This window comes from Tyto alba, unplaced genomic scaffold, assembly GCF_018691265.1.
Source record: "Tyto alba isolate M040663 unplaced genomic scaffold, T.alba_DEE_v4.0 Super-Scaffold_19, whole genome shotgun sequence".
NCBI lineage: Eukaryota > Metazoa > Chordata > Aves > Strigiformes > Tytonidae > Tyto > Tyto alba.
In genome coordinates, this window is record NW_024881281.1 from 802127 (window position 1) to 918402 (window position 116276).

The 116276-nt window shown below is 58.1% G+C and overlaps 1 protein-coding gene and 1 long non-coding RNA gene across 7 annotated transcripts; both read right to left on the bottom strand.

Annotated features, from left to right (window-relative positions):
• Nucleotides 1-10768: 10768 nt before the first annotated feature.
• LOC116960293 lies at nt 10769-23162 on the bottom strand. Its single transcript, XR_004406309.2, has 2 exons — nt 21886-23162; nt 10769-18556 (listed from the first exon to the last, which is right to left on the bottom strand). It is a non-coding gene; the product is annotated as an uncharacterized LOC116960293 (long non-coding RNA).
• Nucleotides 23163-34144: 10982 nt separating this feature from the next.
• On the bottom strand, nt 34145-110845 carry RAP1GAP2 (RAP1 GTPase activating protein 2). 6 transcript variants are annotated; one of them, XM_042791446.1, is made up of 26 exons: nt 110600-110845; nt 108190-108306; nt 91973-92008; nt 63328-63412; nt 56332-56367; nt 55182-55226; nt 54635-54667; nt 54082-54291; nt 53506-53609; nt 52871-52949; nt 51574-51627; nt 50316-50399; nt 49448-49548; nt 48241-48370; nt 47949-48104; nt 47220-47291; nt 46515-46601; nt 46150-46284; nt 42390-42527; nt 41893-42011; nt 41480-41593; nt 40858-40975; nt 40406-40532; nt 39123-39199; nt 38910-38948; nt 34145-37950 (listed from the first exon to the last, which is right to left on the bottom strand). In XM_042791446.1, the coding sequence occupies exons 1-25, from the start codon at nt 110647-110649 to the stop codon at nt 38940-38942; spliced, it is 2316 nt and encodes a 771-aa protein (XP_042647380.1). In that variant the 5' UTR covers nt 110650-110845; the 3' UTR covers nt 34145-37950; nt 38910-38939. The 6 variants fall into 6 exon arrangements, with proteins under 6 accessions (XP_042647380.1, XP_042647379.1, XP_042647381.1 ...); XM_042791445.1 differs by having other exon boundaries at nt 39123-39202; XM_042791447.1 differs by lacking the exon at nt 91973-92008 and having other exon boundaries at nt 39123-39202.
• Nucleotides 110846-116276: the final 5431 nt, after the last annotated feature.

Here is a 116276-nt window from a genome sequence, read left to right on the forward strand (position 1 = left end):
GGCTGGGGGGGGCAGGACCCCACAGAGCAGGTTGGGGGGGGGGCAGGACCCCGCAGAGCAGACACCCGGGCACGGGCCGGGGAGTGGGGCTGCTGGCCCAGCCGCTGCAGAGCCGGACCCGGGGTACGGCCACGTCTCCCCGACACTTTCAGCATCACATCTGCGAGGGGGCGTCGGGCCCCCCGGGGTCGCTGCACCCGAGGGTAAGTGTTAAGCAGAGCAGCTCCCCCAGCTGAGCGGAAGCTTCAGCAATTCTGCACTGGCAGTAAGAACAGGAGGGGAGGGGGCACAGATTCAAAATATTCAGCAGCTTGGAGGCGCAAGTTGGTGTTTCTGGGCACGTGGGGCGTCTGACATGCGCGGCCCCCTGAGACCCCCCGAGGACAGACGTGCCTCTGCAAGCCGTCCCCATGCAGCGCCAGGACCCCCACCTTCCCGGGGCAGCCCCTTCGGCTGCTCCATCATAATCTGCATTTCCCTTCTGCAGCATAAAGCATTACTTCGTGTTCAGTTCGCACTGACTAATGAGAATAATTGGTCCCTGTCCTCTTTATTATGTCCCTCTAAGTATTTGTAAAGAGTTATCATGGCTCCCTCCAGTCCACTTTTCTCTTCACTTAAAGATTCCCACTTCATTTTAATTTGTCCTCCCTGGCCCTCCCTCCCACTCCCACTTTATACATCAAATAACTGAGCCTAATTACTTTGCAGACATATCACATTAGGATGGGAAAATTAAGGAGGGGACAGCAAAGCGTGCTGAAAAAGCAGTCGCCTGAGCTCCTGCGTGCCCCGGAGCTGTCCCCGGGGGCTGACGGCAGCTCGGACCCCCCGGCAGCCGCAGCCGGGCCGGGCTGGCAGCACCGGGGCGGCTGCAGGGGCACAGGGGTCCCTCCTGCACGCGGAAACGTTAAGCCAGGGGTTAATTTGGCTTTACAAAGTGAAAATGTCAAGCTTCATTTATATTCTGGCACCCAGCGTTAATTACCTTTCCCTTTTCTTAGCAACCCTTCTTGTGTTCTGTTTCTTCACTTAAAGCTGATGATAATAAGCTGTCCATCTATATAACCATTCTGCTGACACAAATCATGATGGATATGAAAAGCAATAAAAAGCAAGTCTAATGAGACATTGCTCAGAATGAGACAAAAAAAATTGAGCCATGTTCTTTAATCATCAATGTGCAAAGCCAACTGGAATAAATTTGTTTCAAGGAGGCCTCATTTCTATTTAAATGTAAAAATCACTGGCATGTTTTAAGAGCCACAGAAAACTATGGCTGTCTGATAAAGTACTATCCTTGTAATCCCAGCCAAAAAAAAAAAGCCAAACAAACAAAAAACAAACAGCAACCAACAAACAAATCCAACCCCCCTGACATTGCAAAGAGGCCAATAGCTTCTCTTGCTTAGATTTTTCCAGAGTGAAATGCAGAAAACTGTAGCTACAACAAGGTCACTGAAAACTTTAACCACGCTCGCTCTGGAAGAAAAGGACTCATAAAATTGCCAGCATCATCAGCAAAACTTGTAGAAGAAGCCTAATTCTGACCTGATGCTGTTGTAAATAAGAATATCATTGCATACAATCAGTAAGAGATCATGAGCAGCTTGAAAGGTTTAGTCCTTTGCCCCACCTCTCAAAAAAAAATCCCACCAAAAAAAGAAAAAACAAAAACCTAAAATTAAAACGATTTCCAACCTCAAGCAAGGCAAGAAGAGGATGAGGAAACGTCACTGTCATCAGCATGTGACCCCAAGCAGATCCCGACCCCCCAAAAGCCAAGGTGCCCGGGCACCCCGAGGGCACGGGGCACCCTGAGGGCAGAGGGCACCCCGAGGGTACAGGGCACCCCAAGGGCACGGGGCACCCCGAGGGCACGGGGCACCCCCAGGGCAGAGGGCACCCTAAGGGCACGGGGCACCCCCAGGGCACGGGGCACCCCGAGGGCAGAGGGCACCCTAAGGGCACGGGGCACCCCCAGGGCACGGGGCACCCTGAGGGCACGGGGCACCCCGAGGGCACGGGGCACCCTGAGGGCACGGGGCACCCCGAGGGCAGAGGGCACCCTAAGGGCACGGGGCACCCCCAGGGCACGGGGCACCCTGAGGGCACGGGGCACCCCAAGGGCACGGGACACCCCGAGGGCACGGGGCACCCCCAGGGCAGAGGGCACCCTAAGGGCACGGGGCACCCCCAGGGCACGGGGCACCCCGAGGGCAGAGGGCACCCTAAGGGCACGGGGCACCCCCAGGGCACGGGGCACCCTGAGGGCACGGGGCACCCCGAGGGCACGGGGCACCCTGAGGGCACGGGGCACCCCGAGGGCAGAGGGCACCCTAAGGGCACGGGGCACCCCCAGGGCACGGGGCACCCTGAGGGCACGGGGCACCCCGAGGGCACGGGGCACCCCGAGGGCAGAGGGCACCCTAAGGGCACGGGGCACCCCGAGGGCACGGGGCACCCCGAGGGCAGAGGGCACCCTAAGGGCACGGGGCACCCCCAGGGCACGGGGCACCCCGAGGGCACGGGGCACCCCGAGGGCACGGAGCACCCTGAGGGCACGGGGCACCCCGAGGGCACGGGGCACCCCCAGGGCACGGGGCACCCCGAGGGCACGGGGCACCCCGAGGGCACCGTCCCCAGCGCCCGAAGCTGTGCTGGGACGAGCCGCTGGGGGAGCCGCGCGGGAGGCCTCCAGCAGTCCTGGCAACTTGCCGGAACACAGACGGTCTCACGCCTCTGCGAGGCAGACCGCGTAAGAAAGTTAAACCACCCCCGATTTCGCCCGCTGCGCCAAGACATGACAGTTATTTTCTGCCACAGGCGCGCCCGCTGCGGGGCTTGGCAGGGGCCAGTGAGCCCAGCGGCAGCCCTGCGGGGGGCAGCGAAGGGCTGGCAGGGGGGCGCGGGGGCTCAGGCCCCTCGCAAGCCTGTCGCCCCCTGCGAGGCAGCCCCCACCCAGCTCCGACACCTGCCACAGACACGGCAGCAAAGGGTGCAGGAAAAACACCCCAGACAGACAGACAGACAGACAGACACACTGCGGGCTTCATCCTGATGAACTAGCCGTGAACCTTTTTCTTCGTATCTGTGCAGAATCAGCTTCTAGGCAATATTTTTTTCTCTGCTCCCTCTCACCCCTCCAGTAGTCATATTTTCCCACATTTTACTTTGAAGCTGTATCTCTAATTGCACCGATCGCAGAGTAAAACATAATGGCTCGCTATAACACCCAGCTCCACTGTAATGATCCAAATGTTTCAAAGCAATATTCCAAATGCTGTGATTCTGAAGTGAGCTCTGAAGAATTATGAAATTTAGAGTAATAATGCCAATCTTTCAGAACAAAGAGTCAATTATACAGCTCAAGGGTACCTAAAAATAAATCAAGGTGCCAAACTGTGAGCTATTTGCTCCTTCCCACGTCTCCCCCCACCCCCAGCACAGCATAGCTCAAGTCAGCTTCAAAGTATTTCTCACCCCTTCGCATGGGCTGGGGAGGATGAGGATCGTCCCCCTGCTTTGCAGTTTCTCATCCCTGTCTCCTCCGCTGTCAAAGTACTGTTTGCAGCGTGCTGTCACTGTAAGCTGTTGGGGTTTGTTTATGTTACCGCTCTCCGGCACACTGTTGAAGATCAGGGTGTACAACTACTAAGGTCAGACCTGCGTAGGAGAATGCAGTTAGGGCCAGCTCGGGGGCCAGCTCGGGGGCCCCCACCAGCAGAAGGACCCGGAGCTGCTCGAGCGGGGCCAGAGGAGGCCACGGAGATGCTGGGGGGGCTGGAGCAGCTCCCCTGGGGGGCCGGGCTGAGAGAGTTGGGGGGGGTCAGCCTGGAGAAGAGAAGGCTCCGGGGGGACCCTGAGAGCGGCCTCCCAGGGCTTAAAGGGGGGCAGGAGAGGGGGGGGGGGACTCTGGGTCAGGGGGTGGGGATGGGACGAGGGGGGACGGTTTTTGAGCTGGGCAGAGGAGCCTCTTGCGGCAAACAGCGAGTGGCTTCAGTCCTGGAAAGCAGGACAGCAGGACAGCAGGACAGCAGGACAGCAGGACAGCAGGACAGTGTCCAGCCCCATGCGTGTGCCCGCGCGCCGGCAGAGCTCGCAGAGCCCACCCAGCACTTTGCCTCCACGGGCTCGGCCTCGCCTCCAACTGAAGCCAAACGCCCCAGCGAGGCAGTTCCTCCTCTGCCACAAATGTGAGATTAGCTTAAAAACCCTAAGACTTCGAGATAGAAATCCACTTGAGGGGCTTTGTTTACCTTCTAGATAGAGATTTTGGAACATGCTCAGATCTCATCCCCCCTTTCTTTATGCAGCGATAAAATCATTAAGAAAAGAGAAAACAGAGACTCCCAGTCCAGTGCCGTCAGAAAGTGAGGCACTAATAAGCATCAGATGTTGTAGAAACCTGCGGTGAGATTTTAGATAAATGGTGTAAAGAAGGTGAGACTATGAATGTCTGTTCCTTATGCTCAGTACAGCAGGAAAGGGGCACCCAATTAAATCACTAAGCACCGTGTAATTAAACTGTGAGATGCATGACAGCCATAAGGATAAATGGGTTCAAAAAGGAATTCAATTAATTTGGAGAAGAAACCAACCTGTGGCTATTAAGCCCCTTGGTCCCAATGTAACTTCTAGCTCAGGAAGTCTCTAATCTGTTAATTACTAGACACTGGGAGGCTCGTTTGTAGGCACAGATCACTTGGTACTTGTCCGGTTTCTTCTGGAGACGGGGTACTGGCTAGAAGAGTTTGGGTGCTCCAATGTACTTAGTCTTTTGTGGGGGTGTTTCTTAAATTATTTAGATGATATTTTATTATTGCAATAAAGTAATTGCACTGGCACAAGATGAACATTAACATTTGCAGTGTGGGTTGAGGGGAAAAACACCATCTTTAAGCCGCTAGACCAAAAATGATCCTCACCAACAAGTGATGGTGTCACAGCAAACGTTCCCCCCGTGTCAGAAGTCACCGATTCTCCTTCAGGTCTTTTGGACTTGAACGCTTTCACTGCAAACAGTACTAACAAACAACAAAATCAAACAGTTTTTCCCCAACAGACATCCAGTCCTTGTGATTTCAGATGCGTTTTTGTTTCCTTGTTTTATCTGCATGAACAGTTTGAATGGTTTTATAATTTGCCTGGGCTGCCATTTTATTATATCTGCCTTCCATCTGTTATTTTTACGGTTTATGTTACCATTCTCCTCTCACTAATGCCAGCAGCTCTACTGTAAGACTGATGTTGCATCTTATAAACTTATTACCTCACTCAAAAAATATATCTTGCGCATGATGGCATAAGAACCACCTGGAGAAGAACGAATGGATCTTTTATTAACGATTTTCTTGTAGGAAGAGCCCACCTAATAGTCATACTTGGTGCAAATACATCTTCTCTTCTCACCGCACTTTGCAAAAGCCCTGCTGAACGATACAGAGCCCACTCACCGAATCTAAAGAAAACCCTCGTTGGGCAGGAGTGTTTATCCTTTAGATGAGGGATAACTCTTGCCTTTAGGTAAGGTGGAGGGAAACCCCTCGCCTCGTCCGGCAGCCAGGCGCTGCCCTCTGAAGGCAGCGGGAACGGGAAGGACACTGGAGAGCCGCCCGGATCCTTCCCGGGCACGGGCTGGGCTCCACGTGGCCCTGGGCTCGTCCCAGCAGGCAGGGATGCTCCAGAGCAGAGAGCTGGTCCCCAGGGATGCTGCGTGGCCCGTCCAGGGCTGCAGAGCAGCGGGGGAAGCGAAAAGCCAGCCCTTGGGCTTCCAGGCCTGGGCTGTAGTGCCACGCGCCCGCAGCTCCCCAGCGCTCTCAGGCGGTTCCGATTCAGTCACTGGATCGGAACAGTCAGCCTCGCTCCTACGGCTTTCAGCGGGCCGTTGGCCAGGCACCTCTCAGCGAAACTCTCGCTGATCAGCGTTATTCCACCGCGGCGCCCACGGCGTGACCGGTCGGGTCGTGCTGCGGTGCCTCGTGTCCGCAGAGCCCGAGCGAGGGAGGTGGCAGCCCGGGGGTCCGGCCACCACTGCCACGGCAGGACAGGCACCCGGCGGAAGAGTCCGCTAACATGCAAAATAAATACAGAGTCCCTCAAAATTGCCTCCAGCACTAACTTCTCAACCTCACATAGGCAGCAGATGAGTCCCGCACATGTCGCAGTCTTAGGCCAGTCAAAATTTTCACTTATTTGTGTCAACATACAGTTTTTCTCCTTGTTTTATAATTTTCCAAGCACAAGTATAATTGGCTCTGGCCTGCTACCAAGAGGTTTATTAAAGCAGCAAGGGATGAAACTAATGATTGTTAAGAAGATCTAATTCCAAGGATACCAAGTTGCTCATTACACATTTATGGCTACTAACCAGCAGCGCTCAAATAAAGGCCTGTGGATTTGTTTACCTTGCCAAGGCACTAAGATGCATCCAGTCACAAGAATTCAAAGGTTGAGGCAGAAATCAATACAGAGCTACTAAACACCCTACTGGGCAGCTGGAAGAGGCTAATTTAATGATGAACCTATGAGTCCAATAAAAATGTGCATAATTTAAAATGAATTAAAAACATAAGCTGCTAAAGCATCAATATTTAAACACCATCCCCCGCAGTGTTGCCACAGATTTTGCAGGAAGAGCGGGCATTGTTGAACACGAAGGTAACAAAGACGCAAGAATCGCCTGAAATACATTTTTGGCCAAATTCCTGGTGTGGCTTTGAATAAACCCGTGTCAGGAATAAATCTGGCCACGGTGTTGTCCCTCTCGTTGTTAAGAACTCCTGTGCAGTGGGTTTCCAGCCCCCGTGCAGGCAGGCGAAGGCCAGCGGGACGCCCCGGAGCCGCGATCACGCGCTGGGCGCGGGGAGCAGCCCGGGCTGTCCCCAGGTAGTTCAGCCCACCCCCAGGCAGGTCGCCTCCTCCGCCTGCAGGGAGTCCGGCCGCAGCACAGTCAGCCTGCCCTGCCCGCTGGAACGCCCCTCTTTCCACGGGACTCCCACGGGGACCCTAAAAGCGAGGGACGCTCCAGCCACCACGGGTAAAGAAGTCACTGCGAACGCCACCGGGACTGAGCCACAAGCGGCTCAAAAACCCCTGAGCCCCGGAGATAACCAGCGTGTGCATCCGGTGCAAACGCTGCTCGAGAGAAGGAGTTTTCAGCTGCCGGTCCTAAATCGTTTATCATTTGCTTTCCAGCACCGCTTCACACCAAGTGCTTCAGAACACCAAGATTATCGGGTGACACAAAAGAAAATCTTCTGCATGGTCACACCAGGAGACAGGCGCTATTGCTGAGGAGTGCGTTCGGGGACAGCGTGAGCCTGGGCGCAGGCAGGACCCCCACCCGTGATTTGGGGCGAGGGGGACACGTTTGCTTCTGAGGAGACCTGTCGGCAAAGGACAGAGCTCCATGGCTTGCAGAGGACAAGGGCCCCCAGCTTAAAACCGCCGGCTCCAAAGAAACCGGCCGTGGGAGGGATGAACTCAGCAGCTCCCCGAGACAGCTCTCTACTCCCCGTGCCCCCCGCCGAGACCCTCCGGACCCAGTAACAAAGCTCCTGGAGAAGCGGCTGCGTGAGGAAACTCGCCGAGGGCCCGTGCCCTGGCAGCACAGTCCCTGCTCCCAGCCCAACCCTGTCCCGGGCCAAGGCGCTCACACGCCAGCACCGATGCTGCACCAACTAATTTGCACTTTAACTAGCTTACTGTTAAAGAGATCCTTGCCTTAGTTAATCCAGAGGCCATCTGCTGAGGATAATGCATTTATTACTAAGAATCTACCTATCTGTATTGTGCATGGTGAATCTCAATCATTTTAACTTAGACACTCTATTATACATACCATGAAATTTAACAAGGTATGTCCTATATGGGGCTGTAACGTTGCAGCTGTGTGGACTAATTAGATAACACTCATTATTGTTCATTCAATTTGCGTCTGCAGATGCAGGGAGCTGAGTGCTGACTGCTCTCGAGGCTCTGATTGATTGCTCCCACTTTGCATTCATTAGGAAGGTGGCCTCAGCACAGTAGTTTTACAACATGTGTTTGCTACCACTTAACTGGATGTGCCAGTCAAATGCCTTGAACTGTGTCTCTCGATGAACAATATTTTGCAAATATGGCGCAGTCTATTTTAGCAGCATGACAGGTGGAGCGCGGAGCCGGCGTGCCGGGCGAGCGCCGCTCCCGGCAGAGCCTTCCCCTTCCCGCACGGGAAGAAATACCGCCGTGACAGTCAGGGCTGGTGACAGCTCGCCGATACACCGGGTCCACAGGTGGTCACGTCCACTGCTCCTCTCCTCCAGCCAGATGTGACTTACAGAAAGAAATGGGCCTGCTGGAGGGTTTGGCTTTGTCAGACGAACACCAAGCCCGTAAAACCCGCGCAAATACAGCCCACGTTGACCTCCGCGGCTTTTCCCCACAGCCCCTTTGCAGCGACAGACTGGGACTCGCTCTGTCCAGGCTGGGGTTCCCCCCATCGCCCTGCCCCGTGCCAGGCAGCCACCCCGGGGGCATCGGTGGGTTCGGTGGCTCGTGCTGTCACCCAGCTCTTTGTAACAGCAAACCACAGCCCAGCAGCACCCGGTGGTCCCAGCCCGGGCGCACCGAGCCCCCCTGCCCTCCCCAGCTCGGCCCTTTGCCACAGACGGTGGGGCTGTGCCGTGGGGAGAGGCATGGCATGAGTGCACCCAGGAGCTCCAGCCCTTCCCAAATGAGGCTTTTCTTCAGATCGTGCTTTAAATCAGCCAGGCAATCGAAACCCGTTAGAGAATCACGTGTGTTCCCATAGGGCTGAGATCAAAATGATGCCCGTCTGTAAATTATTCAAGATGAGATTACATTTTGGCAAATCCCATGGTCAAAATAATAAGAAAACAGCAGAAAAAAAAACAACTGGCATTCATGAAAAATAAGTATTGTCAGCCTAGCTCTGTGGCCAGGTTGGAGAGCAGACCGAGCAGGCAGACTGGAGTCCCGCAGCACGCTGCGGGCAGCCGGGGCCTGTCCCGCTCTGCTGGGAGCCCGCGGCGGGGTGCTCCGGGGCTCCCCGGGCGTGGGTGCCACTGGCTCCGGGCGTCAGCTGGAGCTCTCACAGCTCCTGTCTTAGTTTGGGCTGAAATAGAGCTAATATTCCTTTTCAGGGACGAGATGAGTGCTGTGTTTTGGATTTAGCTTTGGGGTTGGTATGGGAAGAATGCTGATAGCACACTGATGTTTTCAGCTGCTACCGAGACTTCAAGGACTCTCAGACTCCCCACGTCCTGCCCGTGTGCAAGGGCACAGGGAGCAGGGAGGGAGCACGGCCACAGCACCTGACCCGAACTGGCCAGTGAAATATTCCAGATCATGGCACGTCATGCTCACTATATAACGGAGGGGTGGTTGGGAAGGTTCTCTCGCTTCGGGGTTTGCGATTGTGGGATCTTGGTATCTCGGGGTCGCTGGCCGGGAACGGGCTGGATGTTGGTTGGCGGGTGGTGAGCAATTGCGCTGTGCATTGCCTGTTTATATATTTCTTTTTGTTTTCCCCCCGTCATCGTTGTTGTTTTCATTTTATTGCCATTATTGGGCTGTTCTTATCTCGGCCTGCGAGTCTCCCTTCACCCCTCTAATTCCCTCCCCCATTCCCAGGTGGGGAGGGGGACGGGGGGGTGGCCACCTGTGGTGGTTGGTTGCCAATCAGGCCCAAACCACAACAGCTCCTCACGCCGAGCAGCCCCGCAGCACCCACGGGAGTGCCGGAACGGCCTCAGCACAGACTGGTATTAGCACTCACCTTCTCTTAAAAACATTTACTCCAGCCTCACTGACGTTAATCCAGGGGGTGAAAGGAACTGGTCCAGGAGCGTTTCCTGCAGCCTGGGGGACGTGGGTACCTGGATATCTCCAGGGCAATTCATCAACTCCATCACAGTGATCGTCCAGCACCAGAAGAGGGACATCACAGCCCTCCCACCCATCCGGCGAGCGACCTGTGCCGCTGGTGGAGCATTTTGCAGTGATTTAGTGCCCTGCTAAACACACGGGCTGGGATTTGCCCGTCCTGCTTCCACCCCCGCGAGCGAGGCTCCCTGCCCAGTTCCCTGCCCGGCGCTCTCTGCGGCAGGAGCCAGGGGTCACCCGCACCCCCAGGCCACCCGGACCTGCTCCTGCCCCCAGGGACGCTGCCCCGGCGCTTTCTGCACGGGGGGGACTCACAGTCTCAGCAGATCGGGCCGATGCTGCTGGCGGGCACAAACGGTGCTTAGGAGACGGGGGGCAGAGGCTGGCTGCTGAAGCTTTGAAGATGCACATCACCTTAACACCTTTCCGTGCACTCCCTGTAGCCGAGGGCTTTATTTTGCAGTCTGCTGTCTGCAACTGCAAAGGGGGGTGGGGGAGCTCCCACCTTCCCCCCCGTCCCCCTCCCCACACCACACACAGTGTCCCCAAAGCGCTGGGCTTGGCAGCGGTGACCAGGCATCGCCCATCACCCCCTGCCAACGCCGGGGCAACCTCTTCCAACCGAGCAGCCCAGGCACAAGCACAGTGCAAAAGGCTCAGAAAGTTCCCTCCTCGAAGCTTCGTCTGTCTCCGAAATCAAAGAAGGGCGAAGCCAGAGCAAGGCAGTATGGTGCCATATGCTCGGAGCAAGGCTGGAACAAGGGTCCCACCACCGCCCACACCAGAGCGCGCTTACCCCTGCAGACCAGCTCCGCTGCCGGCTCTGAGGTTTAATCCTTCTTTCAACCCAAGTATTAACAGTCTGCTTAGTCAGTCAGACTTCTCAGCCCCAGGGGCCTCATCTTTTATTTTTCACAACGCTGTAAACCAAAACCCGGGGAAGAGCTTTTCCTCGCAGCAGTGAAGCCTCCACCAAGCAGGAGCCGATCCCACGAAGCAGCCGCAGGCTGGGGGACACCCAGCGCGGCCGGAGCGGAGAGGAAGAGGAGAGGCCCCTCGACGGTGGCCTGGTGGGGCAGTCGGGAAGTTTCGGCCCTCTGAAACAAACTGGGAGCTTACCAACAGAGGTGGACGGAGCGGGGACCAGTCGGTCATCCTGGGCTAACAAGCAAGGCTTTTGTTTTGGGGCCATTTCTGGGAGAAAGGCATATTAAGAATAAATCAACCTGCCTGGATCCTCCATTGCAGTCAGCACGAGTGTCCTGGCCCCGGCTCTGCGCCGGAGCTCCCGGCTCTGCAGAGGAGCAGTGCAGGGCAGGCGGGGGGGGCTGGATGCCCCGGCCCCCCAGCACACCCGGGTGGGGATGCACATGCAGAGGAGGAGGAGGAGGAGGAGGAGGAGGATGGGTTTGCAGGGGAATCTCTCTATTGGCATGTCCCCCGGGGCGTTTTGCAGCCTGCTTCCCAGGCAGGGCGAGGGCACTGTAATGGCAAGATGATGCCATTCAGAGCTCAGCTGATTTCAGGGGATTTTTTTCATTAAATTCAGTGTTGCTAGGCTGCTAATACAAGGCAGCTCCACTGCCATCGTGTTAGGCAGATGAACTGTCGCTTCAGCTCATTTCAGTGTGAAACACTCACTTTTTTCCTTTTTGCATATGCAGTACCCACTGGATAGTTCAGGTCTATGCACAACATATTTATTCAACGGTAATTGTTTCATTTCTGCAAAGGAAATAAGTTTCACTATTCCTGCAGCTGACAGGCTCTGGCATAAGTTGGAAGCTGAGGCTCCAAAAGGATGGAGAATATGTTTATGGGATGAACCACAGCTGTTTGCAGCATTCCTCTGCCCTAGCAATTATTTTAATAGGAAGAATTCCTGGAGGGTTATTTGGCTTCTGCACGGCGTGTGCTGTGTTCACAGTCACTAGTTAGGGTATCAGACGAGTGAATCTCTGAAGACATTTCTGTTCTTGTAAAGCATTTTTAAAAAGAGAATAGTGTTCAATTCTGCAGCCTGCTCACACACCAGAAAATACTTGCTCCCATAAGCAGCACAAGAAATGGTAGATAACCCAGTACATTTACATAATCTGCATTATTGTAATGTTGTTTACTAGCATTGCTGAACTGCCCCAGACCTCCCGCCAAGGTACAAGAAGAGATCGCTACCCAACTAAAAGATGCAGAGCAAAGGAAGACACATTCTTACAGAAAAAGTGAATTATCTGGCTCCATACATTTTTGCCTGAGGAAAAAAAGCTAGGACCCCTTGAACCAGCTCACATCGCGCAGTGATTCCTGCATGTGCCTGTTTTGCACTAAGTTGTAGAGCGTTTTCTGGAGGCAGCCTCAGGTCAGGCTTGCTGCAGTGGTGCAACAGGGATTGTTTGCTCCATTGCTGTATTTCAGCGATGAACTGGAATCTATTAAAAATGCAGCAGCGCCTTGGTGAATGCGCTGCTGCTTTGCCTCAGAAATAATCACAGTCAGGACAGTCCTCAGACAGCACCGTTTGCTAAATAAAAAGCCCAACTCGTCGCTGAAGGGGAAAATTCCCCAGGGACTAGCGATATTTTAGCCTGCTTGTCGTCCAAGGGTTTCAGAGTCCTGCAGAAGCACTCCGTAGGTCTCATGACATGCCTGGAAGTTGGAGGTTTAAGGTTTGCTCAGCTGGGGGCAGCGCCGGGGTCCGCAGGCTTGCGGAGGCCATAGGGCCGCGGGGGGTTGTGTCGGGCGTCGTGACCCCCCGAGCATCCGCGGGCGCCGGCACGAGCGAGACGGAAGCTCCTCAGCGCCGGGAGCCACCCCCGGGGCTGCGGCCGGCCCCCGGGCAGCACAGGAAGGATTTGGTACCCGGGCCGGGAGATGCTCCACGCGCCGAGGCAGCGGGTCCAGCAGCCGCGCTGGCTCCGGCCCCCGGCCCCGTTCCCCAGCCGGCCCTGCTTGGTTAGTACGGGCAAACGTCCCGGTCCTTCAGTGAAAGCATCTTGAGCAGCCACTGTGATTTGTTTCAGGTGGCTTAATGAAAAAATGAGTAAATCCCTGCTTGAATTTTTACTTTCAAATCAGCTGTCCGAAACTTTAAATTTTTGAAATCCTTATAGCTTTAAAACGTTACACTCTCATTATTCTATCTAGAACTGCAGATGCTTTTTGAGCACAGGAAAGCTCTAGCAGTTGGTCCCACCAACAGGGCTTTATTCACAAACTTAGGAGTATACAAGGCTGAATATTCGTTTGGAGGGATTCGTTTACAGACCTGGCTACCAATGAAATCAAGGAGCAGCTGAGCAGCATTCGGCATGACTTAAGCCACTGCAGGAACGAGCCCCCAGGAGATGCCCCAGTCGAACAGCCCGTTCAGGAGCTGCCTTGGGGAGAGGGAGGGAGGGAGGGAGGGATGGATGGAAATCTCCTTCCTCAAAGGATCAGCCTCCTGATCAGCTCCAGCTCGGGGCTGTCGGTAAACCATCGGTCTAATCAGCTAAGCAACTGCCGGATGCCCCCCGTGAAGTTTATTACTGTTGATATGTCAGTTAATAATGGTCTATTTTGAAGAGACTGTCTCCATCATTTCTACTAATTAATATGCTTGAGAAGTCCACTGCTACGCACAGAAATCAAATGACTCTTCTTATCCAAAAACTACCCCTCCACCCTCGAGTAACATAGCTGAAGAAGACAGACATGATTTCTCTGGCCACGGACCTTGCTAGGCAATCCCCAGGTGTAGCCACCGGCAGGGTGTTCACCCGCAGAGAGAATCAGCTGCTTTTCCACTTAGCACAGAGTCTGTTTTGCAAAAGTCCTGTTCATTTGCACTGTGTGGAGAAAATCATCTACGCTCCCCCTGCAGAGGCTGCAAACCATCTCACAGCCATGTTCGCAGGGAGCTTCTAATCTTCACAGGGAGAGAGGGCACATTGCGGATAGGGAAAAGGCAATGAGAAAACAAACTCCAAAAGGCTTTACACCGAACTCTAAGCTCACTGTGCAATGGAAGATGACAGATGCAAACACACCCAAGCCCGTGATGATAAAGTCCAGCTCACAGCCTGGATGTTCCTCAAAATCACGATTTGTGCACGACATGTTCAAAGAAGCTTAAAGCATCTGACAAGAATTAGGTTATTTACCCTCCACATACCTTGAAAATCTAAGCCTTTATGATCACATTTAACATAAAATTAAGTCTCACCTCGAGTCCAAACCCATTTTTGGATAAAGGCTGCATCCGGCTTTTGACTGTGCTTCATCTCTCCAAAAGTATTTGCTCGGGAGGATTTGCAAATCGCATTCAAGATCAGAGGTTCGTGGTTTCAGTGTTGTCAGTGCTGAGGACGGCTGAGGCGCAATGCTGTCTGACAGCCGGGCAGTAACCAAAGCGGTGCAAAGATCAGCACGGAGACTCAGATCCTCCCAGGTATCCAGACATGTTATTTCCAGTTGAAAGGAATGGGAATTGGTAGCCTAAATTAAAATTAAATGCTTTAATACTTCTGTGGAAAAAGATGTAAGAGAACAAAGCGTGAGTAAATAACATCTGCCAAATCATGTTTCGGAAAGTTGGCCAGAAAAAAAGAAAAACCTAACAAATACCCTGTAACTCGTAAAGGGGGAAACAGATAACAGCTTGCTATCACCAAATAATGTTTCTTGCATACAGAAATGCCATCTTTTATCTAGATATTTAGATGAGAACAGTTCAGTGATTTTTGTTAGTGCCATTAGTTTCTCTGGAGAGAGTATTAGTGCTCTGCTACCGACAGAACATCAATAACGGGGGTGATAAATTCTCCTGAAGCGTTAATTTTCTCAGCATTGTGAAATCTAACTTATGCATCATCACTATACATCAGCGAGGGATAACGTGAGCAGGCACTGTAAACACCATGCCACAAGTAAAACAATATAAATCAAGTGGAATCTGTTTCTGAAAGAGATTTCCATTTGGTAACAGAGCTGGGGTTCAACAGTTTCCCATAACAACACTGCAGCCCAACACAGTTCCTTGCTGCTGGTATCTGCCGTCTTCACAAGCAGCTCTGCAATAAAGACAGATGAAAATAAGGGCCAGATAGTCTAGGTATGAATCAGCAGAGCCCTATGGATCCAGCAATCTAGTAATCACGGGAGAAGGAAAGGCAGGAGCAAACGGGGAAAGTAAATGTCATTTAGTTATTATGGGTCGTTATATGCAAACTCACCCTTAGTTGTGTTGAATGCAATACCACGTGAAAAGGTAATTTTCTCTGCATTTCCAGTGCACGCTTGATTTTGATCTGCAGTCTGAATGCCTCAATCATTTGGACCTTGTGAATTTAATTCCCACCTACTGGGAATTCAGTGGCAAGCAGTTTTCTCTCACGGCACTTTCTTCACCCCATAAGGAGGTGACAGAAGGGAGAAGGCCCCCCTAGGCCACCCAGTCCACGGCTGTGACTGCAGGACAGGAGCCCCTTGTTGGGATCATACCTGGGCACTTGGCTCTCTAACGAGAGCTCTGTAAGAGATTGAGCAACTCTTTCCTTTTTATCTGCCTTCCCCTGTGTTTACTTTATCCAGGTCATTACTAGAACTGGGCAAATACTGCAAATGATTATGCACAAACGCTCCTTGGAATTTTTTTAATTAATTAGTCTCGACCACTTTCTCACTCCCTTTACGTGGGGTTTTCACTCCTGTGACTTTATTCTACCAGCTCTGTTTACTTTCAGAGTATTCACTGAGGCAGCAAATTGTACATGATTATTGAAGATTATTCACAGAGAGTAAAGTGATAAATGAATTATTAATTCTCACTATTAGTGCTGTTGTCCTGTCGCCTGGAGGCCCCACTGAACTCAGGACCCCTCTGCTTTAGGTACTGTATCAGCAAACAGGGAGAGACAGTTCTTGCTCCCAAAGGGCTTTTGAGCCTGGGGAGGTGAGGCGGCACAGGCGGGCAGGGTGCGAGGGGACGGGACGAGGTGAGGTGCTCAGCGTCGGCTCGGCCCCTTAGAGGCAGAGCGGGGCACGGGGTTCTCCTCCGACGTGTCTCTGGCAGGGGGAAACCTCGGGGTGCTGTTCTCACCTCCCCTTGTGCACCTGCAGTTTCCCGGGGACGGGCCAGTCCTCCGCAGGGAGACAGCATCCGTCTTCACCCGCTTGTGCATCCTTTTTTATCAGAAATGTGCACAGAGACGGGATTAGTGCCAGGGAAGGCAGTTCCGAAGGGCTGAGCCCTGAGCCGGCCCCGCAGCAGACGGGCTCTCGCGAGGCCGAGGGCACGCTCACCCCCTCCTCTGCGGGGAGGGGGTCTCGGCGCCTGGTCTTGCACCTCCGTGCAAAACAGCTACTGCAACTGCTCCGCTGCCTTCTGCACCAGCCGTGTCACCCCGGCCCGTCACATCCCCTCGAGGGAGGGCTGTGCTGCTCCTTGAGCTGCCGCGGCATCGCACCTGAGCCCTAAAACCACCACTGCACCTGGCAGACAAGACGCGGCCTCCAAAGACATCACGTCAGCACTGCCCTACTGCACTCCTCCAGCAGAGAAAGTTCCCCCAAATCCAACACCTCGTGACCAAGAGACAGATGAATTTCTGTAGACAGACCTCTGGACCTGGGCTAAAGAGCAGCCAAAGGTTTGTCTCACCCCTCGGTGATCGGCTCCAGGGCAGTGCGGTTCCTGCTGCCGTGTCCGATCGTTACACCGACCTGATTATTTCAGGAATATTCAGTCTCGGATAAATTCAAGTGCCCAAGTGCAGGTGAAATTAAAGAGGGCTCCTCTGGGTGGCAGCCGTACCCGGGGGAGGAGAGCATTGCCATGGCACGGGGCCTGTGGCATCTCCCACGCCCTGAAGGCAGGCAGCGGGCATCAGGCGAGTATTGACAGGCTGAAACATGGCACAGCCATACTCTCTTGCTTCTTGACAAATGCTGCATTAGCTATTAATTTTATTTAAGTGCTTTCTAGTATGATGGTGTTGAACTAAATCGAATCTGTCCACCGGCAAACGCCCTAGTGTGTTGGCTTTGGCTGAGATAGAGTTAATTTCCTTCACAATAGCACATATGGGGCTCTGCTTCGGGTTTGTGCCGAAGGCAGCGTTGAGAATACAGAGATGTTTTCCTTAATGCTGAGTATCAAGGCCTTGTCTGCCTCTCACCCCACCCGCGAGTGGGCTGGGGCGGGGGGACAGAAACAAAGCAGCAACCAGGTGGAGCGTGTGGGACCGTTCACAGAGGCAATCCCTACTCCCCTAGTGAAGACGTGCTGTGAGACAGGTCTGGACCCTTCGCTGGGAGTGACGGGAGGAGGCTGAGTAACGGCAGAGAGGAGGAACAGAGCCCCCAGGCTGTCTCATTCTCTGGGGAAGACATGTTACTAGCCCCCAGAAAAAAAATTTTTTAATTCATGAACGTCTACGAATGCCCAAGTAGCAGACCCTTCCACCGCAGCTTTGTGAGCCTTCATCAGCGCCCTCCTCACTCCAAACTCATAGCAAGCTCTCGGGTGAGTTCTGTTCTGCCTTTCATGCCCATTGTAAACAGCCTGTAAGCTAAGGAATTCACATTTAAATGCCATTTTAAATTACCTTTTAGCCTAGAGCTACACTTAAGGCATAAACCAGACTGATGAAATGCTGCCATCGATAGTCCAGTTCATCTCCAGGTAACTGGGGCAGCCCTGCCTGCGACGGCGAGCCCAGCCCTGCACGGGTCCCCTCATGCAGAGCAGCGACCAGAAGGGCACTGGTCACCCACACTACATTCTTATCATTATATATATTGCTGGTTAATAGTAGTAATGATGCTTTAATCAATATTAATAACATTTAATATGAGCACTAAAAGGTCCCATTATTTTTCCAGTGTAAAGAGCTATGAGAAATAAATACCCTTTTCCACAAAATTTGATGTTCTACACTTAAAGCAAAAGGTAGGTAAAATAAGTGGCCAGAAAAAAACAATAAAATAATAAGACAATATAATGAAAGAAAAGTTTTTATTCTGTTTTGAATTAACTCAGTGGTTTAGCTATTCCCTCACCATCTCCTGCCCCAGGCGTCTGAACTATTTCTAGCTCAGTCATGGTCTTGCTGAACAGACAGGATGTTTTTAACCTTTCTGGGCAAAAGCTTTGTGCAATATCTGCAGTTCCTGCTGAGATAGACATAAATTCCGTGCAGGACAACCTTGCATATTTTAGGAGGCCTGGGTTTTAATATCACGATCTGCAAACATAAAAAAATTACACTTTTCCATTCCCTAGGGGTAAATTGTAGAAATGAAATAACGTATCTGCACAATATGTAAGTACATTCAGACTAGCACTGTCACTTAAGCTACATACATCCTTTGCTAACGGTCAACTGGAATTTGTTTTAATGCTAATCTTCAAACAAAAATAAGACTAGGTGCCTGCTCCTGTACTGTAACCATTAAATGGCTTGCTTCTGTACCACAGACAAGTCTGGTTCTCAGCAAGATTCTGCATCTTAAGGCACGTACCTTGAATAAGCGTTGGTGTACGTTTGGGCTAGGACAGCATTTCAAAGCCTGGTGGATTCTGCACTGAAGAGATGCCCAGAGGTTTCCTCATTTATTGTGTCTGTTGGGTTGAAAGAATGCTCCACACTCCCCTGGAGTGCACAGCATCCCTTGTTCAGCACTCCTACAGTGACAAAACACAAATGAGCACTCACAATATTTCTGCCGCTAACGAACACCTCTTGCAACTCTACAGCTTTATCCATGGCCATTTTATTTGTGATCTTCAGCTCAGAGGTTTTCTTGAACCTCACCTAGAGCTTCCAAGTCAGGAACTTGAAATGCAGATACTGGAGCTGCTGGGGAGAAGGTAGGAAGGGAGCAAAAACCCCACAAAGGAACGGTTTCTCCACTCGTACACGGACTACAGTTTGCAAAATGTGATCAATATGATGTATAACTGTGGAAACCCCCACACACAAATAAAACAAGAAAGGCGCTGAAAATATGTTGGGGCAGGAAAATGAATGATCTCTCTGTCAACTATTTAAAAACAATCCAGTAATGTGAACAATCAGAAGTGAAGAAAAATCAATATGCGTCTCATGGTGCAGAAATGGAAAACAAGCTGGATTTTACTCCTGCAAAATCCATGCAAACAAAACCCAACAGATTAATTCTGCCTGTCAGTAAATGTGGTCATTTCTTCAGAAACAGAACCACCTTCAGAAGAGCGCTCCCTTTAAACACAATACTGTATTTATTGATGTGTTATAAAATCCCCACTGGTGTCAGTGGTACATGACTGACTCTTTACACTGTAATTACGAACAATTGTGGCTTTTTCCCCAACACATTTAATTTAATAAAAAAAATCCACCAGAAAAACCTCAAGCAAAGCAGAGGGAGAACAGAGCATGCCAAATAGTGCCCAACCACTACTTCTCTGCTTAATTTCCAGAAAGTGCAGTAGAGCAAAGAAGAAAAGCAATACTAGCCCTGTTGGAGAAAACAGACAATTAAAGGCGTGATTGGAGTGTCCCAAAGCAGTCATTTCTATTCACCAAATCGCAGCCAACTTCTGACTTCAGGTAACAGAGGAGAAATGGCATCAGGATATCAAAGGAGGAAGTTTCTGTGCCAGCTCAGGAGGTGTGGGGGTCCTTCCCAGAAAGAGGTTGATGGAAACTGGGGGGGGGGGAGTGTAATGAGGGGAGGAATCAACAGGGAGATGGATCAGTGGGCAGAGCGTACGGTAGCAGCACAATCTATCACACTGCCCAGCACTTCACCGAGCTACGCGATTTGTCTCGCAGGTCTCAGTACCGTGCATGCACAGAAAGACAGATCTATTAGTTTTCCTTTCTAAACTTTCCTCTCCTATTGGACATATGAAATATAGCCAGAAACATCATGGAAATTAAAGACCGTGGCACTGGCTGAAAGACAACGGGAACCGCCCGGTGTTCAGTCAGCTCTCGAGCCTCAGCCGAACCGGTGTTTGTCAATATTGGACGTACACAGTTACTCAGCCATCTTCTCTCTGTATCTCGGTGGCAAACTCAATGGCCAGCTCCACCAAGCACAGGGCAGCCCCGTGTTCCCTCCTCTGGTCTTCTCACCGTCACCGCAGGTAGTCACCCTCGAGAGCAGAAGTCTGGAAAACTGAACATTTCACAACGCAGCTTATATCCCAGCTTGGACGCCTAACCCGTCAAGTCCCTTAAAGAGGAGAGGCACCCTCCGCCGACAGAAGGGAGCAGAAGGGGCCAGCGAGTGCTGCGGGCAGACACACCGGCTGTCCCCTCGGCCGCTCCCCTGCCCCGCGGGGACCGAGGCGTCCTCGGCAGGGCTGCGGGTTCAGCGACCGACAGGAACCCAGCTCCCCGGCTGCACCACAGTGCCGTGTTGTTCTCCAGAAACTCGGCTCTCAGCAAGTCGCTGGTCGTGAAGCGGAAGAACAGAACTCCCCCAAAAGGCCCGTTTTGTCTACAGATGTGCTACAGGTGTACAGAGGGCACCTGCACACAAGCAGGATGCTCTCGCTACCAGCAAAGCATGGGTCTTACATGGAAGATTCTGAAACTGTGAGGATCTTAACCGCAAAAAATACCTAGTTTATACAGAAAGTATGTTCCCTAACTAAATCCAGCCTTACAATGCGGCTGCTTTCCTCCCGTCACCCCTCCTTTTTGCCAAGCTGCTTACGGGACTAATCTCTCAACCAAACTCTTCAGAAAAAAACAAAGTTCATACAAATCTGTCATCAATCTTCTTCCAAATTGGGGGAGGGAAGACTTCATGAGACTGCAAGGCTGCCGCTCGGTGAGCTGGCAGGCAGCGATGCCAAATGCGAAGGGAGAAGGTTCTGAGAGGCCGTTTCAGCCACAAAGCCCCACACCGGAGCCGTGCCGCAGCCCCTCTGCCAGGCGTGAACCTCTCCCGGGCACAGCCAGCAGCCCCCGTCGAGCCCGGGCCAGGCAAAGGCTCCGGCGCTGCCCTGGCAGGAGCTGGGTACAGGCACAGGGTCCCCCCCCGTGCAGCGAGGGGTCACCTCATGGGGGGGCACCTGCACCCCCCAGCAGCACTTGGCAGGGCAAACGCCCAGGCTGCGCAGCGGCCCCGTGGGTAAGGTGGAAGGTGAGGCAACGCTGGAAGGATTTCTGGCAAGCCTGATTTGTTTCTTCTAATCAGGGCAAAAAAAGAAAAAAAAATCTTTGCAACTGTAGCACTTGGTAAAGTCGTAAAGGGAACTTTAGTAAGGCTAGGAAAACAAACCCGCCTTTTTCAGCCCGCGGCACCCCGCTGGTTCTGAACTTTTCCCAAGAGCGGCTCTTCCACCCCTTCAGCTAAAACGACTTGCCCTTGCTCCCAGCACCTCCGCTCCGGTGCGCTGGGGCTCGGAGCCGAGCGGCGGGGGCAGCCCAGGCCCTTCGCTGCCGGGGCGATGCTGCCGCTCCGTGGCCCCCCCGCGCCCGCTTCCGAACACGCACCTGCCCCCTCGTCCCCTTCGCATCGCCCCGGCTGCCCGCGCCGCTTCGGTCGGCCTGAAGGAGCCTTTCGCCCCCTCTCATGGGCAGCCGGACCCAGGGCCCGCTCGCCAACGGGACGGGGGATTGCGAAGCGAGGGGCCAGCCCCAAGGAGCCCCGCAGCACCCGGTGCAGGACAGCAGCGCGCTCGGGACACTCCAGCACGGCCGCCCCGCTCAGGCTGCAGCTCCCTCCTTGTTCCCAAGAGGAACTGTAAGGAAGAAGCCAGCTGTAAGCAAAAAGGACAGTGCTGAACGGGCCAGGCACACTAGGAGCTTTGCACCCACGCTGGTCTTCCCACATACACCTTCCGCTGTAAATTCCACCTAAATTCAGTTTAATGCAGGAATAAAAATCTCTGCTCTCCGCTCCAGGCAGATCGGCTTCTCAGAACAACTGGCCCAGGCCATACCGGCCGGGCCCTTGGCACCATGCACACCCAGCCCGGTGGTCCCCCTGCACATGGGAACAGCTCTGCCTCACCTGCCTTTCGCCCAGCAGAGACATTTCCCCACGCAGGCTGGGTGAGCGGCAGCTTACAGACCCCATCCTCCACAACCGCCGCAGAAAAACTTCTATTTTTCTTTCAGTATTCCAGAGAGGCTTTCTGGATTGTTGGCAGGTTTCCTTCAGGCAACCTGAAATGAAAAGCTGCCTGCACCAACAGACTACTGATTAAGTCAGACAGCCCCTGCTATTTGCCAAGAGTTACAGTGGCCACCCAGCCCATCAAGCAATAATCAGCAGGGACACAGGCGAAGCACTGCCAAACGCCAGAAAATTTGAGATCAAGAGTACAAGTTTCAGAGACTTTTGGCAAGTGTTTTTGATTTCCCTTCTTCATTCCTCTCCTTTTCTTTTTCTAGTTCAGCTGCTTCCTGACTCCTATCCTCAAGCACTCAAGTAGAAAACTGAGATTAGAGATAAGACATCTGAACAAACAGCTTCTCCTGCTTTCCAAAATAAACTACAGCTCTTAAAAGTAGCTCCAAATACATTGGTTTAGGGTCGTGCATGCTAAGGGATGAGCTACAGCAATGCCATTTCAGGCAGTTTTGACAATACAGACCCAAGTCATGGAAACGCTTCGGCAAACACTGTGGCTTGTCTCCAGCTGCAGGCAAGAGAGCAGGAATTACTCCTTCACTTTTCCCCTCTGCAAGAGAAGGGAGGAGGAACATGCACCAAGAGCATCATCTCCATGGTGACAGCAGGGAAGCAGCAGGAGGTTTCCTAGAAAACATCGGATTTGGTCAGAACTAGTGCAGGAAATGAAGCAGCTGCTGAAAAACCTTTTCAGTTATTCAGCTGAAAGTCATAGTCAAAAGCAATGTTTCTAAACCAACGGGCAGCAGCAGGATCTTCCCTGGAAATCTAGATAAGACACTACCTGCTGAGGGTTGGCCATGCCGTAAGCAGTCAAGACCTAATTCCGTTTTAAAGTAAAGGACATTTGTCCTCAGGCCAATGACACCAGCAGAAAGTACTGTGAAATGTCCACAAGCGTGCAGTTCCCAAACCCACTGTGCTGCCTGATGCCACACCTCTCCACACAAGCCCATCCTAACGGCATCCTGAAGCAGAAGAGACAGCAAAAATGGCAACATCATTTCCAGGAACAGAGCCAGACTCATTCAACTAAAAGTAATGCAAATGGCATAAAGACTGCTTTTTCTGCATATGGCACCAAACTCCATAACAACTCATCTGGAAACTGCCCTGCTCAGTACCTGTAACAAAGCAGTGTTACAGTGGTGGAAACCTCACTTCAATTACTAAAGCTGAAAAATTCTACAGCTGAGTATAGCTGCCCGTGTACTCTTGCTATCCAGCACTATAACAACAAGAAAGATATTATTTCTTTCCCTTGCATTGCTTAAACTACTCACAGTATTTTAATTCCTAATTTTGTAGGATCTTTCTGCAGAAGCAACCTTGTCTCATACCTAGAAAGTATAATGCAGATGAAAAGCTCTGTTAAAATAAGACAGCTGATGCACGGCAAGAGAGACGCCAAATTACCACTTAAACATGTGAACACATCAGCAGGCACTGATGAGCCGCAGGCACTCCTGCATGTGTCTCCTTACCCTGAACTTTGAGGGCTGTGACAATTTACATTACATGCTGATTCATCTGGGGAACTCAGACATATTTTTAATGTGTTCTGTGATAACTTCTATTAGCCTTTGTAGTTTGTTCAAGAACTCCGTGGGTATAGCCTGGAAAAAAAAAAACTACATTTCACAGACCTACCCAACCAGGCTGCTGTTTGGGATGGGACCCAGAGCACATAATGTACATCAAGAATTCCCTCCCAGATCAGTACAGGTCACCTTGTAAATTAATCCTCTGCAAGAAGCTGAATGGGACCCTTAATGACCGAGAAAGAGGGAACAGTAATGTTTTTGAAGGTGAGAATAGTCCCGACAAGATATTACACAAATGCAAGCCTGTTTTGTAAAAAACAGCAAAGGATTACACTTTCATTCCTGTGTTTCCAGTGCCACCTTCTGTACAGAAGAAGAAAACTCTGAGTTTCAGGAGCTCCAAGGAATGAAACTGGAAAATTCTTCCCCACCCACATGGAAACACTGTCACTACTGAAATTAAATACTGAAAGATTTACATTTTCAGTAGCTCAACAGCACATTGAGTTGTGTGCTTAAGACACCCACATGTGCCAAAAACTTCTAATTTTACAGAGAAAGTACATCAGCTTCAATTTGTGTTTTCCATAAATTTGTACAGCTTCTGGGATGACACGTAACGGATGACAGAAATAAACATCCATTATTAGAAAAAAAAAAAAAACCAAACTGAAGTATAAATCTGCTATAAATGTCAAAACCTCTTGTTAAATGAATTCTCAGGACCATAATTAAAGTATGTGCACAGGGACAGTAGTTTTTCTTCTCCGTGCCATTGCCAGCCTGTCTCCAGGGAAAGGTTGGAGGTGATTTTCAGTTCCATTAGGCTGCCCTGCGGCTCCAGCCTGTGCCTGGGGAATGCTCGCCCTGGCCTCCGCTACGCGACTTCAACAGCAGGTACGAGAGACTGCTGTGAACGCTTGCTGTGAATAGCGTTTTCACGAGTTCACAGGCATAAAATAAAAATCCGTAAACTGGATTTTCTTGTCCCTGGTTCCAAATTCAAATGCTATGACCAAACCTGCTTTTGATCAGCAGCTGCCTTGATTGCTTCTTAAGCCACACAAAGCCTTAAATCAGAGCTGGATCGGGACCAGTGACCTGGAAGAGATGCCCGGGTGCCTCATCATCAGTGTTCAAGGCCAGGTTGGACAGGGCTTTGGGCAACTTGGTACAGTGAAAGATGTCCCTGCCCGCGGCAGGGGGCCTGGACTAGATGGTCTTTAAAGCTCCTTCTGAGCCAAACCACTCTGCGATTTCATTCTTCATTCTACTTTCCAACAGTGGCTAGAAAATTACTTGATAAATTACATTCAGGAGGTTTTCCAATGAGTACTATTCAGCGTGGTTATCTGGTACATATAGACTTTCATTAAAAAGACAGACAAAGTCTTATCAGCTTCCCTGATAGATGTACCGCACCGTTCTGCCAGATCCGATAAGCCCTGAAGACGATTCAGAACGGCCTTAAAACATCAAACCACCTTTAATTGGGGTTGGAGGGACACGGTTCACACGTGGGCGGCAGCAGGGCCGTGAGCACGGCCGGGGAGCCCCCCAGGGACCACGCTGAGCCCCCCGGGGATGGGTGGTGCTGGGCACTCGCAGGTCCCCAGGGGAGCGGGCAGCGCAGCATCACCTCGGGCTTCCCCGACCGAGCTTTGTCCGGTGAACAAGGCCCGTACAGCCGGGAATGGGAAGGGGCTCTGCTTTCCCCAGCCACACGCACACGTCTGACCCCACTCCCGGGGGGTCGGGGGGGGCCCTGCCCAGGCAGGGCAGCTGGTTCTGCTCCAGCTTCTGCTGCTAATTGCGGGTCCCAAATCTCTCGTTTAGGTCAGTGGTTTTCCAACGAGGAGGGGCAGAATGTCAGGGCGGTGGCACTCTTGGGGATGGGCTCACCATAGCTGGGAGCCTGCGGGGCCGACAGCCGCTCCCTCCAGGATCCCCTGACGCACTCCGGGTGAAGGTTGAGGTTCGGTTTTGCGCTGTGCTTGCAGCATCAAAGCCTGCTTCATGTCTGCAGATGCTCCTGTAACTGAATGATCAAACTATTCTGTGATCAGAAGTCCACGACATAGTCAGCACACATACAAGAGGCTGTAAAAGTCCTCAACCTTCTTTCCATGATTCAAGCCCAGGATTCTGCAGCCAAGCAAAAGCCACTCTGTTCTCAGCTCCGGCCCTGTGCCGCGTGCAGTTCACCTGCAAAAGCAAGTTGGGGAGTCTGTTCTTAGCTCTGTGGAAAGCTGGAAATTAATGAATTAAAAACTCCAACCAAACCGTTAATGCCTTGTAAAGCACAGAGGAAGATCACTTCCAGGTAAGAAAATTACTCAAGCCTATAGATAGTTGCATGTCCAAAGGAAACATCTTCATTCAGTAAGTAATCTAGTAATAAACCTCTAAGAGATAAATGTTGTAATGATTATTTATATTTTCCTCTTATGCCTGGATTCATGCTTGATTGGGTTCTCTGTAGTTCATAAGAAAAGGAAAAGCAGTAGTTTCAAAGTGCCACTCATCATGTGTATCTGTCTATAGACAGAGCCTAGAAAATTAGGCTCCTGATTGGAGCATCTCAAGTTCAAAATTATATAGAATAAGGCTGAGCTGTAAAATTGTGTACACAGCATATCATAATTGCAGCTACTGCTGGAATAAATTATGGCAAGTGTCTTAAATATTCTGGGGATGAACTGAAGAAGGTTCTTCAGCTAAAACTAGAAGAGCTCCCTGTCCGGAAAACACAACCCCGAACAAGAGATCAGACTGAGCTCAGTGACCTCTTGGGAAAAGGATCTGCAATATTGGGGGTTGTATTTCACCTGACGAGTAAGACTCCCGGCAGTTGAACACTCTCAGGCACATTGTTTAAGGATTTGGACCATCTCAGCTATACAAGTGAACAATTTGGCTCAATTACTATCTCCCAAATCCCCTGAAACCTGGATTTAGGCGGTTGTTTCTACAACACTCACAGTTTGTTTAAACTATAAGACTAAGTGAAGCAATTCTGGCTGAGAAGTCTGTTTTGAGTTGTTTTCCAGTTGTCTGGAGAATTTCAGTTTCCCTCCCACCAAGTTTTAGAGTCCAGATTCTTTCGGCAACTTTCCAGATTCTGGCTGGAATATTCAACCGTTAATTCCCAGCTTGCCCATCTGCTAGGTCTAGAAAATATTTCTGTACCTTTAAAATGTATGCCTAAACTGCTTATCTTTAACTGTCAACATTGTCTCACACTATTTAATTTTAAAGCTTTACTTTTTAAACCTCTCAAGGTTGCTACTGATCTGTGTACAAGGAACGACCGAGAATTCTGCACGGCACAGGAAGTGTCCTGTGTTTTACCAGAGAAGCTGTATCACCATCCCGTGCCGGGGGGGTGGGGGGGGCCGGGCACATCAGCCCCAGCGGGAAGCGGGGACCCGGGTGGGGGTCTGGATCCCTCCCACCCCCCCCGGCTCTGTCCGGAGACGGCAGCCGACCTCCACAGTCCTCTTCTAATCTGAGCCGAATGCACACACGGTGCTCAGGCACCTCGGGGAGGATGAATGCCGCGCGTACGCTGTCATCAAGCAAATGATCTGTACCCACAGGGACCAAAGGGTACCTTTTGCGATTGAAGATGAATACCTGCCTGTTTTCACTTGCTGTCTGGATTAATTGCAAAGCAAAATATTTGATGTCATGTACTAAGTGAATAGATATCATTGTTTACAGACCGATAAAAGTTAAAGTATGAAAAAAAGTTTTGTTATTACAGTATATACTCTTGCCACTGAAAATGCACGGAAGCAAACGCAGAAAATTCCCCTTTTTAATGAAGCCAGTTATGAGTATTTCCAGGATACGGAGGATATAGATTCTAGGCGAGCTCATCAGCAGTGAAGGGCCCCATGGATTTGCAGTTTCGCGTGTTCGGTTCTGTACAGCGGTTATTTTGGAAATTGGATTTGGTGAAGGCGAGTCCAGGCTCTGCCTTGCCCAGGAGAAGCGGAGCGGAGCCCGTTCCATGGGCCTGGTGCATTTTGCGGGGCAGCCCTGGTGTTTGGGGGCACAGCAGGGACACCCCCTGCACGGTCATTACTCCATTCACATGCGAGACCTTCAGAGTGTTTTCTTTTGCTTTGGTCTGGTAAAACTTTGCCTTCTCTCCTACACTCCCCAGCTAATTATCAGCCCTCTCATGGCACAGCAGTGGGGTTTCCCCCTCCCCAACGGCCTTGCCTGCTCCTGCCAGGTTGAAAAACTCTTGTCAAGCAAGAACTGCTGCGGTGATGCATAGCTCCTGCTGCAGAGCAGGATATGACAATATTCACACATTGCTATTCCCACTTCCTCAAACAGCTCCCCCTAAGAAATCCACAGTAATTAAAGAACACCTAAAAAAATCAATGTTCTTATGAACAGCCCTTACAACATTATCATTCAAGCTGTAGTGAGCCTCTGTTCTTATACTTCATAGCAAAATGCTACCCTTACAGTTACCCTTACACCCTTAAACTGTGGTTTCGGTACTCAAGATAGAAAAAAATCAGCGTTTCAAAACTCAGTGCCCAACTAGGTTTCACATTGCTGCGAGGACTGGTCCTCAGAGTTAAGAGCATCACCTTGAGAGCCTGATTCGGGGTGGCACACAGCTTGTCCCCCTCGGAGGCGCGGGGCAGAGGGGACAGCCCACCCGTGGTGGGGGCCGGCTCCTCGGGGGCCAGCTCGGCCAGGCAGCCCACTCGCCACACAGGGCAAGGCTGGGCAGGGCTGGCGGGAGCTGCCCGGGGACGGCAGCCGGGTTCACTCCGCGTTTCCAAGTGGGGGCATCGACCCAAGCCTACGCGGGGCTCTTGGCGAGCCCTCGGCCGCAGATGAGGCTGCCGACGCGCGTGGCTGCAGGATCAGCCCTTCCCCCAGAGCAGGCACCCGGGTCACCCGGCCTGGGAACCCGAGACATTTATGTGGAGGAAACCTGCCTTTTCCTCCCCATCTGCACTGGGGCGTGACAAATTTGTGTGGTGGTTTTACACATCGCAACCTCCATGGCACTTCCCGATACTCAGCTTCTGGACTTCTGTGATTATGCACCTCAGCCTAGTTTTAAAAGCCTCCTGAGTTTACAAAGCTTAAGCTAACTCTTTAGCATACTGTAATACAAAATGCCTTTATTAAAAAGCATATGTTCTCCCTTGTGTTGAGGATTATGCATACATTGCAGAAGCTAATAACTTCAAAACAGCTTCTCAAAAGCATAATTGTTTTCTATTTATATACCTCCATACCACCATCGCTAAAAGCCCTAACAGCAAATACTTAAATCACCAAAGCTTTAACATAGCCATACCCATTAAGTCTTATCTTAGTTTTTCAGCAGGCAGAGCTCTCTCATGGTGCTTGCATGGAAAGCAAGCTCTGCAGCTTGAGCTGCCCTTTTACAGTTAGGGAGAAGTTTCAGGTGAAGAAACCGAAAGAAGCTGGTCATGTGCAAAAGAGTTGCAAGTCAGGGCCAGAACAAGAAAGCAAGGCCCAAGTTCCCATCTCCAGACCACAAACTTGTATTGCTTAACCCCCCATCCCCCACGACCTGGTGGTTATCTGATCAGGAGACACGCAGCTGCAATGCTTAAAGATAGAAGGAAGAAGAGTCCGGGGTGAAGCAGCCCGTGATGCTGCAGGGAGGCAGCTCCCAGCCCCAGGCAGGGTCCTGTCCCCAGCAGGACCCTTCGGGGGCTGGGGTGCAGGCACCCACAGCGCTCAGCACCGTGCGCTGCTGCAGAGCCCGGCGCTGGCACCTACAACCCCCCCCCCACACCAAGCTGCTCCCGTCCTCCCACCACCCTGGGCCCACATCAGCCTGTTCCCACACCCTTCTAAACAGAAAAAATGGATTACTTATCACATCAGGAGCACTCGACTGAGACTACAGAGCCTCACAATATGCAAACAGATAAAACGTAGCAAAAACCTCAGCCTGGGAACCAAGTGAGGGGGAGGGCCAGCACAGAACCTCCCCCCCACCCCAGCAGCCTCTCACAGGCAGCCTGCCCAGCCTCCCTGCAGCCGCCCAGCTGCCTTTTGTAGCCTCCCCACCAGGTTAATTGGGCCACTCAGCTGACCTTGATTTGCCACCCAAAGTCTTAAGGTGCTCTTTCACACTTCCCAGGGTTGAAGTCACACGTAGTCCCTTGCAGCTTTTAGATTTGCAGTGATTTCTAAACCAAGTCAATGTGGTGGGAAAGAAATGCTGCTACTCTACACCTTCCCCTGCAATAAGAGTTACAGAGAAGTTAGTAAATCTGTTTAACATCTTTGCTGGGGACATGGACAGTGGGATCGAGGCACCCCCAGCAAGATCACCCACGACCCCGAGCCGTGTGGTGTGGGGACAGGCGGGAGGGCAGGGATGGCACCCCAGGGGCCTGGGCAGGCTGGGGAGGGGGGCCCGGGCAAACCTCGTGGGGTTCAACACGGCCAAGGGCAAGGTCCTGCCCGGGGGTCAGGGCAACCCCCAGCACAAACCCAGGCTGGGCCCTCGAGGGGCAGCTGGAGAGCAGCCCCAAGGAGAGGGACTGGGGGGGTTGGTGGGGGGAAAACTGTCCGTGAGGCAGCCCCGTGCGCTCACAGCCCAGAACCCACCCGTGCCCTGGGCTGCAGCCAGAGCAGGGGGGGCAGCAGGGCCAGGGAGGGGATTCTCCCCCTCTGCTCCGCTCTGGGGAGCCCCCCCTGCAGTGCTGGGGCCAGCTCGGGGGCCCCCAACAGCAGAAGGACCCGGAGCTGCTCGAGCGGGGCCAGAGGAGGCCACGGAGATGCTGGGGGGGCTGGAGCAGCTCCCCTGGGGGGCCGGGCTGAGAGAGTTGGGGGGGTTCAGCCTGGAGAAGAGAAGGCTCCGGGGAGCCCTTCGAGCGGCCTCCCAGGGCTTAAAGGGGGGGCAGGAGAGGGGGGGGGGGACTCTGGGTCAGGGAGTGGGGGTAGGACGAGGGGTAACAGTTTTAAACTGAAAGAGGGGAGGTTTAGGTGAGATCTAAGGCCAAAATCCTTCCCTGTGCGGGGGGTGAGGCGCTGGCCCAGGGTGCCCAGAGCAGCTGTGGCTGCCCCCTCCCTGGAAGGGTTCAAGGCCAGGTTGGACGGGGCTGGGAGCCCCCTGGGCCGGGGGAGGGGGGCCCTGCCCGGGGCAGGGGGGGGGGGGGGTACCGGATGGTCTTTAAAGGTCCCTTCCCACCCAGACCAGCCTGTGAGTCCGCGATTCTGTGATTCTGTCACAAAACGAGAACACGGTACAACACGGCAGAGGCTCCGGGGCAGCAGAGTCGCCCCTCGGGCAGTGTCAGCCCGGGCCCCCCCTCACCCTTCCCGGCCACGGCCCCAGCGGGGTGCCCGCCCCGCACCCAGCTCCCCGCGCCCCGTGGCCGTGCCCACGGCGGGGGGGTCCCGGGGCAGCAGCCCACGCCCCGGACCAGGGTGTGGGGGGGTCACTCGCGGCCGGGGGGGGTCCCGCAGGACCTGCACTGCGCCGGCGGGTCACTAGATGGCAACTGGTCCCCACCGGTGCTCGCCCCGCAGCCCTCGCCGCGGGTCGCCGGGCAGGTGGGACCGGCCGGGACGCGGGGGGGCCCTGCTCCGAAAAGAGGGGGCTCGAACAGCGCCTGGCCGCTGTAAGCGGATGCAGCAAGAGGCAGGAACGCAGGGGTCGTGGGGCTGAGCCGGCCCCGGGGGAAATCCCCGCGGGAAACATTTCCCTTCGCTCGGAAATGGGGAAGCGGGGGCTGCGGGGACCTGCCCGGCGGCAGCGGCTTCCCTCGCCGGGGAGCGGCCAGCACCGCTGCAAACACAAGCGTGGCCTTGGGACTGCACTGCTTTTCAAGACAGACTGACAAATAGCGTATAAAACCGTAGATAGTTTTGTTTAATGATGGAGACGGACATTGTGGGTTGAGAGACTTGGCAGTGTCAGACCCCCAGCGTGACCATGAGCATTAACCCCGGGCGCTGGCGGAGCACGGTCAGGCACTGCCACCCCCGCCGCGCCCGGGCTCGGTGGCTCCGGGAGCTGAAGGACTCCTGGAAGGTCCCCGATGTCACGAAGAACATTCGAGCAGCCACCGGCCGAGCAGCAAAGGCACCTACAGCTGCTCCAGGCGGGCCCCCAAGGCCAGTGGCCAGCGCTGCATGTGCAGGGTAGACCACCCAGCATTGTCCCCCGCACCCTCGACCCCGTCGTCGCTGATCTATCCCCCTTCTCAGTCTTCCCTTCCCCTGGGTTTTCCCCCTAAAAACAAAACCAACCAAAAGAAAAAAAAAATCTGCAAAATATTCTTTTTTCATCAGACTTTCTGCCATCTTGATGAAAAACAACTAAATTGGCTCCTTGATTCAAAATTTAATAAATGAGATAGACCACTTTTTTTTTTTTTTTTTAACCAAAATGTCCATTTATCCGGCTAGTTCTGGCCCATAATTAACAGTCTTTTACATAAGCAAGAGCCAGGTCTCTTTTGCAGGATCTACCAGTTGCCTTTAGCACAACACAGAGAACTCTCTCGCGAAAACAAGCCTGGCGTGCGGGGGATTTTGTCTTGGGCAAGGTAGGAGATAATCTTTGCAGAGGGGCTTGAACAAGGGCATCATTTCAGCCCAAGGCCCGCTTCATGCCAGGCACAGCATGTTGTCCTTGGCCAAAAATAGGCTGAGAGTGGGAGGAAAGAACTCGTATCCCTGTCTGTTGTGGAAAATGTCAAAGGTTGCTCAGTGCCGGGGTGGGCTCGACTCCTCTCGGGATGGCGGGGGACGGTGGGGGGTGCACAGAGCTCTCCTGCACCTCTGGGCTGTCTGCTCTAAAGGTGGAGAGCTGCTTTCCCCACCGTCGGCGTGGCTGGTCCAGGCCACCTCTGAGGGCTCACCCAAAGTCTTTTGGTCTCCTTCTTTGTGCAGGCAGGTCTGGAACTTCACTGATGAAAAAGCCATGAAAAGTCAAATGTGTTTATCCTGATTCACTGCCACGATCAAAAAAAAAAAAAAAAAAGTATGAATGAAAAATTCAAGAGAGGAGAAATACCTCCAGCACAATGCCCAAACCCCCCCGGCTGGGCTCCCGAACGGGCGGGCAGTAGCTGTGCACGCCCGGAGCAGGGCTGGCACGCTGGCTGGCACCAGCTCCCCGTGAAGCGCTCACCAGGGTTCCACTCGGTTTTGCTGTTCTCAGGAGACCGGAACGCGACCAGGGCTGGAGGTGGCTTCGTCCTGGGCCGGATTTGCTTCCTTCTAGCCAGAGATGGGATTTGGTGACACACTCAGTGGTGGCTCATCATCCTCTGGACAAGGGGGAAGTTTGGGGTTTGGTAACCGAGAGTATTTTCTACACCAATAAATATTCATCAAGAGAATTGGAACCTTTCAGGTTTTGTTTTATTCTTCATCTGCCATTCCTGGTGGAAGGCGGCAGCGCTGACGAGCACACCCCCATAGCTCACCCTCTGCCCTAGGCTGGAGCGTGCAGCCCCCCGTGAACCCCGGGCCCCCGGTTTAAAGGAGGCCGGGGTGAGCTCCCCTGCACGCCGGCAGCAGCTCGCGCGCTACCCGAGCCCCTTCCCGGGGCGGGTTGTGCTCGGCTCTGCTGTGCCTGGGCGAGGGCAGCCCCAGCACGTCCCCCCCCACCGCTCCTGCAGCCAGCACCCACCCGGGACCCTGTCCCAGCCCGCAGCTGGGGTGCGAGGGGTCCTGCCGGAGCATCCCCATGGGCTCTGCGGGCATCAGCCCCCCGAGCCGGGCTGCCACGTACGGAGGGTGAGCAAACCGCTCCTCGTGGTGGAGGATTTTTCCTGGCAAAGGCAAGTATTTTATTCTCACAGGTACAAATTAAAGGGTTCATTCCCCTCATCACAAAATGTTAAAGAGCTAACGCTGGCTAATAGCTTTGTGCCTCATTCAGCCTGAGCCGTGGGGAAAAGGTACCAGACATGCTGCCTCCAAACAATAACAGCTCTTTTCTTAGCGTCCTGGGAGGACGAGATTTGGGAAATTAAGGGGATTTGAAAGGAGCCTGAGGAGCTGGAGAGGGAAAATCCAATTTCATAGTTAGCTCATGGAGGACGTCCAAAGGCAGCCAAGATGTGGGAGACTGATGGCCCAAGGTAAGCTACCCTGGGTTAGCCAAACCAAACTGCTGCCTGTTGATTTTCTTTACCACATGCGAGCTGGCTGCTGACAGGGACCGGTTCATACGGGGCACTATTTCCTGCTCCAACAGAGCAGTCCACACTTGATGAAAATTGCTATGCATTTGTGAAAGAGAACCTGGGTCCCCCTCTGCTGATCCGGTCCTAGCATTACAAGCATTGGCAGAAAAGTCCCAATTTACACCTTTTTACACACCGACACCCCTTTACTTCAGTTTGTGACTTTGTAGGTGAGCTCGCCCAGATTCACACCAGTAACGGCTCAGCCCTGGTTTATGCCATCCCCTGGTTTTTACAGGGATGTTCCCACAGAGCTCAGCTAAAGCTGTCACTTTATGGACATACACAACATAGTACACATACGGACACAAAATATGTTATTTATTGTGAATTTTGCAAAGACACATTTAAGCAACAAAATATACATTTGTGGAACCTTTAGTTTTATACATAACAAATACAATCTGCTACCATAGCAATAAATTAAATGTACATTATTTACAACAGACATAGGCCACCAGGAACTACAAAGCACCGCCTCTCTACATAAAAAATAAACTTTGTCAGATACATTTCTCCAATATTTATTTTCACTCTATAAACTCTCTTCACATTCTAATGATATAAATTCAGCATTTCCCTTTGCAGGATATACGCAGTGCTACATTCATTAAAACATAATGCAAGCATGCTCTAGGACTGGGGAACGACGGACTCTCTGCCAGCTCCAGTGGAACAGAAGTTGGGATACGAGCGAAGCGACGCGAGCGCAAGGTGCGATCCGCAGGGGTGCTGAGCTCTGACCGGGCAGCCGCCGGTTTGCCAAGCAGTTACCAGCGCTGGGCACCTCTCGCCGCCAAGCTGAAGACAGCCGAGCCGCCTCAGCCCCAGTGACCCAGCCCATCCGCCCCAGCGACGTACCCCGGCCCCTTCACCCGCCACTCCTGAAGACCCTCCAACCTCTAGAAAGAAACTGAGTTTGTGCTTAGGACCCGCCCCCCCTTTTCGCTCAGAAAAACAGCACTTGCATGTTGTGCTTAAGTGGAATCCTGTGCTTTGACTCGGTGGGATTTCAAGAGGATGCGGGTACGTGCCAAGCGCTTCCCGGCACAGACGCCGCTCGCTGCCAGCTCTCCCCAGGGCTGGGGCAGGAGCCGCTGGCCGGGGGGAGCGGGGTCCCCCCCGCACTGCTGCTGGGACGCAGGGCCCGGACCTGCCCTGCCTCTGCCTCTGCCTCTGCCCCCCACCACGGTCGGGAGCTGCCAGGCTGCGGCAGGGGCAAGCAGGGGACCAAAACCCCGGCGAGAAGGGGGGCAACCCCCCCCCCCACCAGGGAGACCTCCCCAGGCAGCCGGGGCTCCCCCATCCTCCCCAGCCGCGTCTGCGAGCCCCTTCTGCTCCCTGTGCGAAGTCACGCCCGAGTCTGGTAGGAGTTACGTGCATGGAAACGGTGGGGATCAGAAAGGAAAATGCACTGCTCGATAATTTTAGTGTCAGTTAAGGATCCTTTCTTTTATATATATCTATCTCTATATATACATACATATATCTCACTTTTATATATGTATATATATGTGTGTGTCACTTACAAGCACAAAACATTTTGTAATATATATACAGGGACACCTTCACCCGCTGCTGGAAGTGCAAACGCCTCCGAGGTTTAACACAACTGCTGGTCAGTCCCCAGCACCGCTACGGGACAATCCGGGGGCTGAGAGGAGCCCACCACGCACGCGGCGAGGGAGAAGCCACGCCAGAGCCGGGCTAGGACAGGAGCTTTAGAAGCCCAGCTGCTATCGAGGATGCTGCAGTCGGTTTTTGCAGCCCGCCGTGAGGAGTGCTGTTGAAAATGTCCCGCAGCACACAGGAGCCACGGGCAAACTCTGTGCCAGAGCTTGGCTCCGGGCCCCGCTGCCGTTCCAGCGGGCTGGCGCGGGGAAAGGCGAGTCCAACGCGCTGCGTGGCTCTCCCTGGGGCCCCACGCTGCCCTGCCTGCCCGCTAACCCCGTCCGAGGAATTCTACAAATCAACCTAGGTCAAAAAGGAAAGTCAGAGTTTCAAGTTAAAACAAACAAACAAACCACCAAAAATGAAAACCCAGCCGACAGTAGCCACAGCACCTTCTGCTGAAAGATCTCACAGAGATCAACACCCATGCCAATGACGACGTCTATGGAATCAAGCAACTTCTCAGGGGAAAAAAGCAAAACCAAGAACAGACCCTCAAAGCAAGTCGTTGCACCAATCAGTATTTCACTGTGCGGCATAAGAAAACCAGACCAAAAGCTTCTAAGAGGAAAAACTGGGGGTGGGTCTGAAAGTGCTACCGAAGCATCGTCAGACAGAAGTGCTGAACAGCAAAGTATGTGGAACCTGAGACGCCTAGAGCTAGCTACGGCCCGGGCCAAGCACACCGTGCTTTCCCTCTTCCACAGGAAACCTCGAGATTCAAACTCTATTTAAACGTAACTCACTGAAAGCAGGAGGGGACAGGCCCCCACTGGTGGTTATCGCCATTCACCAGTCCTCCACGGCGCATTTAGTGCCCGTGAAACTGTTCTCTGCCTTTTCCACAATGTGTTTTCCCCCTTTATTCCGGTTCCTCTCCCACTGGGGCTCCAGCCTTCCCTTCCCAAATGGAGAAATCACGTGCACAGGTGGGAGCACCGGCGTGAACCGGGTTTGAAGGTTGTGGGGTAGGACCGTGCGGAGCCTGGGCGAGCAGAGCCGGTTCGGCGTGGCTCGGCTCTGGCCGGGGGGGGCAGGGGGAGGTGATGGTTTGCCACCCCAGGGGGGTGCATCGCCCGGAGCAGCCCGGGGAACCCCCCGGGTGCTGTAGGTTGTGCAGTGCTCAGAGGGGCTGCCGGACGCTCCTGCGCCCCTCGGAGCTCCGGCCCCGGGAAGTTAACTTTGGCACTCAACGCTCTGTTTTCATTAGGAATCACGAACTCGAAGAATTACTTTCACTTGAGATTGAGAACCTTATTTCGTGGGGGTTTCTGCAAAGGTCACAGACTGTGGTAAGGGGGAGGGAGCATCTCTGCGGCATTGCAGCCTAACTTTCAAAAAACTGGAAAGGGAAATCTATGAGCAACGTGAAATTCATGGACAGACTTCAGTGAATTTTAGACAAAGTTCCATAAAATAGCAAAAGGATTTCTTGTCATGTTGAGAGAGGTATTTTTTGGAAAAGGGCATTGCAGAATTCATAATCCTCGTCTTTCAAAATAAACAAAAGCACATTCAAAAGCAGCGGGACAGATTCTGCAAAGGGTGGAGCAGCCTAATGCCATCCAAATCCCTGGAGTTCTGCACGCTTCCAATCCGCAAGGTAAAGCACAGCCCACCAGGTAAATCCACCCTGAGTACCAGTTCTGGTATTTAGATGTACTACAGCTTTAGCTTTGGTTAATCTTTTCCAGGCCTGTGCTCAGAGTTTTGGGCAGGGAAAAAGCAGGGTGGCTGTACAAACCACATCCGAAGCAGACGAGAGGCTGAGCCGGCCCCAGGCACCAGCTCTGCCCCCTCGGGACTGGTTCGCACGCCCTCCTCACGTGCCAGAAATCCAATACGTATGGAGGGAGAGGCTGCAGCTGCCCTAAAAGTTTAGCGATGGGGGTAGCGAGCTGGAGAGGGGGCGGCAGCAGGGGCGGCTGGTGAGCTGCCGCGGCCCCGCTGCGCTGGGCAGAGCCGCGGGGGGAAATTCTGCCCCGTTGTCTCTGCCCAGGGAAGAGCGACCGCAAATGATGGAGGGGAACTGCCCCAGGGCCAAGCAAACGCATCGTTTTGCCCTTCCAAAAAAACAAACGCAAGCCCCCTGCTTCCCCACAGATAGCTGCAAATAAAGCCTGGAGGGACCTGAACGGCGCCGGGGGTCCATCCTGCTTCCCCTCTGCCCGAGAGGAGCTGGGAGCGGGGATGGATGGTGCCCATCCAGCACCCATCAGCCGCAGCACCCGTGGGGTGGCACGGCACGGCACGGCACGGCACGGCACGGCACGGCAGAGGGCACGGCGCAGCGGGAGGGGTGCGGGGCGTTTGGTGGCGAGGGGGGCACCCGGTGGGAAGGTGGCTGGGTCCCTGCCGGGGCAGAGGTGGCGGCAAGGCGAGAGCATCTTCCCAGCACAGAGGTGCAGCCGGGAGGGGAGGGCACCTCGCGGCCCGCGGCCGGGGCCTGCGTTTTCCCACAGGATGCTGAAGAGTTTTCCCTTTGCTGAAATAAAAATTCTCTGCAAAGAAGAAAAGGATAGAAGTGTCAGAGCCTGTGGAAGGAGAATATTCTCACTGCTGCTGTAACAGCTACGAAGCGCCAGTCCCAGGGAGGGAGCGGACGCCGCGGCAGTGCCCACCCCCGAGGCACCAAGCCCTGGGCCGGGGCACGAGGGAGCTCAGCGATGGGCTGAAAACCACGGCGTTCTGAGCCCCGTGCCTTTGGAAATGGAAATTCCTCTCATTTCAAGTTTTACGGGCTCTTCTGCTCAGCTGGAAACTTCCTAATGAAAACCCCGATTTCACGACATAGAAGGAGCCTGGGAACTGGAGCCCGTGAGACAACCAGTAAATAAATGCCCTGTGGCTGGCAAACGCCTCCTGCATGAAAGCAGCCACTGGTGCTGGCGGCCCCACGCATGGGCAGTGGTCGTGCTGCTGGATGGAAACTCCCCAGGCCCCGAGAGCCCGGGCCGACCACGCCGCACTCCCCTCACCTCTGCCCATAAAATCCGCCTCCTAAGCTGGCTGGTTCCATCTGGTCTGGGGAGGGGGAAGGGGACCTGCTCGGCTTTTCCACCCGCCGTGCGCAGCGCAGAGCACGGCACACCTTGCCCTCCCGGAGACTCACCCATGCGTTTCGTAAAGGTTAACTGGGAAAAAAGAAGCCCTGCTGGGCTGTGGCCCCTCGTCCCCCAGAGCCGGTGGCCAAAGCACTGCGGGAGCGCCTGGAAGTTCTCCAGAGGAACACACAAAGCTACACAGCAGCACCGACGGGCACAGCCCCGTCTGCCACTAACCGCTACGGTTCTTCTCACTCAGAGCTGCCCTTATCTGACAGAAGCGTTTAGGATGCTTCCAGATACGTTATTGATCACATATTTAGTAATAAAACATGCAATTAGCCACTGTTAGCTGTACACACTTGGCTGCAGGCGAGACAAGTCATTTAGCACACCACCATATCCCAAACACTCACCTTTTACAAGTTCATGACTCCTCCTTCCTGCTAGTGGCTCTAAATGAAAAACAGATTATGGGTGAGGTTGCAAATAAAGGGGCAAGGAGTCATGAAATCCCTTCCCCTCCCTTACCGCCTGCCCCGCGGGCTCTGCCTCCTGCCCCCCGGGCCCCGCACCAGCAGCCAGGCAGGGCAGGATGCGGCCGCGCAGCATTGCCCGCGAGCACCTACCGTGCTGGAGCTGCCGTGGCTGAGCTTGTCGAAGCGAAACTTCAGGTTTGACCTTGGAGAGTTTCTGTTCTTTATATCTGCTGGAGGGAGGGGAAAAGAAAAGAAGAAAAATAATAATCTGTGAACAAAAATATTTGCTGAAGCTGTAAGGCTGACTGCTGCTCGACCAGCCTGACAGCCAGGCACTTCAATAGACTGTCATGAGTGCCACCGGTATTTAGTCTATCTTGGCTGAATGTTTCGCAAAATGTGTACATTAAATGTTTTTGATGGAACAAATTGAGGCTTAATTACATTTCACAGTCTTTCTACTGGAAATGCCACTGAAAAGGCTACGAGAAATGACTGATCCCTATAATGTATGGGTGGATTTCCATGTTCTTGGCAGGAAAAATACAAAATAAACACTTTCAACATTAAAAAGGGCTGGTTTAATAGTTCAGAAAATCACTAATGAAATAAGGAGGAGGACCTGTGGGGTGCTGCGATACAAAAAGCCAGCCAGGCTGTGCCGCGCAGCCCAGCTCTCCCCCGCCTCGCTCCCGATGACGGAGCTGTGCAGGCTGGATTTGTGCCTCCCTGGCAGTTCGCAAACAGCTCCCGAGCTCAGCGCCAGCGTCTGCAGCGGCGGAGCCCCCCGGCAGGCGCCCGGCCGCGCCATGAGATTAAAGCCGGGGCGACCTGCGGGCGAGGGGCGAGCGCTGCAGACACCCCCCGGCCCCAGCGCCGCCGCCGCAGCGTGCACCAGCGAAAGGGCCGTTCCTGCCCGTTTTACCCTGCTGAACTGCAGCTCATTTTGCAAATCGCCCGCCCGCCTGAAACGGATGGAGTCGGTGAGCGAGTTAGCAGTAGGGGTAATGGAGCCAAGACCGAGGGAAGCTGCTTGTTTATTAAATAATTTGTGAGTCATGGCTCGGTCCTTGGAGACAGCGAGTTTCCACGACTACTGCACATGCCTGCCAGGGGAGAAGGGAGGAAACAAAGCCACTGCAAAAGCCACCTCTACGCTCTAATTTAGAGGGCAAGCAAATTCCCCGTGGCAATAGAGAACTAAAGCACATGGGGCTGTCTCTCCAGAACAGCCCCGTCAGGATGGGGGTTTCAGGGGCTTGCCCCCCATCCCGCGGGATGCCAGGGCCCCGGCATGGCTGGGGAGGGGGCAGCTCCATCCCAGCGCCGCACACCCCGTCCCGACCCACCGCGGGACCCCGGCGGCTTCCCGGGGCTGCAGGAGCGAAGGCAGAGCCGGTGCCCCCCCAGCCCTCCCGCCCCCCGCCCCCCACCTGTGGGGCTCCTGCTCATGATGACGGGGGTGGCCGCGGCCCCCACGCTCGGGCTCTCGCTGCCGGGTGAGGCACTGTAGACAAACACGTCCTGCTTGAACGGCGACGCCGTCGACGGCTGGCTTCCCTGCACGGGGAGAGACCGGCACACGGGGCTTTCTGCGGTGCAGCCCCCCGTGCCGACACCCCGCCGCATCCCTGCCCGCCCGCTTGCGGGACAGCTCATCCCAGCGGCGCAACCTCCCCACCCCACTGTGCCCAGCACACACTGGGGCGTCCCACGGGGCGCCCCGACCCTCCTCCTCCTCCCCAGAGATGGGATTAAGCCCCTTGATGTCAGCGGGGAGGGCGCACCTGGGGGGGGGGGTCTGTGGGGCAGTTCCCCCACACTGAGACCACGCAGCCGCGGGGTCCCGAGCCCGAGCGCGCCGCGGGGCCGGTTTGGTGCCTACCACGCTGTCGTACTCCTCCAAGGTCTCGCTCTCCCCCGCCGTGCTGCTGAAGCTGCTGGTGCTCGAGGAGGAACGGGAGATGTTCGACCTCCCGTTCTCTTTCAGCTTAATAAACGGCCTAGGAAGGGAGGCGAAACAAAACGAGGGGCACGTGGTTGTCACCCGGAAAGCTGCGTCCCTGGGGCTACCACAGTGGGGACAGACCCTCCCGAGCACCCCCAGAGCAAAGCAGCTGCCGTAGGGAGGAACCTACCGGGGTGCTTCTGTAAATAACCACTCCCAAAAGCATGGGATAAAGGAGTTTGGGGGTGTCCCCAGGGGGAAACCCCTGGGTCAGGCTGACGCCCCGCTGCAGGGAGGGCCGGGCACCGCGGGCCTCCCCAGCACCCGTGCCGTGGGGTTTGGGCAACTTCTATCAAACACCGCTCTTTGCTCTGCTTTTTAAAGACAGCTATTTTCAGACCATAAAGGAGCTGTGCTCATGAATCACCAGAATCTTTTTTTATTCCTCCCTTAATATCACACGTATTTATAGCAAAACCTGGAGATGCTTTTGGTTGACAAAGTCCCCGACGGGCTGTTGAGCTCCAGACGGAGGAGGACAGGGCTCCTCCCGGCTCACCTGTCTTTGTTGGGGCATATTTCAGGGGAGCTGGGGTTGGACGAGGTTTCAGATTTCATCTCTTGGGAAGAATGTCCCAAATCTGGTGTCTTCTGGGCTCCAGAAACACTGTCACTGAGGGCACAAAGAGACGGGTTGCACAAGTTATACAAGAGACTTAAAAAGGATGGTCAAATTATACTCCCTAACACCAAATGCTAAACTGTAAGAGTAACAGATGCTCGGTGGATACCACCACCTCGATTTAAAACAGAGGGAAGGGATCCAAGGCACAATTCCTCGAACACAGCAGAAGCCATTCCCGTTGCTGGATTGTGTGGAAAGGGGCGGCTCCAGCACCCCCAGCAGCTTCTCTAATGTTTGACACGCAATTGGGGTTTTAACCCCAGATACCAGGGCGATGTCAAACTTACCACCTTGTCCTGCTCTCTGCCTGGCTCTCCGAGCCCGTGTGCAGGCGAGGGAACAGCCCCGAGCGGCGCTTGATGGGGCTCCTGGACTGGTTCTTGGTGGCAGCTGCTGGTACAGGGGGCTGAAAGCACACAAAGGTCCAGGTTGGAGGGCAAAGCTCCTTCCTGGGAGCTCGTAAGACTAACCATCCTCTGAGGATTATGCTGCCTGCAATTCTCAGCCCGCGCATCTAGACAACATGTGATGCCAGGATTTCTTTTGTATCTCCTTTGTACTTTGGGGATGAAAACCCCAGGAAGCTAACCTCCAGTTCTGCCACAAAACAAACCCGGCTTTAACACAGCGCTCGTAAAACCACGCTCGGCTCAAACCTCCTCCTCGCCCGCACATTCGCTGCCTGCACGGGGGACTGCCAGATTAGCCCTGCCTGGCTGGGGAGGGAGGGAGGGAGGGACAGATGGAGGGACAGGAGGACAGAGGGACGCGCGGCCGCGCTCACCGAGAAGGTGGTCTTGGTCACCTCGCCGCTGTTGTGCGCGATGCCCCCGCTGAGGCTGCCCGGGATGCCGCCGCCGTGGTGCTTCTTCTGGCTGCCCACCATCGTCTCCATGGAGTGGCTGCGCACCCGGATGGCTCTCTGCGGGGGGGGGGGGGGGGGGGACAGGGGACAGCAGGTCACCGGCGCCCTGCGGGGCCGCCGGCCCCAAGCCCCCCTCCCCAGCCCCGGGTGCCCCCCAGGCACACCCCAGAGTGCCCTGCCCCTGAGAGCCGGCACCGACCACCGGCCCCCCCAGTGCCGACAGCAGCCATCGCTCCGCGCAGCCCGAGGACGAGCCGTCCCTGGGGGGGCTGCACAGCCACGACAAGGTCAGGCTGACCCCCTCCACAGCAACGGGGACCACGGCCGAGCCGTAAGCCAGCGTTTGGATGCAGAACCCCATGGTTCTCCCTGGATCGGAGAGGACGCGTCCCACGGGGAGCCTCCTGCTCTGCCCGTGCCTCTCCCACGCGCCAACAGACCTCTCCGACCTGCCCCAAAACACCCCCAGAGTTGGGGGCTTCGCAGCTGTGCAAAAGTACTTCTGTTCTTCAGCGTGCCTATGCTTGAAAAATAGGTTTATCCTGAACCGCTGCTGCTGCTGCGTCCTGGGTTTGAGTGAGTGGGGAGGGTTTCTGGTAGCAGGGGAGGGGGCTATAGGGGTTGACCCATCCAGCCCTGTGCAGGACCCAGAGATGCGCTGCACAGCATCGTCCCCAGGGCAGCCACAGACTCTCCCTGCTCCCTTCACTCCTCATTTCTCCCGGCCAAGCAGCCGCCTTCCTTCACTCTTCACACCAGCCACCCTCCCCCGGGCTCTGGACACGCTTTCCTCAGGGCTGCCCTTTCCTGAGCTGCACCCCCGAGCCCGGGCGCAGCTTCCAGCCCCTGCCAGCGCTGCAGCCCGGCACGGCGCGTCCCCGCTGCCGGGTCCAGCAAACCAAGGGCTGTGATCACCGCCGTGCCACGCTCCTCCTGCCACCCGAGCCCTCGGCCGAAGTGCCCGTGGCCTCCTCCCAGCCCGGTCTCAGCAAACCACAGCCTCTCCCCAGCTGCCCCAGAACAGCCCTGTCCCTTTGGGCACGGGCTGGCTTTTATGGGAGCGAGATGCCCAGCGCAAGCCCTCGTGCCCCTGTCCCCTCCAGCTGCCCCGGAGCCCCGTGCCCCCAGGGATGCCCACGGCCAGGCGTGTCCTGCCCGGGACGGAGAGGAGGCACCCAGTCCAACCCGTCCCCATGGTGGGACACTGGGGCTGGCCACGGCGGGACTCGCAGCCCCCGTGGAGCTCCCCACGTCCCCCGGGGAAGGACCAACAGCCGGGCTCTGCGAACGGCGGCAGCACAACCTGGGGGAGAGGGCTGCTGGAACCGCTTTGACTCAAACTGCTGCAGGCGTACCAGAGCCAGAGACCTTCTGCAGATCCCAACACTCGTCTGGGTAATTAAACAGGACCTGAGCTATTTTTAAAGTCTTCTTTCCGTTGTTGTCCCAAGCACTTACAAATACGACCACGAGACCTTTTGAAAGTCTGGCACAAGCTATGAAAAGCAGCGGTGAAATGCACAAGCTAAAAAAAAAAAAAAAAAATCTCTACCCACATTTTAATTACTGTAGTCACCATAGTAACAGGAGCCCAAACTGGCCCGTGATGCCAGCGTGCCAATTACAGGAAAGTTTCTCTTCGCAGCTATTGCCCTCGAATCGCTGCTGTGCCCATGGCCGCCTCTCCCCGAGCCCCCCGAGCCCCAGCTGAAGGTAAAGAGATTTTGGAGAAAACAAGCCACCAAGGGCCAGGTTTCTGGAGGTGCCCGGCAGCGGTTTGCTGCTGGCTCCAGGGGTTATGGAGTTGCGGGCAGACCTGCTCCGGGGGAAGCTCTCGCCAAGAGCCAGCCCGTGCCGGGGACCGCGGCCGCCCCGACAGCCGCGCGCTGTCCCCTCCTGCCCGCCCAGTAACAAACACCAAGCAGGAGTCCGTCAGACCTGATTTATTGGGGTCAGCGAGCCATACAAAATTTGACAGCGTTTGCAGAGAAAAGTAACCGGTTGCTTGCTTTGCCGCCAGCAGCCCCGGCGGGCGCTCGCGCCGTGCGGGCAGGACGGCTCCTGCCCCGGGCTGCAGAGCTCTGTGGGGACCCCGACACCCCCTCCCGCAGTGGGGCTGGCCAGGGGCTCCTCTCCCCACGGCGGGGAGGTGAAGGCAGCCCTCCCGCTTGCTCAGAGCCCAGCAGAAACAAGCTCTGCTCTCCTCTGCGCAGCCCGTCCCCACGTTAGGCGGCTGGGGAGGGAGGAAGGGGCTGCGGGCTGGGTCGCGGGTGTGAGGCACCGGGCAAAAAGAAGCGGTGGGGGGGGTCAGGTCTCGCCCCCAGCCCCCCCCCAGCCCTCTCCTCTCCCCGTTCACTCTGACAGCGCGCGGTGGAGGACGTAAGCCAGGATGCAGCCCAGCAGCGCGGTCCCGAGGCGGCCGGGCAAACGCAGCCCAGCCCGGCCCGCGGAGCTCAGCGCCCACCCCGGCGCACCCTGCAACGCCAAGAGAGCAGCGGCCACTTTCCCATGCGCAGAAACCAGGCCCAAAAAAAAAAGTGATTATTTAACATCACCACCTCAGACCCTGCAGTGAACGCTGTGATGTATGACTGCACAGCATCTCGGTTTCTGCATGTCTCGTACCCAAAGAGGACACACCTGAGGCTCCAGCCGCCGCCGCGGCAGGGAGCTGTCACCCCCCGCCCCCCGCAGCCGTGGGTGCAGGGTGAGGTGACTCACCCACCAGTGCCTGTTTGTACTACAGGGAAAACCGTGCCTGTAAGGTTGTGTCTCCGGAGAGCTGACGCGCCGGGAGCGGGATGGGGAGAGGCAGGGACACGGTGCCCGTCACCCACGGCAGGGACACGGTGCCCGGGGGCTCCGCTGAACACCCACCCATGGGTGCAGCCTGGATTTACACAGGCCAGCCCTTCCCTGGTGCAGGGCAGCCTCCCCAGAGCTGGCTGGCTCACTCCCCGAGACTCAGGTGCTGCCCCTCCGTTTCGAGGGATGTCCCCCACCGCCCAGTTGTCATTGTCCCTACTCCCAATGGTGGCTCTGTTCTGTCCACATCATTTTATCTCATTTCTTCTTCTCCTCCCCCTCCTTCTCCCAACCCACCCTCTCTTCTCGCCCCTTACACCCCCAATCCCGCCCAGCACCATTTCCCCTCTCCACACCCAGCACCTCTCACTGTGTCTCCCATTTAACACAACCACCACCACCTCGCCACGGCAGCCACCCCTTGGTGTCCTCCCCACAACCCAATCCTGCAGCCGGGGTGGCCCAGTGGGGCCACCAGCAGCCCGGGGCCACCAGCAGCACTTGCCCTGCAGCAGCAGAGCCCGACTGCAGGCACAACCCGTGCTGGGGTGCTGGCCCTGGACCGAGACCCCTCCGGAGACACGGCGAGTGCCAGAGCACACTGGCGGGAGAGGAGGGTCTTGGGGGGGGGGGGTCTGGAGAGGTCACCCCGAGGGTGGCACCCACCAACACGGCATTGTCAGCCTGTGCCAGCTCCCACTGGGACCAGCCTGGGTGTCCACTGGCTGAGTGGGTGCTGGTGGCAGCGAGCTCCTGCCTCCTCCCGCCGCTCCGCTCGTCCCCCAGCACCGCTCACCCACACCTTCCAGCAGCCTGTGCTCTGCCAGCCCTGCCGGCAGTCGAACGCTGCTGTTGGCGAGGGACACGGGTTTACCTTGAAGGACTCCAGGAAGCCTCCGTGACCCCCGTTCTCCAGCTTGTCCTCCTCGGGCCCCAGCCCCAGCATGGTCTGCGTGTGCCCGTGGAGCTCGTCGTGAAGGTTGTCCAACAAGGCGGCCCGTGTCCGGTCCTGGGGGAGCGAGAATGGGCTCAGGGGTGGGCACCGACGGAGGGGGCAGCAGCACCCCCCGTGGGACACCCGGCTCGTCCCCCCCCCGGCAGCGCCCGCCCCACGGGGCCCCACGGCCGTCAAGGGAGCCGAGACACGCGCACGCTTCGGCCACTCGCCCCCCCAAGCGCTGACCCAGCCCCGCCCAGGCGGCTGCAGGGAACGCCGAGCCCCCCCCGCGCCCGCGGTACCTCCAGCTTCGCAAACTTGTCGGACTTGCAGCAGGCGTTCTCGGCGTTGATGAGCTTGGTCAGCAGGAACTCCCGGAACTCGGGGCTCTGCGGGGAGACAGCCAAGGGGGGAAACACCCCCCGTCAGAAAACTCTCGCACCGGAGCAGTACCGACCCAAAAACCGAGCTCACAGCACCCCGCAGCCCCCTCCTGATGCAGGAACACCGGCGGAAATCCCCGGATGGGCTCGGGGTGCCCTCTGGCACTGGCCGTCACCCCCACACTGAGGCGGGGGCTCGGCAGCAGAGCCGCTGCTGCCACCTCGCACGGGTGATGCTGTGCGATGGTGCACAGCCTCCCGCCCTACCGCAGACCCCCTCGGCCTCAGTAGAGATCAAAAGAACCACACAATCACGGACTGGTTTGAGTGGGAAGGGCCCTCAAAGCCCCCCCAGTGCCCCCCCCCGCCCCGGGCAGGGCCCCCTTCCCCCAGCCCAGGGGGCTCCCAGCCCCGTCCAACCTGGCCTTGAACCCTTCCAGGGAGGGGGCACCCACAGCTGCTCTGGGCACCCGGGGCCAGCGCCTCACCGCCCTCACTAAATAAATAAATGCATATAAATTCCAAAAGTCACCTTTTCCTTAAGCATGCGTGCTTGGAAACATCTCAGACATACACACTGACGTTTTTTATGGCCTGGAACATGCTTCCCGTCCCAGCTCTTACCTTCTGGAACACCGGCGGGCTCGGCAGGGGTGGGCCGAAGGACGGGACGTCTTCCCGGGCCGTGACCGACACCTGCGGAGCCAAGAGAACGGCATTCCCGTGGGTGCAGGGTGATGCTCGCCCCAGCCCAGCCCAGCCCAGCCACGGTGCGCCAGCGCCGGAGAGCCAAGGGGCATCTGGAGCCCTCGCCGTGCCGGAGACACAGCTCCCGCCCAGCCCTCACCAGCCACCCCTCCTGCTGTCGGGAGAGGGTTATCACCATGCACGGCTTTCTGCAGTTGCTTCCTACGAACTCTGTTTTCATTCGTGGCTCTAAGCAATGTGCTTTTGGTTTGAAAAATTACGTCTCACCGCATCTCTTCACAGAAAACAGACGTGACAGGGTTTATGCTACCTGGCCTTGAGCGATGTGTTAGATGGGTATGAGCTGCTCTGAGGCTTGTTCAGATACTGAGTAGCAGCAAAAATCTTTGGCAAACGGGCATGCTGCTATACATGCACGTATTCTATACGTGTAGGTATACACACACACTATGTAGTAGTGCATACATAAACACATGTGTGCGTGCATATATGTATGTTTAATATCCACATCCCTGTGCCTGTGGGGTATGATGCTGGGGGTAACGCTGAGCCCGCGGGCAGGGCAGCTGCCGGGCAGCCGCCTCCAGACCTCGGCCCGAGATGCCGAAGCAAAACTCGGCACGTGCGTGTCGCGGTTCCCCCCACCTTGTACGCCGTGTTCTCTGCCTCGGGGTTTTCCACCTGCACGACAATGTAGGCGTGCAGGAAATTGGAAGCAATCATGTCCGGGACAAACGGCGTGTTCTCCTCTTGGAAGATAATCGCCACAATGTCATTGCCGATGTGCCTCTTCCTCTGGAGCTGAGCGGAAAGGGAACGCGCTCGGTCGGCAAAGCTCCGCTCCCTCGGGAGCATCCACCAGCGCCGGGGATGCCGCGGTGCTGGGGCCCGGCGCTGGGCACGGCAGCGCCAGCGCATCCCGCCTCATCTCTCTTACTTGTTGCGTGTCTCCTTCGGTAAAAGGCAGCTTTGTAGAGACATGAAACATTATCTCCCTGTCCCTGAACACCGTGTACACAGACTCTGCTCCCGTCTGCCCGTGGCTGACATCCAGACCTCCTCGAAAACTGGAGACGAAGGGAAAGGCAGGGAGAAACGAAGAAATATTAATTGAAAGCTCAGCAGAGTCTGCCGGCGGCTGTTGGGGACAGGGTGGTGGAACAAACCAGCTCAATTATCTTTATCGAGGAGCGAGCGAACGGGAAAGAACAAACTGTGCGTCACACAGTGTCACCCAGCATCGCTGTCCCCGTCAGAAATTCAGGGTGTGGGGCAGAGCAGGGCTGGTTGGCCGGGGCCGACACTGCTGTGGGCACCCGCCGTGGGGCCGACACTGCTGTGGGCACCTGCCGTGGGGCTGACACCTCCCTGAGTACCCGCCGTGGGGCCGACACTGCCGTGGGCACCCACCGTGGGGCTGACACCGCTGTGGGAACCCACCGTGGGGCTGACACCACTGCGGGCACCCACCATGGGGCTGACACTGCTGTGGGGCTGGCAGTGCCAAGCACTGTCACAGTGGGCTGCCCACTCCTGCCAGCCCATGCCCCCCCCAGTATCAGGGGTCTCTGCCCACTCCTGCCAGCCCGTGCCCCCCCAGTATCTGGGGTCTCTGCCCACGCCTGCCAGCCCGTGCCCCCCCAGTATCTGGGGTCTCTGCCCACGCCTGCCAGCCCGTGCCCCCCCAGTATCTGGGGTCTCTGCCCACGCCTGCCAGCCCGTGCCCCCCCAGTAGCTGGGGTCTCTGCCCACTCCTGCCAGCCCGTGCCCCCCCAGTATCGGGGGTCTCTGCCTGTGCCACAGCTGCTGTGGTGGTCGCCCTGGACACTCGCCACAGCTGAGCCCACAACACTGGAGAGGGAGCGTTTCCATATGAAGTTAGTTACATCTACGGCTGAATATAGTCAGATTTTCTCACAACCTCAAAACTGCAGGAAAGGAAGTTTTTCTCTCTCAGCAGCTCCAATTTTTTTTTCGGAAAACTCCCCCAGCTTTGAAAAACAAGCCAAAGCTATATTTGCTTCTGCTCTGTACATCCCGCTCATGAGTGAGATGACTTCTGTTCTCGCACAGTAGATATTTTTACATATGACATGGTCTCTTGTTAAAGGTATTTGTAAAATCATTCTTTTTATTTAACTTACCCTTTGAAGTCCTGGAGTGTTATGGTGTCTCCCAGAAAACTCAAGAAGTTCTTGAAGGCAGTGCTCTCCTCATTATTGCCGAACAACTCCTCCTCTTGGGTCTACAGAACACAGGGCGCATCTTTTGAGGGCCCCAGCCCCGGCTGCTCCCCACCCGGCACCAGCCGTGGGTTGGTCACAGCCCACTCGGCCACCAAAGCACCCGGGGGCAAAGCCACTGCGAGTGCCTCCTAGCCCATGGTAAGGACCTCGGGACAGCGTTCAGGAAATACCAAAACACAAAGGAATCCTCCACTGGAAAACTCAAGCCTTAATCATCCCTTGCATGCTACATTTCAGAACAATGAGACCTTAATTATGGCCTTGCACGAATTACTCAATTCAAAATAAAATGCAATATGTAAAGATAATTAGAGCACCTGTCAGAATAATCTGTGGTGAGTTGTGAGACTCAACTGCCTCTGCACTCCCGTCCGGAGCCCCTCGGCTAATGACAGCATTTTCAGCAAACGCGTGGCTTCACAGCCCACAGTCCTCCAAGACAAATGTAACTGTTTCACTGTCTAAACATATATCTGATTAAAATACCACGCCTGCTAAAAGCCATTTTCACATCCACTTTTCCCTACAGCAGCTTGTGGGCTGATTTCCACACCGAATTTGTTCAGTCACATCATTTTTTAATGAGTCAGGGAAACATCCGAGCAGCAGGAAGAGCATTATTAGCGAGGACACCCAGTGACACAGGGTGCTGCGCGTAACTGAATTAACTGCGGGGCCAAATCTGCACCCGTGAACCAGGGACGTCCCACAGGCAGGGACGTGCCCCACGGACGTGCCCCACGGACGTGCCCCACGGGCCGCTCACCTGCCTGAACTTCTGGTAGATCACACCGAACTTGAACGTGTTGTTGACCTCGTGTTCATCATAGGACACTATCATCTGGGACGCCTGCAGTAAGGCAAAATACGAGTTTTTCCATGTGGTAGCTCAAAAGGCAATGTCCAGAAGAGCGAACGCGGTACGGCTGCTCACGGGGGGGGGGGGGGGGGGAGAGCCCGCCGGTGCGGCAACGGCTGGGCAGCGCCCGAGGAGCGGAGGAAACCAAATTTCCACAGAATTAGACCAAAACTTTTCAACGGTGGCTCCAGTTTGGGTTATCAGCATCTCTGGGCTTCGGGTAGGCACGAGCTGTGGTCCCAGCGCCCAGGTGTGGTGGGGGCAGTGGGAGCCCCAACCTCTCACAGCTTTTCTGGGAGAAGTGTGGGGCCTTTTGGTGCAAATAACGTCAGTTCCCGTCGCGCCCCGGCTCCGCAGCCCCAGCCCCACTCTGCAGGGACTGAGTCAGAGATGTTTTTCTAACCCAGCGGGGCTTCGGCCGTCCTCAAACTTCCCGAGGCGGGTTTGATCGCGACCCCAGTAACGACAGTGGGTGAATGAAATCGGTTTCACCTTGGCTACATCAGCGGGTGGTGGAACTGCCCCAGCGCTTAGCGCCCTGCCCGCCGCGGGAGAGGCCTTCCGCATAAAAGGTGCTTGAAAATGATGGATATATTTTTTTTTTTTTTGTAACCTCCCGGGAGCGGGTGTCTACGGCAGCACTAGAGCACACGGGAGCAGAAGCGATCCCGGAGCAGGCAACGAGTCAGGACGGGCACGTCACCAGTGGGTCGGCCACGCGGATAAAACACTGCATCCCCCGCAGCGGGGACAGCCGCCCACCTCCGCCTCCCCCCCTGCCCGGCTTCTCCAGCACAGGCCCCACCCCTCTCACCGGGTTTAACTCAAACCTTAAGGCATCAACCCAAGATCCGGGTTGGTTTTACACCCCCACGGACGGTCGCCGTCCCCTCCTTCCCCACGATCCAAATTCACACCAAAGTGCCGTCAATCCTTGGTGGCCAGCTGACATTACGAGAGGGGGGCAGGCTGTGAGCTAACGCGCTGCCCAGATGGACGCACGGCCCGCGTCCCCTTCGCACCCGGGTACAAGGGAGGGAGCTAGAAAGATGCAGGACGGACATCCACGCTCTGTGTCAGAGCATCTCGGAGAAAAGGGGACAATTAACCCCTTTTCTGACCTTCTCTCCCAGATACACGACCGACCTGGGTTAAGTTACCTCACCTTGGGGTACAGAACCGGGTTAAACTTCAGCCCGGAGGCGTCGTCGCAGAAGGCCTGTGGGCGAAGGCAAAGAGCAGTCAGTGCCGTCCCCCCAGGGGCGCGGAGCAGGCACCCCGGCCCTGCCGAACCTCCACGGCAGCGCTGTGAATGTCTGACGGCGGAGCCCACCCAGCCTGCGCCTGCAGCAGCTCCCCTCCTCGCAGCCTCTCGCTGGGACGCCCCGTGGCCTGGCTGGTACCCGACTGAGGATGCACCGAGGTTTCTCCACGGGTCACGGGAGCTGCCACTCCCTCACCTCTTCCCCCAGATAACAACCAGCGACCTGCCTGGGACCAGCAGGAAACCAACAGCAGGGCCAGCGTGTACCACCCCCCGCTGAGCACCCCTGGACCTGAGAGCCCAGGCACTGCTGCCCCACGCTGCCCTACACTGCCCTACACCACCCAGTGCTGCCCCACGCTGCCCTACACCACCCAGTGCTGCCCTACACCACCCAGTGCTGCCCTACACTGCCCTACACCACCCAGTGCTGCCCTACACTGCCCCACGCTGCCCTACACTGCCCTACACCACCCAGTGCTGCCCTACACTGCCCTACACCACCCAGTGCTGCCCTACACCACCCAGTGCTGCCCTACACTGCCCTACACCACCCAGTGCTGCCCCATGCTGCCCCACGCTGCCCTACACTGCCCTACACCACGCAGTGCTGCCCTACACCACCCAGTGCTGCCCTACACCACCCAGTGCTGCCCTACACCACGCAGTGCTGCCCTACACTTCCCAACGCTGCCCTACACCACCCTACACCACCCAGTGCTGCCCTACACCACCCTACACCACCCAGTGCTGCCCCATACTGCCCTACACCACCCAGTGCTGCCCCATACTGCCCTACACCACCCAGTGCTGCCCTACACCACCCAATGCTGCCCTACACCACCCAGTGCTGCCCTACACTGCCCAACACTGCCCTACACTGCCCTACACCACCCAATGCTGCCCTACACCACCCAGTGCTGCCCTACACTTCCCAACGCTGCCCTACACCACCCTACACCACCCAGTGCTGCCCTACACTGCCCTACACCACCCAACGCTGCCCAATGATGCCCAACACCACTCAATGCCACCCTACGCTGTCCAACGCTGCCCTACACTGCCCTACACCACCCTACACCACCCTACACTGCCCAACACCACCCTACGCTGCCCAACGCCACCCAACGCCACCCAACATGCCCAAGGCACCAGAAGCAGTGTCGCGGGCGTACCCCAGCCCAGCCCCACATTTTACCTTTGCAATCTGGGGGATACTAGGGAGCTTGCTAAATCCTGCCAGGGGAATCCTTTCATGCAACGTCTTCACTTTGGACCTAGCAAAAAAAAAAAGAAATGATCAGACATCAAGGAGTGTCTGAGGGAAGGAGACGCCGGCTGCAGCCCCCGCCTGCCAGCCCTGTGGCGTGCACGCAGCGATGCTCCGCCGGCTCATGGGAAACGACGTTCTGCAGAATTTGTTGGGCCTGGCTAGTAAGCAAAGGCTCAATTTTATTTCTCATCTCTGCAGCTCTTAAAATATTCATAGTTTGGAGGGAAATGACACAATGGTTCAGACGCCCTGGGCCTTGTCAGCCTAGGGAGGGATGGCGATAGATGTGACTGGTGTTATCCCACGTCATGGAGAGGTTCACGCTCAGCTGCAGCGGGTTTAGCAACAGATCAAAGTCCCAGCTCGTTGCTGGGGGTGACGGGGACTGCGCAGTCCCAGCACAGAAGCAGTAGAAGGATGCTGCCGCAGCTTCCCCTCCCACCCCGAGCCCCTCGTGTGCGACAGCCGGCCCGGCTCTAGCATTTACTGTAGAAACAAAACAAGGGACTCCCAAAGAGAAAATGTTTTGCTAAACAAAGCTGCTTTTTTTTTTTCCATACCTGAGTATAATCCTTAAATATTCCGTGCCATCTGCCTCCTCACACTTAATAGAAAGGATCAGATTTCCGAGGCTGCTGGCTGTACAATAAAAATTTAAATGATCCTAAAAATAGAAAACAGTGCATTAGTGGGGGGGGGAGGCAGGTTGCTGATGGCCAGGACGCTGCCCCGGGAACACCCCCTCCTCGCCGGCACCAGGGCTTTAACCCCTCTGCCCCCAGATCTGGGCAGGGGCAGGAAGAGGATCGCAGGACTGCGAGCGAGGGGGGTGCGGCAGCTCCCGCGCCCGGCCGAGCCCCAGCTCCCCGCGCACGGGGCAGGCTCCGGGCCAGCGTGCCCACCCCGGGTCCGGGGGGGTCCCGCCAGCTGTGGGGGCCGGGGGGGCCAAGGCTGTGTGCGTGGCCATCCCTGCCACGGCTGGCCACCCGCCGGTCGCTCCTCTCCTTGCAAAGAGGGAAGTTGCAGAATTTGCCCGTTTTGCCCACAATTTCGGAATCCCTTTTTTTTTTTTCTGGGAGGGGTGGCGTGCAGTAATTTCCAGCCGGCCCCCCCTCCCCTGCGGCGGGGGCACCCACCTTCCCCAGGAAATGCTTCCTGTAGGCTCTGGCCTCTCCTTTGCACTCCAGCCTGTAGCCGAAGGCGCTGGGGCTGAGGTTCTCCTCCTCCTCCTCGCAGATGCTGCTGTCGGATGAGGTGGGCGTGCCGAGGTTTTCGGGGTCCTCGATCCAGTATCCCCCGAACTGGGGCAGGATGATCAGCGGGTAGGGGCTGCCCTTCTCGAGGATCTGCAGAGATGCGCCCGTGAGGGGTTGGGCAGGGCAGGGGGGTGGATGTGGGGCGCAGGGTCCCATCACCCCATGTCCTGCCCCCCTGCTATCCCCGCCCGCAGCAGCCCCCCAGCCCCAGCACCGGGGGGGAGGGGGGCAAATCCAGCCCCTCTCTGAAACCTCCTCTCCCTCCCAGAAGAGCGCACGTGCCACCAAGGGAAAGCAGCAGCCGCGGCGGTGGGCAGAGGGAGGGTGCTTTGTGCCGCTCCCCTCGGGAACAGAATCTCCACCAAGTCCCCTCTTATGGGCAGTTTTGGAAAGGCGTTTGCCTGAAGGCGTGCAGGGTATTGAGGGCACCCACCTCATCGATGCTGGGGTACGGGATGTAGTCCTCCTGGAAAAGGGAATCAAAACACGGCATGTGACCGCTTGTTCCCCACCGGCCGTCCCTCGGCCGTGCACACCCAACCCGGGAGCGCATCCAGGCACCCACTGCGCCCGTCCCTCCTGTGCCGAGGGGTTAATTAACAACGCGTGGGGCAGGAATGGGGGGGGGGATGCTCCTGGTGCCACCGGACAGCCCAGGAACCCGGCCCGGGGACCCCTCCCCACTCGGGGTCTGCAGGGAGCCCGGTACCGGGGGGGTCTCCGGTACCAGCATCAGCGGCTCAGCTCCGCGGCAGAACCCAACCGTGTCACACAGCTCACCGCTGCGATACACGGGGCTGGACGTAAAGCTGGATTAGGGATTTACAGGCAACCAGTCTCTCATCTTTGCAATTCAATCAGTGCCTTGCTTTTAGATAACATTCAAATCCTTTTCAGTCCCTTGAGTGACTGTCTTTGACTATACACATTAAAGCTCGGAGACAGCGGAGCGATCCATGCAAAAACAAAATTCAACCAACCTTATGTTTTTGGCTTCCAGTCCTGTGTTCTTCAAGTTTTGGTGCCTGGTTGGAACAAAATGAATAGATCAAATAATTAAGACGTTTTCAGCAACACAGACAAAACCACGAGGGTATTCTGCTACACAGAAATCACTCTGACATGAATGGAGTGAAAGGAGGGAGTTTCTGCCGGTGTGCCAGGACAGACCCCGTCATAACACGGCAAAAATGGGTGATGGGGATGTGGCAGGACAAGACCTGGAACACAGTGACATGCACTGAAAATGTCTAAATGAGGGGCAGGAACTATCGGTTCCCAGGTGCTGGCACAGCACCGAACACAAGATGCCCCGTATCCCACTCCAGCTTCGTCTTAATTTCTCCGGGATGGGCTCCTGGAGGAAATCCCCGCGCTGCGGAGCGGGCCCAGAGCCCCGGCGCGTGGCAGGGTGACGGCCCCGGCTGTCCCACAGTGCTGGCCCCGGCGGGGGCACGGGGACAGGGACAGCAAACCCTGCTGGCACTCGCCCCTGCCGCGCTGGGGGGGCACTGGGCTGGGGGGGCATTGTGCTGGGGGGGCACTGCGCATCCCAGCACCGGGGGTGAGCGCTGCCTGCCCGCACCCCCACTGCGGGGACCAGGCACGTGCCAGGGGACGCCCTGGTCCCCTGACCCTCCTCCTCGGGCAGGTTCTGGTGTGTTTTACTGTGGGGCGAGAGGCCGTGCCCCGGCCCGTGGGGCAGCCCCAGACCCGGCCGCGCTCAGCCCCCCAGCGCTGTGCCAGGACGGGCAGCGGCATCCTGCCTTTGCCAAGGAGCAACGGGACGGGCTCTGAGAGCGCGTGCCCCTGCCTGGTGACACACAGGCCAAAACCTAAACCCTCTTCCACAGAACGGCTTGGGGCGATGCGACCTCGGAGGAAGATGCTGCCGACACCACTGCTCCCCCCCAGTTTGAGCTGGGAAGCGCCCGCCGTGCCCCCCTCGGCAGGGCTGGCGTTGCTGGGGGCTTCAGCCGCGACTCAAACCACGTCAGGGTCGTGCAAGGCCTCCCGGCACGTTAAACACAGGAGACGCCGCGGGATCTCTGTCCGTGCAGCCTCTGCCGGGGCGGGGGCGGGGGGGGGGGGCAGAAATCCCGCGTTACTGGCACGCACGCTGCTGCTCACCTGCATTTTTTCCAGCATTTCGAAGAATTCTGCAGACTGAAAAAGAAAAGATGGAAATCTCCTGTCCCGTTGAAGCAGGCATAAGGCAAGCCAGCCCAAGTCAGGGCACGGCAGGGACACCAGACCCCCCACCCCGTACCAGCACTCTGGCTCTGGCTCTTAATGGGAAGGGGAAGAAAAGGCTCTGCCCACAACTGGCGGTGCGAGCCTCCCGCCATGGGGCAGGGACGGAGCCCGCAGCCGCCCCGCACCCCCCTAACTCCTCCCGCTCTGAACTCCATTTCCAAGAAAGCATGAGAAGATGGGCCGAGCGACGCCGCGGCGTTTGTCCCGCGCCCCAGCTGCAGCCACGGCAGCTCCCCTCCGGGCTGACGCCGAGCTCGGGCTTTGCTGCTTGCAGCTCACCAGCGCCGGTAACACTCAGCCCCGACGATCTCCCAGCCTGCTCCTGATCACGGTTATTTAGCCATTTCTTTTTTCTCATCTCAGCAGTGCCAGGTCCCATGGGCTGGACAATCTCTTTGGGCTCCTGTTGTTCCCTGGGTGTTTTCCCAGGTCTCCGAGGTCCGTGTTTCCCGGCTCTCTGCCACGGTGACTCGGGGTAGTGATGCCAAAGGGAGAGCGGAGCCGGTGGTGCGATCCCGCGGGATGCAGGACAGCCTGGCAGGAGGGAAGGGGAAGGGAGGGCGAGCACCCACCCAGCCACGCTCCGCTGCTCCGCGATGGGCTGCTCCTCCTGCACCGCGGGTGCTGGATCTCGGGGATCAGGCGGGGAGAAAACCCGGCCGGCTGCCAAAGGCTGCAGGCGTGGGGTCTGCTGAGGACGTGGGGCTGGGGGGCAGAGTCGATCCCGCCGCGAGCAGAGGGACGGGGTGCGTGTGCCCTGGGCCCCGCGGTTCTCCTGCTGCTTTGGAGGGCCCCCGGCAGCAGCAGGCCCGCACACACAAACCAGCAGAAAAACCCATTCCTTTTGAAATGGAACGGGCCCGAACCAATTGATCCAACAAAGCAAATCAATACTCTGGCACATGGGACACCTGCAGCAGCCCTCCCCGCCACCCTCACCTTGCCAGGCGATGCCGCTGCCGGCGGGACCGGGCTGCCCGTGCGGGGCTTGTGTCCTACTTGCCAAACCAACTAAAGAGATTAGCCAGCCCCAGGCTCCGATTAAAAATCCCACGTGGCCTGTGCAGCCCCCGAGCACCCCGAGCCGCTGCAGCACACGCGGGGCACACGCGGCTCCTGCGCCTTTGGCCAGGCTCAGCGCAGGGGGCTTGGGGACAAGAACCAAACCCAGAGCGGGAAGAACCCGCTGCCACCTCCCCAGGAGAGGGGCTGGAGCCACGTCTGCCCCGCTCAGCCGCTTTCCCAGGGCAGGGGGCACTTTGGGAAAGTGTTCCTGCCCTGTCCACCCCGCGCTGCCCAAAGGGGCCCCGGCCGGCGCTCCGTGGAGCTGCTCCAGGGCTGGGCAGGCACCGGCCACCTTTCCCACCCGGTCCTGCCGTGACGTCTGGACGCAGCAGACCAGCACAGGCACGGCCCCACCAGCATGCCCAGCCACGGGGAAACTGGTGCTCCGCGAGCAAGCACCAGCCTCCCAACCCACCAGGCACCTGCGGGGTCACCCTGCCGGAACAGCAACCCCTGAGCCGCAGCTGGACGCTTCTGATCCCTCGCCCGGTGTTTCCTGCTCTCATGTACACACAAATAAATTATCTAGTCAAGCTACGGCTGTAAACGGTGGGGCACTCCCAGTAAACTGCTAAGTCACTTTTCTGGAGACACGCCGCGGCTGCCCCGTCCCTCTTTTCCCCCATCCTCCCCCCCCAACTCCCGCCGCAGCCGAGGGGCTCAGGAGAGGCTGGGGCCACGGCGGAGGCTGGCGGTCCGGGAGGGAGAGCAGAAAGCAGGCTCAGCAGCTCCAGTGCCGCCGGCTGCCAGAAATGGTTTGCAGAAAAGGGGTGTGAGATTTGGGGCAGAAAGGGACCAAGGAGAAAGGCATGGGGGGGGCGGGGGGGGGGTATGATTTTTCGTGAGTTCTTAGACTGAATTTCGCACAAGACAAAGAAGGGAGATAAAACAGAGGAGGAGATGAAGAGATGAAAATCCAAAACCAAATGAAAACCTCAGAAGATTTTCTTTTAATAAATGTGGTGAGCAAAGGTTAGTTTAACGGTACGAGCAGCCCAGTGACTGCCCTTGGTGATACCAGCTGGGCCGGGGCAGAGACGCTGCCAGCACAGGCAGGGACTGCCGTGGCTCGGAAGCAGCCCTGGCCGTGTTTATAGCTTGAGACTATGCCCTGGGTTTATCTACTGCACCCACAGGAGGCAAAACGAACCCCAGGCTTAGAAGAGCTCTGTGCCCAAAGCTGGAAGCACTTTAAAAAGGCTTTTCCTTATTCTTGGTTTAGATTCTGGTTTATCTTCAGGTCTCTGTGATGGACAAATGCTCTTTGTGGCAATTAAAATAATAATTTCCAGGTGCCCCTCCGCCTGCAGCCAGAACCAGGGAACCAAACGGCCCAGCAGCACCGGATCCACCCGCCGAAGCGAGTGCCAGCAGAAAGCCTGTACGTGTATTTAATGAAGCAGACAGCAGTCTGTACCCTTTGGGGATTTATGCATACTTAAAGCCAACCTTACTGGGCCACAAATATTTTGGCAATTACAGCGGAGACAATTACAGCTTTGTGGCGCCCGGCAGGAAGCAATGTCACCTGCCGTGGGCCCAGCCGGTGGGTCGGGGACGGTGGGGCTGCGCTCCCCCCACTCGGCGTCTGGGGCTGCCTGCTCCCAACTAAACCTGCATCTGCTCCCTGAACCCAACCAAAGGCAGCGCCAGCGCGGACAGACCGACAGCCCTTCCCCTGCCCCCCCCCGGCAGGACCAACCTGCCCAGCAGCTTGTCCGAACGGCCTCAGAAATGCAAAATGCTCCACCCGAAACGGTGCGGCCGCGATTCCTCCCCTGCTCAGGTGCGCTCAGCCCTCCCCACCGAGCGCGCTACGCGGGCAGCGTGGGAAGGGATGGACAGACGTCCCCCACGCATCAGCGTGGAAAAACGCACGATTCCTCTCCAGCAGCACCGGGACAGGCGCCGGGTCCGAGCAGCGTCTGCCCAGACCCCCCGCACCCCCGGGGCTGCGCTCAGCGAGCGGGCGCCCGCGGACGAGGAGCGCTCGGGGCAGAAGCTGCAGAGCAGCCAGCAAGCGCCCTGCTTTGAAGGTTTTCCGAAGAAAAGGACACCCAGAAAGAAATCCCTGCACCAGGCGGGAGCGCAGCAGAGCTCAGCCCAGCAGCCCCCACCCCGGGGCGCTGCCCCCACGGGTCTCTGAGCGCTCACCAGCAGGTCCTGGAAGAAATCCATCATCGTCCTGGCGTGACCCCCCGCCCCGCAGCAGCCACCCAGCCACGGCCACTGCCGCGACCAGACTTCGGCCCAGCGCCAGGCCGGCCATCCCGCCCCAGCCCCGACACCTCCCTCTGTTAATGTTTCTCCAAGCCGGAGGCCCGGCAGGACTGCTGCTTTGTTATTTCAAAGGGTGGCTCCCCTGGGAGGCCAAGTGCCCCAAACAGGTTGGGCAGGAAGCGGGTGAGCGTTTGCAGGGGACGGGCACCTGCCGGGATGCACAGCCCTGCGGCGGGATGCACGGCCCTGCGGGGGGGTGTACAGCCCCGTGGTGGGATGCACGGCCCCGTGGTGGGATGCACGGCCCTGTGGGGGGGTGTACAGCCCCGTGGTGGGATGCACGGCCCTGCGGGGGGGTGTACAGCCCCATGGTGGGATGCACGGCCCTGTGACGGGATGTACAGCCCCATGACGGGATGTACAGCCCCATGGTGGGATGCACGGCCCCGTGGTGGGATGCACAGGCCTGTGGTGAGATGCACCATGGTGGGATGCACCGTGGCAGGATGCACCGCAGCGGGATGCACTGTGCCCCTCGGGAGGGCACTCACCTGGGAGAGCTGCAGTGGGAACCAGGTGCTGGGCAGGAGGCAGAAAATCTGACCTCTCCAGCTGGAAATCTGTATGTACAAAAAAGCCACAGCCCTTCCGAAGGAGCTGAACAAATCCCAACTGTAAATCCTCTCAGAGTCAGCTCAGGACAAGCCAGCCTGCTGACCCAGCGCTGCAGAGCAGGCACCAGCACCAACAGAGTCTTCCCATCCCAACACCGCCCGAGGGGGAGGCAGGACACAACAGCTTCGGCAAAAATGCCTGCGCGGCTGTGACGGAGCATGGGCAGGCCCACCTGCTGGGCACTTGCTCCTGACCCTGCTCCCAACGCCCGCTCCTACCCCTTGTCCCCCTCCGTGACCCTAAGTCTTGCACAGATCTCTGGGAAGCACCTTAAAGTCTACCAAGAGCTGGGCAGAGCAGGATGAGCATCAAGGATATCGGCTCAACGCGCTCATGCTGTGCAGCATCTCATCGCAGGCTCAGCTGTGCCGGTGCTGAGCAACCGCCTGGCGTGTCCCACGCTGACCGTGACCGTCCCGAGCCGACGTCCCCAGAAGGACCAGGTCTCTGCCTCCCACCCAGAAAGTCACCCCAGGTTTCCTTCCATCAAGCTGATGGCTCCTCAACCCCTGACATCTCCTCTCCCGGGCACCTTCAGTTCCATCTCTTAAATGTCAGCAAATCCACGCCAGCCCCGGCCTCTCAAGAGCCGATGGCAGCACAGACCAAAGCGGCAGCTGGGGCATGGGACCCTCCAAACGAGGAGACACACACCCCAAGCCAGTGGCCCACAGCGAGCTCCCGGCCTGAAGACCGTACGGGTTTATTTCTGTTTGGCACCTCCGGAGCTCCCTGCGCCTGGCAGAGCTCCGCCGCTGCCGTCGCCAGCGCCGCGGGGACCGAGGGATGGAGGGAGGGAGCACGTGCTGCAGGCTCCCAGCTCCCCCTCGCCTTTCTGAAAGGACAACCTGCGCCATCTGCAAAAGATTCTGGAGCCCTTTAATCCTGCTGTAAAGCAGAACAAGTCAGTAATCGCCTTTTAATTGCTTTAATTACATGATTATAAAAACGAAGGACCGGCAGTGAAACAGTCAGCCTCCAGCCTTGCCCGTGGAGCCCGGTCCCCCTGCACATCCAAAGCCAAACCAGCCGCTCCCTCAGCCACAGCACCCACAGTGGCTTGCGATGTGAGAAGAAACAGCCATCTTTGAGATGAAAAAAAAAAGACCCCAGCGTTTGCTTCCAGGGAACTTACATTACCTGAAGCATATGGAGTAGCATCTACACTCTTTTTCCATGCCAGGCTTCCCATAGGTTTCCATGCCAAGTTTCCCAAGCTGAGGGAAGCCTTGAACAGAAGTTTGAACACCGCTGAAGAGCCCGACTCCCCGCATCACCCTGGCTCCAGCCGAGGGGCAGCTGTACCCTGCTGCCTGCAGTGTGCCGGGGGTCTCACCCCATAACCCCCCCTGCAGCAGGGAACTCAGGGAGCAGAGCCCGGCACTGGGGGCCACCTCCGCACCCGCAGAGCCAGGCTCAGCCTGCTCGGCTCACAGGCTCGTTAAAAGGCAGAATTGCCATTTAAAGCGCGACAAGGGCAAAGGCAGAGGCAGAAGCTCTGGGGACGCAGGTGCTGCTGCAAAGCCGGGGAAGGCATGAGGGAGCACGGCAGCAGAAGGAGCCCCTGGGACACTGCGGGGCTCATGGGCACAAAAAGTCCCTGCTGCAGCACCTCCTGCGCCCTGCACGGCCCTGGGATCGCCCCTCTCCCCCCATTTCCCACGGTGCCCCCAGGACAAGGCCCCCGCTGCCAGCGGGCTCTCAGGGAAGGCGCATCCCCACTCCCCTCCCTCACTCCAGGCTTCAGCCGCCCCCCCCCAGGACCCCTCCTCCTCCTCTGCAGCCCGACGAGGTGCCACAGCTCGCGTCACCAGTGAACCGTGTCAGCTCCTGCCTGCTTTGTGCACCCGGGTCACACACAAAACCCAAAATAAGCCAAACCGTCAGAAGCTCCACTAATAAACTCCTCCAACTCAATACTCTATTTCCAAGCCCACTTGCTCTTAACAACCATTTAACCAGGTTCTCAGCCACCTCGTAATCCTCACATCCATCTCATCTCCTCCAGCTTAATGAGTAATTTCAGGGTGGCAGCACACTGAGCGCTCTGCAGCAACCCAGGGAGAAAAGCCACAACTGCCTTTGTCTGGAAACTCTGGTATTGCAGAAATGTCTGAGTTTACTCTGACAGAAGCTACTTTTGGTGAACCCGTGTTGCATTTTACCATATTTTCCCATTCATTTCCATCTCTCTGACTTTTCCTGCTGAATCCGCTCCACAGCTTTGCCTCAGGTCACCGCCCCAGCTCTCTGCATCGCCCAGCTCGGCACAGGGCTGCGCACCCCCTGCTCGCTCGAGACTGTTTGAGGGAGATAACTGCGAGCCGGGAGCTGCGGACGTGCCCAGTCAAGCCGGGCTCAAGCAGGACCAGCTTCCAGGTCGCTCGTGACCTTCTCCCGTTGGGTTTGGTTAAACTGCCGGAGGGGCAGAGCCGGGGGGAAGCACTGTGTCCCATGACCTGCTGCCTCCGCCACGGCTAAAGGCGGTGGTGGAGCGGTCCTGGCGCGAGCGAGCGGTGGGTCGGGCCGTGCCAGCAGCGCCTGCCCGCCGGGGATGCACCATCTGCCTCGTGCTGGCAAGCAGCCGCCCGCCGCGGCGCCCGGGGAGGGTTATTAGAAGGGTAACAGCACCGGGATCCTGCACCCTGCTTGGCATCGCCGCTCCTGATTGCGTAACGTGAGCGGCGGTGCAGGATGGGGCCCGCCGGCACGCACGCCCCGCTGCCGCTGACGGCGCCTGAACACGCTGCAGGCTGAACTCCAGAAACCACCTACTGCTGCTCCCTCGGGAACAGCCCAAACCCGTACAGCCGCTGCGTTGGAAGTGCCGCTCCGCACCAGCTTCGGTTTCCAAAACCGGCGCCTCGGCTGGACCACGCGCCCACGGCCCGGCGTCGCCCGCACGCTCACCTTCATGGTCGGCGGGGCGGTGAGGGGGGGGGACAGCGGCCGCTCCGGGACGGTCACATCCGCGCTGTTCAGCAGCTCCTGTTTCCTGAAAAACCAAAGGCAGGCGTGTCAGCTTCCCCCGCACCCCCAGCGAGAGCGCGAGGCGGGAGATAAGGGCTTATCTTTTTTGGCAAAGCCGCGGGCGTGCGGGCTGCCTGCGAAATAGTAGCTTGAATCTGAGAAAAAACCAAGCAGACGGCATAAAAAGATGAAAGAAGTCCTCTGAAGGGCCCGGTGCCCAGGGAGGGCTGGGCCCCCTTCCTGCCCCTCCGAGCGCCCGGGCTCCATCGCCGGGAGCCAGCCGGAGCCCCGCTGCGGGGCTGGGGCGTGGGGACCGCCGGGCTGGGTTTCTATGACAACCCATCCCCATGGTTTCCCTCCATCTGGCACCTTCCCTGCCCGGGCAGGATCCCAGGCCGGCAGCCCCAGTGCCGTGGACGGTGGAGGAGGATTCCAGCCCGGTGACACCGGCGTAAAACCCAGGGACACCCCGGCGTGGGTTTGGCAGGGCCCCGTGAGGGCCCCACTGCTGACCCAGGCGCCGAATCTGGAGGCAGTGAGAGGCGTTGTGAGGATGCGAGACCCCGAGGGAGCGGGGAGCAGTCCCTGTGCCACGGACCCACCACAAAAGCCCCCCCCAAAACCTCAAAAAGGCACGGCCTTGTCCCTCCACTGATTATCTGATCAAAATACCCTGCCCCTTTCACACCAACAGCTTCCCGGGCAGACAACCAAGCCGTCACTCGCAGCAGTACTGCCAGATGCTACTCTGGGGGTCAGAAAATCTGAGATTTAATTTAGTTTCCTCTCGTCCTTGCCAGGTTAGTCCTGCAGAAACCCGGCCAAAATGTCCAACTGTTTATCTCGCAGTAACGAGGTTTGGTTCCCATGGCAGCCTGCCCTGGGACAGCACGGCACGGCGTGCACAGCAGCCGGGCACCGATGCCCGCCGGGGCCCTCCCCAAAACAGGCAGGAGCTGCCAGAGGGTGCGCACCCCACCTCCTGCAACGCCGGCCCCGCCGCCGCCCCGGCTCCTGCCCTCCTGCGCCGGGCCCCAGCTCTCATGACGGCCGGGGACAGCCACAAGCTGGTCACAGGGGAGGCTTGGGTGCCCCCAGCAGGGCTGCGTGCTGCAGGGATGCGGCGGAGATGCTGCAGGGATGCTGTGGGGATGCGGCGGGGATGCTGCGGGGATGCAGCGGGGATGCTGTGGGGATGCGGCGGGGATGCGGCGGGGATGCAGCAGGGATGCAGCAGGGATGCGGCGGGGATGCAGCAGGGATGCGGCGGGGATGCGGCGGGGATGCTGTGGGAATGCGGCGGCGATGCTGCGGGAATGCAGCAGGGATGCTGCGGGGATGCGGTGGGGATGCGGCGGGGATGCTGCAGGGATGCAGCGGGGATGCAGCGGAGATGCTACAGGGATGCAGCGGGGATGCAGCGGAGATGCTACAGGGTTGCGGCAGGGATGCGGTGGGGATGCAGCGGAGATGCTGCAGGGATGCGGCGGGGATGCAGTGGGGATGTGGCAGGGATGCAGCGGGGATGCTGCAGGGTTGCGGCAGGGATGCGGCGGGGATGCAGGCAACTTTTCTATGAGACCACTGGTGCAACAGCGAGTGCAGAACCCCACCACCACCTCTGTGAGCACAGGAGCGGCTGTTCGGCTGCATCCCTGCTAATGAGAGTCTGAGCCGGAGCTTGAGAAGGGCTCCTGCTCCTCCTGCCCCCAGCACAACTGCTCTGGCTAACGGACTTCTGCTCCTGACGGAACCTGACTCCATCTCTTGGAACACGTGTAAATGTACACACATACACGCACAGGCACACACATACAGATGAGCATTTGGGGGAGAGCCCTCTGCGCGCTGCGGGTTGCTGGGAGGCTCCGCAGCCCCCGCTGAGGATCCCAGCCTGCCCGTCCCTCCCAGCACCCCAGCCCAGGCTCGGGGTCCAGCACCTCTCCCCGGCGCTGCGGGCCCGGCGTCAGGGCAGAGCGATGGGGAGCAGCCGGAGCCAGCGGTGCCTCGGAGCCGCGTCCCCGCGGCCGGCACGGTGAGATTTGGAGCTGCCAGGCTGAGCTGCTGACGTACTGCACGTGCGGAGACAGGAGACGCGGGGAGCTGCAGCGCCTGAGACCGCGGGAAGGAAGGGACAAACAGGACACAGATCGATTGTTCTCATTAGCCAACGACCAAGGAAGGAGAATTAATGGGCTCCAGCTGTAGCCAGGGGAACGTCGGCTGGATGTCAGGGAAATTCAGGGCTGGAGTTCAAGCCCATAAATCTGTCCCAGAGGCGTAAGACCGGCCCAGGCCGGGCACGGGGGGGTCCGCACGGCGCGGGCAGGGTGACGCACCGCCGAGCCGGGACCGGCTGCTGGACTGCGGGGACCTGGCTCACGGCCCCCGGGGCCCCGCCGGCCAAATCCTCTGGGACCGGTAATTAGTTGCTGATTGCTGATTGCACCCGCCCGGGGTTTTCCAGCAACGCAACAGCAGCCAGAGTCACTGGGGGAAACACCCAGAGGTTTGTGTCCAAACGTTAATCGTGACCAAGGACTGGCATTTTACATTACCTTAAACCAACATACTTCTTCTTTTCTTTCTTTTTTTTAAATCAGAGCAGGTTAAGTTTGCCTTCCATTATTACATCTCATTTAAGCTCTTCACATCTTCCAGCTTTTCAACATAAGAACTGAATTAAAACGAAGTGGGACGGTGTATGGGCAAGAGCAGAATTCACGTTCTGCCCGTCTGTACTGTTTATCGAGCTCCTTCCCTTTCTCCTCTCCACAAACTCACCATGACTCCACTGCTGAAAAAATGCCGAGGATGACAGATTTTTACTGTTTGCTCTTTGACTTTCTAGGACACTAAAGCACAGACTGATCTAGAGAAAACCACTCATCCTTTGCTCTCCTTGCTTTGAACCCTGAGCTCTGCCTGATTGCACTAATCTGCACAGTGGCCTCAAAGGCATAAAATGTATCAGACTTTGCAAAGATTAAAGTTACAGGGATGCACACAAATAATTTTATTTGATCTGGGATTTGTAGCAGGTTGCCATAGCATCATATTCTAAGTATTATAAAATCACTCACACAACTTAACAACGTGTTCCTCTGTCACATGCTGACTGCTTCTTTGGGGCCGAACTGCTGGAACTGCTCCTGCAATTCCGGGGAGAGCAAAACAAACCCATTCACCAGCCACCGCTTGTAATTAGCCTCCGTGCACTGGAAATATGTTACGTTAAACTGCAACCACAGACTCCGATGATTCAGTCTGCCGTCAGCTCCGAGGTCAAGGGCCACCAGCCCGATTCCCAAACAGATTACCCTCGCGGGATGATAAATGAATCATGAGCAAGATTAGCACGTCTTTATCTACGCACCGGCGCGAGCGGAGGAGCAGCCCCCGGGGAAGCCCCCCGATTCGGATGCCCGCGGGTGCTCCCGGCCGTGACCCGGTCCCTGCCTGGCGCCGGGCGCGTGTCCCCGTGGAGCCTGAACCGCGGCGAAGGGCCGGGGGACGCCGCGCAGCCCCTGCCGTGCCAGCACCCGGCTCCCCCCCACAGCAGCGGCCCCGGGACGTTCAGCCCCCCCCCGGGCGATGCCGGTAGCCCGCAGCAGGACGGCCTCCCTTGCCCCACGGGGACCGGGACCCTCCCGCGGCTCCGCGTCGGCCGTCCCAAAATGCTCGCGGCTCTTCCACCGAGTCCCGCGGCAGGACGGCGCGGCGCGAGAGGAAAACGCAACTCCAGCCCGAGCGCAGGCACAGCCCGGGGGGGGGCACAGGGGGACGGGGAGGGGAAGCAGGAGTAGTGTGATGAGCTGAAGCCTGAGCTCGGCACGGCACAGCTCCGATAAATGGCCTCTGCGATCCGGCACCACAGCAGGCACGCGGCCCCGGCATCGCCGACGTACCGCAGGACACGGCTGCGCTCGCTCCCCGGGGGCTTCGCCCGGCCCTGACACCCCCGAGCCCACCCCGGCCACGGCCGGGTGCCAGCGCCCGGGATGGGCGAGAGCATCTCCGGGGCCGCACAGCCAGACACCGGCCTTCCCAGAAGGCAGCGCAGGCACTGTTTTTGTAATTTTATTTCTTCATTTTTCTCATTAGGCAAATTAAGAGAGAAGGAAAAGAAAGAATTAGAATCCTACATACTTAGTAAATCTAATTAAGGAAATACCTTAATGCAGTTATGCAGGCCCAACCGCAGGGTTCCCTAACAGAGAGGGTGAGATCAGCCCTGCCACCCCGGCACGGGCCCTGTCCCCCCCGGGGGCCGCGCTCGGGGGCACCCCGCTGCCGCCAGCCCCCACCAGGAAGGCACAGCCCGCGAGGCCAGGGCTGCTCCCCCTGCTTCTCCCGAAGGGGGAGCAAATGGGGATTTTTTTCCCCCCCATTTTGAGTGCGTGGGCACTAGTGAGTTCCCAACACAGCGGGGGCGGGTGAAGTCTTTCTCTTGTCTTTAGAGCGTCCCTGATCACATCCCCAAAGCGCCTACAAATTCATATCCTGAACATAGTAAACCCCCACCAAAATATTGAAATTCTGGTTAAAATGCCCCGCTCGGTACAGAGCCAGAGCTGCCAGGACCCCCGGAGCCCCCTGAGCTTTCCCAGCTGAACCCCTGCCTCCAGGCACATGCTTCCCTCCCGCCTTCTCAGCCTAAAGCCTAATGAAAAACTTCTAATGCATCCCACCTCCTTGTTTTGTTCGTCTGATTTACCAGACAAGCTCTAAATTGACACAGTACGTTCATATAAATTACACGTGGGAAGGGGAGATGTCAACATATTATCTGACACGGCAAAGTGTTTCACACTAAGTGGTTAGTTCTACCTTTTGTTACGCTGTGTAAATTAATCATGAAACATTGCAGGTTACCTTTATGCCTACGCTTAATTCTGTGGATGAAACCTGGCCTAAGGAGGTGCAAAACTCTTGCAGCAACAAGTTCAGGCTGTCTAGATGCTGTACCCTTGAGAAGGACAGCAAAGATTATCCTGTAAATTAACAGCCTCTATTTTTGGGCTCATCATTTTTTTGTCCTTGATGGGCATCACCTTGCCAGCTGCTCCCTTTTAGTTTATTCAATATTCAATGTCCAGAGCGTTCAGTTTTCACAGGGGACTGTGCTTCTCTATTGCTGTTCATCCCCAGGCCGCCCCGGGCTAAGCCCCCGTCCCGCAGAGCCGCTGCGGCTCCCAGCACCCGGTGGGGTCCGAGCCCCCAGCCCCCAGCTCCCGGCACACCGGGGAGCGCTGGCCGATACCCCAGGGCACGGAGGCGGCCAGAAGCCCTCGGCCAGCTGCTCACAAACTGCAAAAAAAAAAAAAACAACCAAAAACTCTTTTTTTTTTTTTTTTAATTTTTTTTGCAACAGAGACAAGGGCACCTGGCTGAGATTTTACACTTGGAAATCTGCAGTGAGTGCCTGAACGAAGCACCTTACTCTGACTTTGAACAGCTCTCCGTCCAATCCCAGGGACTCCAGGCAGGCAAGATCTCGCCGCATCATCACTCATCGCGGGGAGGACGCCTGCAGAGGACACGGCTGCTGCAGGGCTCCCACCGACTCCAGACCCGGGCTTCATCCCCTGCACCCGGCGCTGCGGGGCTTAACCAGGCGCCGGGCAGAGCCCCCGCCGCGCAACATCTTCCCTGATAAACTGATTTACCTTGTTACGGCCCTACCCTGAAGCGTTACCTTCTTGCACTGAAGCCTGACAGCAAAGCAAAAGCACAGCATTTTCTGGTCTAGATTTCTTGCAATAAATTATGCATTTGCAGATTGCCAGCCTGCATCTGTGCACACACGGCCTCCCCGACTGCACAGCCTGCACAAGCGGGAACCAAAGCCCTGCTCAGAGCAAGGTGACATTTAACTGCCAATGAGTTCAGCTTTAATTACTCCTCTGCACCGAGAACATTGTTGAGAACAGTCTGGGGCGTCCCGCGCGCGGGTCACTGCTGCGCCGCGCGTTGCCCGTCCCGCTCGGGGCCGGCGAGGAGCTGGCTCCTGCTCTGCCAGCACCCCCCCAGACACTGGGCTCCCTCCCACCGGCCAAGGACTTCCCCCTCGGTCTGCCTAGCAAAGCAAGGCTCGATATGCAAATAATGGTGGAAAGAGATTTTTATCATTTACAAATCCTCTTGTCTGATCTCACTTGCAGGAGCAGAAAGCGGTGATTTCCCACAGCATTTGGGTAAATCAGCCAAGGCACTCACGGACTTTTTAAGACCAGAAGGCTCGTCTGATCCAATTCCTGACAAACACGAGCCAGAGAGCCTTGGGCAGCCGCTTCTGAGCTGATTCAATAATTTGCAAATTGCAGAGAACAGCTCCCAGAAACCAGCGTCTCCAACTGCCGGCAGAACCGCTGCCAAAGGGACCCTGTCCCCGCCGGGGTGGGAGGGGAGAGGCCCAAAACACGCGGGGTGCTGCTCCGGCCAGCGTCCCGCTGCAACAAACGGGGATCAAAACTGCCTTGAGCGGTACCAAGACTTCCCTCCACAGCCCCCGGAGGGAGACGAGCAGCCCTTGCTGAACCAGCCAACCAACAGCAGCCAGAAAGGACATTTGCGCCCTATTCCCAGTCGAGACTGATACACGAATGGGGCGGCGCGCCCACCCCGAGGCACCCACCCACCGGCTTTACCCCGCGAGAGGACGGCCACCACAGCATCACCTCGCTCGCACATGGGACACCCAGAAAAATCGATTTAGATAAAAATACCCAGTTCCAAATCCCAGGTTTCTGGCGTGGGACAGGGGCCGGGAGGGGCCGGAGCCCACCGCAGCAGCGGCCCCCCCAGCCCCCAGCCACCGGTGCAGGTCCCTGCTGCTCCCCCCGCTCGAGCGCGTGGGGCAGGACCTGCCGAGCCGGCGTGGGGAGCGAGGCAAGCATTGCCCCGGCTCTGCGGGGGCAGCGTGTGCCGACGCCGGCTCCTTGTGCCGCACTGTGCTGGGCTGCTAACAAGGAAGGGACACGGGCCACCGGGGACCCTGCAGCTGCCACCGCTCCTGCCAGGCTTGCATATGGCTCATGTAAAGCAAAATTCAATTGCAAACGCAGAACAAAGACCGAATGTAGGAGGAAAAAAAGAAAATAGGAGCAGGTGGAGGAACAGAGTCCCTTTTGACGATGCCGCTAGCAGTCCCTTCCTTTTCCTGCAGATTATGTCACTTTGATGGCCCTGGCAGCTTGCATAAGACGAAGCAACCGCCATAAAGCTCTGCTTGAATTCTTGCAATCGCTCCCATGAAGGCTCCTCAGTCCGCAGCAGACAGGAAAAAACCTCCTCAGGGTCTTGTTCTCCCCTTGAGATTTCTGTGTGACTCTTGTTGTCCTCAGTAAACCCCGCAGCGAGAACTACACTGAGAGGGTTTGTGCTCAACACGATGGTGGGGAAAAAAAAACATTTTAAAATCCCCAGACTCACACATGACCAGCCAGATTTCCGTGAGAGTTCAGAGCCAGATTTTTCCTCAGCCCTCAAGTGTCATGCTGAGCCCATTCATAGAAATCTGGTACCTAGGGGAAAGCCGACTCTTTGGGAAAAGCCTTGCCCGGCGTGACCGGTAAAGCACTCTCCTCCTTCCCTGCCATGCTGGGAGGCGAACGGGATGGCCAACGAGTTTCAGCGGCGACAATCTCCGGAGGAGCACTCGGGCCCCACCAGTGCCACAGCCCCCCCAGCCCTCGGACGCTCCCTACACGCAGCATGTGAGAGTGGGAGGAGAGGCTCTGGAGCGTGGGGGGTGCACGGGGGCCCTGGCTCTCTGCAAGCCAGCCAGCCCCTCCAAAACTTGCTGGCCCACAGCTGGAGCCCGTGGCCTGAGCTATGGCGGGGACGGCCCTTGGCTGAACGGGACAAAACCAGAGGGGCAGCAGCGGGGACGGCCGAGCCCCCCGGGACAGCCCAGCACAGCCCCCGCATCCCAGCCCGGGGGCTGAGCATCCATCCCTGCTGTTCGCTCAGGACCACCAGGACCTGCAGATTGTTTTTTTCCAACTGTTCAGCTTTGATGGTCTGTCCAAAATTCCCAGCAAAGGAGAGGAAAATATATCCCAAAACAACAGCAGCCACACAGGAACTATACGTGAAGGCCGCTGTTAAGTCATAAAAGCATCACTAAAATCCTGCTCTCCACCTCTTGTCCAAGGCAAAGCAGCTTCAGCAGCAGCACCAAATAACAGGGTACAGACCCTGTGACCTGAAACTGTGGGTGAGTAAAGAGCTAAAGCTTCATCCCCAGTCATCTCACTCTGATTTTCCAGCTCACAGAATGGCTGGGGACAGGGGGGAGACTTTACAATAAATATTCCAATTAATCAATTCTTCATTCATATGGGTTTGGTACAAAATCACAAACTGAACCAAAAAAAAAAAAAAAACAACCCCAAAACAAAACCCTACCCTCGATCCGCAGCGGTGCCCGTGTCGCCACCACCCCAGACCAGAGGCATGCACCCTGCCGCGGTTCGGGCGCCTATTTCTTGCTATTTTTAACAACCGAGTGGCCAGAGCAGCACAGTCCCGAAGCAGGGAGAGCTCTCGGTGCGAGCGGGGTGAATCTCTGGAGCAAACAGCAGCTCCCCGTAGGGTGCGGGGGGCAAGTGGGGCTGCGGGGGGACACGCGGGTCTGGGGGGGGGGGGGGGCACGCGGGGCTGCGCGGTGCAGCCCGCGAACCCACCGCCGCGAACAGGCAATTCCCTCCCGAACGCGAAGTTGAACACCAAGAACAGCCCGTGGCTCGGCCGAGGGAAGATGGAACCGTTCGTGGGCTGTTCCCGGCGGGGAGACAAAGCCGCGGCGCCGAGTTGGGGCAGTTCCGCGAAGGCGGGCGATGCGCGGCGGGGACCGGTCCCTCTCGCCCGTCCCCAGCGGGGAGACACGCGTGTCCGGGCTGAGAGCGCGGCCACCCGCGCGCCTCACCCTATAGCTCGCGATGCACGCACACACGCGCACCCACGCCGCGAGCCGCCCGCCCGCAGCCCCGCGCCCACCCCAATGCCAACCCCCCCCCACGCCCCTCCGTGCCCGGCTCCGCGCTGCCACCGCTCACCCCACCCCACCCCAACCCCGCGGCCGCCCCCCGCAGCCCCCAGCCCCGACCGCCCCCCCCCCCGGCACCGGGACCCCCCCCCCCCAACCCCCCCCCCCACTTCCCCGGGTCACCTTTTCTCCTTGCTCTGCCTGCGGGAGCGGTGCAGCAGCCCGATCAGCACCACGGCCGCCCGGACCCCGGCCCGCCGGGAGCGCAGCCCCCCGCCCGGCCGGGACATCGCGGCCCCGGGCCCGGCACCTGCGGGGGGGGGCGGCGGCTCCGCTCCCGCCTCCGCGCCGCCTCCGCGCCCGCGCTGCCCTGCGCCGCCTCCCGGGGCTGCGCGGGGATGGATGTGCTCCCCGCGGAAGCGGCTGCGGAATGGCGACCGCTTCTCCTTTCCCCCCTTTTTTGCCCCCCCAAGGCTGTGCCCCCCCCTCCCTCCCCGCTCCCCGCGGAGCGTCAGCCCCTGCTCCGGCTCCGGAGCGCGTTAAACGAGCAGGAACCTCATTTTCCGCGGCCGAGCGTCGCCACCGGCGCTGCCTTTCCCCACCGCCCGGCTTTTTGTGGAACAGCCCGCCTGGCACCCGCAGACCGGGCTCTTTAAAGGGCTGAAGTTATATTACAGCCCCCTTAAAACCTGAACAGAGGGAAGGAATTTTTATATATTTTTTTTTCTCCCTCCTTGCAAACGTTTTTTTTTTTTTTTTTTTCTGCCTTTCTCAGACATTAGCAAACCTTCCCTGTACGGGACGGCTTGGGCCGAGCCAGGCGCCCGCTGTGCTGGTGCCAGGGATGAACATCCCTCCCTGCTGCAGAGCTGGAACCAGGCCTGGGAGCAGCACAAGCCCTCCGGCTTGCCTCTTACACTGCAAAGCTGGCACACAGCTTGTTCCAGGAAATATATAGATATAATTTTTTTTTATTAAGTAAACTGTAAATGATCTACTTCACAACCTCAGCACCTTTCCCTGGAAGTCTTTGTTGCCATGGTGATAAAACACCCGGGTCTCTCTGCCCCCCTCCCTCACCTCCCATCTCACCTTCCTCCTCTGCGAGTTTAATTTTCACAGGAATTAAACACGGGACTAGCTACAGCCTTTCGAGCATGTTCCTGCTTAGAGGGATGAAGCACAGCCTGTGCTGCAGCCCTGCCAGAGGACACGCAGGTGAATCTCCAGCCCAGCGCGTGGCTGAAACATCAGCATCTGCCCCAAACCCACCCGGTGCTCCGCAGCTTTGCAGCCAGCCTCAGGGACGTTGTAATAATCCTGCTGCGTGGTCTAACCAAGCCCATGAGAGCACCCCCGGGGGTGCTCTGGCTGGCCTGGCCGTCCAGCAAATTGTCACGGCTGACAGGTCAGGGCTTTTGGGGGGGACCCTGCCACCAACGGGCAGCCTGACGGGCTGCGGGGCTGACCACAGCCACCCCATCACGAGCATCCCACCCAAGTGGGAACCCCCCCGCCCCGCAGCAGCTCCTGGGGAAAGCTGGGGAGAACAGTCCTGGCTCCTCGCCCCGCGGGGCGGCCGTCAGCGCCGTGCAACAGCCCGGCCCCGGAGCCCGGGCTGCCTGGAAAGCCCCTGGCCAGGGCAGTCAATCATTAACCGTGCGTGGGGCTCTCCTGGCAAAGTCCACAAGAAATGTGTTTGCTCCGGAGCGAACAGCTCGCAAAGGCCACAGACCACATCTGGCACTGGGCAGCCGCTCGCGCTGCCACCCCCCGCCCGCCACGCTTGGGGTGATCCACACGACCTCAGCTCTGGCCTTTTCTAGCTACATGTTTCAGCACAATCTCTAACTGGATGTACTCTTTAAATTCGAAAAAGAAGAAAAACACATCATCACTGTAATCTATGCATTCAACTGTAAGTCAGATAAGAATACGTGCCGTGTTATTTTTGTCGACATGCCACGTTAATTCACCCCAGAAGAACCTGACAGCAGCTCAGCCATCGCCGCACCATCCACGTTGACCTACACAGCACACGTATAGCTCTTCAAAGAGTCAAGATCTAAACTTAAATCCAAGATTTGGACTTTTGTATTTCAACAGACCTCAGCGGGTCCCTGGGAAGGCTGAAGCAGCAGGTGGTCTCTCCAGCACAGTAATTCCAGCAGACGAGTGCCGAGGTCCCCACTCCCCCACAAGAAAAAGCCCAACCCACTCTCAAAACACCCCAAAACGCATTTCTGCCTCCTCAGTACAACATCAGATGATGCCAAACGGCGTGCAGTGGGTAAAAGAATTCTGTTAAACCTGGGTGCTACCTTCATCCTCACTGGCAGGGAAGAGTGCTTAACTCATGCTGCAAAGCCTTTTAATAAAGTTTTTGTTGGATCAACAAATCTCTTTGTTCTTGCAGAAAATACCTGGCTGCTTCCTTTCAAGCAGGAATCACCAGGCTGACAAATTTCTCAGGCATAGCAAGAAAAAAAAAAAAAAAAAAAAAAAAAAAAAAAGGGAAAGAAATTAGAACCCATTTCCATGTCAAATTATACCAATTCTCCAGCACCTCATTAGCTTCCAGTTAATGGGGGGGGAGGGGTTTTAATTTTAAACCTTTTACCTCTTGCATTAAACAGGCAGCTTCAAATTTCATTGAGTCTCTCCCTCTGGAGACATTTTCCACTGTCTCTCTTCCCCTTTTCCAGACAAGTTAAGTATTAATCTCCTCTTGGTTTATGCTGAAGTGGCTTTGTATTGATTTTTAAAGATGTTCAATTCTCTCATATTTGGAAATAGAGAATCACTTTAAGCAGACACACTCAGCCATATTTTCTTCTCCACCCAAATACGGAAAATGAGCCTGCGCTGTAATCAATTTTTCTGGACTCCCTTGCAGCTGATTTGTAATTTATAAGACGAGGGCAGGACAATAAATGGCGAGGGGCTGGCAGGGCAGCGAAGGCACGGGGTGGGGGCTTGGCACCCGGGTTGCACCCATGCCACGCCACAGACCCACCTCCCCTCTCGCAGAGACAGGGCTGCGGGGGAAACGCCAGAGCCCCTTTGCTCCCCCCAACCCAGCACAAACAAGGTCCCACCTGGCGATGGCAACACCTTCCTAGGAGGAAATCCAGGGATGTCCTAGGAGATCTGGACGCTCAGCCACTGGACGCACAGGTGAAGGGGCACCAGGGGCCTCCTGCTCCCGAGGACACCGCTCGTGGCTGCGAGGGGTCCCCGGAGAACCTGCCCCGTATTTCTTACGTTCTGCCATCTGATAAACGGCTCCAGGACGGGCTGGGGCAGGATGTGCCAAGGGAGGCATGTGAACGGCCCCTGCCCGCCTTCCCCAGCGCCTGCCCCTCTCGAGCCCAGGGGGTCGTGTCCCCCCCCTGCACACAGTGACCATCTCTGCTCGCTGAAGGGAGGAGCAGGAGCAGGAGCAGGAGCAGGGAAGGCATGGCCAGCCACGGGCACGGCTCTGTGGGTCACTGGGGCACCCTGACCTGGGAGCAGGGCCAGGTCTCCTTGGCTCCTGCAGCGCATCAGCCGTGGTGTGTGTCCCCAGTTCAGCCTTTGCTCTCTCCAGGAGAGGATCCCATCAAACCCATCCCAGCAAGGGGCGAGTACTGTGCCCGCGTCCTCGTCGGCTACAGACACCCCCTGCGGCACATCCCCCCAGCCCCACGCCGCGTCCCCGGGCCCCGGCCAGCCCCTCGTCCCCGCGGCGAGGCCACCAGAGCATCGCCCTCCTAAAGGTTTGTGAGAGGGCCACCCTGCCGGGGCCAGCACCCGCGAAAGCCCTCTGGCCAGTGCCCACGCAGACGTGCCAAAGGGTGCCTCGTAAGACAGAAAGCTGCGGCTTGAGAGGCTTAGACTGGAAATTGGGAAAACCAAGGAGGTTGGGTCGGCCCTGGAAGAGGTGCCCGGAGGGGCTGCCAGCTCCCATCCACGGAGGTTTCCCAGGCTCGGCTGGAGGGAGCCACAGCCCGCTCTGCGATGGAGCCTGGACCAGAGACCACGAGCTCCCTCCCTCCCGACACCAGCATTTCTGGGCTCCAAGTCTCCATCCTTCCTTTAAAAAATCAGTATTGCCTCTGCAGTGACTAAATAACCTCCAACTTAGGCAGATGCCCCTGGTTTATGAAGAAATAAATCTCTCTTTAAAAAGTGCCCTGACGTTTTCGCTTCAGAGAAAACAGTTTTGCAGCTAACTAGGAAGCTGGGTCCCGAGGGGCTGGAGAGAGCTCACTGCAGGTTAGGACAATTACACGCCGCGATTAATAAATCACCTGGGTGGCTGGCTCATTTATGCACAGCCTGGCACTTTCTTCTGGACACTCTGCTAAGAAAGAAGGATCTGAAAATACCAGATTGTGACAAGATCAAGCCTTCATCCCTGATAATACTGAATCTCCTGTGAATAAATGACACTATTAATATTATTAAGCAGCCGTGTATTTATGGGATAACTTTGGCTTTTGTGTTAATGCTGCAGCGAGATTAAATCACCCATCGGTGAGCAGCCCGGGGCCGCCAGCGGCCACGTCCCCACACGCGAAGGCCCCCGCGGCCCCGTCGCTCCCACCTGAGCAATGGGCACAGCCGAGCCCAGCTCCGGTGCCTCAGGGCTCCCCCGGCCAGGGCCGCGGCGCTGCCTCGTCAGCCGGCGCAGGATACGTCCCCGGCGCCCCCCGTGCCTCCCCGTGCCAGAGTTATTTCTGGTTCCCTCGCTCACGGGGACAGAGCCAGAAATACACGAGCTATGCCGGGCATTTCCCACGGCCGGGCTGGAGGCACGGCCAGCCCATCCCCGCAGCGCCCTGGCTGAGCCGGGGTGCACCCTGCCAGGGCTGGGGCAGCCCCGGGGACCCCCCGCCACCACCCCGGGGACCCTTCCCCACCGCCCAGGCGCTCGCCTGGAGACCCCCGCGGGTGCTTCCCCCCACCCTGCCCGGCTGGGGGAGCCGGGATGGGGAAAGCTGTGCCAGCGCCCGGGAAACGGGGAGGAAAGAAAGGAGCCGAAGCAACACGGACCGAAAGACAAAAATAGTAACTGGTTCTCGGCAAAGGAGCAGTCACATTCCGGCTGTCCTGGCTTAGGAAGAAAAGGATTTGGGAGCTTGCAAACTAGGGAGAAAGCGATTATAGTGTTTCAAACAGTGCTGCAGCAGGAGGATAAGAGTGCATCCGGTTTTAAGAGAAGTATCACAAGAAACAGAGCTTTAGATTATGTTACATCCAGCCCTAAGTAATCTGATTAGAGATTTATTTTATGGCTTCAGTTAGAAAGACATAGAGGAAATACCGAGGAAGCATGAAGCTGGCTCCTCCATGCAGGCAACACAAAGCCAGCACGCCACAAGTTTTCTGTCTCAAAACGGTGTGAGACGAGTGTGACCGGCCAGCAGCGACCTCAGCCCCGCTGGATCTCGAGTGAGTGGGAGGGATGGGTGCTGGGGGCAGCCCCGGCTCCCCCGCCGTGCCGCAGCACCCAGACCTCGGCAGCACCCCCGCTCCTCCACACAAGTACTGGATTGATGCACAAAAAGGCATTTATCTGCCCAGTTCCACCAGGAGCAACACAAGGGTGAAGCCCGTCCCCGTCACAAGCGCACACAACCATCCACCTTCTGCCTGACTCGGGGCCGAGCGTGGCTGGCGACGTTTCATCTCCCCAGCGCAATTATCAGCCTTCCCGGGAAATAAGCAGGGAAAGCAATCAAAGCCGCGATGAAAGAACAAAAATTCATCATGAGCAAACGACCTCTCGCCGCAGAAGGAAGCCGAGGCTCCGGCAGGTATCGCCAGCCGGTCGAAGCGAGCCGGCCCCTCCCGAGAGCGGCAGCGGGGCCGAGGGCCAGCAGCGCCGCCGGCACGGCGCCCGCGAGGGCTGCGGGGCGGCCGGGAGCCCGGGTGAGCAGCACGGGTGCACGTGGGCACCCGTTCCGTGGTTAACGAGAAGGGGCTTCGGGAGGTAAAGCGATCGCAAACAGACGACCCAAAAATAACCAGGGGCTCAGACCCGCCCCCGTTTTGGCTGCACCCTCTGCACAAGCCGGCGTTTCCCTAGAGCTGGGGCAGGGCTCCCGCTGCACCGCGTGATGTCCCCTCGCTGCGTTTGAGACACGCGGGCAGCAGCACTGAAAGCGCCTCCCAGCACCTCAGAGCAGGCATCGGTGGTAAAAAAAAAAAAAAAAAAAAAAATTATAAAAAGCCACAGCAAATAGGCCAAGCCCTCAAAGGGCCACAACATCCACACTTCCCTACGGGGAACCGCGTTGCTGGCTGTTGGACATCCCGGTGCCCGGCTGCTCCCCCACCTTCATGGGCACGTGCGAACCCTCCTCGGCCACAGGGGATCGGGAGTGGCCACGTACCGGAGGGGGTCTGAGGGCCAGTGTGGAGCAGGCTGGAAGGGAGAGGGGCTCTGCCATGGACCCCAGCTGGGCACTTGTGCATGGGGTGTTACTCACAGCCCCCCGACGCTGCTGCATAGCGCAACAGCACGCGGAGTACAAACTGAGATATCTCTGCCTTAGCCCAGCGATAAAAAGTGAATTTGTATTACCACACTACAGTTAAACTTTGAGCACAAAACCCAGGAAGGTGACCCGTACCACAGCACTGGTGACGGTACAGCCGGGCCCCGGGATCTGCCCGCTGTGCGATCGGCACGATGCCCCTTCCCTTCCCCTGAGCAGCGGAGAGAAGGAGGCAGCAAATATTTGCCTACTTAGCAGGGCTGGCGGGGGATCAAACGCATGGCTATTTGCTCAGGCGCGAGAGCTGCTGGGTTTTGCACCGCAGAGCGCGGGTCCTGCCTGCGTCCGCTCCGCCAGCACCAGCCAGCACCCACCCCCCCCCCGCCGTGCCCCCCGCCCCTCAGCCCCCCTCACCCAGCACCCCCCGGCACCAGCGGCAAGCAGCCACGCTCCTTCAGTGCCTCCTCCTTCTCAGCTTCCCTGGCCACCCTTCGAAATGGCAGCCTTTTAATTAGATGAGCTGCAGATTACCCTCTCAGGCCCCTCCTCTGGCGCAAGGCTGGCCGGGGGGGTACGCACCACGCACACCCCAGACACGACCCGGGGCAGCCAGCCCAAACCTGAGCCCTCGGCAGGGTCACGCCGGTCCCTCCCTCCGGCAAGCGGGGCAGCAAAGCCTGACGAGAGGTGCCCCCCAGAACCGTCCCGCAGCGCCAGCCCTGCTCGCGGGGAAGCGTCACCCCAGGCGCAGGTCCCGCCGAGCCGGGGGCTCATCAGCCCACGCGTCGCTGCCGCAACGGCCCAGGCAGCAAGGGCTCATCCAGCCCAGGATGACTACCAAAACCCCAGCCCTGACGTGCAAAGAGGCCTTGCCGGCAGAGCCAGGCCACACAAACGAGGGCAAAGCATCCAGGGCTACCGCAGCGACGCTTCCCAGATCAAACTCTCTGGGGTGAGACCTGAGCGTTCAGTTCTCTGGTCTGTGTTTGGTATCAAACCATCTCTGATTGTCCAGGGGGCTTAGACAGCTGGATCTGCTTCCTGCAAGAAGATATACAGGTATCTTTCTGTCTACTTATCTACAGATATCTATCTACAGGAGTCCATATGTCTATCTATAGGTTCTCACGGTTTTATTTTTGGAGTCATTCCTCCTTCGGCAGCCTCCGGAGAGACACAGCTTTGATAAGAAGCTCTTAGGAAGCACCTTCCCACCACACGCATCTGGGACTTCAAAACAAGAGTCGCGTTTCGGCGCTGAGCCCACCCTCCAGCGCCGGCGAGCAGAGCCGAGCTGCGCTGGCCCCGGCTCCTCGGCACGCCGCGGGGCCAGCAGGCAAGGGGGTAAACCGGAGCTGGTTTGGGGACAGAGAAATGGTAGCATGGGGAGATGAAGTGAGCTGCCCAAGGCTGGGCAGTGAATCGGGGACAGAGGAGCCGGCGGGCAGGGAGCCCCGGGGCTGACTGTGTCATTTCTGATGGTTAAACACAGCACAAGGCCGGCATGCCTCCGACAGCAGCACAATTATAAGGAAATTGTACTCTTGGTAATTCGGGGTATTTTTCCCTGAGAATACAGGCTTTCTGGAGCGATGAGCTCCAAGATTCCAGCATTCAATTAAATTAGATCCGATCATCAGAGGAAATAAGTCTTTACAGCACGAGCAGATCCTTTGAATTTTACTAGCAAACCAGTGAACTAAATGTCATCATTTATCATTAACATCACTAATAGAGCCAGATTCAGGATGCGCAGCAAACACAAGCCACACGCCCAATACTTCCAGCACCACCAGCACCCTCCTCAGCCCTTGGTCCCCCCCCACAACACAGACCAGCCCTGAAGCCGTTATTCCCATCACTTGCCATCAGCATCCAGCCGGGAAGCTTAGGATTAGGCCCAAACTTTAACTTCAGCCAAGCAGTGCCCCTTCCCGAGGGTGCTGCAAGGGATGCGGGAGCAGGGGGGAGATGGGGAGGAGCGGGGTGGGCTCAGGCTCCCAGGGGTGCGTGCTGGAGCCCACCCAGCCTTTTGGGGAGAGCTGCTCTGTGCGGGCTCTCAGCAGCCACGGGCAGGGGGTGCGGGGAGAGGCGCGGGGCCAGCCAGCGCTGCTGCTCCTGCAGCGACAGGCGATGCTGGTCCCTGTCCCTGAGCCCAGCTGCTGCGGGAAGCCACCACCTCAGCCCCGTCCCCCCGAGAGCTGACCTCGGGCTAAACACCCCAAAGCTCCCAGCGACGGCGTCGGGGGGGCAGCACGGTGCCACCAGGCCCACCAGTCTAAAACCCGACCCCAGGGGCCACGGCAGCCCCTGGCACGTCGGTGCTGCGCGGGGGTCCAGCGCAGGGGGTTCTGTGGGGCTGGGAGGGCTCCTCGCCGGGGCAGGGCGAGCAGGGGGGCTGGTGGCCGGAGGCAGATCCCCGGGGCTGCTCTGGCTGCGCAGCTGGCCGGGGAGGGGCTGCTCCAGAGAAGGGTTAATCGCATTATGTAAAAGAGGAGCCGCAGCCAAGCGGAGCGCACGCCTGGGCCTCTCTAATCCCCCTCGCCCGGGCAGCGGCACCGCAGCCGCTCCCTCTCCCGAGCCCCCCCACCACCGCAGCGGCAGCCCCCCAGCCCGACAAAAGTGTCAGGACTGGGGAGTTCATCTAAAGATGCGATGGGGAGACGGCAGCCTGCAAGGACGACCAGCCTGGCACCGCCGCACGTGTCTGCGGGAGCTCGGGAAATATCTGCTGTCTCCAGGCCTTCACTGCCCCTCGATGCTGGGGCGTTTTGGTGACGGGGAGGTATCGTGGCCGCCCCTGCTGCGATGAGCCCCCGCGTCCCACAGGAGCAGCACCAGCAGCCGGGCAGCACCGCAGCCGGGTGCCACGTAGGGAGAAACACCCTCTACCTCCAGAAAGCTCGGGGGGGAGAGCAGCGCCCTGCTTTGCTGCGCTCACCGGTGCTGAACGGCGAGGGGTGGTCACGGGTGCACGCAGGAACGTGTCCTGGTGCCATGGGGGGCAGTGGCCAAACCAGCAGCCCCCCAGCCCTTGGCAGCTCCCCCAGGAGATGCCGCCGTCTTGATTACCCGTCTCCCTCAGACACCTGGTTTGATGTCAGCGCATTAAAAGACACATAATTTGTGGAGCTAAAACACAGGTATTATCTCAGTGACACATCTGTACAGTAGGGAATGTGCCGAAGTCAATCACATTCAGAAAGGGATTTCTATTGCTCTACAGCTTTTTCCTTGCCTCTTGCTCCACATCAAAAAGATAGAAAATGATGCTGCTGTTAGCTGGAAACCTGCCATCTTCCTCGTTAAATCACCTCGCGCTGTGCAACCTCATCGACGAGTGGGAAGAAGAGACGCGGCTCAGGCGTGCCGGGGCTGTGGGAAGGGGGGTACGATGCTCTCGCTGGCGGCTGGTACCCACACCCACACGCAAGGGAGGCTGCTCCGAGGGGTTCCTGCTCCACGCTGGCTCCTCCCGCACGCTGCCCACACCGCCGTAGGGTCCCCGGGTGGTCGGTGGTCCTCGCTGGGAGACATGCCCGCGCAGCACGGGGACACCCTGGGCATGGCAGCAGCTTTGGCACAGCAGCCGCCGTGACCACGTCCAGCCGTGGGCGACGGCACAAACCCAGTCAGAAGGAAAATTCTCCTTTCCCACCCGCCTGGGCTGCAGAGAGGGGATGAAAGGACACGGCTTACGTGTCCCCTTTGTCAGCCCTTCCCTGAGCACTGGCAGTCCCCAGGAGCAGACACAGACCCCCCAGCCTCATCTGCACTTCTCACCATCATGTTCTCACCTTCCTGCCTGCCAGCACAGCCCCCTGTCCTGGAGCTTAACGCGCAAGCAAAGAGCGAAAATGCACTGGGCTTGGGGAGCTCCAGTGAAGACCTGATGGAAACCCAGCCCCGCTTCCGAGCCCGCGGTGCAGCTGGGAGGGCTGGTTATCACTCCCACGCGAACGCTGAGCTCTGCGCTCCAAATCGGAGAGGATTAACACCAAGTTGCTTGTAGGAGGAAGGAGCTGTCGCAGTCCCTGGCGTGACACCGGTAACATTTGAGGGGAACGAGACAGGACGGTGTCTGAAAGGAGTGACCTTTGAGTCTTCACAGAGACTTCAGAAAGTAGCTCTGACCTATTCAAGTCCCTGCCAAACACACGTCTCCTCTGGGCGGGAGTCGGAGACGAGCCAGGTTTAACAACAGGCTTTGGAAGATGCGAGGCCCTCGGATCTTGTAGGGGCCCAGCGCTGGTGTTTGCTCACCGAGCACGACGATGGCATCATGAGCCCCACGGGAAACGACGCCCCGGCGACGGAGCGGGCCGTGTCGCGACAGGGACGGCGGGCGATGCCGGGCAGCTCCCGGACACCAGGCACAGCACTTGCGACACCCATCCTGCCGCGCCGCGGGGCTCGCAGGCACCGGGACCCCGCCGCCGAGAAGGAAAAGCGGCAGCCGGCGGGAGCGGTGCAGTAATTAACACAATTATCATCAGGAACAAGCCGCAGGCTTTGGCACGGTGCCGGCGCTCCCACGCCGGTGCTCCCTGCCCTGCTCCGGGCTCCTCGGCTCAGCGGAGCCGGGGCTGTTCGCGCTCCCCAAATCGCACCCACCCCAGCAGCACAGGCACGGGCTGAGCGGGGTAAAAGCTTCTCCGAACCTCCAGCACCGGCCGGCAGTGGGGGGCCCTGCCCCGGGCCAGCCCCACTGCACCCCTCGGCTCCCACGGAGAGCCCTGTCCCCCCCCACACCCGGATATTTGGGAGCACGCACCCACGGGGGAATGGTTTCTATTTCTCCAGACAGTAAGGTTCCCTCCCCCCACCACAATAATATTTGCTTTTAGAAGGCTGTTATTGTTCCGAGCAGCTGCCTTTCGATTGTCTGTGAACACCTCCTATTTTGACAGGCTATAAATATGGCAGGAGGAAAGATATATAAACCAGCACAGTTTATTAATTCTGAAACAGAGCTAAAAATAGACCCACGTGGGGTTGCTAAGTCCTCTGGGCAGATGTAATTGTGGATAATCTAGCTTTAAATATGTGAAGGCTGTTTTGACAGCAACAACAACATTTTAACATATGGGACTGAGCAGCAGACACGAGCAGAACGCGCCGCTGCGCCACCTCCGACGTTGCCGGGAAGCGGCGTTTGCATCGCCGGATCCCAGCCCGCTGCCTCTGCTCCGTGGCTGCGGTTCCTGCAGTAAAAAAACCCCAAATAAATCCAGGTATCTACAGCAAGCCACCGAGGGGAAAGCACCTAGCCAAACACCAAGGGGAGTCTCCCAGGGCGGGAGCATCAGCAGAGCTGTGCCAACACCCTCCCTAAAATTTGATATAGATAAGGCTTACCGGATTAATTGGCCAAAACACCCCAAGTCCTCAAAGCCGACAGCACCTTTCTCCTCCCGGGAGAGCTTCCCCCATCCCAGGCAGGCTTCAAAGCGTGCTGCAAGGATGCTGCGCAGGCCTGGGTGTCCGTGGGGCGGCCCGGGCGATAACCGCCCTTCCACGAAGAGGGAAGCGCTCCCGCCTGCTCGCCGGAGATAGGGGGGAGACGTTGGGACTGCCCAGGTTCTGCGAATCCCCGGCCGAGGCAGCACTGACTGTGCCCCTGCCGCCCTGAGCACCCGTCCCCTGGCCACCGGCGCGTCCTCGTTCGTCACCTCCTGACCCCGGCTGTGCCCCCCCAGGCGAGGGTCTTTTCCAGCACAGCGCATCGTGACCGGCCGCGCGACGCTGCTCGCGGGGACCCTGGGCCCAGCGCCCGCCCCGGGAGCTGATGAGCAGCGACCGACCCCTCCAGCTTGTCCTTCTCCCACCGCTGCCCACGTGCCAGTGGCCGCTGCTGCCCCGCTGCCTCTTCCAGCTCCAGTTTGGAGCCCCGGAGCCTCAAACATTCCCCTCTTCGCAGCACCAAGGGTCAATGCCCCCAGCCCCAGGGTGGCTCCTGGGGCCCTGCCCCATCCTCACTGCTGGGGCGATGAGGACAAGGGGGGCACTTGACCAGACCTGACCACAGCCCCTCGAACCCTGCTCAATTTTTCTTCTTAAAATGATATGGTGCCTCAGCAAAAAGAACAGCTCTGGTACCCAGTGAAAGTCATTTCTGTCCACAAAGAAAGCAGGATATCATTAAGGCTCCCATCTCCCAGGCTGGTTTTCCCCCTCTGGGAAATACATGTGATTTTTGGGGGTGGTTCTGCACTTGAACATGGCGTTGGTGGGATGCCGTGCTGTTTGAGCTCCACCAGCCGCTGCCCCCAGCCCAGCGAGTCACCCCAGCCCAGCCGCAATGTCCAAACCCCAGCGCTGTGTCAGCCCTTCACCGGGAGAACCCCTTCCCCTTCACCCCCGAGCATGCCAGGGGGCAACGGGCACAGGCAGACACCCCCCGCCCTGGCACTCGCCCTGCTTGAGTTTATCTTTAGTCACAAAAGAGAGACAACAACAACAACAAAAAAAAAAAAAAAAAAACAAAAAACAAAAAAACAAACACTAAAGAGAAACCCCCAGATGCGTTTCCATGCCAAGGACATCAGGTGTAACCCCCGGCATCGCCGCCTGTAGCCGTGCCAAGCCCGGGGGCAGAAGAGCAGCAGCACCTACTCCCGGCCCCAGCGGGCACGTGGCTCCGGCAGTAGCATTTTGGGGACGTGCGGGGTGTCTCTGCACCCCCAGACGGTCCCCAGGCAGGGCAGAGCCCCGGCGGGGCGGGACCGTCCCTATCTCAGCCTGGCAGCCAGCGCTGCCGTGAGGGCAAAGCCCAGATTTCGGCGCGGTGGCCGGGGCTGGGTCGGGCCCTTGGCGAGGCGGCGGGACCCGCTCGGCACCGCAGCCAGGCTCTGGCCCCCCGCCTGCTCACCGGGACCCACCACAGCCCCGGCCACCCATCCGCGGGCCACCGGCCCCAAAACCGGCAACAAAAACACTCTGACAGACTGATTTCTTTGCATAAAAAGCAAATAAAGCGGCAGCAGGGAGGGCTGGCTGATGATTCACTCAAGTCCCCCGACACGCTGCCCTACTTTCACCCCAGTTTCACATTCTGCCTTTTAAATTACTGACTCCCAGCTTTGCCTCCTCATGCTGAAGATCCTGGGGGTGCACAGGGGGTGCATGCTGGGGTGCAGGGCCTGGCAGCTCAGCTCAGCGCTGCGAGGGTCCCCAGGGCGCAGTGCCGGGCAGGACCCCCCACACACACCCCAGGAGCAGCGGAGGCAAAGCCAGCGCCCGGTCCCTGCTCCCCCCGAGGGCACCGAGCAGCACCCCATCCCCTGCAGCCCCCCGCCCAGCGCTCACACCAGCACCCGGAGGGGCGACCGCCCCAGAGCCACCCATGATGCGAACGAGGTGCCGGGACTTGCAGCACCCCGGTCGCCAACAGACAGAAACCCCCCCCCCCCGTACAGCCACGCAGCACCGGGACCCCCGCGCCCCAGCCATGCCAGGGCTCCCCTCGCTTTTATCCGCCCGCAGCAGGAGGAAGCGGCAGCCGAAGCCAAGCGCTCGTGTGCCGACTGCTGGCATGCCTGGGAAGAGGCTTCAGCCACCGAAGCACCAGTGCAGACTGGGGGGGCCCCAGCCGAGCACCCGCGGGCTGCAGCGGGTTGGGATGGAGCCTCCGAAAGGCCCCGGGCTGGTCCCGCACCTCGGCGACCCGCTGCCTCTCCCACCTCGTCTGCCTCTGCCCTGCAAATAAAGGACTTGGAAATGCTCGCACACATGCCCATCTCCTCCTCCCAGAAGAGAAGGGTCGAATTGGACTGCTCAGGTCTGGATATACACCCAAAACTGGTCAGAGGGGAGCTGCTGCTTTCTATTTTTATTAAAAAAAAAAAAAAAAAAAAAAATCCAAAACAAACAAACAAAAAAAAAGAAACAACCAAACTTCCCTGAATCACTGAAGGACTTAAATCTGGATGGGGTGCATCCAGAGCCCAGGGCAGCTCTGGTCCCCCCCCCAGCACCAAGAGCCGGGGGGGGTCCCAGGGCTTCCCCCTCCCCCTGCCAGCCAGTGCCCTGCCAGGCAGAGCTGTCACCTCGGGTCTGCACAAGGACCGCACCGACGTTTATCCGCGCAGCCCTCGCATCCCCCCGCCCGCAGGAGGTGGCTCCGAGGCAGCAGACGGCGAGCGGGGACGGCGGCTGCAGCAGCGGGGACCCGTCACCGTCCCTGGCCGCCCGCCCGCAGCGTCCCTGGCACCCGCGAGGGGCTTCGTCCCGGCAGGGACCCGGGCACGAGACCCGCCGCCAGCACGAGGGACTCATCCTGCCCAGGATGCCACGTGAGCCACGGGCCCCCGCGCTGCCACCGCCCCGCACCCCACGGTGCAACCCGGATCTCCCAGGGGAGCAGGCAGAGCGGCGGCTTCGCCGGGCGGGGAAAGGGTGAAGGAGGTAAATGGGGTTCACACCCCAGATCCAAAGGGACTGTGCCTTGGCGGGGTGCGCTCTGCCTCCTCGTCACCGCGTGAACACGGGGGAAACCCTGCGAGAACCCGCCCGACGCCTGCGAGGGGACCCATCACTGACAAGTTTCCAGCAAAACTTTACAAAAAAAAAAAAAACAGGGTGAGATTAGGGTCAGGGGATGGAGAAAAATGGTGTAGAAAAAGCTCAGAAGAATTCGCTGTGATTAGATGAGCCACGTGCACATCAGTAAAAATTAATATAACTGACAGCAGCAACATCAGAAAGAGAAGAGGCATCACTCCAGGGTGAGAAGAGTGTCCGAGCTGGCGGGGTGATGCATATTAAACAACCTTCCCCTCAGCTGGGTGCCCGATTAACACTCACCCACACAGACCCAGTTAGAGACTCTGCCCAGCTCTCGGCTTCGCCCCTCCAGCCCCAGACCTGATTTTAACCAAATTTAAGGTTTTCTCCGAGTCCCAGGGCGTCCTTCACACACCAGCCCCGTACGCTCAGTTCTTCTCCTGCATTTCTGCACCAGAGCAGAGATAACTGCCCCCCCGGCACACCGGGCAGGAGGGGGGTCTCGGTGGGAGGGGGGTCTCGGTGGGAGGGAGGGGGTCTCAGCATCCCTGGAGATAAGCACTTGTGGATCAAATGAAAGAGGAGGCCTGCCCGCCTCCCCTGCTGCTCGGTGGTAGGTTTGACAGTTTTTTCTTCGCAGTGTAAGGCATATACTACTACAGCTAAATTACAGTTGCAAAAGATACATTTGCATGCAATTATCCATTTTAAAAGGCGGCAATAAAGTCAAAGGAATTTACTTAGACACAATCTGCTCTCCAGACGCTGTCCTCACAAGACCTAAGCACAAATCTCCTAGATCACTGCAATAGTCAGTGCAGCTCCTGCCAGGAAGCTAAACCATTCCCACATCTTCCCATTAACTCAGCTCTGGCCCATCAAATATTAAAGAGCCTCAAGCCTGGACACAGCTTGTTTTACAAAGGTCAAGTAAATCTTTCATCTCTTCCCTTCCCACCTTTATCTTTCACCACCGTTCCCATCATCAGATGAGCATCACATGCTCTTTCATGTGAATTTTAGCTGTACACACACTGACTGTTGGTAATTGGTGTACAAGGCTCCTCTGTTCCAGAGACATGATCATTTCATTGCTATTTTTGCTTTATAAGGCTAAAGCAAGAGGTGACTCTTTGCCTGAAGGAGGGACTTTTTTTATTGATTTTTTTTTTTTTTTTTTGAATACCCCATGGTTTCTCAGTACATCCCACTGGTGATACCAAAGAGAGAACAAGCAGAGGGCTGGGGAGCCGGCAGCAGGCGAAGGGCTGGCTGACCTATGCGGGACATCACCCGGACAGCTTGCTCCCGAGGAGTCTGGCTGATGGAGGAGGAAGCCCCCCACGGGCCCCATTGCACCTTCTCACCCCCAGTGTCCCCAGTACGAGGGTTTCCTGGGGCAGAGGGGGCTCGGGGGTCCCTGCCCGGCCCCTCGGCACCCCTGCACTTGCTGTGCCACCTGGGGTTAGTGCAGGGCAGACGGGAGAAGCAAACTCACCAGGCAAGCTCGTCTGGCTGGGGATGATTTCTGGTAGGCAAACATCCCTTGATGGGCTGATGTTTTCCTCCAGGGTGACCTCCCCGCTCGGGAAGTGGGTTTAGCTGCCACTTGGCTCAGCTCTTCCCTTCCCGGCAGCACGGCCTGACATCAAACCTCACCACATTTCAGAAGGTCTGCATGAAGCCGTGCCCCGAGGAGCTCCAAGGTACCGCAGGAGCACCCTGCCAGCCCCGAGATGCCGCGAGCTTTCTGCAGAGACTTGATGCGACGCACGAAAACCTCAGCACCAAGCCAGGGGTTGGAGGGCTGCTGCTGGACACCATGCCCCGTTTGCCAGCCTGGGGCGTTCAGTTGCCCCCAGCACTTTCCCATGAAGCAGGTAAGGAATAACAAAAAAAACTTAACAGAAAACCAAGGATCGCGATGGAATCGGTCTGTGCCAAAATCCTGGGTCCACACGTGCCAAATCCCATTTAGGTGCCCAAGTCTCCATCCCGCAGCACCCCAGGGCTGGCCCCGGCGCCCGAGCCCCACAGCACCAGCTCCTGCTGCCACCCCCGGAGACGTGCACCCCCCCAAAACGCCGTGAGCAGAGTATTTCCAGGCCCTCCCCCAGGCTCTCCAGCAGCCCCCAGCCACACCAGCGGGACCGTGCCCGAGCTCTCCGGAGCAGCCCAAAACTCGGCTCTGCCCCAGAGCAGCGGTTCCGAGAGCTGGGGGCGGCCCGGTGAAACCCAAAGCGGCAGGACCGGGCACACGAGCTCCCAGTTGGAGAGCCGACGCTTTCAGACCCTTCTGCCCCGGCAGGACGTGGGCACAGCCAGACCCAAACTCACCAAAACTTCCTGGGCATTTCCGAGGCTGAGCAGCGAACCGTTCAGCAGCAGCTGCCCGGGGATGCTCGGTCCTTGGCAAGGCTGCCCCCGCCCGAGCACGGCCCCGGTACCTCCCCACGGCGCCCGTCACCCACCGGGGCCAGCCGAGCCCCCAGCCGTGGCGCCGGAGATCTCCATCCATCCCCTCCCCTCCACGCTCCCGCTCCGCAATGTCGACTCCTTCTCTCCAGTTCCAGGTCCCTTAGACATATTCATGGTTACCATAGGAACTAATGAAACCCAAATTAAAAAAAGAAAAAAAAAAAAAAAAAAAAGGAGAGACAGACAGAGGGAAAAACGCTTTGATGCTCTAGTGGCACCCACGGGTGCGAGTTTATCCCGAGGAACACCGGGAGCAGCGGCCCGGCTCCCCCCCGGGCCGAGGGGCTGGATGCTGCCCCCGCAGACAGCCCTCCCCCGGGGCACGAGGGGGGCTCTGGCAGCCCCCCACCCGGCTGGGACCCCCGCCACAGCCGCCACCACGCGCTGCTCCTCCCCTGCCAGGCTCCTGCAAGTCAATATTGATGTTTGCGGCACGCACAAGGCTTTGTGAAGTGCTCCTTGGCTTGCCGAAAGCAGCTTGTCTTTTTGTTAACGAGTTATACAGTGAAAGAAAATTGCCTACGCCTGGTATCTTAGCCAGAAGGCTGCAGCAATAATAAGAGGGTGTTAGAAAACCAAAACTATTTTTTTTTTAATTTATTTTTTTTCTAGTTTTAAAAGCTTTTACAAATATCTAATGTGTCTCTGGCTGAGCCCCAATTACAGAACCATTTAATGAAGCAATCTGTCCACAAACCAGAAGCATTATGAGGCTGTGGAAAGTATTAGCTGCAAATAGCCAGGATAAAACAACTCCGGTGGATGCTCATCGAACGCCCTGAGCAAACCCCCTCCTCTGGCCAGGGCAGCGGGGACGGAGGGATAAATGTGCCCCCAGACCCTCGCCCCTGCCTGAGCAGGAACGCGGCAGTGTGCCCACGGCATGGCACAGCGCTGTGAGCATGGCATGGGGGGGAAAGGAGGTTAAACGGTTATTTCTGCAGCAGAATTGGTGCACAGGCCCTGGGAAAAAAAAATCAGGGCACAGCATACGGCAGCGTACAAGGAGCAGTTAAATCCTCCTGAGCTCCACGGGAAGTGGAAAGTCTACTGAGATTTCCCTCCACTCCCAAAAGTGGTAAACATTGATTTAAACTTCTCATTCGTTCAGCAAAAGCCTGAGCAATGCGTGTAGGAACAGCGTTTCTGTTGTGCTATTTACAATGGGCATTTGCAGGCTCATTCAGGCAGCAGGTTCCCCCAACGCTGTCTGTATACTTCTCCATTAATAAATAATTTGCACAAGTAATGATTATAGAGGGAAACCGCCTGAGCTGTTACCCGCAGACATTACCCTGAGCTCAAGGGAGGCTTGGCCAGAATATTTCTGTATCAGCACGTGCTTTCGCTGGCAGTCGGAGCCGCACGTGTGCTCACGATGGAAACCCCCCGACTCGGGGAGCTCATCCACAAACCAGCAGCACCATTCCCAGCCCCTTCTCGCCCGCTCTTCCCCCCCCAGTGACGACGTGGTGATCCCCCCCGGCTCGCTCCATGGCAGGGCAGGATCTGGCCCAGCCTCGCCGCAGCCACGCAGCCCACGCTGCCAGCTTTCAGCAAGGCCAGGGCAAACCCGAGATGGACCCGCCAAGCGATGCCACCGGCCCACGGACCCTCCTGCGCCCCAAGAGCATCTTCACCCCTTGCAACGCCCAGAGACCCGCCCCCCCCCGCCGGCAGCAGGGGACCAGGAGCTGGGTGACAAGCACAGACACCCACTACCCCACCGACACCCACCCCCTTTCCAGACTGCAAGAATCAAAAACAAAGGAAAAAAATAAAAAAGAAAACAAACACAACAAAACAAGTGATGCTTCACTGAATTTACAGCCTGCAGCTTGTCCTGCCGGTTTCTGCCCCCCGCAAGGCAGAGCTGGTGCCCCGTGAATTGCGCTGCCCGTGCCTCAACCCACCGGTCCTACAGCGAGTGTGTCGTTGTGCTTATTATAACCACCCAGCACACGAAGCACCTTGGACTTCACGGGAAAACGAGCTGCGGGACACGCACAAAACTACCTGCAGGAATAGGCAGATGCGGCTATAGACAGAGCTGGGCCTGGGAAGGCAGCCCAGAGGCGCCTCGCAGGGAAATCGTTTTGCACGCGAGAAGAGCGCGGGTACTCACTTGATCTTCAGGCTGGCGAGCATCGTCTTGTCGATCCTGGGGAGAAAGCAGAGGGGCAGGTCAGTGCGGGCGCAGGCGGGAGGGCTGTCCCTGCTCCCACCGGGGACCGGGGGCTGCTGCCAAACCCGGCCCCAGCATCGCCTTCGGAGGTGCCATCCGTCTGGCCAACGTGACGGTCACCACAGGCAGACTTGGCCAGAAAACAAAACCAACCGAAATTTAACCCAAAGTGCAGCGTGGCGGCAAGTGAAATTATTTCCTGGCGGTGACCAGCGGAGAACTGCCGCCTCCTCCTCCAAAATGCCAAAAATGAACTGGGCACTAGAGGAGATCACCCACGTCCCAGCTCTCGCCAACGCACCGGTTCACGTCTCCCACAAAACACATAGTTAAAGACAACAGACCCGGCGTGCCGGGAGGATGACCCCAAACCCCGCGAACTCGGCCCTGCAGGCTCGGGAGAGGCCCGGCCCGACAGGGAAGGAACAAGGCTGCGGCGAGGTGCAGGGTTCCCGTACCCGGCCGGTTGCTGCCTGAGCTCAGGCTCGTCCCTGCACCCCGGCCCCGGCCGCTGACTTTCCCTCTTCCTTCCCCCCTTCCTGCCCGCAGCCACCAGCGCCCGCGCCGGGAGCCCCCGTCGCCCCACTTACTTATTTGGCACGGTTAAGAAGTGCCTCCACAGGAGGAGACGATGGTTCTTTCCTCCACAGAAACGTTGTGGTTAAAGCCATATTAATATTAATTGATGCAAATCATAGTAATGTTTCAAAATGCAAAATGATGTCTTTTGGCAGTCATTGCAAACACTCTGTTATCTGCCACATGGCATTAACTCCACATCCCTACAAAAATTTAAAAACCCACCCAAAAAAAACCCCCCAAACCCCACATGTTTTGCACTGCGATTGCAGAGGACACGGCAAGGCTGCAGAAATGCAGTTTCCCACTACTCGCAGCTTTACCTCCTCCGCTGCCAGGCTGAACTTCTCTATCAGGAGGAGGCTGCACCCACATGTGACGCAGCGGGGCCGGATCCCCTGGGGCAGGAACCCCCCGTGGGGTGTCCCCGCTCCCCACGGGCCAGGGCGAAGCCACCCTGCGCACCCCAGCTGAACGCCGGCCCCTCCTGCCCACCCTGCCAGCACGCACCACGACCCTCCCCGCAACCCAGACCCCCAGGGATCTCTCAAACCCCAAAGGCCACGGGAGCCTCGTCCCAGGCATTTCCCCAAACACCAGCCCCTGTGCTGCGCTCCCGGAGAGCCGGCGCGCTACCGCTCCTGAAAATAGAGCCAGGGCTCCCCCGCTGCTGTCACTTAATACTCAGCAAGTCTGTCCGCAGACCTCGTTGATCATTAAATCAAGTTGAACATTAAGGTGTGCGGGTGGAAATTGCTGTTGCTGAACTGGGTGGCAGATGCAAACGGGCCACGGGGACAGTGGGTGGCTGGGGCAGGTCCTGCACGGCCGGTGCCGGAGCGGGGAGCTGCACCGAGCAGCAGCACCCAAACCGCAGGAAGAAAAGCCAGGTGCTGTTATTCGGCCTCTTGGAGAGAAAAAAAAAAATAAATAAAAAAATAAAAAATAATAGAAACACACAAGAAAGAAAATCCTCTGCTTCGGAAACCGCAGTTGCAATATGACTAAGTTACAAGAGCCGCTTTGTCAGGCCCTGCCCTGTGCCCCCTCCTGAGGTGGGGTGAAGTGAAACAGCCTCCTCCCTGTGCACCCCGGCACGGCCCTGGGGCTCCCCGACAGCACCAGAAAAGGGGGTGTCTCCCCCCACTGCCGCCGCAAGCAGCACCTGGGGGTAAGGAGCAGCTGGGCGCTGACGGCCTGGGAAGAGGGGGGACGAGGCTGGCACCCACGTCGGTCACTGGGGCCCCGGTGAGCCGAGACGGGGGTGCAGGCAGGGGCCACACACCCCCACGGCTTCGCATCGCCCGCCACGTGCATCCCCAACGTCCGCTGCCCGGGGCGGGCGCGCTCCTCCCGGGCCCTCGCTGGCAGCAGAGGTGGCCGGTAGATGGAACAAAAACCCGATTTACACCCCAGCGGAGGGCTGGAAATAGCAACTGCAGCTATGGGAAGCGGCGACGGGGTGTGCCGGGCCGCCCCACACGCGGTCCCCACAGGAAGGGTGTGTCGGCCGCGGGCGGCCGTGGGAAGATGCCGCCGCAGGTACGGGGCCGTGGCGAGTCCCTTCCTTTCCCACAAACGCCCGGGGAAGCGTCTGCCCGGCTCTGCGCTCTCCGGGCGACGCGTGACTGCGAGGGAGGGGGTCTTCCCCAGGGACCCGTGCTCACCAACCCCACTTGGGAGCTCCCCCACTGCAGCAAAGGGCTCCCCCCTGTACCCCCAATCCTTCCTTCTCACTGTGCAGACGCTGATGCTGATATTTAAAGGAAAGCTCACGCCCTGCTTCCCCCCAGCCACCACAGCCCCCTAACAGCCAGCAGACCACATCTTCCTGCGCAACTCTCCAGCTCGTGGTTATCTCTTTCCTGCAACTGCCAAACTGCAGAAAAAAAAACAACCAAGCAAAGCCCAGACACCCCGAAGGCTCCATCGCAGCGCGAAGCTGCTCCCGGGAGGTGCCCGGTGTGGTGGCAGCCCCCAGAGCCGCCGCTCCCGACAGCGGCTGCAGGGCAAAGCTCCCCAGGAGCCGCAACTTCTCTCTGCCGCAGAATAAGCCCACGTTTCACAAAACTTATTTCTGCAGTTTATCAGAGTGCTTCCTTCCCATTTTTATGAAAAGAAAAAAATAAATAATCCAGCTGAGACAAAACGCTTGGCTTCAGCAAGGCATGTGCTTCTATTCCCAGGGGACTCTGCCAAAACCCTCGGTCTGTTCGTTGCCCTCCCGTTACTCAGCATTTCCCCCAGCAGGTTTCAAGCAGCTCCAAGCCCACCGGCACAAGCCCCCGAGCTCCCAAAGCCCCCAGGGCCCCCGGCTGCCAGACCCCAGCCCCTACAGCCACTGTGGCCTGGGGAAGGGAAAGCAGAGCGACCCTCTGCCCTGGACCAAAGAGCCAAAATTCATCACCAAATTGCTGATGCAGCCACCAATTCCCATGGCCTGATCACAATCACACAGCATGGAACGGGCATAAAAACCTTAGGGAGGGAAAATGGAGGAAGGGGAAAGGGAGAACAGTGCCATTTTCTTGAAGTATTTCCCCATAGATCAACACATCTCAGAGGGAAGGGATGTGAGAAGCAGACAGTCCCGCTGAACCCGGGGTGCGGGTGGCAGCCGCGGTGCTCTGCCGAGCACAGGCAGTGCAGGGACGATTTGGGGAGGCACCGACAGCACCGGGAACCTGCCCTGGACCAAGCCGGAGCTCACCGCGAGGTGCTGAACGCGGCTGTAAGCGTGGCCGCCCGGGCGGAGGGGGAGCAGGCAGCGGGAGAAAGGGGTGGGGGGAGAGCCACGGGACACTCTTGCAGGCGACGTGCCCACGGGAGCCCACCACGAGCCCCCGGCGAGGTCCCCTCACCGCTCAGCACCCGGGGGGCTTCATGGCACCCAGCTGCTGAAGCTGTGCCAGGATTCCCCGTGGGCACGGGGAGGGGGAGAAGGTCCTTCCCGACCCCCACGTGCTCCTGTTGGCGTGGGGCGGCAGGAAGGGCTCTGCCGGGCGGGCACCGCGCCGCAGCGTCGTGGTGCTTCCTCCTTCGAGGCCGCAGAGGGAAGGAAAAATCTCCGGTTGTGAAGGGGGGGGATCGGAAGGAAAGGCACCCACCAGCCGTAGCCGCCGAAGGAGACGCTGCGCTTTCTCTGGAACATGGTGGTGGCTCGGTGCTGCCAGGGCGCTCCGGCCATGGTGGGGGACGCGGGGCCGGGGTCTGCAGCGCCCACGTGCCAGCCGTGCACCGCGCAGTGCCGGGGCGGGGGGACCCCGCTGCCTCCCGCTCAGCCGCCCCCGGCGCAGAGGCGCACGCACCCGCGCACATAGACAAACACCAGAAGAAAAGTCATTTCCTTTTTGGGGTTGGTTTTTTGGTTGGTTTTTTTGTTGTTTTTTTTTTTTTTTCTGGGGGTTGGTTTCTTTTTTTTTTGGTGACCTCAGGCTTTTCACAACCTTACGCTGCAAATATCGTATTTCTCCTAATGGCAGGAGCCGCGGGCAGCGTGAGCCAAGCATCGTGCCATGGGGGTCCCCCCAGCCCACCGGGGCCCTGTGCAGAGGGTCACTGGTACCAACGCGGAGACCTGCCTCCCAGGGGGGCTCGTCCCCTCCTCTGTCCCCGAAATGCCGGGGCTGCATTCGCTGCACCAGGCTGGCTCCCTGGTAGGGGATCCTCCCACGGACCATCCCGTGTGTTTCACAGGACATCTCATTAAAAGCATTAAACATCAATAAGCAGAAATCCTGTCACCTCAGCTCTCCCCGCCGTCGCAGAGCCCAGTGAGGCATCTCCCACCCGGCCCCCACACAGGGTTTTCTCTCCTCCGGTTCCCCGGCAGCCCCCCAGTGCTGAAGTGTGTGTCTGCAGCCTGACCACCACCGAAAACCCCGTGGTCCTCACACAGCCAGGCTTCGGAAATCCCATTTAAATGGAAATGCTGACCTCTAGCTGGGTATGAGCTCCCATCAACCGCAAAGTCCCAAGAAAACAGGCTCGGATCCCCTGCATCAGCCTTCAGGCATCTCAGGGCACAGCAGAGCCCAGTGCCGGGGGGCTGTGCACTGTGCCCCCCCCCCAGCCAGTCACCCTGACCTCGCACCTCCCCAAACCGGCACCCGCACCCATCTGTGCCCACTCAGGCCTGGGCTGCGCCGGGGCTCACCCTCTGCGGGTCAAAGTCGGGAGGAAGGATGGGATCCCTGAGCACCCCTCGGCAGCCGGGGGGGCAGGGGGGGCCGCGGTGGGACTCGGTGCCGGTGACACCGGAGCGGAGCCTCACACCCCAGCCGGGAGGGGACGAGCTGCACGGCCCCGCATCGCCCACCGCCCACGAGGGATCCAGGAACCCGAAGCTCACTTCCCAAAGTCCCGCCAGTTTAAAAACCAGTGGAAAAGCCTCCAGCTGCTGCGGTCCTACTGGTTCGGCTACTGGAACACTCACCTCCTACTCCGGTGGTTTAAAATAAGGCCTGGCGCACGCCGGAGGCATGGCCCGGGCTCGGCGCCGCTGGGCAGTGCCCGGCTCACGCGGCTCCCGGGGGACTCGAGGCAGCTCTTAGCCCAGCGCTTGGCACTTGCAGGAGTCAGACTCGCATCCAAGCACCCAAAAGCTTTAAATTGAGAGACAGTTGGATTCTGTCTGATGTGTGAAATGGGGGGGGGGGGGGGGGGGGGGGGCGGGGGAAGGGACAGGGAGTTGGAGAGAGAAATCACTCAACTCCAGGGAGAAAGCTTGGATTGAAATCCAGCTATTTCAACTCCTACTTTTCTGCCCACAGCCATCTCTCCTTAAAGGGATGAAATTATGGAAATCTTTTGCATTTTAGAGCTCTTAAGGACATTATTTAAAAAAACAAAATAAAAATCCCAACCATGCTGCAGGCTTGAAAGCCATAATTCAGGTACCATGAAATATTTGGAGCAAACATTTGCTTGGAGCACATCTGTTTCTGGCCTGCATGCTCCGTGTTAAAGCTCTGCATCAATAGCAGCGTGACGTTATCCTCTCACTTCATCTTCCCCCGGGTCACGTCTTTCTTACGCTCATACCAGTTGATTCCTGCCCAGCTCTACAGAGCTGCTCACGATTTACATGCCTGAAAATAAAAGCAGGGAGCTTCCCCGCATGGCCGAGCTCTGCAGTGCATCAGCACAACAGCCAGCTGCTGCAGCGCCCGCGCAGCCGGCACTCAGAGCCGCGGCGGCCGGTGGCCACAGCAGCCGCGGGAAGCACCGGTCTCTCGCCGGCACCACACCAGGAGCAACGCGGAGGGTCCCAGGGGAACAGCCAGCTCGTCCTTTAAACGTTGCCTCTTGCAGTGCTGCAAGAGCCGATTACAGCATCTGGCTCTGGCACCTCGGTCCTTACGTGAACTCGCTGTTGTCAGAGGCAACGTGGGGGCAGAGAGGGCGATGGGGCAGGCAGGGCCAGGCCCCCTCTCACCGGAGCTCGCTGCAGTCACCGGGTCAGAATTACTCTGGCAGGTCTTGCCAACGCCTCCTTGGCACCACAGTTCCGCTAACGCACGGAGAGTGATTCACCTCCCACCCCCCCCCAGGAGGGCAGGACCCCGACACGGCCACGGGGAAATTGTCTCCATTTCCCAGCGCCCAGGAGAGGTGTGGGGCAGCCCCCCCACGGCACCCACCTCGCCCCGCACCAGCAGGACCAGGGCCCGGGGGTGCCCCAGGTGACAACGGCATTTGAACCAGATGAAGGTGAAAAATATACCAAGAACCCAACTCCCCAAGGGTCACCAGCCTCTCTCCACTCCAGGGCATCACATCGGCGCCTGCCCAGCGCCGTCTCACCCGCACGGGAGCAAATCCAGAAATAGTTTGTCTGCAATGACATTTTCTCGCTTCCCCCTCTTCCCCCCAAGTTATTTTACACAGTTGGGCTCAAAAACAAAATAAAAAAAAAGAAAAAACAAAACCCTCCTCCTTTCAGAGCAGGCACAGCCAAATCATAACTGATCAGCCAAAATTAAGAAACAAAGGCCTGGGGGAGGATGCCTCCTTGGTACCATCTGCACCAGATAAAATTAACATTTCCCAGGGGCCTCTGCCAGAACCAGGAGCCCATTGCCCTGACGTACCCCAGCTGTGCTCCCAGCCCCGACAGGCACCCCCGGCGACACCGAGGAGGGGGTGCTGCACCCCCGGGGCAGCGAGCCACGTTATTAACCTCTAATTAATAAAACCAAACTCCCCTGGAGCACCAGACACTTGCAGGTCCCCGGAACAGGTTGCAGGGGGAGAAGTGCCCACGTTTCGGCCGGCTCCATCGCCCTCCCCAACCAGGCGCAGCAACGGGGCGGGAAAGGGGAGCGCGAGGCTGCGCCTGCACCGCACGGCGTTAGAGCTTGATGAGCACAAACCACCGGGCTGCGGGTCTGCCCACAAAGGGGAACACAGGCTGATCCTGCACGGCCCCGGCTTGGCTCTCCCGTCGCCTGACGGGACCGTGGGGCTCCAGCTGCCCCCGACATCCCTCTGCCAGCGAGACCTCCGAGCCCAGGGCGTCCAAAGGTCCGGGCAAATGCATGAACCGCCAGCGCGGGAGAGAGGAGGGTCCGGAGGAGCCTTCCTCCCGAGCAGCTGGAGCTGCCAGCCCGCTCTCCCCGTGTCGGGGGGGGGTTACAGCCAGACCACCAGCCCCAGGCACAGCCCCACAGCTCGGCCCCCGGCTCCCTGCAGCACCAGCCCCAGCCCCAGCGCAGGTGGGACGTGCTGCTCCCAGCCCTGGGGCTCCCCTGCCAGCCCGGCGATTTGGGCAGCCGCGGGAAGGCGAGCCCCTCGGGCGTGGGGCTGACCCTCTGCCCATGCCAGCCCCCAGCACGGATGGCTCTGCCCCCGCCAAGGGACGAGCAGCAGGCACGGGCAGCGAGGGGCTGGCAGAGCCCACGCCGCAGAGCAGAATTATGCCCAGGAAGGGCAGTGTAATTCTTTCCTTTGTTACTGGGGCTAAGAAAGACTGATTGCATCATTAGTGCTTTAATATTGCATGCGGCAGGCTGAGGGTATTCATCTTTCTATTATGATTCTAAGTAAGGTTGTGGGCACCCAGAAATATTAGATTTTGTCCTGGCAGGAAGAACACACTGTGCATATCATCAGCCTCGACGTACAAAGCAAAGGAAAACAGTGTCCGAATTAATTCTGACTCAGTGCATGGAATATTTTTAACAGTATTTTCTCCCCTTTATGGTGCTGCTGAAGTGAAGTGAGAAACACGCCTTAAACAGCAGCTTTCTCTCAAAGGTGGCTGTTCTGCAGCACTAAGCAGCGGCCCTGGGGCTTCCTCAGCCACGGCACTGGGCAGGGGGAAACGCTGTGTCACCCACGAGGTGACCTCCAGCTGAAGGACAGCAAAGAGTCTTGCAGAGACCTCACTGTACCTCCTCAGCCTCGGGGCTGCTCCTGGCAGGGGACCCCATGGCCACCTCCTTCCAGAAGCCTGATCGGCCGCTCTGTTCTTCAGGGAGGGATGGCAGCCTGGGGAGCTGAGCCTCGCAGCCTGCCTATCTCCAGCCCGCTTGTTAAACTCATTAGGGAGGGCTCAATACATCTGGGGTTTAGCTGGGAGGATCAGCCTGCAGATTTGCAAACACATCCACCCAGAAATGAAGAGCTAATTCCCAGCAAAACGCTCCGCTGGCCAGAAGAAGAGAGAAAGTTCAGCATATGAGCAGCCTCCCTAAGAAAGGCAGTCGTGCTCCAGGTGCTCCTAACCCGAGGGGCAGCAAATAGAGAGAAAAAGGGCGCTGAACATGCCCGGGGAGAAGGGCAGGGTGAGCCTTCACCCCGGGTGCTGAGGTTTCACCCAGCTGGTGACAAGGCTCGCCGGTGGCACAGGAGATGCGACGCCCGGCAAGCCCCCGCTGCCCGCGCGCGTCCCATCAGGAGCCATCGGCTGCGTGGCCCTGCTTCCCGCGAGCACCACGGCCCCCCCGGGAGCCCCCACCCGTGCACGGGGCTGTGGTCCCTCATCCCACTCAGCTGCGAGCTGGGGAGAGGTGGGCCAGGGTCTGCAGAGCCCACCCTGGGACACCAGACGCACGGCAACGATGAGGGAGGACGCTGAGGCCAGGGCTGCCGGGGGGGTCATTTTCCACCCACAACATTTACGTGTCAGGGGCAGATTCAGTGCTGGATAAGACCTGAGAGACTCTTCCCTCCGGAGACCAAGGTTATGCCCAGCCCACGCCCCAGCTCCTCCTCCACGTTCTGGAGGCCATTTGCCACCACTAACAGCCCACAGACTCGTCCCTGTGCCCAAAGCAACCGGCTCAGTTCTATGAAAACGGCTAAAAAACAGAGCTTGGAGGAAGCCACCGCTCAGCCTGTGACACGTCACGTCTCAGGCAGCGGTGACAGGGGTACGTGCGCCCAGCCCAGGCCCCGTAGCCGGGCGCTGCGCCACGAGGATGCCCCGGGATGCACCCACCTACACCCTGGGGACCGCAGCATGGGGGAGGGGACCCCGAGAAAGCAACAGGCACTGGCTGAGCCCCCCCCCCAAGCCGCCCGCAGCCCCCGCGGCTGAAGCGGAGCAGCCCAGGCTCAGCTGCAGTTTTCAGGTTTCTAATGAGCTCTTGCGCTGCTGCCCCGAGCGGCGCCGGGGACGTCAGGGAGATGGAAAGGTTGGATGACTCAGCTGCACGGGGTCACATCCAGCCCAGAGCACCCCCAGCTCCTCTCCCCCCCTGCCAGCAGCTCTCACACTCTCCGGCTGGCTCTGCACACCGTGAAAGGGAGGAGTTGGCATGAGCCAACGGCACCACAGCCTTCCACCTTACCGAGCCCCCAGGGCAGGCAGGGACAGCCCCCACTGCACCGACCCACCCCAGGGTCACTGGAGGAACCCGCTGGCTGCAGCAACCGACTGTGCCCAGCGCAGGGGGGGCTCCTGTCCCACACACTCCGGGGCTGGGGAGCCCACCGCCCTGGCTGGAGAAACCCAGGGGCCGGCACAGCGGGGAGGGATGGTTCCTCCCCGTGCATCCACAGAGGCACCCCCACGCCACGCATACCGAGGTACCCCAACGCCTTCGGGCAGCAGGAACAGGGCAGCCCTGCTGCTCCCCGTAACGGGATTGCAAAACCACACAGTGCCTGGGCCAGGCCCGGGGAAGCCGCAGCCGTCACACAAGGCAGCTCCACAACCAGCAGAAACAGGCAAAGTCTGACTCAGCCAAGTTTGGGACCACAGAAAGGGCCGTCCCCGAGCCCCCCCCATCACACATGTCCTGGTGAACGTCAGCGATGGGTGGGAGTGGGACTCTGGGATGAGCCAGCAAGGGCTGTGCTCAGCCTGGCAGAGATCGAAACGCCTCTGTGGAGGAAGGCAAGGCCAAACTCTGCAAAGCCTGGGTTGGTTCAGGACAATAACACCAGCAGAAATCAATGTGTTTAACTGTTTCTGGGTCCGAAGTCCATCAATGCTAATTTGTCTTTTCTTTGCAGTATTGATCTCATTGCTTCCAGGCAGTGCAGAGGGGAGGTGAGGAAAGCCCGGTCCCGGCTGCACGTTCAGGAGCAAACCTTGCTCTCCGGCCGCGCAGAGCAAGAGGCTCCCCATCCCTGCGAAGCTCGCTCTGCTCACAGCATCAGGGGAGCTGGACACAATCCTGCGGGTCCTCAGCTGCCGCCTCTGGGCCTCCTGGGGTAACCGGGTTTGCTGAGCACCCTGCAGCACTGAGAACATCCCCCACGTTCACGTTTTGGAGGCGCAGGTGCTCTCTGGGTGGGTACCCAGCCTGACACACAGCAGCTGGATTCTCCCAGCATCACTCGACCCAGCTCTTCACTGCCGAGGGACACAGACCTCGACTGATGGCAGTGCTGTGCACACGAAGGCATCACACAGACTTCCGCGCTCATTAAATTCTTCTTGGCCCACTATGAATTCAACGTAGAGCTGCTTGCTTTCTCAAGTCCACCCATTTTAGAGCTTGCTCTCGCTAGCGAGGGGATGAAATTCCCTGGAGAGGCTCTCCCTTTAGAAAGAGCCCATTCGAGCACACAGATTTTCTGTGTGTCTGTTTTCCCCACCTCTTCCACCCATGTCCCTTCCCATGCAAGTGGAGCCGGAGGGAGGGTGCTTCAGGCAGGCAGCAGATACCCGTGTCCACACACACACGTGCTGTGCCTCCCCCGAGGATCAGGCACGGAGGTGGATCTCTTTGTGCGGGGTGTCTCGCTCAGGGTGCTGCAGCCAGGCCCCCGTGTGCCCCCCACGCCCGGGGGCAGCTGGCCGTTCCCCACACCGGCTCCCTGGGCACCGTCCCCACGGCCACTGTGCATCCCACACCGCGGTCCCCTGGTCCCCGGCTGCTGGCAGGGGCAGGAGCTCATCGCCCGCTTGCCCGGGCACTGCAGGGGTGGCTGGAGGGAGGTGGCGTTAGGGCAAAAACCAGCAAAACCCCCTTCCTGCAGGCAGGCTGGTGCTGGCACACAGCTGGGTCAGGGAGCATTTGGCCCAATTCATACAACAAACCCAGCAGGGATGCGACTGCAGCCTATGAAGAAATTGTGGCGAGACAGAAAAAGAACTGCTTAAACTAAAAACCAGGGCTGGTAAAACGTGGGGGTGGGAGGAAAGCATGGGTATGAGATAGACCTGAACATGCTTTGGCTGGAAATTAGGAGGTTTCTAATCTTTAATACAAACAGTCTCTGGAACAGTTTCCTAATAACAGAAGTAAATGAAGAAAAAAAAAAAAAAAAAAAAAACAAACCCAGAACCCTAAACTGATGCTCAGCATGTTTATGAAGACATTAGAGGAGAAGGTGTCTGCAGCAGCAGGGAGCCGGGGGTCGGTGGAGCAGCGTGTGCCCTCGCACCCTCCCTGGCCCCCCAGCCCCCGGCCCCCCACCCCCCGGCAGCAGCCAGCGAAGCTGCGACTGCCTGAAGCCAAGATGCGCTGGCACAGGATTAGATTTAGGCAGCAGTCAGGGCTCAGATTCAAGGCCAAACTTGTACAGGGTTCTATCTGAATACTGAAAAAAAGACACACAGGATTTGGACTCAAGCTTTTCAAAAACCCTGCTACATCTCGCCAGTATCACCTGTATTTTTCCACCATTTTGGGTGGTTTTTGCAAGAGCTGGGCTAGATTCAAACCAGAAGCAAGAAACAGCTCTTTCTAGTTTAGCATCCAACTTGGAGGCAGATGTTAACTCTGAGCAGGGATTCATCTACCCCCACGAAATTGGAAAGAGGTCTGGGGAGAATGAGCTGTTTTTAGCTCCTGGAAAAAATGTCTCTTCCTACTGTTGCTGCTGAAGTCCTGTTCCTGTTTCCACAGCAGCCGCTAACGACAACCAGAGCATCTGACTTCAGGTACACGACAGGCGACCGCACCAGAGGGACTCCCCGAGCAGCCCCTGGACCCAACCACCGTACGGAAACGCTTAGGGATGAAGAGGAAGGAAGGATGATAAAACAAACACAAGCAAAGAAAAAAAAAAAGGCAGTTTTGCTGCTATGGTTATCATGAGCTGCCCTTTGCAAGGAATCAGCAGCAGAGGGAGAACGAAATATCTGTGAAAACTGGTGTATGCAGAGAGCGAGCCTGCTGGCTGGAATCACGCTTCTTGTTGAATCTGAATTTAGACTCCTTGGCGTGTTTCCAGCCCCCAATAAATCATGCCGTGTGGACAGATATTATGTCCCTTGTGCTACTAAAACAGCAAGCGGTCTGAAATAAAACGGCGGAGCCCGGAGCGTGCGGGAGATGAGGAAAGGAGGCAGCACCCGGCAGGACGCACCCCAGGGCTGCGGGCCCCGCCAGCCCCGCCGAGCTCGCCCCCGCAGCGAGGAGCGGGACGCAGAGCGATGCTCCCGCTGCTCCGGGAGAGGGGAGCTGCGACCTCGCTCGCAGAGATTGGGGCGGGGGGGTCACCCCGCAGAGAGAGGGGCGGGGGGGTCACCCCGCAGAGAGAGGGGCGGGGGGGTCACCCCGCAGACAGGGCGCTGGGTGCAGCGAGAGGCTCCGAGCCATCTCCTTCTGCGCCCTGTTTCTGCCCCATGCGACCCCCCTGGGGCTCCCCAGCGAAGGAGGAGCCCTGCGAGGGCAGGACCGGACCCCCCACACGCACCCCCCACCCCAGCCCTGCCGGGGGCTGCCCAGCGCGGGCGCTCCCCCACGCACTCCGGAGACCTCCCGAAGTTGCCTCCTCAGATTTTGCGTTATTTAACCCACGCGTCGGCACTCACCCCAGCGGTGACGGAGCCCGCGGTCCCCGTCCCCAAACCCCCGCCACCCCGTCCCTGTCCCCAAGCCCCCGCGCATTGAAATGCGGACAGGGAAGCCGAGAACTGTAAAGCATCTCAACAATAGCTCTCCCGGCTCTGCCGCGCATTTGCAGTCAGATCGAGCCCACCCAGGGTGAAAACAAGGATAAATACGGACCCAAACCTGCTCCGTTCAAGGCTTACCCTGCGTATTTATATTCCAGACCCCACACGCTATCTAAACACCGCTCTACATTGCGGCCGCGGTTCAGCTTTACCGAGCCTCGGCAGCACCTTACCTTGTCTCCCGGCTGCTCCCTGTGCAAAACCAGCAGCCGCCGTCAGCCCCGGCGCGGGGAGGGGGCGCGGGGGGGGGCGCGGGGGGATGCGGAGCGGCGCGGAGCAGCGCGGAGCCCCAGCCCGCAGCCGCAGCTCCCGCGTCCCCGGGTGCCGCGGAGCCTGCGCCTGGCGCTGCGCAGCCCCTGCCGGGGGGGGGGGGGGGGGGGGGGGTGTCCCGCTGCCCGGCCCTACCGACCCCCCCCGCGGGCAGGGAGCACAGCCGGCGCGGCTCGGGGGTCTCTCCGGAGCTGGGAACGGGGCCGGGTCCCTTCAGGGGGGGGGAAGGAAGGAAGGAAGGAATCCGCGGCTGCAGGGCGGGGGTTATGCACTCGGGGGGGGGGCTTCAGGAGCGGGGCTTCAGGAGCGGCCCCGGGGCAATTATCCCCCAGGATCGTGCCCATTAAACCTGCCTGGGGATTTTAGGGTGAAAGGGCTGTTTTCTGAAAAAATAACTAGAAGAGGGAGCATCCCCCTTGGCGTTCAGCTTTGAAAGCAGCCTAGGGTCTTCCCTGTGAGCCCCTTCCTCTGTTACAGCTGAATTAAAAACAGACACAGGCTGGAGCAGACAAAGAGAGAGCTTCCAGGGCCAAAATCTGGACTCACTGAAAGGAAAGGCAAAATTTCCACTCCTACTGTTGGGTCCATCCTTTCTAACTCGGGGGGCATCTACCCCAGCCCCCCACTGCTGTCACCCAGCAGAGCCCGAAGGACGAGCCTGGACCACGGAGGTCAGCCCCGTCGTCACAAGCTGCATGGCTTTGGTCGCACCAGTTGCCAAAGAGATTCAGCAAAACCCATGCAATTCCCCTTTCTGGCAGCGCTGGAACCTGTTTAACAGCATTAAAGATCAAAATAGGTGATTTCAGCTACCGACACCGCTCAGGGCTGAGCTGAGCACCCCACACTGCTGGGTGAAACCAACCTGGCTCACTGAAAAGCTGTAGAACCCCTTCTCTCTCCTTTCTACAAAGTGCTGCTCAGCTGGGACCAATGAGTACATTAATTCATCTAAGTAATAAAAGTAATAAAATACACCTGTTGCATTAACCCTTCCAGCAGATCAGCCATCCTCTTGCTCAGCTGTGTCACTACCATTATGCAAGGAAAAAGCAGCAAGTGCACAGAGACAGCGATCCGATTAATGCGACAGATAAATAATGTGACAGCCTGAAATGCCACAGATCACCCTGGTGTCAGCGTGCCACCCGCAGCATGAAAACATCGCCAAGCTGAAGCCTCTGCAGCAACATGTCATGGCCGAGGCGAGCGTCGGCGCGGGGGGGTGGGCACGGCTTGCCCCGTCCCTCGCCCGGCACGGGGACACGCCAGGCCGGGAGGCTGCAGGACACCTTGCTGCTGCCAGCAGCAAACGAGGGGCTTAAACACCGTAACGTGTCCAGGACGGGGCTTCCTCCTCGCCCCCGTGCCCCGGAGCAGCTGCGAGAGCAGACGGCTGCTCTCCTGTCTGCGGCGGAGTCAGAGTTTGGCAAAGCCGGGACCTGCTGAGCTGGAGTTGGCGTTGGGCTGCCCTGGGTGACAGCCCCAGCTGCCACCACGGGAAGGCTTCATCCCCTGAGGAGGGATGTGGGTGCCATCCCTAACCGGCCACCGACGTCCCACACGCTCTGCCAGACCTCTCCAGGTAACTTGCCAGCCCACTGGGAAATCAAATGAATCCACTGGAATTAACCCCAGTGGTACTCAGCATTAATTATAAATGATGTTACACACATTTAAGTTCCACATGCTGCATGATATATGTACATCAGGGGTGAGATTAACGCAGCCTTTGATAGCAATTTGCAAAAATTAGTTAAAATGGACAACCAGCCTGGTAATGTCAGTTTTTGGAAACCCTCTCCGGCGGCAGGCAGAGGAATCACTGTCTTGGGAAGCGGCTGGCCGCGGTGCACCATGGCTCCCGCCAAGGAAAACGAGGCACCCTCCTCCTGTGCCCACAAATCTCTGCTAGCTGGGGGTGTCACCCCCCCCTCTCCGCCCTCCCCACCCAGCCTGGGGGCTCTGCAGCACCATCCCCCCCCCGAGACCCCTCACCCTGCGGGGAGCCTCCGAGAGCACCCGCAGCCCTTCCTCGTCCTGGGGAGGGGCTCAGCCCAGGCAGCCCCTGCCCCCGGCAGCGAGCCGTGCGTTTCGGACACCCCCTCCCTCCCTCCCGCTGCTATTCTGGTACATGCGATTCCAGGGAGATAAATACTTCAGGGCTTTAAGGGCTCTCAGAGCAAAACTGCTGCTGAAATAAAGAGGGAAAAGCTTTTAGCCGTGCAGCCACATGGGGACTCGGGGTGTTTCAGTGCTCTTAGCAGGCAGAAAAACAGACACTGTGCTATATGTGTCTTGGGGCCCGCAAGGCTTTTATGTTAATGGAATTTTATCAGGAAACACTGGGATCCGAGCGGATGGCGATGCATACGCATCAGCAGGGAGGGCCAGGGCACAGGCCCAGGACGTGGCTCCAACACACGTTGTCAATGAGCTGTGAAGGGGAGAGTTTAAGCACCAAATGAAATCAGGGTATCAGAACAAATATTTTCCAGAGATCACTTACGGCTGGGAGATACGCAGCCCCTGGCTCCCAAGTTATTTTTTAAGTAAATCTCAAGTGTGCTACATGCGTAAGGCAGGTCCTCAAAAGATTGTGTGCTTGACAGAAAGCATGGGGGTCTTGAAAATAAAAGCTCGGGGAGGCAAGCATGGGGGTCTTGAAAATAAAAGCTCGGGGAGGCAGTCAGCAATTTGTCCTTTCCACTGTTTAAACCAGAGGGGTGCTCAGGTGATGTTTGCAGCTCCCGGCTGCAACCCCTCCATCTGCAGCCTTGCTTTAAAGCGAAACCCAAGAGCTCGGATACTCACGGGGCTCCAGAGACAGGCCGAGGCTCAGGAGACTCATGTCAAGACCACGAGGGCAGAGCGGGTGGCTGGCAGCACAGGGGACGTGCCAGTGCTCCCGCGGCCCCCGGCCCTGTCCCCACTGGCCCCCCCTTACCTGCTGGGCGAGCCCAGGTCTGCCCGGCTGACGATGCAGTGCTGGTGGGGCGAGTACAGCCAGTGGAAAGCCGTCAGCGTCCTCTCCTCGATCCGAAAGCGGCCTTCTCGCACGTACCTAAAAATAACAGCGAGAAAGACTGAAATATTTATTAGCGCAGGACTGTGGGGCGGGAGCTGCAGGACGCGGCGAGCGGAGCGGCTGGCTCAGCAGCGCTGCTTGGAGCCGCGAGCCCAGCACCGCCACCAACGTGCTCCTCGGCGGGAGCGGCAAATCGGCGCTACAGCCCCGTCCGTGCACCCCTGCGCTGCCCCCGTCCTTCCCTGCCCGTCGGCTGACGCTCCCACAGGCACATGGCCATGGCTGGGACGGGGCACCCCTTCAAGGGAGTCCCCCGGGGGGGGACACGGTGGCCCCCCGGCCACCCTTGCTCCCTGCCACCGCTGCCACCAGTGTCCCCATCACCCTGGGGCACAGCCACCAGCTCCCCCTCAGCCCCAGCACCAGCACTACCACCAGCTGCAAGAGCAGGCTAATGCCTCTCTAACATCATTTCAGATGTCAAGACAGATGTTGAGGCTTATTAAGTAATATTCAAATGATGAATCGATGTTTTTTTTATTTTTATTAGAGAAATACAGATTCTCTGTTACAAGAGCAAAATGTCAGTAACTGGAGTTGTTCCCATCTTTTAGAACACAATCCTGCCGCCTGCCTCCATCCCAACAACCAGCTGCACTTTGCACACCCTCCTCTGAACATGAAATTTCATCAGAGAGCGATTAATTATTTAAAGCCCCTGTAGTACTGGTTGGAGATGCACACACAGCCACGGCATCCACGAAAGCCCAGCCAAGGCTGGGGCGAGCTCGCGGTCCTCTCCGGTGTGCGGATGCTCTGGGCGGTGCGTTCCCAGCACCAGCCGCAGGGATCCGGCCGTGCAGCCTGGCGGGGGCCGAGGGGATGCACCACGGTGCTGTGGGAGCAGGGCCACGGCTGCTGGGCTCTGCCGGACCCCAGCCAGCCCAGCCCGGGGCCACGGGGTCCCACCGGGGCCGGGGGCAGCGGCAGCGCCGGGGTGGGGATCTCCCGCTCTCAGCAACAGCAAAGCTGAAACCTGGAGCGTCCCCGGTACAGGCTGACCTGCTAATTTTCTTGGTAGAAGCAATCAAGCACATTGCAGCCCCAGTGCTCCCCTGCAGCTCTCGCATACCATAACACTGCACAAAGTAGTGGCAGGCAAGCCAGAACGTCTTTTGAGAAGGAAGGGGGGGGTGAGCAGCAGGGACGGCAGCACCCCCAGGCCAAGGAGCCTCTGTAACAGGCTGGGTCTAAGGGTGCAAGAAAAAAAGAGCCCTAGAATCCTGAGGAGGTGAAAAAAAGAAAGGGGAAAAAAGCTTCACAAGCTTAGGGTAATCCTCTGGTGATTTCCAGCCTGGCTGTTCTCCCAGGTTTGTGGGGATCCCACCCGCACCCCGGAGCCCCAGCTCCCAGCCTGGCCCTGCTCCGCGCTGACATCAGCAGCACCGCGCCGCAACCGGAGTCACCCCAGCCACAGCCTGGCATCGCTGCAGCGCCCTGCTCAAAAGTCACAAGCTTTGGACGTCACAAACTGCACAATTAAAAATAAAAAAAAAAAAAAAGTACAGAGAAAGCTTGTTTCCAATGTCAGCCCGTCCCAGCGGCTCCGGTCACCGCAAGCGCCCCGTCCCTGGCAGGACGAAGCGGGTCCCCATGCTCCAAAGCCCGGAGCAGCCTCAGCACCCCCTCACCCCCACGAGAAGAGCCGGGGTGCCCCCACAGCATCCCGCACGCGTCCCACAGACTTCCCGCGGGCAGCACAAGACCCAAACACGCCCGGGACCAGGACGCTGCTGCTCCCCGCGCTCCCCCCGTGCGGGGCTGAGCCATTTCCCAGAATTGGGATCTTGCTTTGGGATCCGACTCTTCTACCTCTACTGGACCCCAAATGCCAGGGACCCCCCCTCGCAGCGGCTGCAGCCCCAAACCGCCCCCCTCCCTGCCTGTGGACGTGCCCCCCCCCCTCCGCGGCTGGAGCAGCCGCCCCGCTGAGACCCCCCCAGACCCTACGCCCAGGACCAAGCTGCGGCCCCCGGAGTGCCCCACAGGGCCCCGGGGTGCGGGGGGCTAAATCCCGTGCGTCCCCTCGCACCCCCCCGAGCCCTCCCCGGCCGGGACTCCCCTCCTCTCCCGGCTCAGCAGCCGGGACTCCCCCCGGGCTGGGCGCACCCCCCACCCCGCCCCTCCCCACCCCAAAGCCGGGACCCCATTGCAAACTTACCCCCCCGCCCCCCGGCCGCCCGCTGGGGTCCCCCCTCCCCGAGCCTGCCGGGACCGCCCGTCCCAGCCCGTCCCAGCCCCCGGGGCTCCCCCCGGCCCCCCCACTCACCAGCGCACCAGCTCCCAGCGCCGCTCTCCCGCCGCCTTGCCCGAGGCCATGCCGGGGCCGGGCAGCTGCCGCAGGGCGGGCGGTGCCGGAGGGGAGCGGGGGGAGCCCCGCCGGCAAATCCCCCCCCCCCCCCCCCCGCTACCAACCGGCCCGGCCCGGCAGCGGCGGAGCGCGACACCGGCCCCCGCGGGGCTGCGCCGGCTCTGCGCGCTCCCGCCTCCGCCGGCACCCGGGGGGGGACCCGGCCCGGCGGGGGGGGCACATCACCGGCCCCTGTTATGTAAAGCCTTACGCAATGCCCGCTTCCCCCCCCAGGGCAGCCCCGAAGGTCGCGGGGGTGATGGGCGCAGGGGTACAGGGGTGATGGGTGCAGGGGTGATGGGGTGAGGAGGTGATGGGCGCAGGGGTACAGGGGTGATGGGTGCAGGGGTGATGGGGTGAGGAGGTGATGGGTGAAGGGGTACAGGGGTGATGGGTGCAGGGGTGATGGGGTGAGGAGGTGGTGGCATGATGGGTTCAGGGGTGATGTGTGTGGGGGTGATGGGGCGGTGAGTACAGGGGTGATGGGGTGATGGGTGCTGGGGGGCGGGGGTGACGGGGTGCACACCAACACCTCATCTCCAGCCCCGCTCTGCAGACCTCACTGTGGGATCAGAGTCTCCCACCCATAGCTGGATCCCACCAGTCTCTCCAAGGAAATCGCATGTTTTTCCAGCCTCTTGGAGCAAGTCTGAGCCAAGTATCACAAAGTCCCTCGGGAACAGTCACTGGTGGAAATAACCACAGAAATGGGCTCCTGCCAGGCAGGGTCCCCCACCCAGCCGGAGCCCCCCGCAGTCACGCCGTCCCCCTCGCAGCGGAGGTACATGCCCGCACCAGCGCCGGCTGGGGGGCTGGAACCCACCCCTTGGACCCTGGTTCTGTCACCGGTCCTTGCTCATCCTTGAAAACAAACAACCCAGCAGAAGTTTTGCCTGTGTGAGGTCTGGGAATGCTGAGTGAAAATCACTCTCGCATAGATTCAGAGCTGAAACCTGCTGGGCCGGAGCTTCCCCTCCCGGTCCCCGGGAGCTGCTGGTGTCTTTGGTTACGGATGGCCCATAGTGCTCAGGAAACAAGCTGTCAGCGTGTCTAGACATTATTTCAAGGAGCTCAAAATCACACTAAGTGATGCCCTGGCCCTAAATCCCAACTTTTCTGTCCTTTGAGAACTTAATTTCACAACTCAGCAACCCTCGGTGTTGCACCCACAGCCCAACAGCTTCATTTAAGTTAAATGACATGGGCTACTCAAGTCAATATCTGTTATTGGGAACTCTGGAGTGCCACTCTTGCGGGACCCAAACACATCTGAAAGGCCTTGATGCCGTCTGGGCTGCCCCTCGCTGGGAAGCAGAGGGGTGCTTTGCCACGTCGACTGGAGAGGCCGTGCCTTGCTCAGGGTCACGGAAGGGGAGCTCAGCCGGGGGTCTCCCAAATTCTGGGCAGCGTTGGACGCACTGGAGGAGCCTCTCACCAGCCGAAGGCCCCTGCCCAGAGAGGTGGTGCCTGTACACCGGCGTGGCAGCCGGCAGCCCACCCTGCCACAGGCGCTGGTAGCTGTGCTCTCAGCTGGATGCTTCAGCTGAAATCATGACCAGGAAATTGTTGATACATCATATTTTAACGAGTCGGGCAGTAAGTGAGCTGGTCCCTCAGCAAGGCCTTGTTACCAGCTGCCTGCAGCCGCTGGCACCAGCTCTGCCTGGGCTGATGTTGATCATCGTCAGATTCGGAGCCAAGGGCAGATAAAAAAAATCCGATCCCTGCTCTGCGGAGCCTGAGAGTCGTGCTGAATTTCACACTTGTAAGCACAGATTGAGTCTCGGTCCTGACGGCCGCGTCTGCAGTGCTTGCAGGCAGGGGGGAGCGGCGATGGGACCCCCTGGGAATGCGGGGCCAGAGGAGCGGGTGCAGGAGGGCCCAACGCTCTCCCTGCTGCCCCTGGACCCCAGGAACCCCTGTTTCAGCACACATATGTTTTTGCAGGCCTGTGAGATCTACAGAATAAAACTAAATTTTATTTAAAAAAAAAATTTTCAAAACTCTAAAATAATGAGAACTTTTAAACACTGGAGTGTTCACATGGCACATACACGCTAGCGCAGCCGGCTCCTTTCCCGTGCCCCTCCGTGCTGCCAGCGCGGTGCTGAGCCGGGCTGGGCATCCCTCCGGGCCAGCACGCCAGAGCCGGGTGGCCAGACTGGGCCAGTTGTTTCCCAGAGGTTTGCCAGCTCAGGCGGGTGCCACGGGGCCACCACGCTCCCTGGTCCCCTTCCCCCCGCACCGCTGTGGCACGCTGCAGCCCTCGGCTGGGCAGAGCAGCGGCTCTCTGAAGAAGGACAAATTGCATTGCTTAGCTCAAGCAAATATCCTTGCAAGTCTGTTATTTTCAAGTCCCTGTGGAAATGTTAAGCTAATGTTAAATTTATCAAAACCTTCTGGCTTTTAGCCCTCCATCACTTTAAGGAGCTTCTTATTAGGTTCTTCAAAGCAATTAGAAGACACGCGCACACTACATTTCAATTAGGTTGAAAAATAATATTTGAAGTGAAGTTAAACTCATTTTTAAATTAAATGCCAAAATTCCCCTAGTGATTAACTCGGGGGGAAGCAGCGGGCTAGGAGCGCTCTGTGCAGTCAGCGGGAGGGCGCGGGTGCCCGCTCCCTTTGTGGCTGTTGTCCCCTGGCACCGGGCAGCCCTGGCGCGAGCGGGTCCCACCGCACACGAGGTGTTTAACCCCAGCCGAAGCAGCGGAGAGGCCCGCAGCCCTCAGCTCCTCCTGCAGCCGGAGCAGAGCGGGCTGGGGGCTCAGGACCCGCCTGAATTGCTGCCCGGGTGCTTTATTCCTTTCCACTGGCTGCCAGCGGCGTGCGAGGCAGCTGCCGCCTTTCCGTGCCGTTCCGTTGCACGGCTGAGCCACTGGAGGTGATTAAAGAACGCATAGAGGTGGCACTCAGGGACGTGCTTCAGCAGTGGCCTCGGCAGCGCCGGGCTAACGGTTGGGCGTGATGAGCTTGAAGGTCTTTCCCAACCTAAACGATCCTGTGGCTCTGTGCCCTCCCCGGGCAAACGTCTCGGCTAAGGTGGGATCAAACCAGTGTCACGGACAGGCCCCCAGCAAGACGGCAGCTCACAGCACAGCTTTGCTTATGCTGCCCTCCCCCTGCAGCTGCCCTCTCATGGCCATGGGCCCCAGACCCCCCACAGCCCCCCCATAGTCCCCCCACAGCTGCCCTTTCATGGCCATGGCCCTCAGACCCTCCACAGCCCCCCCATAGTCCCCCCACAGCTGCCCTTTCATGGCCATGGCCCCCAGACCCTCCACAGCCTCCCATGGCCCCCCCACAAACACCCTCTCACTGCCATAGCTCCCAGACCCCCCACAGCCCCTCCGTAGTCCCCCCACAGCTGCCCTTTCATGGCCATGGCGCCCAGACCCCTCACAGCCCCCAGACCCCTCACAGCCCCCAGACCCCTCACAGCCCCCCACAACCCCCCCACAGCTGCCCTTTCATGGCCATGGCCCACAGCCCCCCCACAGCCCCCCACAGCTGCCCCACAGCCCCCAGCCCCCCAGCTGCCCCCCACCTCTCCAAAGCACCAGGGTTGCTGCCCGCACCCTGCCCGCACCGCTGCCGCAGGGGTCGGTGTCGGTGCAGAGGTGCCAGCCCCGGGCCCATCCCGCACTCCCCCCCTTGTCGGGCAGAGCCGCCCCCCCCAGCCCCCCCCCCAGCCGCTGCCCCTCCACCCTCCATGGGGCAAAGCCACGTCCCTGCACCGGCACCCGGGGCCGAGGCGCTGGGGTGGGCCCTGCCGCTTCAGCGCTGCCTGCCCCCCCGGGCACACGGCGGGCGGGGGCTCCCGGTGCCAGTCTCCCAGCGGGTGAAGGAGCAGGCGGCTCTGCCCGACAGCCTCCGCAGCTCAGGGACCCCACGGCTCCCGCTGAGGCTGAAATGGCATTCCCGCCATTTGGGGCTCGTTACGTTGATCACAAACCACCCCGGGCCCGTGGGAGCAGCGGTTCCCATCCCTCGGAGCAAGGGGGGAGCGGGGAAGGGTCGCAGCGTAACCGCAGTGCGGGACGTCGCGGCTGCCGGGGGCATTAGCCAAGGGACTGCCAGGTCACGTCCCAGCCAAAGACGCCGAGAGCAGTTCTCGGGGCAAAAAGCCACCAGTGAAACCAGTTCACCGTGGAACGGCGGGTGCAAGGCATGCGCTGTGCCCCGCCGCCTTCCCCCGCAGCACGCCCTACCCGGGAGCCCCGGCCCCGTCTGCGGAGGCAGCTCCCCGGCCCCGTGTCCCCGACCTTGGCCGTTCGCAGGCTTTGTCCTCTGTTCAGCACAAACCCAGCAAAAACAGCACAAACCTGGTGAAGCACGATGCACCCGGAAACCACCGCTCCCTCTCCCCCCCCCCCGCCTGTAATTCACTGCTACTCAAGTTTGCACATGAGTTAGGGGAAGACACAATGAGACATTAAAAACAGCATCCCCCCCCCCCCCCTACAAACACAGCGAACCGCACCCAGAGGGACAAATGACACCTCGGCAAGCGCCGACCTGCTGGTTACAAAGGGGTGAGAGGACCTCCCCAGGAGAAAACACTTCTCTGAATAAGAAGGTCTGCACTCTCCTGCCCCACACAGAAATCCTTCACCTCTTAACAGCTTCCCATTGCCAGAACTCTTTTTTTTTTTTTTCTGATAAAACAGGCTGAGGGGAGGCCCACAGGTGTCAGAGTGACTGGAGGAGCACTAGGAAGCACCGAAGCTCTTGACTCCACTGGCTGGAGCCATAAGCAGAGGTGTCTGGATAATTCACTGCAAATCAGAAGCTTGTGTGTGCACTTGCAGACCTTCGGACCTCACTGGTCACCTTTTGTCTCGATTTAATGATTTCGCTTTCCGTGTGAATTAAATTCACTCTCCACAGAAGAGCCCTGATCCCAAGCCCAGCCTTCCCCTGCTCGATCAGCCAGCACCAAGCCAGGCTGTGCTTTGCAGCAGGTAAGGATCCAGTTTTTGGCTGTTACAGCACAGGGATGTTACAACCCACCCATCCCCCCCGGAGCACGCTCTCCTCTGCTCAGCCTCCTGCAGGGCTCTTTCCCACGGCATACCCCTGATCGCTTTGTGTGGCACAGGCACTCAGTCAGACCTTGGAAACACCCAAGGCGGGGACAGGACATGGGATGCCCAAACGATCCTGCAAACTGTACCCCCGTGGGCTGCCCCACCACACGTTCCCACGCTGCTTGTGAGCCGCAGGCTGCTGAGGACGCACAGAGAAGAGCAGCAGCTTTGGCGGGAGGATGGCAGCACAGTCCCGCTGAGCCTCAGAGCAGGAACACCGCGCTCCCCGTAGCAGATCGTGGTTTACGGGCGGGCGAATCGGCAGGCTGTCAGCTGACGGGGAGGACGCTACCATTTCCCTGCGCCTTCACCGCCGTGCGCCATGGAACAGGCCACTGCATCCGAGCTGCCCCTGCCGTAAAACAGGCGCAGTGAATTTAGTCATCCTTGGAGCCGCAGCTGCTCTGGATACCACAAACAAAAGGGCATGAAGAATTCAGCAACCACAGGAGTAAACAACCTTTTATCATCATCTCTCTCACCACAGCTTCTGGGAAGCTCCT

Excerpts from the sequence above, each read along its gene's own strand:
- RAP1GAP2 (XM_042791445.1), bottom strand. The coding sequence starts at position 110,649 with ATGGCCTCGGGCAAGGCGGCGGGAGAGCGGCGCTGGGAGCTGGTGCGC. Across the intron at positions 54,292-54,634 it reads CGTACCCCAGCATCGATGAG|ATCCTCGAGAAGGGCAGCCC; the intron begins GTGGGTGCCCTC and ends GCATCTCTGCAG. Across the intron at positions 53,610-54,081 it reads GGAAGCATTTCCTGGGGAAG|GATCATTTAAATTTTTATTG; the intron begins GTGGGTGCCCCC and ends TTCTATTTTTAG.